The 144,179-nt window shown below is 43.0% G+C and overlaps 2 protein-coding genes and 1 pseudogene across 2 annotated transcripts; all 3 read left to right on the forward strand.

The window, feature by feature from the left end:
- Window positions 1–2,367: 2,367 nt before the first annotated feature.
- LOC100676654 (cytochrome P450 2B4-like) lies at window positions 2,368–48,423 on the forward strand. The gene is made up of 11 exons (XM_064293489.1): window positions 2,368–3,108; window positions 5,607–5,769; window positions 5,914–6,063; window positions 9,031–9,191; window positions 11,481–11,657; window positions 12,108–12,249; window positions 13,390–13,577; window positions 25,483–25,624; window positions 36,370–36,377; window positions 46,481–46,656; window positions 48,384–48,423. Exons 1-11 carry the CDS (start codon window positions 2,938–2,940, stop codon window positions 48,421–48,423), a joined length of 1,518 nt encoding a protein of 505 aa, XP_064149559.1. The 5' UTR covers window positions 2,368–2,937.
- Window positions 17,851–21,468, forward strand: LOC100676936 (cytochrome P450 2B11-like; annotated as a pseudogene).
- Window positions 48,424–66,356: 17,933 nt separating the features above from the next.
- Window positions 66,357–67,464, forward strand: LOC100677224 (putative inactive cytochrome P450 2G1). Its single transcript, XM_023539850.2, has 3 exons — window positions 66,357–66,728; window positions 66,858–66,999; window positions 67,283–67,464. Exons 1-3 carry the CDS (start codon window positions 66,612–66,614, stop codon window positions 67,462–67,464), a joined length of 441 nt encoding a protein of 146 aa, XP_023395618.2. The 5' UTR covers window positions 66,357–66,611.
- The last annotated feature ends 76,715 nt before the right edge of the window (window positions 67,465–144,179 follow it).

Consider the following 144,179-nt stretch of genomic DNA (forward strand, 5'->3'; position numbering starts at 1 on the left):
TTGGTCCATGTATCTGTTGCTGTACCAGTACCAGGCTGTTTTGACTACTGTGGTGGTATAATAGGTTCTAAAATCAGGTAAAGTAAGGCCTCCCACTTTGTTCTTCTTTTTCAGTAATGCCTCTTTTATCCAGGGCCTCTTTCTCTTGCATATGAAGTTGGTGATTTGTTTCTATGTATGTCTAAGAGGCCAAGTTGTTTGATTGTGGCATTTAGATCTTCCGTGTCTTTATTTTCTTTCTGGATGTCCTGTCCTTCACCGGAAGTGGTGTGTTGAAGTCTTCTACTATTATTGTGGAGGTGTCTGTCTCACTTTTCAATGCTGTTAGTGTTTGTTTTACGTATCTTGCAGCCCTGTCATTGGGTGCGTAAATATTTAACATGGTTATATCTTCTTGGTGTATTGTCCCTTTAATCATTATTTAGTGTCCTTCCTTATCCTTTCTGATGGATTTAACTTTAAAGTCTATTTTGTCAGAAGTTAATATTGCCACTCCTGCCCTTTTTTGATTGTTGTTTACTTGATATATATTTTTCCATCCTTTGAGTTTTAATTTGTTTGTGTCTCTAAGTCTAAGGTGTGTCTCTTGGAGGCAGCATAGAGACGGATCTTGTTTTTTAATCCATTGTGCCACTCTCTGTCTCTTTATTGGTGCATTTAGTCCATTTAAATTCATGGTAATTAAGGATAGGTATGAATTTAGTGCTATCGTTTTCATTTCTGTTTTTGTGTGTTGTTGACAGTTTCTTTTTCCCACTTGATTTTATGTGCTGAGTAGATTTTCTTTATATATTGTCCTTTCCTCAAATTTGCTGTTGTTCATTTTGTTTCTGCTGAGTCTGTATTTTTCCCTTGTATTTTATTTTGATGATTAGGATAGTTTGTCTCCTTTGTGGTTACCTCATTATTTATCCCTATTTTTCTAAATTTAAGGCTTTTATTTCTTTGTATTGCCTTATCTTCCTCTCCATATGGAAGGTGTATGATTACATTTCTTAGTCCCTCTTTATTATTTTAATGTTGTCTTCTTTTATATAATAACATTGATGTTACCATGTTTTGAGCTTTTTTTAAATAATCTTGCATTGTTTTTTTGGATGTCCCTGTCTGGGTTGACGTCTGATTGCTCTGCCCAGTGTTCTAGTCTTGGACTGATCCCTGATATTATTGGTTTTCTAACCAAAGAACTCCCTTCAGTATCTCTTGTAGTTTTGGTTTGGTTTTTACGAATTCCCTCAACTTGTGTTTATCTGGAAATGTCTTAGTTTCACCTTCATATTTAAGAGACAGTTTTGATGGATATATGATTCTTGGCAGGTAATTTTTTTCCTTCAATTTTTGAAATATGTCATCCCATTACCTCTTGCCTGCATGGTTTCTGCCGAGTAGTCTGAGCTTATTCTTATTGGCTCTCCTTTGTAGGTGACTTTTCTTTTATCCCTTACTGCTCTTATAATTCTCTCTTTATCTATGGTTTTGGCAAGTTTTATTATAATATATCTTGGTGACTTTCTTTTAACATCTACCTTATGTGGAGTTTGATGAGCATCTTGGATAGATATCTTCTCATCTTTTATGATATTAGGGAAGTTTTCCGCCAACAAATCTTCAACAATTCTCTCTGTATTTTCTGTTATCCCTCCCTGTTCTGGTACTCCAATCCCTTGTAGGTTAGTTTCTCTTGATAGAGTCCCACTTGATTCTTAAGGTTCCTTGTTTTTAATTCTTCTATCTGATTTTTCTTCAAATATATTAGTGCCAAGTGATTTATCTTCGAGTTCAGAAATTCTAGCTTCTACTTGCTCAATTCTGCTCCTCTGAATTTCTATTGAGTTATGTAATTCTGTAATTTTATTGTTAATCTTCTGAATTTCTGATTGCTGTCTGTCTATGGATTTTTTCAGCTTATTAAACTTTTCATTATGTTCCTGAATAATCTTTCTAATTTCTTCAATTGCTTTATCTGTGTGTTCCTTGGCTTGTTCTGGGTATTGCCTCATTTCCTTCCTGATGTCTTGAAGGGTTCTGTATATTAAATTTTGTGTTCTGCATCTGGTAATTCCAGGAATGCACTGTCATCTAGAAGATCCCTGGATTCTTTGTTTTGAGAGCCTGTTGAGGTGATCATGGCCTGTTTCTTTATGTGTCTTGATATTGACTGTTGTCTCCAAGCCATTTGTAAGTTATTTTATCAGTTTATGCTTGCATACTGTGTCTTAGCTGCTTACTTTCTTTTGTGGGTTGCTTGAGTGAGCTAGCTTGATCATTTTCACCTTTGGCGCTCTGGTGTCCTGTCCCCAGCTGGCTAGTGCTGTTATCAGGTATATCAGTCTAGGAGTCCATTCAGTTTTCTTGTATGAATTCAGCTCAGGTTTCCAGGTAGCTAATCATCTAGTGTGTGTTACAGTCTCTGTCCTACAGTCTTAGAGGGGCAGGGGTGATTGGCATATATACTGGTATCTGATTGCAGCAGAGGGTGATGCTCTAAACAAGGCAGGGGGTGAGAACCAACCCCTGAGTGTCTCTGAGGAAAATGTGTCTCTGTTCCCTAGAGTGTGCTGCTGGTGGGTTTGTTCTACAGAGTGACCATTGGCACCCAAAGTTTTTGTTGTAAGGACTGGGAGGCACCAGTTATCTTTGGACCCCTGTCACAGGTGGCTGGGTGACCTGAGCGGAACTACCAGTCCTTAGGTCTCTGTTGTGGGTAGGTGGTGACCTTGTGTAATAGGCAAAGGTGTGGAGGACGAGGGAGTAAGCAGATTACCAGGCTGCCTGAGCAGTAAGTATGGATTCTTCTAAGTTCACACTATTGGACAATGATGGGAGGAGAGGCAGGAATGAAAAGAATTACATAATTGGGCAGGGAGGCAGGTTCAGATAAAAGCCCCAGCTTCAAAATTGACTCGATGAGGGGTGGAATACACTCAGACTAAGGCCATGGAGCTCAGCATTCTCCTCCTCCTGGCTCTCTTCACAGGCCTCTTACTTCTCCTGGCCAGGAGCTACCCAAAGGCCCAGGGCCACCTCCCACCAGGCCCAAGTCCTCTGCCTTTCCTGGGGAACCTTCTGCAGATGGACAGAGGAGGTCTACTCAAATCCTTCCTGAAGGTGAGATCCAGATGGACGGGGTCAGATGGCGGGCTGGTCCCTGCCTCAGTGCTTGGAGATCACTCAAGGATTCTTAAGAAAGAGTGGGGTATCCTTTCAGGTTCAGGGTGGAGCATGTGAAGGTTGGTATGTAAGGTGCTGTAAGGTGCATGGAGGTGAAGCATGGAGGATTATGGCCACTTTGTCAGAAGGTCTTCCTCTTCAATTTAAAGTGTGTAGGCATTGTCCGTGGAGTGGGCAAAAGGTTATGAAAGTGTCTAGGTGCAAGCCACAGGCATAGTATTTCACTCTTCTCCCCGTCCCTCTGTAGAGTCCCAGGGTGGCTTCCTGCCACTTGCAGAGAGAAAAAAAGAGGAAGAGTCACCAAACACTGGCTCCTGTCAGTGCTAGGGAAATGGGGAAGAAGGAGGGAGAGCAGAAAGGGAAGGGAAGGACTGCTGGGAGGCTTGGTATGGGGTGATTATCAACAAAGAACATAATTCACTATAATAGTAGCTTGCACTTGTGAAGTATTTATTAGGCTCTCAATCACTGCTTTCTACCCATGATTTCATTTTTAATTATGTATTTATTAATAATGTAATTAACATCCATGGGCCCACAACTCCACAGGAGAACTACAATACTGAGAGTAACTTCAGCTACCCTGTACTCCTCTGTCCCCTTCCACATTGGCAACAACGTTCCTGAATCTTAGGCTTATCATCCCTTTAGTTTTAGGTTTTTTTTTTTTTTTCTTTAAATATTTGATAGAATTCCCCAGTGAAGCCATCTGGTCCTGGACTTTACTTTGTTGGGAGGTTATTGATTACTGGTTCAATCTCTCCACTTGTTATAGGCCTATTGAGAGTTTCTATTTCTTTTTGAGTCAGTTCAGGTAATTTTTCTGTTTCTGGGGGTTTGTCCATTTCACCTTGATTATCTAATTAGTTGGCTTACAATTGTTCACAGTATTCTCTTATAAACCTCCACCCTAGTAACTCCATCTCTCAAGGTGTTTGGAAGTGTCTAAGAAGCTTCTATGGCTTTGCCTTGGTTACATTGTGCTGACTTCCCCTATTTTGTGTGTTTCCAATTTTATTTTAAGTGCATGGGAGCATTGGAGCAGGTGGATCAGGTTAGGGATATTAACTAATTTTGTTTTAATAGGATGACTCTGGCTTTATGGAGTGAGATGATTGTAGAGGAAATAAGAATGGAAGCAGGGAGACCTGTGAGGAGGCTATGCAGAGATCAGTGTGAGAGATTTTTAAGTCAACTTAACATTCTTTATGATTTTAAGTATATTTTTGTAGAAGTTCAACATCTCCTAAAAATTTCACAACTCTTAAGTGCACAGCTCAAGGAATAGTCACAAACTGAACACTCCCATGTGATCGATGTATAGAGCAAGAGAGAACAAGTTGGCCCACTCACAACCTTTTCTAGCCACTACCCTGCACGCTATTCCTGACACCATAGATTAATTTTGCCTGTTTCTGAACTTTATATAAATCAAATTAAGAAGTATGGACCCTTCTCTGTCTAGTTGCTTTAACTCAATATTATGTCTGTGCGAGTCATCCATGTTGTGTATAGCAGTAGTTTGTTATTTTTCTTTGCTGTATAGTATTGCAAGTACATCAGTATTTATCCATTGATTCCATTTCTATACTGATGAGCATATTAATAATAAGGCTTCTATGACTGTCCTTGTTGCTTTTTTTTTGCAACTACATGTACACCTTTCCATTGGGCATGCATCTAGGAATGAAATTGTTGGATTCTTGAGTACGCATATGTCTGTTCAGCCTCAGTAAATGCAGTCAAGCAGTTTCCCAGTCAGGTGTACTGAAAAAATTTTTCATATTTCATGATCACCATCAGAGGGTTGTACTCTGCCTTCTTGTCTACAAAGTGGGTGGTTCTCTGCAGGAATTATCAGCAGGCAGATAGCAGGTTGGGTCACAAGAAAGATGGTTTTTCAGTTGTGATGCCACGGAGATATGGTCAGCCTCAAGGATATGGGCAGGGGTGATATTAGAAATACTTAACCATCTGTATTGCTTTGGGCATCAACCGATCACAGCAGACCTTGGCTGCACCAAAAGTTATCCTTTAGTTGCTGGGTCCTGGGGAGGTCTCGTGGGTCCTGAGAAGGGGGAAGAGGAGCCCAGGGAGGAGCTTTGTGGGACAGTGACTCATTACCAACCTATATGCAAGTGCTTTCACTATTTAGGAGTCCCTGCGTGGTGCAAATCGTTCATACTCTTGGCTGCTAACTAACAGGCTGCAGATTCGAGTCCACCCAGAAGTGCCTTGGAAGAAAGTCCCAATGATCTACTTCTGAAAAATCAGCCATTGAAAACCCTATGGAACACAGTTTTACTCTGACACACATTAGGTCACTGTGAGAACTTACTATAAGGCAATTGTTTTTTTGTTTGTTTGTTTGTTTTTATGGCCTTAGAGATGCATACTGACTAATTAGCAACCCTGGGTTTGGGTATGCTTGGCAGCTCCAAGAGAAGTACGGGGATGTGTTCACGGTGTACCTGGGGCCCAGGCCTGTGGTCATGCTGTGTGGAACAGAGGCCATACGGGAGGCCCTAGTGGACCAAGCTGAGGCCTTCTCTGGCCGGGCGGATGTCGCCTATGTTGAGCAAGTCTTCCAGGGATATGGTGAGAGCCTCAAACACACTGAGGGGTGGGGTGGAGGATGGGAATCAGGGAGAATGAGGCTGGGAAGGGAAGACAAGGGGCGAAGAGGGGCTCGGCACCTCCTTCCAAACTCCTCTGCAACCCAAGCCTCTTTCATGCCCCCAGGTGTCATCTTTGCCAACGGGGATCGCTGGAAGACCCTCCGACGATTCTCTCTGGCCACCACGAGGGACTTCGGGATGGGAAAGTGGAGCGTGGAGGAGCGGATCCAGGAGGAGGCTCAGTGTCTGGTGGAGGAGTTGCGGAAATCCAAGGGTGAGCCCTGGAGAGAGAGAGGGGTAGGAAAGAAAGATAGTGAAACGCAGAGAGAGGTGGGATACATAGCAATAGAAAGACAGAGATGTATATGTGGGCAGATAAACAGAGGTACCGATAGGGAAGGATGGAGATCGAGAGACTATCAGATAGAGAGACAGAGAGAGAGGGGAATAGAGATGGGTAGGAGAGAAACACAGAACGAGAGAGAGATTTGGGGGTCTATCGGGTGTCAAAGAATAACTCGAAGACACAGACTATTTACTCGTATTCAAGGGAAACAGTACATGGATTAACACATGTTATTTTCCATAGAGTGAATTTCTACTCATAGCAACCTCACGTGACAGAACAGAACTGCTCCATAAGGTGTTCAGGGCTGTAATCTTTACGGAAGTGGATGGCCAGGGTTTTTTTGCATGGAGCTGCTGGGTGGGTTGAACTGCCAACCTTTGGGTTAGCAGCCAACTGCTTAATCATTTGTACCACCAAGATGCAAAATATGATATGGTATGGAACCCTGGTGGCGCAGCGGTGAAGTGCTATGGCTGCTAACCAAAAGGTCAGCAGTTCAAATTCACCAGGCACTCTTGGAAACTCTTTGGGGCAGTTCTACTCTGTCCTATAGGGTCACTATGAGTCGGAATCGACTCTGTGGCTACAGGGTTTAATGGTATGGTATAGTGTAGTAAAATATAATATTTTTATAAAAGAAAACAAAAAGAAAAGGGAAAACTACAGATATATTGGAAATAACCAACCGTGTTTTCCTTTCCTTGATTGAGCTGCTCATGAGCTAGCAGTGAGCATAGGCCAGTTGAAGTATCCTGGCCTTGAGTAGTGGATGGGTCATCAAAGAAACGTTCAGTTGTTTCTGGATTCTCCAAAGGAGCTCAGGCATTTAGCTGGAACATATAGGTAATAGTCCTTTGTGTGAAGCCCTGGCGGAGTAGTTGTTAAGAGCTTGGCTTCTAACCAAAGCAGTTCAAATCCACAAGCCACTCCTTGGAAACCCTATGGGGCAGTTCTACTCTGTCCTATAGAGTCACTATGAGTTAAAACTGACTCAACGGCACCTAACAGCAACTAACAGTCCTTTGTGTACACCTCCATCTCATTTATTTCAGGTCTTTGCCATTTTCCTTATTAAAAACCTCTCCAGAGATTGTGAAACACAAATCTAGAGACTAGACAGGAGGGGCAGAATCAAAGGGAGCAATCAAGAAACAGAAGCAGCGAGATTGAGGTGGAAAGGCAGAGGGATACAGAGTGACAAAGACAGAGAGACTGGGAAGGAGAAAGAGTCAGAGATGGAGGGAGCAAGAAAAACAGAGATACAAGCAAGGACCAAAACAGATAGTGGAAGAGCCTCAGAGGCAGAGAGAATTTGAGACAGAGAAAATTAGAGAGACATGGTAGTTCTATGTTTAAATTTTTGAAGAAGATAATATAACATTAAAAAAAATGGTTTTATTCCTGAAACCAACTCTTCAGACATGGGTTGGACTGGACAATGGGTTGGAGAGGGATGCTGGTGAGGAGTGAGCTTCTTGGATCAGGTGGACACTTGGGACTATGTTGGCATCTCCTGCCTGGAGGGGAGATGAGAGGGTGGAGGGGATTAGAAGTTGACGAAATGGACACGAAAAGAGAGAGTGGAGGGAGAGAGCGGGCTGTCTCATTAAAAAAAAAAAAAAAACTCATTAGGGGGAGAGTAATTGGGAGTGTGTAGCAAGGTGTATATGGGTTTTTGTGTGAGAGATGGACTTGATTTGTAAATTTTCAGTTAAAGCACAATGAGGGTTATTTAAAAAAATGGTTTTGAGGAATTTCCAAACTGTTTTCCACAGCAGCTATACAATTTTACAATCCCACCAGCAATGTGTGAGGTCTCCATTTTCTCCACATCCTCACTAACATCTGTTGTTTTCTGTTTTGTTTTGTTTTTAATCGTAGACATCCTAGTGGGCATAAAGTGATAGGACAACTATTGTATGATCCCACTTATATGAAATATCTAGAATAGACAAGAGTATATGAACAAAGTTTATTAGTGGTCACCAGGGGTGGGCAGAGGGAGGGGAAAGGAGAACTCAATGCTTAGAGGACACTGAGGTTCTGTTAAGGGCAGTGGAAATATATGGGAACAGATATGGGTGATGGTCGAACAACATGATGAACATGAGGTAATGTCACTCAGCTGTACATGTAAACAATGTTGAAATGGCAATCGTTTTGCTATATATATATATACACACTAGACAGACAGACCAGGCTCAGAAAAAGTTCTACAGAGAGAAACTAGGGAAGACAGACAAGGCGAGACCCAGAGAGGGAGAGCCTGCAGCAACTGGATATTCTTGGTCTCCCAACACATCACCGCGTCCTTCAAATAGGGATGGGGCAGAACCTCGCCAATCGAGGCATCAACAGGTAAGTGAAGACCAGAGTGCCCTAGAGGTGGGGAGAGGAAAAGAAGGTGGAATCATAGATAGGGATGGAGAGATCAGGTCTTTTTAATCTACACAATCAATCAATTGAACATCCTCTGCCCCTGGGACTTCGCTTGTTCACAGAACTGTGTAGAGATACACAGAGCTGAGGTCTCCGAGGAGACGGTGGGTAACAACCAACAGCAAGGATTCTTTCACTAGGTTGTCTAGGTCTGAACGCTGGCACCAGCAATTAGTAGCTGAGCAACCTTAGTCAAATAACCTCTCAGTCTGCCCATTTATAAAATGGAGAAATTAAAAGAACTGAGTCTGTGTCACAGGGTTGTGGTGAGAATTAAATGATACAATGGGTGAAGTGCTTAGAATGGGTCAGGGTGCATGAGAAGACCTAGTGAGTATTAGATGCTATCACTCCTCAGCAGTGGAGGACAGTTACACAGAGACAGGCAACCGGTAAATGCCCACCCCTCGGCCCTGAATTCCTGTTGCCTGATCTGCCCTCTTCTCCTCCTAGGAGCTCTCCTGGACCCCACCTTCTTCTTCCATGCCATCACCGCCAACATCATCTGTTCCATGGTCTTTGGAGAACGCTTTGCCTACAAAGATCCCCAGTTCCTTCGGTTGCTGGATACATTCTACCAGACCTTTGCACTTGTCAGCTCCTTCTCCAGCCAGGTCAGGAAGTGAGGGAGGGAGGGTGGGGACAGGGTGAGCATCCAGGGCAGGGAGAGGACTGATCTTCTTTTAGGGCACAGGAATGCAGTGTAGGACTGGGAGATGGGATGAGACAACACAGAGAGAGACATGGGAGCCTAAAGAGAGGGAGAGACTGTGAGGAGGGAATGAGAGAGTAAGAGAAAGAAGGGAGAGCGATGGGGGAGGTAGAAATAGAGAGAGGTAGAGTCAGAGAGAAAAAACCAATTGCCCTGGAGTCAACACTAACTTGTGGTGGCCCGTGTGTGCCAGAGTGGAACTGTGCTCCACAGGGTTTTCAGTGTATGACTTTTCAGAAGTGGATCACCAGAACTGTTTTTTGAGGCACCTCTGGGTGTGGACTTCCAACTTTTTGGCTAGCAGCCATACTCATTAACTATTTGCACCACCCAGGGACTCCCCAAACTGTTGCAGTTGAGTCAGTTCCAACTCATGCTGACCCCATGTGTGTCAGAGCATAACTGTGCTCCGTGGAGTTTTCGGTGGCTGATTTGTCAGAAGTAGATCACCAGGATTTTCTTCTGAGGCACCTCTGGGTGAACATGAACTACCATTGTTCCTGTTAGTAGCAGAGCATTCTAAGTATTTGCACCACCAAGGGGTCATCAGAGTCGGAGAGAGAGAGACCAAACAACTAGGAGGTCTTGGAAGGGAGGGAAGAGAATAGGAAATGAGAGAGGACAGAGAGAAAGCAAGACAAAGGGCAAAGATAAAGAGATCCTGAGAGGCAGAGGTGAAAAGAATGAGAGAAAGAATCAGGCTTTCAAAGTCTCTACTCGTCTGATGCGCTCTGACTTTGAATCTTTGCCCTTGGCAAAACCCTTCCTTCACCTGAAGAAATTTAATGATACATGAAAATAAGAAACCCCATTTCTTCCTTTGTTTCCCACTTCTCCTTCTCCCTCTTTCTGTTATTGTTTTTTTTAACTGTCTCCCCTCAACCCCCAGATTATAAAGTAATATGTTCCTCTTCTAAAACAATATAATGAAACTTCTCTTTATTGACTACCCTGGAAATACATCCATGGCATATTTAAAAAAATTAAATTGTGTTTAGCTAACATTGCATTTATGTTTACGGGGATGGAAAATACGGCAAGTGATATTGGTGATGGTTGCACAATGTGATTAGTGCCATTGGTTTCATTGAGCTGTATAAGTGACAAATGCTGAATTAGCAAATTGTTGTGTTATCTCTGTTTTTTATGACAGTAAAAAAAAAATTATACTGCATAGCACACACAGCAGTAGTTCTTAACCAGGGGTGTATATCAGATTGGTGTATGGGATTGTCACAAAATCAGGTTCCCAGGACCTCCTACCGGGGCCTCTGATCTAGCAAGTCTGGGAAGGGGTCCAGATTGAGTACCTGAGACAAGCACCATAGGTGATTCCAGTGTGCTCCTCCCACTGAGACTATAAAGAGAGAGACAGAGAGGTCTGGAAGGAGACCCACCGAATAGTTAACAATGACTGTCTCTAAAAGGAGAGATTAAGGATGAATCTTACATCTTTTCCTATACAGTTCTGCATTTCAGGGCAATTGTTAGCTACATTTATTATCAGGTAAAGCAGTAGAAATATGCTCCAAAATAAATAAATGGTTCCAAGTAGTCAGCAGGCTCATCTTGTGCAACCACCAATTCATCAATGCGGGACCCAGCAAGAGAGACGCAGAGAGGTGGAAAGAGGCAGGGAGAAGTCTGAGAAAAGCAGTTAAACAGGCTGAGGTACACAATGAGATGCACGGAGAGCTGGAAACCAGACACTCAGGGAGAAAGAGCGGGGAAAAGGAGAGAGCCAGGGAGGTGAGGCAAACAAAAAGAAATGTGGATGAGGTAGGAAGATGCAGAAAGAGACAAATATGAGGAAAATAGCTCAATGGAGACATAGAATCAAAGTGAGGGGCTCAGATCAATGGACTGATCAACTGATCAATAATAGGTTAAAAAAACACGTACTTTGTAAGCAAGAGAGAAAACCAGAAAGAGAGAGAGAGATAGAAGATAAAGAAAGATATAGGAGGGCATAAAGAGACAGAGACAGACTACAAATGCAAAGAACTGGAGTCAAAAGATAGCTATTAGATGACAAAGAGTCAGATCTATCTCTATATCTCTGAATCATCTCTCTTTTAGAGAAAGAGATTCCTTGGGGAGGTATTAGGACTCAGGAGGGTTGCCCTCTCCCTGTGACCCCACTAGCTCAGCCCCAGGTGGACCTCACATCACAGCCACTCCTTTCTCTCAGGTGTTTGAGCTCTTCCAGGACTTCCTGAAGCACTTTCCGGGCCCACACCGGCAAGTCTACAAAAACCTGCAGAAAGTCAACACCTTCATCAGCTGCAGTGTGGCGAAGCACCGGGAAACCCTGGACCCCAGCACCCCTCGGGACTTCATTGATACCTACCTGCTCCGAATGGACAAAGTGGGGTCGGGGAGAGGGGAGGGAGGGAAGGGAAGGAAGAGAAGGTGTAGGAGAGAAGGGAAAGGAAAGGAAAAGAGCAGGAGAGTGGGGAGGGGGCGTCAAGAACAGAGGTTGTGGAGAGGGGAACAGCAAAGGGGAGAAAAGAAGATGAGGAAGGGAAAGAGGATGGAGGTGAATAGAAGAAGGCAAAAAGGAGAAACTGAGATGGAAATGGAGGAGAGAGAGGGAGACAGGTTGGGAGACAAAGACCAGCTCGCTAAAAGGCTGGAAAGATAGAAACAGAGCAAGACAGAGAGAAAATAGACTGAGAAAGTCAGGGACAGAGACTGCTGGACACACTGCACAAAGCCAGATAGTGGGAGAGGCCCAGAAACAGGAGAAGGGAGCCAAGAGATGTGCGTGCTGCAAGGCACAAGCCTCCCCTGACCTAAGCCCTGCTTTCCTACCCAGGAGAAGTCCAACCCCAACACTGAGTTCCACCAGAGGAACCTCATTCTCACCGCACTGTCTCTCTTCTTCGGTGGTACTGAGACCACCAGCACCACTCTCCGCTACGGATTCCTGCTCATGCTCAAATACCCCCACATCGCTGGTGGGCAGAGCGGGGACAGACAATCCCAGAGGGACCTTCTGACCCCCTTTTGGGCTGCAGAAGTGGAACTAGGGGTCCTGGGTGGATAAGAGAGGTAGTGCTGGCTTCTGACCTCAGGGGCACTGCAGGCTTTAGAATAGTTTCCAGCTGAATCGGCCTTGTTAATGGATGGATAATCCGCTGATCTGTCCTCTCAATAGTTTCACCCTCGATCACTTATGGATTGACTCATCCGTCTATGAATTATGCTTTTTCTTTAATCTTTCCATCAATTGTTCTTTAAATTCATCCTCCATCCATACATTGTTTCATTTATCTACTTAATAAGTCATTTATTTATTTATGCAATCATTAATTTATTAATCATTCAATCCACCCATCCATTTATTTCTTTATATACTCATTCATTCATTAATTGATCTGTTCATTTTTTCCTCTATCAATCAAGCCATTCATCCATTTGTCTGAATTATTCATTCATTGGTTTCATTCATTTGTCTATGGATCATTTCTTAATCCATGATTCATTAATTGATCTATTGACTGACACATGAATACATAATCCATTCATTGATTTGTTCACTCATCAACCTTTCCAGTTGTGAATAAAGCCGCCTATTGATTGATTGGTGTATTTATTCACTTATTTATTTAGCTATTCGAGAATTAATCTATTCATCTGTTCCACTGTTATATTCCTGAGGGCCTAGCACAGTACCTCACATATAACACAAACAATAAATATTAGTTTGTTTTCTACTAATCTTAGAGGGAGAAATTCCACAAAAAACTCTTTTATAGGTAACTTGAATCTGCAAGAATATTTACCCACAAGGGAAAGTCAAAAGTGATTTCACTTTAGATTGAAGACATGTATATGTGTGTGTGTGTGTGTGTGTGTGTATAATTGCACATGTGAAAAGAGAATCCATAACATTTCAAAGGGTATGCATCTTTGTTGCTTCCCTCTCCACCTTCTCTCAACTGATTGTTCTGAGGGGTGTCCATGGTCTAACCCTTTACTGGAGATTTTCCGTGGCATATAGACCCATAGAAAGCAGTGTCCCCAGTGAATGCCTCTTTGAAATGCCTGCTCCAGTGAAGTGAGTCAGGGATTCGTCGGTCCCTTCTTCTGTGCAGAAAAAGTCCGTAAGGAGATTGAACAGGTAATTGGCTCACATCGCCCTCCAGCTCTCGATGATCGAGCCAAAATGCCGTACACCGACGCTGTCATTCATGAGATTCAGAGATTTGGGGACTTCCTCCCCATTGGCGTACCCCACATGGTCACCAAAGACACTTACTTCCGAGGGTACATCATCCCCAAGGTGAGATCCGCTGGGCTCCTGCATCTCTCCTGTGTGGGCATCCTGGGTTCTCTTAATCCCAATACTTGACCACTTCTATAACTAGGGTTCCCTTGTTGTTGTTTTTCTTGAGTGGGGGTGGGCAGAGAGATAGTGAAAACTTTTGATTTCACTATAAGAAATCCAGTGGGCCTAGTATATAGTTTACGGGATGGGATAAGGGTGAAGAGCTCAGCTGGGCATCTTGAAGCCTGGGGGAAGAATAAGGATTTATTCTTTGGGCACTGGGGAGCCTGGGGAGGAGATTGACATACTCTGACTTGTCTCTGACCCCATCCTCCACTCTTTGCCTCCATCCAGAGAAAATCCCGACACCCAGGGTTCTCATCCTTTGGGAGAAAAGAAGAGCCCAGACTCCAGTCTTAGTTTCATCAGAGACTTCAGTGACCCAGACCCTGGCCCTGCTTAGTGTCAATGGCCTCCCTTCATTTCATCTTTAATGAGAGTCAGGGAACATATGGGGAGGTGGGATGGGGATCAATCTCTGCATCTGAGCGTCCTATCCTGAGTTTAGAGAAAGGCAGTTGTTATTGTTAGGTGCAGTCAAGTTGGTTCCAACTCCTAGAGACCCTTTGTGCAACAGAACAAAACACTGCCCAGTCCTGCACCATCGTTATGCTCGAGCCCATTGTGCAGTCACTGTGTTAACCCATCTAGTTGAAGGTCTTCCTCTTTTTGGCTGAGAGGCAGAGATGCAGAGAAATAAAGATAAAGACAGGTTGAGAACAGAGCAATAAGGACAGTGAGAAACAAAGAGGGACAAAGAGAGACACACTGAGAGAGAGACCGACAGAGATAAGGCGAGGGAATGGCAGACAGATACAGAGACGAAAGCATACAAAGAATGAATGAGGGAAAATAGACTTTGAGGGCAATGAATAACAGAGAGAGAGGGAGAAAGGGGAGGAGGAAGAGGAGAAAAAGATAGAAGAAGAGTAAGAAAAACAGAATAAGAGATACAGAGAAAGAGAATGGCATAGTAGAGACCGAAACGGTGAGTGAACAAAAGATGAGAGACCTGTAGAGGGAGATGAAAAGAGGGAGACAGAATGAATGAGAGAGAAGCAGGGAGCTCAGCAAGATGTGACAAGAAAGCAGAAAGAGAGAAAAGAAAGAGTTAATCAGTCCTAAAAGTATAGACGGAGAAAAAGACAGACAGTCAGACTGCCACGGGCAGAAAGAAAACAACTGGAGCCACAGGGTGTTAAGATGGAGCCAGTAGGACAGCCCCAGGGATGAGAAGGGCACACTGGGATGGAGGCAGAAGGCATTAATTAGCCTGTCAGCTTGTCCTGGGAAGAGGTGGGTCACAGAACCAGTTACAGGAGAAGAACCAGCCCGAGACTTGCCCTGAGCACTTCTAGGCTCCCACCTCCTCTAAGGATCTGCCAAAAAGATGTGTGGATCCTTCCTTAGATACCAGGCAGGAATAATCTTCCAACAATTTGGAAGGCCTTGGGTATTCCTAGAAATCTAATCTTTTTTTTATTTTTTATTGTGCTTTAAGTGACAGGTTACAGCTCAAGTTAATTTCTCATTCAAAAATTTACACACATATTGTTTTGTGACAGTCGTTGCAATGTCCACAATGTGACAGCAGGCTCTCCTTTTCCACCCCAGGTTCCCTATGTCTGTTCATCCAGTTTCTGTCCCTTCTTGCCTTCTCATCCTGCTTTTGGACAGGAATTGCCCACTTGGTCTCATATATTTGACTGAACTAAGAAGCAGGTTTCTCACGTGTGTTATTTTTTGTGTTATAGGCCTGTCTTATCTTTGTCTGAAATGTAGGCTTTGGGAATGGTTTCAGCTCTGGGTTAGCAGAGTGTCCAGGGGTGGAGACTCATTCTTGATATGACCTTTCAAAGGTGGTCAGTTTGCAAATTAAGAATCCCTGAAGTAAAGGGAGAGAGCTGCTCCGTGTCTCTGCCTCTGTTTTCTGGATCCCTTTGTTCTCATTTCTCTCTGAGCCCATGGCTTATAACCTAATGGAGGTTCCTTATCCCCTTGAGAGTCCAAGGGAAGCCATGAACCTCTTCTTCATGTGCGTCACCCTCGTTCACTCTGAAATTTTATATAAAATTTGGGATTTTTCAGAATTCTTGAAGTCCAGGAGCTTCAGGCTGAGAAAGACATAGGTATACACAGAATGCCAGAGATACCCACAACACAACATACACTCTGCCCCCGACACCCAGAGGCACACACAAAGCGATAGCTACACTGGATATGGGCCAGATGCTATTCTAAGTCACTTAAAAAGAAAGTCACTTACCAAACATTAATTCCTTCCTTTAACCTCTTGACAGCCCTATGAGGTAGGTAACATTATCCCCATATTAGAAAAGAAGAATATTGAAGGTGTTAAGTCAGAAGTATACACACATCTACACATGTGGAGTCACCACACACACACACACACACACACACACACACACACACATACACACAGAGAGCCAGAACTGGGTCCTCGCCCTCTCTGGGACCACTGACCTCTTTGGGAATCTAATAGAAGCTACAAGTTCTCTCCTGGAAAGATGCACATGTCATACCCACTCAAAGATTTGCCCCCTGTTTCAAAGGGCTCAGGAACTCTCAAAAGTCCACCCTGAACCACAGATGACAGGACAACTCCATGCAAATTTCTGGCAATGGATACAGGTGTCTGGGCTTTGGGATGTGACAGGACAAAGGATTCCGCATGGAATGTGCACCTGCCACGTGCCCACACTGGTAATCTCTCCCTCCTCTGTACCCACAGGGAAGCGCATTTGTCTTGGTGAAGGCATTGCCAGGGCCGAATTGTTCCTCTTCTTCACCACTATCCTCCAGAACTTCTCTGTGGCCAGCCCTGTGGCCCCCAAGGACGTCAGCCTCATGCCGCTGGAGAGTGGTTTCGGCAAAATGCCCCCCATGTACCAGATCTGCTTCCTGGCCCTCTGAGGGGGCAAGGGCAGACGTCAGAAGATTCCAGGGTCATCCAGTGTTCCCACCTCTAGAGAATGGACCCTGATTCCCTCCAAGTCTTCCTGCCTCTGAGAGACCTAGTACAAGCCAGCACTCTTCCCCTTCCTTGGTGGCCACTTCCATCGGAAAGTTCTTTCTGCAGTCTCACTTTCATCATACTTCAGTCTTTCTAAAGAGTCCTGAAGGTCTTTTCCTTTCCCTAGAAATAGAATTTCAGGGGTTGGAAGCAGCCTCGAAGACAGCCCAACCCCTTCCTTGGCTAAGGAGACCAGGGCTCAAGGGGGAAACTTGGCTCAGGATTTCTGTGTAGTTGTGCCTCCCGGGCCACCACTCATGCTGAATGATTTCTCCCTTTGCACAGGACAGCCACAGCCTCCATTTGTTAACTCCTGTGCTCCATAAGCTGTGCTAAAAGGCTCTGCATACATGAGCTCACTCTAATCCTCCTCTCATTCGCCCTGTGTGGTGGGTGCAATGAACATAGCCATTTTACAGATGAGTAAACAGAGGCCAGGAGATGGCGTCAGTTGTCCAAGGGCACATCACTAGTGATCAGAGGAGTAAGACTCACAGGCTGCCTGTCTGGCTCTAGAACCCACTCTTCCTTGCAATGTCTTGACCTGGGAATCTTCCTCCCTTACCCTCATTCTTAGCTGTCTACTTCTTCCCTCCATGAAAGGCCCTCCTCAACCCATACCCTCTATTTTGTGGGATTCTGGTGCCCTGTCCTCTCTGATGATCCCTTCAAATCCCCTGAGATTCAAATAAACATCCAAAGCCTGACATGCCGGAGCCAGGTGGCAATCTGTTCGCATTTTGCGTGTGACTCATTTATTGTCAGGTCCGCAGGGACCTGAGAAAACCTCTTCCTCACCTCAGTGCTATTGTTTCGTTCATCCCTGTACGCTCAACACCTGGAGCAACGCATGACATAAGACAGGTGTTCAAAATATTTGCTGAGGAATGAATGAATCAATGAATCAATGAACAAATGGCTAAATCAGTCCCCCACAAGGCCAAGGTCCCATTAGACCTTGCCTCCTTCTCCATGTCTCACTCTCTTCGGATGCCCAGAATAAACCCTTGTTTCCCAATGGGCACAGGATGCCCCCAATTCTGCCTGCCAGTTAGGATCTCATACCACCATGCCACCCTTTGACAAAACTGCCTGAGAGCCAGCCACCTGTACAGGGAAATCACCTTAAGCCCAACCTCCACACATTCCACCAGCTTGCATCCACTCTTCCCTGAGGGAAATGCTTTTCAGTCAATGGCATGGCCCATTGAGATTTCTCTAGCCAGCCAGTGGGAAGCCGGCTTTGGACCCCGACCTGGAGACACTAAACTTCCTGGTTTCCACAGCTCCTGCCACGTTGGGGACCCTGTAACCTCTGGAGAGTCCCCAGGAGCTCTGCCAAGGTAGACATCTGGCATGGCCTCTCCCCCAAACCACGGGAACAAAACAACAAACTGGGCAGCCTGCCTTTAAGAGGCATGGAAGGCAGGCACATTGAGGACCATAGTGCTGTCCATCTTCTTGCTCCTCTTAATTCTCACTGGCCTTCTGTTACTCTGGGCCTGGGAACGCCCCGCCTCCAGGAGCCACCTCCCACCTGGACCCCCGCCACTGCCCTTCCTGGGGAACATTTTACTAGTAGGCCACAAAGTCCTTCTTAAGTCCTTCCAGAAGGTGAGATGGGGGAAGGAAGGAATGGAAAGGCAGGAGATGGCTGGGCGGGTGGGAAACAGGGAGCAAAGCAGTTGGGAGTCTAATTTTGGGTGGGACTTCTTCCAGCCACAACCTGGTCCAATGTGCTCACTAGTGAAGCTTCTGGAATTTTTATGAGGCAAGGTAGATTGGAGAAGGAAATTCTGGTAGACCCTAGGCTTCGAGTTGGAGTGGTGAGTTGGGGAAGAAATAGCTGGAGATCAGGTGTGGAACTCTCTGTAATTCTTAAAATTCAAAGCTAGGTGGGTTCTTGGGAGTGCTGAGAGATGAGAATACTTGGGGCAAGACTGTGAGTGGGAGGCTTGATTGAGGGCAGCAAGTGGAAGCCCCCATTCTTCCCTGATGGAGGTGAACATGAAGGTGTGGCCCAGATGTGAGAAGTGGAAGACCAGCCCTTCTCTTGAGTTAGAGACAGATCTACATCCTGTCCCCACAGCTGCCGGGGGAAATATGGGGGTGTGTTCACCCTCTACTTGTGGCCTCGGCCAGCTGTCATCCTGTTCGGGTTTGAGGCAATTTGGGAGGCCCTGGTGGACGAAGCCGAGGCTTTATTAGGCTGAGGGCATATCTCCATCCTTGAACCCATCTTCCAGGAAACAGGTGAGTAGCGGCAGGGGCGGATGCTGGAGAGAGGGCAAGGGAGTATGCAATCTGCCCTCCCAACCTTCCCTCCACAAACCCCCTCCCACCAAACCAAGGATGGCCTTCGCCAATGGAAAGCCTTGGAAAGTCCTTCAACTATTCTCTGTGGCTACCATGAAGGACTTTGGGATGGGGACACAGAGCATCGACAAGCAGATCAGGGAGGAGGCAAAGTGTCTGGTAGAGGAGCTGCAGAAGACCCAGTGTGAGCCCCAGAATGTGGGTCTGGGGAAGAGTGCTGGAGGGGCAAATGGGGGGTCTGCAAGGTGGGGACAGAGAGAGGGAGAAAGAAAATATGACTGACAGAGACACAGGGACAGAGACAGATGAGGAGATGTGTTCAGGGAGAGAGAGGAAAGTGAGGCAGAGACTGAAAAAGAGAATGAGGGAGATGGAGAAACAAACAAAGACTAGGAGGGAGGGAGGTAGGGAAGGCAGGCATGGAAGGAACTGAAAGAACACGAAGAATGACCTAGAAACAGAAATTTGAAGAAGATTGAGAAATAAAATGGTAAAGATGGAAACAGAGTCCAGGGGAGACACGAAATGTCAATGAGGCAGAGGAGAAAAAACCCCTTTACCGTTGAGTCGATTCCAACCCATAGCAACTCTATAGGACAGAGTAGAACTGCCCCATAGAATTTCCAAGGAGCGCCTGCTGGGTTCGAACTGCCGACCTTTTGGTTAGCAGCCGTAGCACTTAACCACTGTGCCACCAGGGTTTCCGAAGCAGAGGAAAGGGGGACCGAAAGAAAGAGGGGGCATAAAGAGACAAAGAAGAATTGAAAAGAAGGGACCGAGTCTCAAAGAAAGAGAGACAAGGCCAGAGAAAATCAGACACTCACACAAAATCGCACCAAGACAGAGACTGAGTAATTGACAAGAGACACAGGGAAGGAGATGCCCAGAGAGAAAAGCTCAGATACAGGGAAACCAATAAAATAAGATAAGATGGTACCAGTCAGATCAGAGTTACCAGCAAGTCCAGTGCAGGGGGCATTGAGCCCCCTATAACAAACCTCTCATCCCCAGGGGCCTATCTGGACCCACTGTCCTCTTTCACTCCATCACAGCCAACATCATCTGTTCTGTCATCTTTGGTGAGCGCTTTCATTACCAGGACCCCAAATTCTTACGACTGCTAACATTTATTGAGCAATGCCTTTGCCCTCCTCAGCTCTTTCTACAGCCAGGTGAGTCTGGAATCAGATGGGCGGGCCCTGGTAAGGAGCCAGGTTCTGCCTGTCCTGAGCATGGAATGAAGAGAGCACAAAGAATTCATTTTTTCTGAAAGGGAAGGAGCTTATTTTAGTGTCTTCCCTGCATCAGAGGAACAATAACACCCAAAAGATTGCTGCTAGCTTATGTAGTGCCTTTGTGGAAATTAGAAAATTATGCCCCTTCTTCAAGGAAAAACCGTGTTTAAGTTAGTTTATTATTACACAACCCCAATAGCTCTGCCAGGGGAGCTTTCCAAGTCCCAGTTACATGCACACAGGTATTCATGTTTTTACACACACACACACACACACACACACACACTCCCCTACCCTCATCTCCCCTACCTCCCTCCTTCATGAGAAGGCGTTTACAGTTTGATAGTTCCCCTTCATACCAACATATTTTGCCACTTGTTTTTTATTACTGTGTGAATGGGGAGGGGCTTTCTTTTTTTTATTTAACAGTATGTTGTGGACATATCTTCAGGTTAATGCCTATGTTCTAATTCATTTTTCATAGTTGTACACACACTCATGTCCCTAGACTCCAGAGCGCACAAGCCTTGCATACACTTCACTCCCTACACCTTTCTAGATGAGTCAGGTTGGGGATAAGAATTGGGCTTCTGAAAAGGGTGGAAGGGTGAGAGAAGAAAATTCAGTGGATTTAAGAGGGTGATTGGAAAGTGTACCATTGAGTGTGTTTGTGCACATGTGCATATGTGCATGCACGCTTAGCTGGAAGGCACATTCCCCAAGTCTACAGAGTGAATGGTGCCCCTTGGATGTTGCTCCCTTGTGCAGGGCACAACCTCATAGTGGAAGCCCTGGACCCGCAGTCTAGAGAGGGTAGAATAGACTCTGAAGCCTTGCTTACTCCTCTAGGTGTTTGAGCTCTTCTCTGCCATTTTGAAACACTTTCCTGGCACCCACAAACTTTTGTACAGCATCGTTGAAGAACTGAACGAGAGAACATCAAGAAGAACCAGAAATCCCTGGGCCTCAGTGCCCCCCCATGACTTCATTGATTCCTTCTTGCTCTGCATGGACAAGGCAAGGGCCAAGATGGACTGGGGGTAGGTGGGAAAGGGAGTGATGGACACAGCACTGATATTGAGTTAGTATGTTTGGGTATGATGTATGTATTGTTTAAATATTGAAATACCTCCTTATGGATTGATAAACAGCCACTGGCCCAAGATTTCCATCTACCCCTTCCTTCCTCAGACAAACCAGGCCCCACCCAATGCCAGCTAAGAGGCAGCATCTAAAGAATTAACATCTGACCCAGCAAGGGCCTCTGAGACCCTGATTTCCTCTCTTCTTCTTCCCATTCTGGCTGGTTGAAGGCCTGTGCCTATTCTGATTGGTTGAAGGCCCATGCCTATTCTGATTGGTTGAAGGCCCGTGCCTATTCTGATTGGTTGAAGGCCCATGCCTATTCTGATTGGTTGAAGGCCCATGCCTATTCTGATTGGTTGGAGGCCCATGCCTATTCCGATTGGTTGGAGGCCCATGTCTTTTTTAATTGGTTTGGGAAGTGCCATATTGTTGTTGTTAGCTGCCATGGAGTCTGCTAACTCATGGCAATCCTATGTGTAACTAAACAAAAGTTGCGTGGTTTTGTGCTATCCCCATGATTGGTTGCAGATAGGACCTTTGTGATCCATATGGTTTTCACTGGTTGATTTTCAGAAGTAGATCCCCAGGTCTTTCTTTCTAGTCTGTCTTAGTCTGAAGCTTTACTGATATCTGTTCAGCATCACGGCAACACACAAGCCTCCACCGACGTAAGGGTGGTGGCTGCGCGTGAGGTGCATTGGCTGGGAATCAATCCTGGGTCTCCCGTATGAAAGGTGAGAATTCTACCACTAAAATACCACTGCCTCTGGGAAGTGCCACACTAATTAAATATTTTTAATATCACTCCCGGATAGTTGCTGCAAGGGCCAATCAGGAGGGCAAAAACACCCAAGGACAGAGAGGGATAACAACAATTATAAAATAAAGATATTAATCGCTGATGTTTATTGAGCACTTATATACATTTTATTAAAACAACTCCAGATGAGGAAACTAAAGCACAGAGGGGTTAAGGTTTTTGCCCAAAGACACACAGCTAAGAAACTGTAGGGCCTGGGTTTGAACCCAAGCAGTTTGGCTCCATAGCCCATGCATTTGGCCACTCTATTGGCCTTGAATAGAGAAAAAGAAAAAGAAAACTGGCACAGAGAAACATGGGGGTAGGTTGAAAAGAAGACACATCACCCCCAGGAATGCTCCATTCTTAAGAGTGAGTTCCACCATAAGAATCTCGTCCACACCGTCCTCTCACTCTTCTTAGCTGGCACTGAGACCTGCAGCACCACCCTGTGCCATGGGCTTCTATTCCTTGTCAAGAACCCTGACGTCTTAGGTGAGCTGGGCTTCTGGTGGGTGGGCCAGGGGAGGAGGGAGGGTCTCTGTGGCTATGGTGGAAGGTGGTAGGTAGATTGATGGGTGAGACAGAAAACTCCGTCTTGGCCTGTCTGAAAAATAAAAACCCTGCAGAGATTTGTAATTTATAATAAACCTGTGCCACTGACACAGCCCTTTGAAGCTGATAAGACACTTCACAGTTTACAAAATAATTTTCATTCAAGGAAGCATCCTTCATTTTAGAAGGGGCTTTTGTGTGTTTGAAGTATTTTATCATTTGTGGAGGACTTGGCAACTGCAAAGTGCCTTACAGTTTACAAACCATCACTATTCAAAAAACATTTTGTAGTCTACAAAAGCACATGGCTCTTGACCATGCACTTTGAAATGGACAAAGAACTTGACTATTTGGAGTATATTGCTGGTTTACAACAAATTTAGAAACCCCTCCGTTGGTTCTCATGCTGGTGGTATGCAGACCAGATTTTTGAGAAACTCTCATCTATTTTACAGGTAAGAAATTGAAGGCCCAGAGTGAGGAAGTGACTTATTCAAGATCACAGAGCCAGTTAGTGAACAGATCTTCCACCAATCCCAGCCATGACTCAGTCTTAGTGTAAAAAGAGAGGGAGGGAGAGAGAAAGGGATGAAGGGAAGAGGGGGAAAGAGGGAGGAAGGGAAACAAAGGAAAAAGGGAGGGAGGGAGGGAGGGAGGGAGGAAAGAAGGAAAGGAGGTAGGGAGAAAGAGAATGAAAGAGGAAAAGTTGACCTTAAGTGTTGAATAAACTTCCCCCCATTTGTCAAGTGCAGTCAACACCCATCTGTCAGTGGAGGCTTCCGTGCTGCTATGCTGCTGAACAGGTTTCAGTGGAGCTTCCAGACTAAGACAGACTAGGAGGAAAGGCCTGGTGACCTACCTCTAAAAAATCAGCCAGTGAAAGCCCTGTGAACCACAACAGTTTGATCTCATTGTGCAACACCTTTACCCCAAGTGTACCTCCCTGAAGTGGAGACATCATGTGAGACTTCCGCATAAAGAAAGCATCGGCTTTACTTCCCTCTCTCTTCACTGAGAAGGAGCAACAACCCAAGCTTTTATTAGAGTTCATAAGACCCTCCCCACTCCCTCCTGCAGGTCCTTTCATGGGTCCCTTGATTGAGTCTAGTGTTATAGGCATTCACTGATGAAACCCTGCCTTTACCCCCCAGAGAAGGTCCACGCAGAGATCAACAGGGTGCTTGGCCCACACTGCCTTCCAGCCCTTGAAGACAGGGACAAAATTTCTTACACAAATGCCGTCATCCATGAGATTCACAGATACAGTGACCTCACCCCCATTGGCATCTACCACTGTGTCCTCAGGGACACCCATTTCCCTAAGGTGAGACCTGCAGGGAAACAGAATCTTGGACAGAGGTTCTGGCTGTCTGTAGTCTTAGGGTTCATGTCTCTGGTCCTTGGACTACAATCAGAATTTTTACATTCAGATTTCTGTGGAGGGTGGAAGATTTTGGAAATACAGAAAAGCCCTCTCCCATCTATTCTATCTTATTTATTTATTTATTTCACCTCTATTGTTGTTGTTGTTAGGTGCCGTCAACCTGGTTCCAGCTCATAGCGACCCTATGTACAACAGAATGAAACACTGCCCAGTGCTGCACCATCCTCACAGTCGTTGCTATGTTTGACCCATCTTGTTGAGGGTCTTCCTCTTTTTCGCTGACCCTCTACTTTACCAAACATGATGTCCTTCTCCAGGGACTGATTCCTCCTGATAACATGTCCAAAGTACATAAGGTGAAGTCGTTCCATCCTTGCTTCTAAGGAGCATTCTGGCTGTACTTCCAAGACAGATTTGTTCATTCTTCTGGCAGTCTATGGTACGTTCAATGTCCTTTGCCAACACCACAATTCATAGGCATATTAGATTTTTCTTTTACTTAAAAAGTACTGTGTATTTATTGAAACTTGTTATACAATAAATCTGTTGCCATTGAGTCGATTCTGACCGATAATGACCCTATAGGACAGAGTAGAACGGTCCCATAGGGTTTCTGAGGAGTGGCTGGTGGACTCATCTGCTGACCTTTTGGTTAGCAGCCAAATGCTTAACCACTGAGCCACCAGGGCCCCATGCTATACAATAAGCTTTTTTTTTTTAAAAAAAAATCTGTTTAATCATCTCCCCTACCTCCCTCCTTCATGAGAAGGTGTTCACAGTCTCATGTTTCTCCTTTCACACTTTAATTTCATATTAACATGTAAAGCGTATGTCTACATATATCCAAGAAATAGTTCACACGATTTCTATCACTTTGCAACTTGCGCTTACAGTGTGGCATGTCTGCTTCCACAACTGTCTATGTGTTCATACCAACACACTTTGCCACTTGTTTTTTATTGCTCTGTGTGTGTGTCTCTGTATATGTTGGGGGACTTTCCTTTTTTAATGTAACAGTACATCATAGGCGTGTCTTTAACTCATTTTTTCATAGTTGCATAGTATTCCTGAATATGGATGTACCTAGGGGTGATAGTCACAGTATCTAATCACCCCATGGGCACCAACCCATCAGGTTAAATTTCAGCCCTAGTGCTGGAGTTGGGTTCTTGGAGGCCTCTGCTGATCCAGATATGAACCTTTCAGTTGAGAAATAGTGGACAAGTCCAGAGGGCCTTGGGGAAGAAAGATCATGGCGGATGGTTGGAGGTATCTAGAAGGTTTGGGACACAACTATTAGCCCAGTGAGAAGAATTATTTCAATATTTTGTCTACCAACTGTAGAGCCACAGAGTGGGTGCTGTGATTGTCAGTTGTGGACGCACCATAATTGATTCAGCCACTCCATGTTGATGACCACTTGAGTTCCCTCAACTTTGATGTCCTTGTAGGGCACTACCACGTACGCTATCATGAGTTCCGTCCTCCCTGACCAAAGGCACTTTGAGAAACCAGACGCCTTCTACCCTGGCCACTTCCTGGATGGGGACGGCAACTTCAGGAAGCAGGAATCCTTCATCCCATTCTCTATGGGTAAGCTCTGTCCTTCCCCACAAGGAACAAGTGCTCATCCCCTCTTCTGCCTGTGATATTCTCCTTTTGTGCACCTCAAACGCAGGGTGAACATTTTTTTTAAAAAACACCAAGGATTCTGAAGGAAACAGTAAGCAAGACATCTATAGAGACAAAGATAGTCTGAAAGGGAAGGAAAGAGGGGAGAAAGATAGAAACTAAGTTGATGATAGATGAAGTGAAAAACAGACACACACACATATACAGAGCACAGATAAATGATCCATTACTGAGCATCTGTTATATACCAACAAATGAGGAAGGCAGCCCCTTCTTTTTTCCTTTCAAAATGAAAATAACTTTGTTGTTGTTGTTTTTTTTTTACCTCTCCCTGCTTACTTTTATACTTGTATGTAAATCACAAAGAAATAAAGTTGGAAGTGAGATTCACCACACAGAAACAGACCTGTTAATATTTTGGAGTGCATCCTTCCAAAATTTTTATTAATGTGTGCACACACACAGAGGTAGTTGATAGATGAGTAGGCAGATGATAGGTAGGAAACTAGATGAAAGAAAGGTAGGAAGGAGAAAAGAAAAGGAAGGGACGGGAACACAAGAAAATTTAATTTGCTTACTTTTTTTCTGCTAGCCAGTTGTTTAAATCCAAGGATGAGGCAAAGGAGCACAAAAATTTGAGGAGTATTCACTCACAGAATAGTGAAGATGCCCTGTTTAAATCATGTATCAAACAATTCATCTTTTCCCCACTGATTTGAGATTTATCATATACTAAATTCTTAAATCTCCTGGGGTCTATTTCTGGTTTATCCATGGATCTGTTGGTCTCTTCTGGCTATACCATAATGTTTTGGCATTATTATACCTGTATAATATGTTTTAATATTTTACAGGGGCTAGTTTTTTTTTTTTTTCTTTAGTTTTAGTCTTCCTCTGGAGCCCTAGTGGTGTAGTGGTTAAGAGTTCGGCTGCTAACCAAAAGATCAGCTGTTCAAACTCACCAGCTGCTCCTTGGAAACCCTATGGGGCAGTTCTACTCTGTCCTATAGGGCCACTATGAGTCAGAATCAACTGGATGGCAACAGTTTTTAGTCTTCCTCTGGAGCCCTGGTGGCGCAGTTCGAATCCATCAGCTGCTCCTTGAAAACCTTATGGGGCAGTTTTATTGTGTCCTCTAGGGTCGCTATGGGTCGGAATTGACTCAATGGCTAGGGTTTTTTTTTTGTTGTTGTTAGTCTCCTTCTGTTGCTCTTTATCCGATACCTTCATGGCTCATCTAACATCGTCTGAGGCATTTTTTCTCCAAAAGTACTTTAGAATCATTTTTTCAAGGTCTCGAAGGCCCACTGGGATTTTATTAGGATTAATTTAAATTTGTAGATTAATTTCGATCGCCTTGACAACATTACAATTTGAGGTATCCCAGACAAAAAGATAGTGTGTTTCTCCATTGAGTTGACTCATATTGTTTGAGGGTGTATTTGCTTCCATTTTTCTACTAGGTTTTACATTTTTCTTGCTAAATTTGTTCCTAAGATACATGGGAAGGGGTTGTTGCTATTGTTTACAGAACCTCTTGTAACATATTTTTAATTCTTTCAATTAGTTTATTAGAAAACCATTGATTTTTGTGTATTTATTTCATTTATTTATTTTTGAACATTTTAATTGTGTTTTAGGTGAACGTTTACACAGCAAATTAGATTCACATTCAACAAGTCGTACACAAATTGTTCCGTGACATTGGCTACAATCCCTGCTATGTGTCAGCACTCACTATTTCCATCCCGCCTGACTTGTTTCAGTCCATCCAGTTTCCCTACCCTTCCTTGCCTTCTCATCTTTGCTTTTGTGTAAATGTTGACTGTTTGGTTTCAAATAGTTAATTGTTTAAAGGAGCACATTCCTCATGGATGTTGTTGTTTATAGGCCAATCTATTATTTGGCTGAAAGGTAACCCCTAGGAGTGGCCTCAGTTCCAGGTTAAAAGGGTATTTTAGGGTGATAGTCTTGGGATTCCCCTGGCCTCTATCAGTTTAGTAAATTCTGGTCGTTTTTATGAATTTGAATTTTGTTCTACATCTTTCTCCCATTCTAACCAGGACCTTTTATTGTGTTCTTGGTCAGAATGCTCGATAGTAGTAGCTGGGCACCATCTAGTTCTTACAGTCTCAGGTTAGGAGAGGCTGTGGTTCACATGGGCCATTAGTCCTGTTGACTAATTTCTTCCTTGAGTCTTTGGTTTCATTCACTTTTCTTTGCTCCAGATGGGAAGAGACCAATAATTGTATCTTGGTGTTGTTAGGTGCCATCAAGTCGGTTCTAACTCATTGGGACCCTATGTACAACAGGACCAAACACTGCCTGCTCCTGTGCTATCCTCATAATAGTTGCTAAGCTTGAGCCCATCCTCGTGGTCACTGTGTCAATCCATCTTGTTGAGAGTCTTCCTATTTTTCGCTGGCCCTCTACTCTACCAAGCATGATGCCCTTCTCCAGGGACTGATCTCTCCTGATAATGTGTCCAAAGTATGTGAGACGCAGTCTTGCCATCCTTGCTTCTAAGGAGCATTCTGGTTATACTTCTTCCAAGACAGATTTTTTCTTTCTTTTGGCAGTCCATGTATATTCAATATTCTTCACCAGTTGTATCTTAGATGGCCAGATTTTTTGTGTATTTCTGTTGTGACTGGGCAACTTCCAGGTAATGCTTTAATTACTAACAGTTTTTCATTGATTCACTTGGGTTTTCTAGATAATTGGTCTTAGCCTCTTCAAATGATGATATTTTAACCTAATCCCTTTTTTCACTAAATCCTTGTGTCAATTTTCCTCTAAGACCCTGACCTAGTACTTCCAGTATTATTTTAAATAATGGTAGTGTTAGTGAGCAATCTTTCCTTATTCCTTGCTTTAGGGAGACTATTTTCCATTTTCTCTACTAAACTTAATGCTGGCTATCTGTCTTTTCCAGATATTTTAAGGTTATTCTACCACACCCTTTTTTCAATTTTAATTCAAATTAGGAAAAAAATCAACCCCCCCCCCCATTTTACAACAGGTTCTTCTTTTTTAAATCAGGATTGGGTATTGAGTTGTCTTAAGTATCTTTTCAGCTCCTGTCAAGATGCTAGAATTGTTTTTCTCTTTTGACCTCTTAGAAATCATAGCTGTCTTAGTGTTGAATCACACACTCCTTACTAAAGCTGGAATAAGAGAGGCCCAGGGAAGGCAGGGGATCTGACCAAGCCTCCCTAGGGAGTCATGGTCTGTGCTCGTTAGGGCAGGTTAGGGTTCAAGAGCAAACAGCCTGAATATGTCAGCAGCTTAAAGACAAGAGGTTCATTTCATGCACATGCAACATTTCCATGCAGGGCAGCAGGCGGACAACATTCATCACAATCACCTACAGACTCAGGCTGATGGGGCTCCATCCTGACTCAGGCAGAAACAGGGAAAGCAGCACAGCAATTTAGCCTTCACTTCCATGAGTCCCTGGGTGGTGCAAATGGTTAATGCACTTGGCTGCTAACTGAATGGTTGGAGGTTCAAGTCCACTTGGAGGTGCCTTGGAAGAAAGGATTGGTGATCTACTTCTGAAAAATCAGCCATTGAAAACGTTACGAAGCACAGGTCTACTCTGACACACATGGAGTCACCACGTGTTGGAGTTGACTTGACGGGAACTGGTTTGGTTTTTCTGTTTTTTGTTTCTTTCCATTGGTCAAAGCAAGTCCAACATTCAAGTTCAGCACTGAGCTGTTTAATCCACCCAGAGATGTGCCATGAATATTTGTGAATGATTATATGGTCTACCACCATGCAAGAGGCAGTTCTTTGGGCCCCTCCCTTTTCCACTGAGGCTGCAGTCAACAGGATGCAGCCCAAATTGCCCTCCAGCCCAGAGGCCACCTTGGTCTTGCCCACTCTTGGTTATAAATTTAGAAAAATAGGGATAAATAATAAGGTAACCACATAGGAGTCAAACTATCCTACTCATCAAAATAAAATACAAGGGAAAAATACAGACTCAGCAGAAAGAAAATGAACAACAACAAATATGAGGAAAGGAAAATATGCAAAGAAAATCTACTCAGCACATAAAATCAAGTGGGAAAAAGAAACTGTAAACACACAAAAAAAGACATCAAAATGATAGCACTAAATTCATACCTATCCATAATTACCCTGAATGTAAATGGACTACATGCACCAATAAAGAGACTGAGAGTGGCACAATAGATTAAAAAACAAGATCTGTGTATATGCTGGCTATAAGAGACACACCTTAGACTTAGAGACACAAACAAACTAAAACTCAAAGGATGGAAAAAATATATCAAGCAAACAACAATCCAAAAAGAGCAGGAGTGGCAATATTAATTTCTGACAAAATAGACTTTAAAGTTAAATCCATCAGAAAGGATAAGGAAGGACACTATCTAATGATTAAAGGGACAATACACCAAGAAGAAATGACCATATTAAATATTTATGCACTCCATGACAGGGCTGCAAGACAAGTAAAACAAACTCTAACAGCATAGAAAAGTGAGATAGACAGCTCCACAATAATAGTAGGAGACTTCAACACACCACTTTCGGTGAGGGACAGGACATCCAGAAAGAAGCTCAATAAAGACACAGAAGATCTAAATTCATAATCAACCAACTTGACCTCTTAGGCATATACAGAACACTCCACCCAACAGCAACCAAGTATACTTTCTTTTCTAGTGCACATGGAACATTCTCCAGAATAGACTACATATTAGGTCATAAAGCAAGCCTTAGCAGAATCCAAAACATTGAAATATTACAAAGCATCTTCTCTGACAATAAGGCCCTAAAGTGGAAATCAATAACAGGAAAAGTAGGGAAAAGAAATCAAACACTTGGAAACTGAACAATACCCTGCTCAAAAAAGAGTGGATTATAGAAGACATTAAGGATGGAATAAAGAAATTCAGAGAATCCAGTGACAACGAAAACAATTTCTATCAGAACCTTTGGGACACGGCAAAAGCGGTTCTCAGAGGCCAATTTTTATGAATAAATGCACACATCCAAAAGGAAGAAAGGGCCAAAATCAAAGAATTATCCCTACAACTTGAACAAATAGAAAGAGAGCAACAAAAGAAACCCACAGGCACCAGAAGAAAACAAATAATAAAAATTAGAGCTGAACTAAATGAAATAGGAAACAGAAAAGGAATTGAAAGAATTAACAAGACCAAAAGCTGGTTTTCTGAAAAACTCAACAAAATTGATAAACCATTGGCCAAACTGACAAAAGAAAAACAGATTATGAAGCAAATAACCCAAATAACAAAAGAGATGGGCGATATTATAACAGACCCAACTGAAATTAAAAGAATCATATCAGATTACTATGAAAAACTATACTCAAATTTGAAAACCTAGAAGAAATGGATGAATTCCTAGAAACACACTACCTACCTAAACTAACACAAACAGAGGTAGAACAACTAAATAGACCCATAACAAAAGAAGAGATTGAAAAAAAAAAAAAAAGAAAAAAAACTCCCAACAAAAAAAAAAAGACCTGGTCCGGAGGGCTTCACTGCAGAGTTCTACCAAACTTTGAGAGAAGAGTTAACACTACTACTACTATAGGCATTTTAGAGCATAGAAAAGGATGGAATACTACCAAACTCATTCTAATAAGGCACCATATCCTTGATACCAAAACCAGGTAAAGACACCACAAAAAAAGAAAATTATAGACCTATATCCCTCATGAATGGAGATGCAAAAATCCTCAGCAAAATCCTAGCCAATAGAATTCAACAACATAGCAAAAAAATTTCACCATGACCAAGTGGGATTCATACCAGGCATGCAGGGATGGTTCAACATTAGAAAAACAATTAATCTAATTCACCACATAAATAAAACAAAAGACGAGAATCACAGGATTTTATCAATTGATGCAGAAAAGGCATTTGACAAAGTTCAACACTCATTCATGATAAAAACTCTCAGCAAAATAGGAATAGAAGGAAAATTTCTCAGCATAATAAAGGGCATTTATACAAAGCCAACAGCAACATCACCCTAAATGGAGAGAGCCTGAAAACATTCCCATGGAGATAGGGAGCCAGACAAGGATGCCCTTTATCACCACTCTTATTCAACATTGTGCTGGAAGTCCTAGCCAGAGCAATTAGGCTAGATAAAGAAATAAAGGGCATCCAGATTGGCAAGGAAGATGTAAAAGTATCTCTATTTGCAGATGACATATCTTATACACAGAAAACCCCAAGGAATCCTTCAGAAAACTACTGAAACTAATAGAACAGTTCAGCAGAGTATCGGGATACAAGATAAACATACAAAAATCAGTTGGATTTCTCTACACCAACAAAAAGAACATTGAAGAGGAAACCACCAAATCAATGCCATTTACACTAGCACCCAAGAAGATAAAATACTTACGAAAAAATCTTACCAGAGATGTAAAAGACTTATACAAAGAAAACTACAGTACACTTCTGCAAGAAACCAAAAGAGACTTACAAAAGTGGAAGAACATACCTTGCTCATGGAAAGGAAGACTTAACATTATAAAAATGTCTATTCTACCAGAAGCCATCTATACATTTAATGCAATTCTGATCCAAATCCCAACGACATTCTTTAATGAGATGGAGAAAAAATCACCAATTTCATATGGAAGGGAAAGAGGCCCCGGATAAATAAGGCATTCCTGAAAAAGAAGAACAAAGTGGGAGGCCTTACTTTACCTGATTTCAGAACCTATTATACCACCACAGTAGTCAAAACAGCCTGGTCTGGTACAACAACAGATACATGGACCAATGGGACAGAATCGAGAATCCAGATATAAATGCATCCACATATGAGCCGTTGATATTTGACAAAGGCCACAAAACAGTTAAATGGGGAAAAGACAGTCTTTTTAACAAATGGTGCTGGCATGACTGGATATCCATCTGCAAAAAAATGAAACAAGACCCATACCTCACTCCATGCACAAAAACTAACTTAAAATGGATCGAAGACCTAAATATAAAATCTAAAATGATAAAGACAACAGAAGAAAAAATAGGGACAAAGTTAGAAGCCCTAATACATGGCATAAACAGTATAGAAAACATTATAAAGAATGCAGAAGAAAAACTAGATAACTGGGAGCTCCTAAAAATCAAACACTTCACCAAAGACTTCACCAAAAGAGTAAAAAGACTACCTACAGACTGGGAAAAAGTCTTTAGCTTTGACATTTCCGATCAGCGCCTGATCTCTAAAATCTACATGATACTGCAAAAACTCAACTGCGAAAAGACAAATAACCCAATTAAAAAAGGGCAAAAGATATGAATAGACACTTCACTAAAGAAGACATTCAGGTAGCTAACAGATATATGAGGAAATGTTCACAATCATTATCCATTAGAGAAATGCAGATCAAAACTACAATGAGATTTCATCTCACTCCAACAAGGCTGGCATTAATGCAAAAAAACAAAAGAATAAATGTTGCAGAGGATGTGGAGAGATTGGAACACTTCTACACTGCTGGTGGGAATGTCAAATGGTATAACGACTTTGGAAATCGATTTGGCGCTTCCTTAAAAAGCTAGAAATACAACTACCATACGATCCAGCAATCCCCCCTCCTTGGAATATATCCTAGAGAAATAAGAGCCTTTACACGAACAGATATATGCACACCCATGTTTACTGCAGCACTGTTTACAATAGCAAAAAGATGGAAGCAACCAAGGTGCCCATCAACAGAGGAATGGATAAATAAATTATGGTATATTCACACAATGGGATACTATGCATCGATAAGGAACAGTGAGGAATCTGGGAAACATTTCATAACATGGAGGAACCTGGAAGGCATTATGCTGAGTGAAATTAGTCAGTTGCAAAAGGACAAATATTGTATAAGAGCACTATTATAAGAACTTGAGAAATAGTTTAAACTGAGAAGAAAGCACTCTTTTGTGGTTTCGAGATGGGGGAGGGAGTGAGGGTGGGAGGGGGTAGTCACTAATTAGTAGATGAGAGCTACTTTAGGTGAAGGGAAAGACAGCACACAATACAGGGGAGGTGAGCACAATTGGACTAAACCAAAAGCAAAGAAGTTCCCTGAATAAACTGAATGCTTCGAAGGCCAGTGTAGCAGGGGCAGGGGTCTGGGGACCATGGTTTCAGGGGACATCTAAGTCAATTGGCATAATAAAATCTATTAAGAAAACATTCTGCATCCCACTTTGAAGAGTGGTGTCTGGGGTCTTAAATGCTAGCAAGCAGCCATCTAAGATGCATCAGTTGGTCTCAACCTACCTGGATCAAAGGAGAATGAAGAACACCAAGGAGACACGGTGATTACGAGCCCAGGAGACAGAAAGGGCCACATTGAACCAGAGACTACATCATCCTGAGACCAGAAGAACTAGATGGTGCCTGGCTACAACCGATGACGGCCCTGACAGGGAACACAGCAGAGAACCCCTGAGGGAGCAGGAGAGCAGTGGGATGCAGACCCCAAATTCTCATAAGACCAGACTTAATGGTCTGACTGAGACTGGAAGGATTCCGGTGGTCATGGCCCCCAGACCTTCTGTTGCTCCAGCATAGGAAGCATTCCCGAAGCCAACTCTTCAGACTTGGATTGGACTGGACAGTGGCTTGGAGAGGGATGCTGGTGAGGAGTGAGCCTCTTGGATCAGGTGGACACTTGAGACTATGTTTGCATCTCCTGCCTGGAGGGGAGATGAGAGGGTGCAGGGGGTTAGAAGCTGGCGAAAAGGATAGGAAAGGAGAGAGTGGAGGGAGAGAGCAGGCTGTCTCATTAAGGGGAGAGTAACTGGGTTTTTAATTGGGAGTGTGTAGTTTTTTTAGCAAGGTGCATATGGGTTTTTATGTGAGACTGACTTAATTTGTAAACTTTCACTTAAAGCACAATAAAAATTATTTTAAAAAGCTGTGGCAGCCTGCATTCCCAGGGAGGAATGTTTTCCCATACTTTGGATAGGGAAACAGAGATCTTATTCACAAACTATTGTGTGTCTGTTCCAATCCGTCTGGGGGTTACCTGAAGGACTGACACAAGGTGCTCATCTCCATTTTGCCCGTCTCAGAATTCGTGCAGGGTGTAAAAGCAGTAGGACTTTCCTGAAAGCGGTCCTAGAAATATGAGGGAGAAATTAAGACATTATCAGATAAACAACAGCTAAGGGGTTTTATTACTAGTACATCTGCCCCACAAAAAATGCTACAGAGAGTCCTTCAGGTTGTAACAACAGGACACTAGACAATAACTTGAAGCTATATGAAGAAATAAAGATCTCTGGTAAAGATAATTTTATGGGCAAATATAAAAGCCTAGCTTATTGTATTTTTGGTTTATAACTCCAGTTGTTATAGCCTACATGACTTAAAACACAAATGCATAAAAACATTTATAAATATATGTTATTGGGCACTGTCATGGATTGAATTGTATCCCCCCAAAATATGTGTCAACTTGGTTAGGCCATGACTCCCAGTACTGTGGGTTGTCCTCCATTTTGTGATTTTCCTATGTGTTATAAATCATAATCTCTGCCTGTGGTTGAAGAGCATTAGGGTGGGAAGTAACACCTTTGCTCAGGTCACACCCCCGATCCAATGTAAAGGGAGTTTCCCTGGGGTGTGGCCTGCACCACTTTTTATCTTACAAGAGATAAAAGGAAAGGGAAGCAAGCAGAGAGTGAGGGGACCTCATACCACCAAGAAAGAAACACCAGAAGCAGAGAGTATCCTTTGGACCTGGGGTTCTTGTGAGGAGAAGCTCCTAGTCCAGGGAAAGATTGAGGAGAAGTACCTTCCTCCACATGTAATTTATCTATAGAGAGGGTAGACTCCAGAGAGGCTAAAGTTGTAATTACAAAAGAAGCAGCAGCCACTCATACTAGCTGAGAGAGAGGATATTTGGCACTTTGTGGCTTGGACAATGTTCATGTTTTGTCCGTGCTCAGACATGATCACAACATGTGATCATTGATTTTGTCTATGGCCCTGTCTGAAGTTGATGTTCTATGAAACTGTTTATGTTCAATAAGAGAGCACTAAGACCTAGCTGTGAGTGCCAGGCTATCCCACAGCAACACCACAGCCTAGCGGAGAGTACCACACCAGTTCCTTGGTACCAGGGGCTTCTTTTCTCTTTCTCAACAGAGTGTTAGCAGAACCTGTGACCTGCTTCGAGCCAGTAGAATATGACAAAGGAGAAGTGGTAATTAAGGTCCCAAATCAGTTGATTTTGAATTCATCAAAAGGGAGATGATCCAGGATGGGCCTGAGTTAATTACCAACCCAATCATTGCTGTTGCATGGTGAGCATGCTTTGAGAAACAGTGGCAGAGGATATGAGTTTGACCTATGGAGACAAAGTGTTGTACCGAAATGCTCTGTCTAGACATTTGGTGAAGTGTACTGGATATTCTCTTGGCCCCCTCCCCCAGCCCCATTTTCTGCCCAACTCTGGGCTCTGGGGTAGGGTGGGGTTGACTTCTATGAACCTGAAGGATCCCTTGGTTTTTGACTTCTGGTTGGGTTCAACCAACAGAAGGCCCCAGAATAAGAGAGAGGTTCCTTTCTGCCTCACCATGTTTTTGGCAATGGCTGCATTCCTGTCCAGCCATTGGTCCATAGCTTCTTTTCCATGGATCCGGTAATAGCTCATGTTCCTCTTGTCCCTTCAGGCTTAGAGGTGAGAACAGCTTCTCACTATTACCATCCCTTGATGGTTCCCTTGACCCTGCCTACACCTCTGTAGATGTTGTTGTTGTTAGCTGCTACTGAGTTGGCCCCAACTCATGTGACCCCAGGACTGGACTCTTGTGCTCCATAAGTCTTTCGTTGGCTGATATTTGCAAGTGGAGCACCAGGCTTTTCTTCTTCGTCTGCCTTAGTCTGGAAGCTCTGCTGAAACCTGATCAGCACCATAGCAACAAGCAAGCCTCCGCGGTGTTGTCTGTGCTTAAGGCACATTGACTGGGAATGAACCCAGGTCTCCCTTACGGAAGGCGAGAATTCTACCACTGAGCCACCACTGTCCCCCTCTGTAGATAGGCCTTCCATTAACCTCCTTTTTGTTCGACCCTGTGAGTGTGTCATCTATGCTCTGCTGGATGCAACAAGAGAGGGCATTGCCATGCCAATGGAGTGGGTGGGGCAGTACCCAATTTACACATCATCTGGAAGTGAAGGCATATGTGAACCCAGGAGACTGTGCCACTCTCTCTCTACCTGCCTTCTGGAGTCAAAATTGACATCTTTGGACCGAATAAGTCCCTGGATTCTTGGGCAGTTTGGGACAGACACAGGCATGTGAAGCCTCAAGTGATTAATTGGAAAATAAAAGTGTGTACCATGCTTGTGGAAACCCTGGTGGCGTAATGGTTAAGTTCTATGGCTGCTAACCAAAAGGCTGGCAGTTCAAATCCACCAGCCACTCCTTGGAAACTCTATAGGGCAGTTCTACTGTGTCCTATAGGGTCGCTATGAGTCAGAATAGACTAGACAGCAATGGGTTTGGGTTTGCGGGTCACACAGGTGCAATGTAGCTGTATCCGTCCGGCACATTTCTTTGCATGTTGATGCTCAAGTTTCACCTGTATCATAGCTGCCCAGTTTGCCTAGTCTCAGCCGTTTCATATTTCGTACGGCTTTACAGTTTGTTTATATCACCCAGGATCCGACAGCAAAACAGTATGGGCGGGATGTTCTTGGCACAGCTCACTTGGGCTTGCTCGAGTACATAGAGATTTATTTTAAGGAATCAGCTCACATGATTACGGGGGTCAGCAAGTCCAGTATTTGTAGGGCAGGCTGGAAACTCAGGAACCACTTGATGTTGCAGTCTTGAGTCTGAAATTATATGGCAGGTCAGCAGTCTGGAAATTCAGGCAGGACATCTATGTTATAGTCTTGAGGCAGAATTCTTTCTTCTTCCAGAAACCTCAGTTTCTGCTCTTCTGGTCTTCAACTGATTGGATGAGGCCCATTCCCATTATTGAGAGCAATCTTCTTTATTTAGAGTCAACTGATTATAACTGTTAATCACATCTACAGAACACTTGCATACCAACATCTGGACTAGTGTTTGACCAAACAACTGAGCACCATAGTCCAGCTGAGTAGACACATAACATTAACCATCACAGTGGTCTTAAAAGTATCTGAAACTGCATCAAATCTTAGAATCATGCCTCCGATTTCCTTCTATGGCTTCTTCTATGTTGTATGAAGCAGAGATGGCACAGAACAAAGTGACAGATACATCACAGACAGCACATGGTAGGCACGTCCTGAATGTACATCTAAACACACACAATAGCAGGTGCTGTGGATTGAATTGTGTCCCTCAAAAACATGTGTCAATTTGGCTAGGCCATGATTCCCAGTATTATGTGATTGTCCACCATTTTGTCAACTGATGTGATTTTTCTGTGTGTTGTAAATCCTACCTCTTTGATGTTAATGAGGCGGGATTAGAGGCAGTTATGTTAATGAAGCAGGACTCAAGATTAGATTGTATTTTAAGTCAATCTCTTTTGAGATATGAGAGTAGTGAGTAGAGAGACAGGGGGACCTCAGGCCACCAAGAATGAAGAACCAGGAGGAGAGTGCATCCTTTGGACCCAGAGTCCCTGCACTGAGAAGCTCCTAGACCAGGGGAAGATTGATGACAAAGACCTTCACCTAGAGCCAGCAGAGAGAGAAAGTTTTCCCGGGTAGCTGGCACCCTGAATTCAGACTTCCAGCCTCCTAGACTGTGAGAGAATAAATTTGTCTTTGTTAAAGCCATCCACTTGTAGTATTTCTGTTATAGCAGCACTAGATAACTAAGAAAATGGAATATTCTCTTGTTGGAATATATGCGTGTTAATACAGCATGGTTAACTTAAAAATTTTTTTTTATTGTGGTCAAATATATATACATAGCATGATAGTTGCCATTTTAACTATTTTTAAGTGTACAATTCAATGACACTGATTACGTTCACAACATTATGCAACCTTCCCCACTGTTTCTAAAACTTTCTCATCACCCCAACAGAACCTTGATGTTAGTCATCTGATGATGCTATAAAAGAAATACCACAAATGGGTGGCTTTAATGAATAGAAATTTATTTTCTCACAGTTTAGGAGGCTGGAAGTCTGAATTCAGGTGCCAGCTCTAGGGGACGGCTTTCTCTGTTGACTCTGGAAGAAGGTCCTTTCAGCTTCTTTTCCTCAGCAATCTTCTTGTGCTTGGCATCTATCTTCCCCATCTCTGCTTCCTTGATGCTTGTTTAATATACTCTTTTATATCTCAAAAGAAATTGACTAAGACACACTTTATACTAATACTGGCTCATTAACACAACAAAGAAAACCCATTCCCAAATGGGATTATAACCACTATAAAAAACCCTATTGCTATCAAGTCAGTTCTGACTCATAGAGACCCTACAGAACACAGTAGAACTGCCTCAAAGTGTTTCCAAGGAGCAGCTGGTGGATTCAAACTACTAACTTTTTGGTTAGCAGCTGGAGCTCTTAGGCACTGCACCACCAGGGCACCTATAACCACTATAGGTTAGGATCTAGAACACATATTTGGGGAAGGGGAGACAAAATTCAATCCATAACATGCAGTATCCATGAAACAATAATTTGACAACAAAAATGTCCATCAACTGATGAATGGATAAACAAAGTTTGGCATACCCATATGTGGTGGTTAAGATTATGTGTCATCTTGGCTGGGCCATGATTCTGTGTTTATATGTGATTACCCCCATGATAGGATCTGCTATGAGTAGCCAGTTGGTTGAAAGGGAGTTCCCTCAGGCCTGTAGCCTGTATCTGAATATAAGTGGACGTTCCAGCTTTTGCCCTCTCTAGATCCTGCAGCTGCCTCCTGTTCGTCTGACCTCCAGTTCTTGGGACTTGAGCCAATCTTGGGATTCATCAATCTACACAGCCTGTGAGCAAGAGTCCTGCTCTCCGACCTGCCAATCTTGGGTTTGCCAGCCCCTGCAGCTACATGAATCAAGACAAGGCTTGCAGTCCTGCCTGCTGATCTCGGAATTTGGAGATCTTCATGGCCCATGACAAAAGCCCTGCTCTTCAACCTGCCAGTCTTGGGTTCACCAGCCCCTGTGGCTATGTGAATCAGAAGAAGCTTCTATCATCATCCACAGACTTGGGACGTTCCACCCTCTACAGTTGCATGAGCTGTTTCCTTGATATAAATCTCTCTCTCCCTCTATATATGTATTTATACGCTTTACTGGTTTTGCTTCTCTAGAGAACCAGCCTAAGACACCATACAATGCAACATTGTACAGCCTTATAAAGAAATGAAGAACTGATACATGCTACAACATGGATGAAACATTACATCAAAAACTTTACACTAAGTGAAAAAAGCCAGACAAAAAGGTTACATATCATATGATTCTATTTATATGAAATGTCCAGAATAGGCAAATCCATAGAGACAGAAAGTAGATTAGTGTTTGCCAGGGGCTTGGGAAAGGGGGAGTGAGGAGTGACTGCTTAATGGGTATGGAGTTTCCATCTGAAATGATGAAAAATTTCTAGAAGTCTATAGTGGTGATGCTTGTACAACATTGTGAATATACTTAATGCCACTGAGTTGTATACTTTAAAAAGGTTAAAATGGTAAATTTTCTATTAAAAATATTTTACCACAATAAAAAAATAAGTTATATTAACAAATTTTATTGGGTTCTATTGCAGTTATAGCATAAGGTTACTCACCTACCACTCACCTGCCAGCTTCTCCCTCCCCTACTTCCTCACTAAAATAACCACAGCTGACAAATTGGATACCCAAAGCCTCTTTCACTCAGTAATCAAAGAAGAAGATAGGCCCTGAGAAAAAGAGGATAAACAGAGAAAAAAAGAGGGTGAGGAGGGAGAGAAATAGAGAGTGATTTAAAGAGCAGCAAAGAGACGGACCCCAGGGGTCATGGCCCCTAGACTCTCTGTTAGCCCAAAACTAAAACCATTCTCAAAGCCAACTCTTCAGACAAAAATTAGACTGGAGTATAAGACATAAAATGATACTGGCAAGGAGTGTGCCTCTTAGCTCAAGTAGACACGTGAGGCTATGTGGGCAGCTCCTGCCTGGAGGGAAGATGAGAAGGCAGAGGGGGACTGGAGCTGGTTGAATAGACATGGGAGATACAGGGTGGAGAGAAGGAGTGTGCTGTCACATTAGGGGGAGAGCAGCTAGAGTCACATAACAATGTATGTATAAGATTTTATATGAGAAACTGACTTGAATTGTAAACTTTCACTTAAAGCACAATAAATAAATAATAAAGAGCAGCAAAGAGAGAGAGCTAGCAGAGACAGAAGAAAGAGAGAGAGGAGAGAGAGACGGAGATAGGAGGGGAAAGAGATGTAGAGACAGAAAGAGGGAGAAGAGGAGGAAAGGGGTTGCTCAGATGAGAAGAGAGGTAGAGAAAAGAGAAAATGAGAGTCACACAGAGAAGAAGAATGGAAAAGACAGGGAGAGAGAATAAGACAGATGTGAGAGGTAGAGAGAGGGTGAGAGAATGAGAGGCAGAGGGAAGGGAAGAGAAAGAGAGATTGAGATCTCAAGATTCTAACTGCCTGACAGCCAGAACGCGAGGTCTGGTATGGACCTTTTGGAACATTACGGAAGAACAGCAAATACGGTGATGCCCTCAGGGCAGATCCTCTCAGCCAGAGATTGGCGGGGCTGCCATCTCTGGAGCTCCCCATTAACAATCTCCCAGCAGGCTTTCTTACCTCCCAGCTGAACAGTACAGTTTCAATGCTTCTCCCACAGAGGGCATACAAGCCCAGGGTTACCACCTCCAGGACCACAGCACCCACTCCAAGCCTTGACCCTACAGAGTCGCCCAGCCAGGGGGCCCTGTCCCGCTCACTCCACCATTCCCACAAATCAACTTCTCTTCTTCTGAGGGTGGAGCAGAGAAGGGTATTGTGAAAACAGCCTGGGGTGGTATCTGACCTCCTTTAACTTCATGAGGGGGAAGCAGAATAAGATCAACAGCCCAAGGCTGATTCCTATAGGGAGAACGGCAGACATGCCTCCTCTCCTCACTCTGCCATCTTTACCAATTCTGATACCAACCATCCCTTCCACGGCACTCTCTCCTCCTGGCTGTTCTTCCTTGGTGGTGGTGGGATCCTATCTGTCCTGGCATGGTTCACCTCAAGCAAAACTGATCAATCTCTTTGGTGGGGCACAATTACCCTATCTGCACAGTCCCACCCAATCACTTGGGTGGGAGTTAGAAGACCATGGTGAGAAAGGCCACATGAAAGTGATCCATCGCCCCGCAGGCATAGACCCTGCCAAGGTTGCAGCTTGTTTTGTTTGGGAAGGAAACTGTTTGAACAACATGAACCAGAACTGAGGTTGAGAAATCCGATGCCCATCCAGGTCAGGCAGGAGCTGATTGAGGGTGGGGCTGGGGAGAGGGACAGCATGTGGGTGGGGGGGGAGGAAGAAGCAGAGAGAGGGCTCAGTCACCCTCCCCTGGGCACTCTCTCTGGCCTCAGCTCTGGTTTCATCATCTTGAACCTGGACTACTGCAGTAGCCTGTTGTCTTTTTAAGCTGTCCTTTAGCAAATATTTACTTAGCAGCCTCTCAAGGGGCAGGGGACACAACAATGGCTGTGACAGCCTGGGACCTTGCCCTCCCAGAGCACACAGTCCGGTGGCTGTCACAAACCTGTCCTCAAACACGGATAGTCCAGAATTAGGGCCTGGATGGGAGAGGTGCAGGCAGAGGGATCTAGCTAGGATTTGGGGAGCCAGCCTCTCCCTCCTCTCTCTACCTTCCTCCCTGTCTTCTTGTCTTTCCTGCCTTTGGACTTCTGACATGTGTGCCTGATGTCCTTCCCCTCCTGGCTGTCTCTTCTCTTCTCTCCTTTACTCTCCCACTTTCCTTATATAAAGGACCCGTGGTGGCGCAATGGTTAAGCACTCTCTTGTCTGCTAACCAAAAGGTCTGTTGGAACCCAACAGCTGCTCCACGGGAGAAAGTTGTGGCAGCCTGTTTCCCTAAAGATTTACAGCCTTGGAAAGCCTACGGGGCTATGAGTACTGCATGAGTTAGTCATCATTACTGAAGAACAAAGGTTTTGTTTATTTTATTGTGGTAAAATATTGTCTTAGGCTGGGTTCTATAGAGAAGCAAAACAGTGAAGTGTATAAATGTATATATAACCCTTTGCTATCGAGTCGATTCTGACTCATAGCGGCCCTATATATATAGAGAGAGAGAGATTTATATCAAGGAAATGGCTCACGCGATTGTGGAGGCTGGAACTTCCCAAGTCTGTGAATTAAGATAGAGTCTTCTCTGATGCATGTAGCCACAGGGGCCGGTGAACCCAAGATTGGCAGGTCAGAGAGCAGGGCTCTTGCTCACAGGCTGTGAAGACTGAGGAATCCTGTGATTGGCAGATATGCTGCTAGCTCAAGTTCCAAGAACCGGAGGTCAGACGAACAGGAGGCAGCCACAGGATCCAGAGGAGGCGAAAGCCAGAATGTCCACTTATATTTGGATTCAGGCCACGTGCCCAGAGAAACTCCTTTCAACTCATTGGCTACTCACAGATCCCATCATGGGGGTGATCACATATAGACACTGAGAATCATGACCCAGCCAAGTGGACACATAATCTTAACCATCCCAAACATATATAACAAAAAGTTTGCCAGAAGTTTTTCATCACCCCAAATAGGTAGGGCAGTGGTTAAGAGCTCCGCTGATAACCAAAATGTCGGCAGTTCGAATCCACCAGCCATCCCTTGAAGACCCTACAGGGTCGCTATGAGTTGGAATCAATGGCAGCGGGTTTTAAATGAAACTCAACACCCTTTAAGCAATAACTCCCCATCTCCTCCTCCCACCTACACCTGGCAACCGCTAATAAACTTTGGTCTCTATACATTTGCCCATTCTAAATATCTCACGTAAGTGGGATCATACAATATTTGTTTTTTTGTATGTTTGACTTATTTCACTCAGCATAATGTTTTCAAGGACCATTCATGTTGCAGTATGTATCAGAACTTCAATCCTTTTTATGGCTGAATAATATTCCATTGTTTGGACATGCCACATTTTGTATATCCATTCGTCTGTTGATAGACACTTGGGTTGTTTCCACCTTTTGACTACTGTGAATCATGTTGTCATGAACATTGGTGTACAAGTATCTGTTTTTCTGCTTTCAACTCTTTTGGGAGTAGGACTGCTGGGTCATAGATCTATGTTGACCTTTTTAAAGAACTGTCAAACTCTTTCCCACGTTGGCTCAACAAAGGTTTAGTGAGCACATACTACATGGCAGGTACAGTCAGCACAGGGCCTATAGCAAAGAACAAGAAAACCAAGGCTCCTCCCTGAATAAATTTTGTAAATTCAAGCACGAGAGATGACTAAAAGCCAGCAGTACATTGGATGAGCAAGATGATCTCAAAACACCCAAAACCCATTGCTGCAGAGTAGAGTCCAACTCATAGCGGCCCTATAGGGCAGAGTAGAACTGCTCCGTAGGGTTTCCAAGGAGCGGCTGGTGGATTCAAACTGCCGACCTTTTGATTAACAGCCGTATCACTTAACCACTGTGCCACCAGGGTTCCAAGTTGATCTCAGCTAGTGCTAAATACCATGAAGAAGTTTAAACAAGGAAACGTGATGGATACTGACTGGTGCATGTTACTTTAGATTGGGTGGTCAGGGAGGGCTTCTTTGAGAAGGTGACTTTTGAGAGTCGGTCATGGGAAGGTCTGGAGAAAAGCATTCCCAGGAGAACGAACAGCAAGGGCAAAGCCCTTGAGGCCAGCGCAGGCTTGACAAACTCCAAGAGTTATCAGACATTTGTTCTGATGACTTCCCTTCCTACTAAAACAGCGGCTGTGTGAGGGTAAGGATTCTCATTTACTTATTTTGGTGGTTGTTTGCTTTGGTCCCTGAGGACTTTCCAGCTCCTAGGGCAGTACCTGATATGTACTATGGATTACAATAAATATCTGTGGAATAAATAAGAGCTAGAATAAACAAGTGGAATAAATAAGACAAATATTGTATAATATTTGTATAGATATTGCATAATCCCTATGAGTCAATATGGACTCAATAGCAACGAGGTTGGTTTGGTTTTTTATATGAAATATCTAGAAGAGGCAAATTTATAGAAACCAAAGTATTTTAGAGGTTATCAGGGGCTTGGGGCAGGGGTGGGTGCAGGGAATGGGGAGTAGAGAGTTATTGCTTAGTGGGTTTCATGGATTGAATCGTGTCCCCCCAAAAATGTGTGTATCAACTTGGTTAGGCCATGATTCCCAGTATTGTGTGGTGGTCCTCCATTTTGTGATTGTAATTTAATGTTAAGAGGATTAGGGTGGGATTTTAACACCACCCTTACCCAGGTCACCTCCCTAATCCAAAGTAATGGGAGTTTCCCTGGGTGTGGCCTGCACCACCTTTTATCTCTTAAGAGATAAAAGGAAAGGGAAGCAAGCAGAGTCAGAGAACTCATACCACCAAGAAAGCAGTGCCAGGAGCAGAGCACATCCTTTGGACCTGGGGTCCCTGTGCCTGAGAAGCTCCTCAACTAGGGGAAGACTGAGGACCAGGACATTCCTTGAGAGCCCACAGAGAGAGAAAGCCTTCCCCTGGAGCTGACACCCTGAATTTGGACTTTGAGCCTACTTTGCTGTGAGAAAATAGACTTCTCTTTGTTAAAGCCATCCACTTGTGGTACTTCTGTTACAGCAGCACTAGATGACTAAGACAGTGGGTACAGAGGTCCTGTTTGGGTTGATGAAAAACGTTTGGAAATAGATAGTGTTGGTGGTTGCACAACACTGTACATGCAACTAATGTCTAATTGTTCACTTAAAAATGACTGAGATGAAAAAATTTATATGTATTTTACCGCGATAAAATTAAAAAGAGCTGTACCTTCCAGGGGCCTACAGTACTTGTACACAGCTTCTCGGGGTATGACCTGGCCCTGTGTTGTGTGACCATTTTGGGGCATTCACAAGGCTCGTTTTGGTGACCCATGGACTCCAGGCTAAAGCCCCCACTTCTCCAAATTTGGGGGCCACATCCCTAGAGTCCCCAGATCTCTCTCGGGAGTAGGTAGACAGTTGCTGTCTCATGGCAACCTTATGTACAACAGAATGGAATTTTGCCTGGTCCTGCGCCATCCTCACAGTCACCGGCACGTCTATTGTGCCAATCCGTCTCTCTGAGGATCTCTCTCTCCCTCGCTGACCCTCTACTTCACTAAACATGATGTCTTCCTCCAGCGATTGATCCTCCTGATGATGAGTCCAAAGCAGTGAGTTGGACAATGTTCTGTTGTGATCCATAAGGTTTTCACTGGCTAACTTTTGAAAGTAGATCACCAGGCCTTTCTTCCTAGTCTGCCTTAGCCTGGAAGCTCTGCTGAAAACCTGTCCACTATGGGTGACCCTGCTGGTATTTGAAATATCAGCAGCATAGCTTCCAGCATCACAGCAACACGAAAGCCACCACAGCACAACAAACTGACAGACGGGTGGTAGCTCTTGAGAGTAAACCCAAAAACCAAACCAAACCCATTGCCGTAGAGTCGATTCTGGCTCATAGCGACCCTACAGGACAGAGTAGAACTGCCCCATAGAGTTTCCAAGGAGTGCCTGGTGGATTCAAACTGCTGACCTTTTGGTTAGCAGCTGTAGCACTTAACCACTAGGCCACCAAGGTTTCACTCTGATCTGCTTGCCCTGCAGCAGCTGGCCCCTGAGCGCTCAGTCTCTGGGCCCCTGGGGCCTCTGGGCTGTGCATCCTCACCCCCAGCCCCTCTTCTACACACCATGCTGGACTTGGAGGAATTTGTACCCCCTGTGCCCCCACCACCCTACTATCCCCTGGAGTATACCTGCAGCTCAGAAACAGATGCACAGAGGTGAGGCCTGGCAGGTCTTGCTGGGGAAACCAAGGGAGGAGGCTGTAGCTGGAGTTTGGACCGGTGGGGAGGGATCTCGGTGGGGTAGGAGTTTTTTTTCCAGGCTCTAACGCTCTCCCTCAACCTGCCAGCATCACCTACAATGGATCCATGGACAGCCCAGCGCCCTTGTACCCTACTGATTGCCCGCCTTCCTATGAGGCTGTCATGGGGTTATGAGGAGACAGCCAGGTGAGAGTCGGGCTGGGGAGCTGGGTGGAGCCTGGAAAGCTGAGTGGGCTGCAGTAGCTGGACACAGAGAATAATAGTTACTGCGTTCTTTATAGCACTAGCATGTCGCTGTCATCTTTGATCTTCCTTAAACTCTGGTGAGGAGGGAAGAGTCATAGGAACTACAATTTCTATTTTGCAAATGTGGAAACTGAGGCATAAATAAAGTGACTTGCACAAAGTGACAAAGCTGGACTGGAATCTAGGTCTCCAGAGCTCTGTCCAGTGCATGGGGGTGGCTTGTCACTGTGTAGGGCTGCACCCCTGACCCTGTGTCTTCTGCAGGCCACTCTCTTTGATCCTCAGCTTCATGATGGCTCCTGCATCTGTGTAGAGGAGCTAAAATGCCAGGCTTTGGAGCCAGATTGCCAGGGGGTTGAATCCTGGTCGCTAGGATCCAACTTTGAGAAGAGACTTAACCACTCTGTGTGCCTCAGTTTCCCTCCTCTGTAAAATGGAGGTAATCATAGCACTTATCAGGTAGGGTTGCTGTGAGGGTTAGGTGTGTTATGTGCCAAGTACTTAGGGTGTGCCTGGGACCTTTCGTGGTGCCCTATAACCCATAGCTGTAATCATCCTCAACACTGAGGTTTCTTGTCAGGATTAAAAGAGATCGGATCTGTCAGGGCCTGGCAATAAGAGGTGCTGGAAAAATAATGCCTATGCTGGCAGTTCACAAGACTTTCCAGGCCAAGCTGGCAAGTCTTAGCCAGGGCACCTTCCCCTTTGATTGGATGGGTCTCTCCTCCCTGCTGCCAATCTCTCTCTGCCCCAGGCAAGTCTCTGGCTCCTTCGTTGACTTGTTTCTACTTTTCCTTTTGTCTCTTAGTCCCTCTCTCTGGCCTCTGTCTCAGTCTGTTTCTCTGGCTCTCTCCTCTAAATCTCTACTTCTTGTTTCCCTAGATTTCTCCCTGTCTCCGATTCTCTCTCAGTCTTTGTCTCTGTCTACACATCTCTGAACGAGTGTCCATCTCTTCCTTTCTCTTTATGTGTCTCTCCATCTCTGGCTCTGCCTCTCTCTCTCTGTGTCTTTCTCTGACTCCTTCTCCCTGTTTCTTTGGGTCCTAATTACTCATTCTCTCCCTCTTTCTTCTCCTTCTCCCTCCCTCTTTCCTCCTTTATTTTCTTTTAATACACTTCGTTTTTAGGACACTTTTAGAGAAACTGGTGGCACAGTGGCTAAGAGATTGGTTGCTAACCAAAAGGTCAGCAGTTTCAATCCAGCTGCTCCTTGGGAACCCTATAGGGCAATTCTACTTTGCCCTTTAGGGAGGCTGTGTGTTGGAATCGACTCAACGGCAAAGGGTTTGTTTTTTCTTTTTAGAGAAACTTACAGAAAAATTGCACAGAAAGTACAGAGAATTCCCATATCTTCTTCTCCCCATCCCCCACGGATTCTCCTATTACAGTGAAACCCGTGAGAGCCGGAAGTCAATGGGGCTGTCTTGTTTTTCCAGGTCTTGCAATATTTCCACCTTCGACAGGGTGCAGTCTTAGCACTTTTCTATCACTCTCTATGAGTGGAAAATATTTGCTTTCTCCTTCTCTGGCAGATTTTTCCACCTTACACAGCTTCCGGCTCTTTCAAGTTTTTATTGTATTAACACCGTATGTTCGTGTGGTACATTTGTTATAATCGTTGGACCAATGTTGATACATTATTATCATCTAAAGTCGATAGTTTACATTAGCCCTTCACTCTTCGTGTTGTACAGTGCTGAGTTTTGACAAATGCAGGATAATACCATTACACCATCCTGCAGAATAGTTCCACAGCCCTAAAAATCCTGTGTTCACCCCCCGGGGTCATTCCCCCATCCCGACCCCTGGCAACCATGAATCTTTTTACTCTCTCCAGTTTAGCCTTTTCCAGCATGTCATGTAGTTGAGATCATACAGTATGTAGCCTTTCCAGACTGGCTTCTTTCTCTTAGCTTTAGGCATTAGGTTCTTTCATGTCTCTTTGTAGAGACTCCCTCTCTTTTTATCTCTCCTTTCTGTCTGTGTCTCTTTCTCTGCACCTTCCTCTTCTTTCCCTCTCTCCCTGCCTCTCTTTCTTTCTCTTGTTTTTTGGCTCTGTCTCTCTGAAGTCTTTCTCTTACTCTCTTCTCTCATGCTTATTGCCCAGATACCCCTCATTCTGGCTCGCTGCCTGTGGGAGAGGGTGAGGCAGAGTGATTATGTAATTGTTATGAACCCTGGGCGGTGAGGGTTGAGGAGGAGGCCAGGAGGGAACATTTTCTTCCTTCTCACCCTTCTTAGCCTTCTCTTATTTCCCTAGTCCATCAACCTGGCCTCACAGAGCTCCCAGTTCCATTCTTCCAGGATTGAGTGGAGAGATCAGATATCACTCCCTCCCCTCACCTGGTGTACAAACGGTATGACAGAGGCTTCTGACCTCCTCTAACTTCATGAGGGGGATGGAGAATCAAGATCAACAGCCCAAGGCTGATACCTCTGAGGCAGAGGTCAGACATGCCTTCAGCCTTTTTTACCAATTCTGACACTAACCGTTCCTTCCACAGCACTCTGCTTCTCTGCTGGGTTTGATAAGTCGTTGCAATGGCCACACAGAACTCACAGACCATACTCACAGTTGTGACATCTATTAGGGAAGTAACAGGTTACAGTTTAGGTTCAGGAACCCTGAGAATACAGTTCTTTCATCAGGACAGCTTCTTCTCAGCCGTGCCGGCGGGCACGCCTCTCTCTGGCTCCGCAGCCTCTACCTGCTCAGGCAAGTGTTACAAAGCACTTTTAGCTCTGCTGATAGGTGTCCCCAAGGAATCCCACTCTGCCAGTAAGCCTTGGCCCGATGGTGCTCAGCTCCAGCTCCATGGGTTGGCAAACCTAGCTCCACCAAGTGCCCAAAGGCACTCTCCTCCTCCAGCAAGCCTCCTGCCCAAAGCCACTCAGCTTTCTCACTTCATGGGTTGGGAAGCCCACTGCGTGTTCTCCTGCCAGTCTCTGCTGCCATGTTTCTCTGCCGCCACTTTTTGTCATCTTCACTGTTACGGCTCTCTCTCTCTCTCTCTGAGTCTCCTGGTTCCAGGAGCTTCTCAGTGCAGGAATCCTAGGTCCAAAGGACACACTCCACTCCTGGCTCTTCTTTCTTGGTGGTGGTGATATCTTCTCTTTCTGCTTCTGGGATGGCTCATTTTAAGCCTAGTGGGATGGCAAAACTGACCAATCCCCTTGGTAGGCCATAATTAACCTTATTTGAACAGTCCAGCCAATCAGTTGGGCAAGAGTTACAAGGCCATGGCTAGAAAGACCATATAAAAGTTACCCATTGCACCTAGCCTGGGGAGAGTCAGAATAAACAGTACAGGACAGGAAGGAGTGAGGAGCTTCGACTGGGAGCCAGAGGTTGCAGTAAGGGTGGACTTCCCATAAGAGGTAGGCAGGTGCCAGGGCTCTCTTCCACCACCCAGAAATGGCACAAAGCTATGGAACCAAGATGCCAGTGGAAATTTTGGGAAGTCACTCAAATCAGCCAGGTTGAGGCCTGGGGGATCCAGTTTCCCAGAACCAAGACCCCTGAGAACAGAAGGAAGAATGCCTGGTCTCCTCCCCAGTACTGGGTTCCTACAAAGAAAGAAGTGCTTTCCTTCCCACCTCCTCCCAGTGGGTCTTGATCACCACAGTGCTTCAGGAAATCACATAGATCACCATCTTACCCACCAGAAAAAAATATTAAGCAGCTTATACTCCCAACCAGTGCATTGGTGGTTCAGTGGTAGAACTCTTGCCTTCCATACGGGACACTAGGGTTTGATTTCCAGCCAATGCGTCTCACGCACAGCCACCACTCGTCTGTCAGTGGAGGCCTTGCACATGGCGCAATGGTTAAGTGCTGGACTGCTAACCAAGAGGTTGGTGGTTTGAACCCACCAGCCACTCGGAGGGAGAACGATGTGGCAGTTTGCTTCCGTAAAGATCACAGCCTAGGAAACTCTACGGGGCAGTTCTACTCTGACCTATAGGGTTGCTATGAGTCAGAATCAACTTGATGGCACACAGCAACATTGTTGAACAGGTTGAAAAATGGTGTTGAACAGGTAACAGCAGCACTTCCAGACTAAGATGGACTAAGAGAAAGGTCTGACGAACTACCGCTGAAAATCAGACAATGAAAACCCTATGGATCACAATGGTCCATTTTGCAGCCGACTCCGGAGATGTCACAGGACCAGGCAGTATTTCGTTTCAGTATTCACAGGGTCACATGAGTCAAAGACTGCCTCTGCGGCAGCTAACAACAAGAACAAGGATAACAACTACAGACTCCCAACACCTACACTTCAGCACTTGGTTTCTCCACATCCCACCCACATATCTCATCATTTCCTACTCCCTCCCTGTTACATACCAACTTGTCCCATCCCTCAGCCCCTCCCCACCCCCAGGGCAGCCTGAGGAGAGGAGACCTATGCAAGTCACTGTCCCCTGGTGGAAGATAGCTCCTGGAGGTGCAAACTGATACACCAATCCCAACTCTGCCCCTTAAGAGCCATATGAGTTGGGCAAGTCTCTGTCTGTGCATGCGCAAAATGGGACTGACACACGAACACGTGAAGATTCAATGAGGGCATGAAATTTGAGGAAGAGCATTCCTAAACGACAGCTATTGACATGACTGCAACTTCTGGCTGGGGTCTGGACCAACTCTCTCCTTGTCCTAAGCGACTCCATCTCAGATTTCTAAATGCAGCTTCTGTGATATGATGCAGTTTATCACTCCTGTAAAATTTCCACTGTGCCTCTGACCTAGAAATAAGCAATTCTACCGAAAAAATGCAATTTTACCTACCTTACTCTGCTAAAGGAAAAGCTTGTGTTTAGAAATAGCCGATGTCAGAAGAAGATAATTCAGACCTTTACAGGCGTTAGAAAAAAAAATTTTTGTTTTTTTTTTCAAGCGTTAGACAAGATGTTAAATGTGTGATTCAGTGGCTAAGCCAAGTTTCCTTTAACCAAAAACCAAACCAAACCTGTTGTCATTGAGTCGGCTCTGACTTGTAGCACCCCTATAGGACAGAACAGAACTGCCCCCACAGGGTTTCCAAGGAGCGGCTGGTGGATTTGAACTGTCGACCTTTTGGTTAGCAGCCAAGCTCTTAACCACTGCACTACCAGGGCTCCAGGTTTCCTTTAGACCACCTGAAAAACTTTTTTTCTGATTCCTTTACACTGTTCTGTATATTTTAAATGTTCCAGGAAACTCATAGTCAGCCAGATCCTATCTATCACCAAGAGCCAACCTTGCAAAGGAGTCCAGCTCCTGCAAAGGCGTTAGCTTAGACTTTGCCACCTGCAACTTCGTAAATGTCAACCAATGAAAAATGTTTTAGCTGTACCCTTCTGTTTGCTTTTTTTTTTCCTTTAGAAGCTCCTGTATTACTGCAGCCTCTGGGGCACTTTGTTCAGATTGTTCTGGCACTGTTTTCCATTTTGCGAAATGCTTTTTTCACCATAATAAAACTCTGTTTTTAAACTTAAACAGACTAGTGGTTTTTCCACCACAGCAAACCAAAGAACTTAGCACAGTGTGGTACACAAGAAATGCTCAGGAATGGGTAATCCCCTCCTTCTCCCTGCCTCCTTTGTTGGTCCAGCACCCAACTGAAAGTTCATGCTGTAGTCTATCCACTACCCATTGCCATCAGCCTCAGTCTACCCTCAGCCTGACTACTCAGCCTCCCTGCTCTAACTATTGCCCCTTCCCCACCTCTTATAATAAATTTTTCCCTGAGAACATATTTCAAAGGGCTAAGGAGCCTATGGAGCCCTGGTGACACAGTGTTAAGAGCTCAGGTGCTACCCAAAAGGTCGGCAGTACAAATCCACCAGCTGCTCCTTGGAAACCCTATAGGGCAGTTCTACAATGTCCTATAGGGTCGCTATGAGTAGAAATCGACTTGATGGCAAATGGGTTTGGGTTTTTTGTTTTTTTTTTGTAAAGATCCTATGTTAGAGAACAGTTGTCGAATAATAATAATGGCACCATGCTAATGACTTTGTTGTTGTTAAGCCCATCGAATCAATTCTGACTCATAGCAACCCTATAGGACAGAGTAGAACTGCTCCATAGAGTTTCCAAGGAGCACCCGCTGGCTTCAAACTGCCGACCTTTTGGTTAGCAGCTGAGCTCTTAACCACTTTGCCACCAGGGATCCACACTAATGACTTTAAATATGTTTAATCCACACAACAATCTTCTGAGGAAGGTATTATTACTGGTACTCTCTTTTTACAGAAAACTGAGTCTCAAAGAAGTGACGTGTCTTGCTCAAGGTCACACACAGCAAGAAAGTAGCTGAGGCAGGATTGAACCCAGTTCCACCTGGCCCCAGAGTGTGTGCTTTCAGCCGCAACCTTAGACCTGCTCTCAGAGGACAACACTGGAGGGTGTGGTCATGAGTGCAGGAGGTGCTGTAGGAATGAAGACAAGAGAATGGCCCCAAGAGCTCGGCGCTCAGTGGTGAGCTCAGGGCAGTGACTAGAAGCTTTCGTAACTTCACAACCTCGGTAAACGCCCTTGTGGGACCCACCCCCAGGAAACTTAATCCAAAAGTATTCAGGCTACTGAAGAAACTAAATCCCAGGGTCTTTGTAACCAGGGCCCATGGCCAAGGACAGTTTCTTCCTCCTGGTGCCAATGAGATTTGTGGGGCCTTCGCCCTTTTTGCGTTTCCTGACCATCAGGAATCACATGAGCAAAAGTGGCAGCAAGCCCAAAAGCATTTATTTCTGCTACGTCTAAGTAGCTTTCTGGGACCCCAGCCCTCCTCTCAAACTTTCATAAGGACACATGCATCTGCTGAATATCAACTATCAACCTCGCTCTTTGCATGGTGTTTTCCTTCTGTTTCCCCACCAGCCCTCAGTCAGTTACTAAGTCAGACGCTATGAATTCTTTCCCTACATCTATTCACTCCTTCTTTCTTTAGTAATGTTGTTGGCATCAGTTGTCTCTAAGTGGATCCCGACTCATGGCAACTCTGTGTTACAGAGCAAAACTGTTCCATAGGGTTTTCTTGGCTGTAATATTTTATATGTTGTTGTTGAGTGCTGTTGAGTAGATTCCAGCTCAAAGCGACCCTATAGGACAGAGTAGAACTACCCCTTAGGATTTCCAAGGGGTGGCTGGTGGATTCAAACTGCAGACCTTTTGGTTAGCAGCCTAAGCTCTTAACCACTGCGCCACCAGGGCTCCTACAGTGTGGTAGATAACAGTTATTTGACCCTAAATTTTTCCATGTGACTCTCATTTGTAGTCAACTACTCCTCCCTCCCCTAACTCCTGGCAACTTCTAATTCTTTTTCCACACCTGTAGTTTTGTCCTTTTAAGAATGTGATATAAATGGAATCATACAATATTTAGCCTTTGGGGTTTGCTTTCTTTCACTTAGTTTAATGCATTTAAGGATCATCCATGCTGTTAAGAGAGTCAAAAGCTTGTTCGTTTTAACAGCCAAAGAGAATCCCATTGTACGGATGTACCACAGGTTGGTAATTCTTACCCCTGTTTGGCAAGCACTCAGCTTGGGGCCTGGCACAAAGCTGGTACATAAATAAATAAAGATGGCCTTGGCAGCATCACAGTATCACTTAGTCCCAGAGGGAGGGATGTGTGACTAAAAAACGTATTAAAAAGTCCTGATTCCACTTCATGCATCCACTCCATGGGGCCCAAATCATCCTCTCATCTATGTATTGGCTGCTTCCAGCTTTTAACGACTATGAATAAAGGTGGTGTAAATATTCACATACAAATTTCACCTTCTAACCAAAAGGTCAGCAGTTCGAATCCACCAGCTGCTCCTTGGAAACCCTATGGGACAGTTCTATTCTGTTCTATACAGTCACTATGAGTCCGAATCAACTTGAGAGCAATGAGGTTTTTTGCCTGTTTTGGTCATTAAGTTTTTAAATTATTGAGTAAATATCAAAGAGTACAGTAGATAAATGTATGTTTAAATTTATAAGAAACTGTAAAATTGATTTCTGCTACTTCGTTTTTTATTTCTAGCATTTTCATTCAATTGCTTCTTGTAATTTACACTTCTGCTGAAATTGTTTATCTGATCTTGCATGCTGTTTACCTTTTCCATTAGAGCCTTTAATATACTTATCATAGTTATTTTAACTATGTTTGATAGTTTCAGCATCTGTAATTCAATGGTGTCAAAGACTCAGGCTCCTTCCATATTTTTGCTCATCCTTCCTTAGGGTGTTTACCTCTCCACCTTCATATCATTATTCCAGCCACCAGAAGCAGGAAATATTCAGGAGGAAAACCTGCCCCCTCCTTTGAAGAGCATAATGTGGAAGTTACACACACCATCTCTACTCACATCCTATTGACCAAAACTTGGTTACATGGCCACTCCCAGCTGAAAGGAAGTCTGGGAAATATTGTCTTATTCTGGATAGCCATGTGTCTGGATATGATCGAATACTGTGGTAGAAGGGGGAAACAGATATTGGGGGACATCAAGATATCTCTGAAATACAAACATTTTCTCAAATATGATCATACATAGATTGATGTATCAAACCAGATGGCCATGAGAACTTTACTTCCAATTACTCCAAAACATCGGAATGCATTTCTCCTGGTAGGCAAGGTATTGTCCAATGGTACATACCATTCCAGAGCATTTCACAGACCTCCTTCAAGTCCATCCAGCCATCTTAGGTTAAGAACACTGTGTTAGGGTTACTTGAGTCACCTCTGACCACATGCCCTGCCTTGTAAAGTGGTTGTTTGGATCAGAAGATATTCTGCTTGTCAAGCACATAGCTTGGTGACTGGCACAAAGCTGGTACGTAATAAATAAGTAGCGATAGCCTTGGCAGCATCACAACATCACTTAGTTCCATAAGGAGGGACGTGTGAGTAGCCCTAAAATGATCCCGCACTTCATGTACCCACTCCATGGAGTCCAAATCATCCTCTTACTTTCTCACTCAGCCCTGAGCTTGTCTCTGTCTCTGCATCTGTTTCTTTGCCTCTGTCTCTCTGTCATCCTCCATCTCTGCCTTTTTTTTTTTTTCCTATTTTGAATTCCGTCTCTGAGTCCTTTCTGTCATTGTTTTCGGTGTGTGTGAGAGAGAGGGAAAAGAAGGAAGAGCTAGCTCTTAAGTTGTTCTGTTTCCTTCTTTAAAAACTGTGTCACATTCTCAGTCACTATCTGGTCCTCAATGAAATTTTTTTCTGTTTGTTTTTCCTTCTGATTCTATCGCCTTCTTTCTGTTTCTTTGTATTTCCTTTTTTTAGGAAAAAAAAAAAAAAGCCTGTGTCTACCTGGGCCTTTATCTTTGGCTCATTCAATCTCAATCCTCCCCACCCTCTCTCATCTCTATTTTCATCTGACTTTGGTTCTCTTCTCTTCACCTCTCTTTTCTATTCATCTCTGTCAGTCTCGGTCTCTATCTCTATCACATGTTGTCTGACATAAGCTGCCCTTCTCTGGGTTTCTCTGTAGTCAAGTTCTCTGCAGTCATTTTTCCTCTTTAACTTGCTTCCAACCTTTATTTTAAGCACCTTCACTCCTGATTGCAGGTGTCTGAATGGGAAGACTAGACTATCCCTCCTCCACCACCACATAAATACCACCACAGGATAGGTAAAAGTCAAGTCATGAATGTTTGTACCTGTGTGTGTGCGGGTGGCGGTGGGATCAGATTGGAAGGAGGAGGTGAAGGCTAGGAATGTTAAAGAGAAGGCAGCCTAGAGCTGAATCTCTAGTCCCAGAAAACACATCAATAGAGAAGATCCAAGACCTAGAAGGTTGAACTGCATGACTCATTTGGTTTTTCCAGAATTCTCACTGTCTCTCTTGGACACAGGATGAATTGCCCAGCCACCCAAGCCCTATTACCAAAACCTGCAGATTCTCTCAGGGATTCAGTTTCCTAGAGAATGTGTCTGAGAATCCAGAGACATGATAAGGGCATTGAAATTTGTTTAATCACATGTGTAGGTAGGATATAATACCAGGGAATTCCATTTCAGGTCTGTAAAGGAGATTTACCATCTTTTGAAAAAAAAAGAAAAAGTGCTGAGAACGACTTAGATTATTTGTTGTTGTTGTTAGGTGCCCTCGAGTCGGTTGCAACTCATGGTGAACCTATGTACAACAGAATGAAACACTGCCTGGTCCTGTGCCATTCTCACAATCCTTGCTATGTTTGAGCCCACTGTTGCAGCCACTATGTCAATCCACCTCATTGAGAGTCTTCCTCCCTTTTGCTGACCCTCTACCAAGTATGATGTCCTTCTCTAGGGATTATGCCATGCATGTGTCTAGCTAGAGGTGATCTTCCCCTCTAGAGCTTTGGGGTGAGTAGTGGTCTCTACATCTTAGACTTTGAAAACTCACACACACATTCACCAGCAAGGGTCTGATAAACCAGCACAGATAATCTTTGATTATTATTACTTAATATTATCTTGACTAGTAAACAAAACAACTTGTTGAATTGATTTTGATTGATTTCTCCTGGTATTCTAAATCTTTGTTTCATTTTCTTTATTGAAAAACAATCCTGACTAATTAGGGTCTGGCAAAGAGAAAGTAAGGACAGATGGATTGACGGATGGATGGATGGAATGAATAAATGATGTGAGGCTACTTGAATTGAAGGGTATAGGTAGATGGAGATGGATGAATGGGTAACCCTATAAACGAGTCTAGGTAATAGGGGATGCAGCAGCCTATGAGTTGTGTATGGGCGATGCCTGTTTTTTTAACAAGACTTTCCAAAACACTATGGTTAGCCTATTTGATGTGTAGGGAAACTGAGGCCCAGAAAGGTTAAGTGACTTGCCCATTAAGGAAAAGATGGAGCTGAAACTTGAACCCAGATTGTCTTACTCCCAAACATAAGAGCCTAGTAATGATGTTCACCTGACGCCTACACCCCACGAAAAGATGTAGAGACTAGGCATTGATTTGGGGAGTAAGGACCGGGGGCTAAAAATGTGAAGAGAAGGGACGGCCCCAGAGGATTTTCTTGGAAGAATTTGATATACATTTACTCAGGTAGGAGATTAGAGGTTATATAACTACTTTACAACAAAGCAAACTCTTCCCTGATGGCATCCAACACCCAGAAAGCTAAAATTCCAGGTATTCACACTTCTGGATAAGCTGATCTCCCAAAACCTATTTAGGTAGGATCTGGGGCCCTGTATACAGGTTCTCCGCCCGGCACCATGGAGCTAGGAGGGGCTTTCACTATCTTTCTAGCACTCTGCTTTTCTTGTCTGATTATCCTCATTGCCTGGAAAAGAATCAGCAAGGGAGGGAAGCTGCCCCCAGGCCCCATGCCGCTGCCTTTCCTGGGAAACATCCTGCAAGTCCGCACTGACACCACCTTTCAGTCTTTCATGAAGGTGAGTCTGTTTACCTCATCTTGGACAGGGATGGAAGCATTTAATTCTGTAGCCAGTTATGTTTAGAAGCTTATGACTTTAGAAAACACAGAATCTTGGAAACGCAGACTTTCTGAATCTTAGAATTCTAGACTCTCAAAACCTTGGTAGCACAGACTTCTAGTATATTGGGACTTCAGACTCTCAGAATCTAAGGACTTACATTCTTAAACACAAGGACACTCACACTGACCTCGTCTTAGAACTTTGATACTCAGTATCATGATAATCTTAGGATTTTGGTAATTTAGCATTTTAGAAAGAGAAGCATAGATCTTGGAGTTCATTTCCTCATCATTCTACAGATGAGGAAATTAAGGCTTGAGGTGATAAGACTTGCCCAAGATAACAGGAACCCAGTCTTCTATGTCTTTTTCTCAATAGTCTTTCCAAACCCAGGGCTTGCACTTTATTCTTCCTACCGTCGTCAGTGACCTCCTGAAATCACCACCCCTACAATCCTTGATTGATCTACACTTGGTGCAGTAACCAGCATCTTCCTCTTCTGTCCTCTACCACCCCTAGCTCAAGGAGAAATATGGCCCTGTGTTCACTGTGTACATGGGACCCAGGCCAGTAGTTGTTTTATGTGGACATGAAGCAGTGAAGGAGGCCCTGGTAGACCAAGCAGATGATTTCAGTGGCCGTGGAGAATTGGCTTCCATAGAGCGAAACTTCCTAGGTCATGGTAGGTAACAACAATGATAACAACAGACATATTTATAACGTACTTCCTATGCCCGAGGTTCTTTGATAAGAACTCTACATGCAATACTGCACGGACTCCTTGAGAGAATTGCTAATGTTGTACTAACTTGTCAAATAAGGAAGCTGAAGGTGAGAAATCTCAGGTAATGTCACAGAGTGAATAAATAGAAAAACCAGGATTTGAACTCAATTTACTGACTCCAGAGTGCTTGCTGTGCTACTTCTGCTCTAACTTTTAATGGAGTAGCTATACTCTTTGTGTACCCACACATGCCCTCATGGGCAACCTTCCTTCATACCTTTCTAAACACATAGGCTCTTGCATCCCCTATTTAGGTAAACTCACTTATAGGGTTACCCACACATCCATCTGTATCTACTCATACCCTTCAGTTACAAGTAGCCTCACATCATTCATTCACTCCATCCATCCATCTCTCCCTCCACCTTTACGTCCACTTACCCACTTATTCACTGATTCATAATCCACCCAAAGATACATTTATTCATTGTTCTTTCTATACAAATATCTAGACATCTATCCTTTACCTGCCATTTATCCTTTCACCTACCTATACTTGCATTCATTCATTCATTCATTTATTAATCTTTACAACCATTTATCTATTCAATTCTCAAATCATGCATCCATTAACTGTTCACCCATCCATTAGCTCTTCTATCCATACATCAGTCCAGTCATAAGCTCTTCCTTCTATCCAACCACCTACTCTCTCATTAACTTTCCAAATGTCCATTCTAAATGCTTCTTTTTGTTTTTCAGTTGGGGGGAAAAAGGTATTGGATGCAGAAGGGGAGAAATTTGGATGGGGTTAAGAAGAAGGAGCATTGGAGAGGGGAAGGAATGTGGTAGAAGAATCATGGGGAAGAATTAGGTTGGGAATCTCTAAATGTTTCTTACTGAGTAATAACTCCTTTTGTGTAAATATGTTGATGCCCAGGTCTGAGCTTGTGTGTACTTACAGGAACATGTCCAGAGACTACAAGAGGTATATAGAAAATAGAGGGTGCTTGCCCATTTCAGGGTGCTCCACATGACATTTTATCCATTACTATCCAAACTTCCTACGCATTCATCCAAGTATTTATCCAGCTCTCTCCCCTTTGAGAAGGTCTCCTTGATATCCCCTGGTTCTTTCTACTCTGATTCCCTTTTCCCTCACTTCAGCCCTAGGCTATATTTGAGGATCCTATAGAGAGGCAATCTTAGTCTCCCCATCCAGACTGGGAAATTAGGAGGGGGTCCTGGAGAGAAGAATTTAGAGCTTTCATGATATGTCTCCATCATGGTCCAGCAAGAGTTGGAGACATAAGGGGGTGAGAGGAGGCAATGGCCTGACACTGAGATTCTGGCAGGTGTAGCCCTGGCTAATGGTGAACGATGGAGGATTCTCCGCCGCTTCTCCCTGACCATTCTCCGGGACTTTGGGATGGGAAAGCGAAGCATTGAGGAGCGGATCCAGGAGGAGGCTGGCTACCTACTGGAGGCATTACGGAAGACCGACGGTACTGGGGTCACACAGAGGAGAGCTATAAGGGGACCAGGTGGTTGTAGAAAGCTCAGTTTAGAAAAGGTAGGCCTTGGTGGGAGGAAGTACTATAACGGGAGTGGACAAAAAGTTTGATTTAAGCTTCACAGATTTTTCTAGTCAGGTTCAATGTTAAAAATTGAAAGACCTTGTCCAGAGAACCTCAATCTCAATGAATCTGAGGGAGTCTGTGAACTCCTGAAATTGTATGCCTACTTTGGGGATATATGAGCTTGTGCCTTTTGCTGGATACATCATTAAATTTCATTACATTATTTACAGAGTCCAATCCCATCCAAAAATAAAGTCAGAAACCACTGAGGTCTTGAGAGAAAAGACACAGAAGCTGAGAAATACCAAGATAAATAGATAAGAGATAGAGAGAAATTTTTCTCTAAATCCGAGATTCCTCACCTGGGCTCCATGGTTGCTTAACAGCATCTATGTGAATGCTTTGACTATCTATGTCGTTAGGTTGCCGTTAGGTGCTGTCCAGTAGGTTCCCACTCATAGAGGTCCTGTGCACAACAGAACGAAACACTGTCTGGTCCTGTACCATTCTCTTAGTTGTTGCTGTGCTTGAGCCCATTGCGGCAGCCACTGTATCAATCCATCTTGTTGAAGGTCTTCCTCTTTTTCGCTGACCCTCTACTTTACCAAGCATGATGTCCTTCTCCAGGGACTGATTCCTCCTGGTAATACGTCCAAAGTATGTGAGATGGAGTCTTGCAAATCCAGTTGTACTTCTTCCAAGACAGATTTGACAGTTCTTTTGGAGTTCATAGTATATTCAATATTCTTCACCAATATAGTTGAATGGCTTAACGTAGTCAATAAAGCACAGGTAAACATCTTTCTGGTATTCTCTGCTTTCAGCCAGGATCCACTTGACATCAGCAATGATATCCCCGGTTCCACATCCTCTTCTAAATCCAGCTTGAATTTCTGGCAGTTCTCTGTCTATGTACTGCTGCAGCCACTTTTGCATGATCTTCAGTAAAATTTTGCTTACATGTCATACTAATGATATTGTTCAATAATTTGTGCATTCAGTTGGATCACCTTTCTTGGGAATAGGCATAAATATGGATCTCTGACAGTCAGGTGGCCAGGTAGCTGTCTTCCAAATTTCTTGGCATAGACAAGTGAGCACTTTCAGAGCTGCATCCGTTTGTTGAAACATCTCAATTGGTATTCCATCAATTCCTGGAGCCTTGTTTTCCACCAATGCCTTCAGTGCAGCCTGGGGTTCTTCCTTCAGTACCATCGGTTCCTGATCATATGTTACCTCCTGAAATGGTTGAACTTGGGCAAATTTTTATTGGTATAGTGACACTGAGTATTCCTTCCATCTTCTTTTGATGGTTTCTGCGTTGTTCAATATTTTCCCCATAGAATCCTTCAGTATTGCAGCTCGAGGCTTGGATTTTTTCTTCAGTTCTTTCAGCTTGAAAAATGCTGAGCATGTTCTTCCCTTTTGTGTATTTCATCTCCAGTTCTTTGTGCATGTCATGGTAATACTTTACTTTCTCTTCTCGAGTCACTCTTTGAAATACTCAGTTCGGCTTTTTTACTTCAAGATTTTTCCCTTTGCTTTAGCTACTTGACATCCAAGAGCAATTTTCAGAGTCTCTTCTGACATCCATTTAGGTCTTTTCCTTCTCTCCTGTCTTTTTAATGTCCTCTTGCTTTCTTCATTTATTATATCCTTGATGTCATTCCACAACTCATCTGGTCTTTTGTCATTAGTGTCCAACAAGTCAAATCTACATATATAGAATTCTGGAAAAAGATTTCTTGAACATCTAGCTATGCCCAGAAACATTTTCAAATTTGCATATATGTGAGTATGTACATTTTTCTGTGGAAAATGTCCCAAAATCCACTGACATGACACCAGCATCCTATTCTGCAGATGGAGACGACTGAGGCATAGGGGAGGATATTCTTAATAGCCCAAATAGAACCAATGGTAGAGCAAGACTCAGAATCCAGTCATTCTTTTTTGTATATATCTCTTACTAGTACTTCTTTCCCAAATTTGTAACACTATCCCCCAAACACGTACAAAAAAATAATAATGTCAAGGCTTTCTAGCGTTTATTGAGTAATTAATGCATGCAAGGCAGTGTGCCAACCACTTTACATGTACCACTGTACTGAGTTCTGATAAATCAATAAAGTGGCTATTAAAAAAATTGCAGATTGGGAAATCTAGGCTCAAAATCACAACAACAATGAAGTGACTCACACATGATATTAAGTCTTAAAGCTAGGACTCCATGCAGGACTGAGCGATTCCACATCCCATGTTCCCAATAATTTCCTGCAACGTAGACAATTCTCATCACCAGGTGCCCCCATCGACCCCACCTTCTTCCTGAGCCGCACTGTCTCCAACGTCATCAGTTCTGTCGTTTTCGGAAGCCGCTTTGACTATGAGGACAAGCAGTTCCTGAAACTGCTGAGGCTGATCAACGAGAGTTTCATCGAGATGAGCACACCCTGGGCACAGGTGCCTACCAGCCACTTCCCTGCCCGCCCTACCCCAAACTCAATTACATAATCACCTGCTTATAACTGACTTAATCCTCCCCATCCTGGGACGCAAGTATCGAGTCTCAAAGAGTGAAGGGACATGCCCAAGCCTCAGACCCCGTGCTAGAGTTTGAGCCCAGCTTTGTGGTTCTAGATTCAGCTCATGCTAGCCCCATCAGTGACGAATCTTCTCTGCTCTATTGCCCACAGCTGTATGATATGTATTCCGGAATCATGCAGTATTTTCCAGGAAGACACAATCGAATCTACTATCTGATAGAGGAGCTCAAGGACTTCATTGCTTCTAGGGTCAAGATCAACGAAGCATCTCTTGACCCCCAACATCCTCGGGACTTCATTGACTGCTTCATCATCAAGATGCACCAGGTACCTCTTCCCCTTCCACCAACACTTTCCTCTCATTTTCTCAATTCCTAGGCCTTGTCTCAATAAAACTATATGTAAACACATTGGGGACAAAAGAGCAAGTATTGTTTCACATGGTTTTCTTGCATTTAGAAATAAAATGTAGAAACCATTAAAGTGTAAACTGTCAAAAATTTAGCATAAATCACTGAATCTTAAAGTGTTATAATCATGGACAATTAAAACCATATACCTTTCTAATCATATATGCCAGCGAGATAAATTTGAGAAACTTAGATGTTAAATGTTTTGGTGATTTAGGAATTTAGAAGTTCAATATTTATGATTCGTAGAATCTTAGAAGTTCAGAAATTTATATTTTTATGTCATAGAACCTAAGCACTCAGAAGTTTAGAATTATACACCATCATGTCCTAGAACTTTCAAATTCACAAAGAACTCTACTTTCTTGTCCTTCCATTCTGCCATTATTCACCTTACTACAACCACGCTGGCTTTCTCCTTGTTGTCCCTCTAAAATAACAGTACCCCTTGTTTCTGAACATTTGCTCTTGCTGTTTCCTCTGCCTGGAATGTTCTACCCCAGATACCCACATGCTTTACCCAGATATTGTCTTTTCACAAAACCCTTCCCTTAATCCAGGGAGGAAATAGGAAGACATACAGGGAAGGGTGATTCTGTTTATTGTCCTCCTCACTTTTAGGATACAAATAACCCCCACACAGAATTCAACCTCAAGAATTTAGTCCTCACCACTCTCAACCTCTTCTTTGCTGGCACGGAGACCGTGAGCTCCACCCTTCGCTATGGATTCCTGTTGCTCATGAAACATCCTGAAGTGGAAGGTAAGGGTTCTCTTCAACATGTTTTCCTGGTGCCCCGACTCCCAGCAGGAAGAAAGACATGCTTTTAAACCTTAGAATCCTACAGTCTGAGACTTTTCAAGCTATACTCAGTGCGCTATAGACCCTCCAAAAATAATGAGTACAAAATCTTGGAATCTCATCCATGGAAGGCCATTTAATTTAATCTTCTACTTGATGCCTATATTAGTTTCTCATTGATGCTGTGAAAAACTACCACAAACTTAGTTGCTTAAAACAACACAAATGTATTACCCTATAGCTCTGGAGGAACTCTGGTGGTACAGTGGTTAAGAGTTCGGCTACTAACCAAAAGGTCAGCGACTCCAGCCACTCCTTGGAAACCCTATGGGGCAGTTCTACTCTGTCCTGTAGGGTCACTATGAGTTGGAATCGAAGTCTAAACTGGCTTTCTCTAGACCAAAATCAAGGTGCCAGCAGGGCCATTCTCCCTCTAGAAGCTATAAGGTAGAATCTACTTCCTTGCGTTTCCAGTTGCTAGAGCTGTAGTCCTTGTATATTTGACTCATAGTCCATTCATCTATCTCCAAAACCATCAGTTAGTATCTTCAAATCTTTTTCTGTTTTCATTCTCACATCCCTTTCTCTAACTTTGAGCCTCCTGCCTCCTTCTTATAAGGACACGTGTGATTATATTTAAGAGTCACCTGGATAATCTAGGATAATCTTCCCACCTCAAGATCCTTAATTTAAATGCATCTGCAAAGACCTTTTTGTGATATAAGTTAATATTCACAGGTTTCAGGGACTAGGAGATAGACATCTTTGGTGACCATTATTCTGCTTACCACAGTGCCAGAACTAAGTAGAATTCATCTCCGATAAGTGGCAGTCTGGTCTGTTTGTGGAACTACCAAGATGAGTGCCTCATTGTCTTCCTTAAGACATCTCCTCAATTTTAGCCCCTTTCAATCCCAATAAAGTTAAAACAAGGCAACAGATTTTTCCTGGTTCAGATGGTGGGATAGGCTAACTTGTTTGCACTCACATTTTTATAGCCTCACCATTCTTGTTCTAGTTTGTCTTTCACTACTATAAATAATCAAATATTTACGGGACACCTTCTACATTAGTTTCCTAGTGTGTCTGTAACAAAGTACAAAGAACTGGGTGGCTTAAAAGAACAGAAATCTATTCTCTCACACTTCTGGGGGCCAGAGGTCTAAATTCAGGGTGTTGGCAGAGTCATGCTCTCACTGAAGACTCTAGAGGAATATCCTTCCTTGTCTCTTCTAGTTTCTGGTAGCACTCAGTGTTCCTTGGCTTGTAGCAGCTTAATTCCAATCTCTGTCTTCATATGACTGTCATCATTCCGTGTCTCTGTGTGTCTCTTCTCCTTATCTTATAAGGACACCAATCATACCGGCCCACCTTACTCCAGTCCGATCTCATGATAACCTAACTAATTGCGTCTGCAAAGACCCTATTTCCAAATAATGTTACATTCACAGGTACCAGGGATTGTCTTCAACATATCTTTGGAGAACATAATTGAACCCCTAACACCTTCCGCATATAGGCATGTCTTAGTTTATTGCACATTCAATTTCATATAATCTTCAAATGTCTATGATCTTGGTATAGCTATCACATCCATTTTCAAGATGAAGAAACAGAAGATCATAGGTAAGATTTTTTTGCCCAAGGTCACTCATTCAGGAAGTGACAGAAGGGCAACTCCACCAAGGATGCTTTCAATCACTATCCCATAACTGCTTCTCATTTGCTTCAACCCTGTCTTAGTTGCCTATCTGTTTTTTTCCCATCCTGCTAAAAATGTTGATGAAAATCTAGCTAGTATGAGTACACTACCCTGCTCATCAGTCTCGCATGGTTACTCAGTGCTTTCAAGAGCAAATGCCCCAAATGGCATTCAAGGCTCCAGGCCGTCTCCCTCTCAATGGTCTGGAGAATAATGATAGTGTACCACCCCTGTGCCAGGAATTAAGTACAAACAAGAAATCCAAAACTCATAGCCAGTGCCCTCAGAGCCCACTGTCTGCTGGAGGTATGACAGCATGGCCCTTCATGGCTCCCAAGTTTCGTACTCTAACACAAACACATCCTGCCCTTTCTCTGCTGTTTCTGACTTCTTCCAGCCAAGATCCATGAAGAGATTAACCAGGTGATTGGACCTCACCGGATTCCAAGTGTGGATGACAGGGTCAAGATGCCCTACACAGATGCCGTGATCCATGAGATACAGAGACTGACAGACATTGTGCCTATGGGTGTTCCCCACAACGTCATCCGGGACACTCATTTCCGAGGCTTCCTTCTGCCCAAGGTGGGGTTGAACCCACTCTATCACCCTGTCTTCTCTCCTGACCTTCTCTTCTTTTATGTGTCCCTACCCTTTTACCATCATCATACCTCAATATTGGATATCCCCTAACTGTCCCCTTCTACAATCCAGGGCACCGATGTGTTTCCCCTACTTGGTTCAGTCCTCAAAGACCCCAAATACTTCCGCTACCCAGATGCTTTCTATCCACAACACTTCCTGGATGAGCAGGGCCGTTTCAAGAAGAATGAAGCCTTTGTTCCTTTTTCCTCTGGTATGTTGCTATGGACTGGAATTCCCCCAGGAACACCCTACATCCTTCCCCCGACCCTTGGTCTATCTAGTGATCTGAGTATAAGAGAAGTAATGCCAAGTGTTGAGCCCCTTAGCTGGGCATGGTAATACATGAACCCTTTAAGTGGGTTCTAGTGTGACCCACTGAGGTGCACTGGAAGCACCTGAGGCTCGGAAAGGTGGTCTGGCCCAAATTCCCCATGCCCCGTCCCATTATCCTGTGCTTGTGTGAGCCGATATTCTACCCTCCCCTGTGCCCACAGGAAAGCGCGTCTGCCTGGGTGAGGCCATGGCCCGAATGGAACTCTTTCTCTACTTCACCTCCATTCTTCAGAACTTCTCCCTGCGTCCTCTAGTGCCGCCTGCCGACATTGACATCACCCCCAAAATCTCCGGATTTGGCAATATTCCCCCTACCTATGAGTTCTGCCTGGTGGCCCACTGAGTGCCACCTGTTGGGTTCAGAGAGCAGTGTCAGAGGACAATATCTGCCTGCATGTACAGGTGCAGCCAACCACCTTGTTTCACTAAATCTCCACAGCGTCTATAGGAGATGGGCATTATTACCTGCCATGGAACACAGGTGTTCCAAGATCACCCTGAAAATATAGAACTCTATATTTTGTACACTCAGTAAGATATCAAAATCCCATCCAACATTTCTGCAAAATTCTCCGATTTACTTTCTCATGACCACTTGCTAGGCTTTCTGCCTCCACCAAATCCTTGTCTATTCTTCACCCTTTTGCAGTCCTGTTGCCTCTGGCCTGATGTTAACCCAAATGTGGGTCATAACCCTTTCTCCTTGAATGTACTCTCCTTCCAAAAGGCAAAAAAAAAAAAAAAAAAAGGCAACCAGGAACGCAAATCTGTTGAATGTAGGATGTTGATTGTTGTGTGTGACTTCAGTGTAGAAAGCAAAATGGACCTTTAGATTCTGCTGTAATTAATCACTATTTCTCCAGCCCACATCACAGAACTCTGATTGGTTGGGCTGTCTTGAGGAATACCCCAGCTTCAACCATCGTGCCCGGTCATTGCCCCTAAACACAACCCCCATCATCCTTATCTGGTTGCTCTCTCCACCACTCCCAAATTCTCCTCACTCCATTTTGAAGAATAATTCACCTGCCGCCAGGTTCTATCATCCCATTTTCATGTCCCTCAACTATCAGCTAATGAACGTCTTCTTTTATATAGTCATTTATTCAAGCAATATTTATCGAATACTCAACATGTGCCAGCACACTCTTCAGGTACTTGGAATCCATCAGTGAACACAACAGACAAAAATCCCGTCCTCGGTTGGCAACCAACGTCACAAAAGAATATATGTATTAATTGTCTAATGTAGAAACTAATTTGCTGTATAAACCATCATCTAAAGTACAATAAAAAATTTTTTTTCAAAGTCCTATCATCATGGAGCTTACTTTCTAGTGGGGAGGATACACAATAAATAATATACATGATAAATAAGCCAACCATTTACTATGTTAGGAAAGTAAAGCAGGTATACTGGATAGAGAATTCCAGGTCTGGAATTGTGTGTCAGTGATGAGGGGAGGTCTCACAAGCCAGTGGAGGAGCAAGCTATGCTGGTATCTGGGGAGTGAGTCTTCCTGGAAGAGTGATTAAAAAGGCAGGAACATGTCTGGGTTTTTTTTGTCTGTTTGTTTGTTTGGGTTTTTTTTTTTTTTTTAAGAATCCACAAAGGGGCTAGAATGGAGAAAAAAATAGAGAGGAGTAAAGGAGATGAGGCCAGGAAGTTACTGAAGCTAGATCATGTGGGACTTGGGCCACTACGAGGATTTTGGATTTTACTCTGAATAAGATGGGGTTTCTTTGGGGTGGATGGGGGATGAGAGTTGGTGGGGAGCAGAGAGTGATATATACTGATTTGTTTCAAAAAGCTCCCTCTAGCTGCTGCATGGAAAATAGACGGGGGTGAGGATGAGAACAAAAGCAGAAAAACAAATTTGGAGGCTCCTGAAAGCAGTGATCTTAGCTTAGACACATTGGAACCAGTGCAAGTGGGGAAAAGTGGGTGGATTTAGGCTCTGTTGTGAAGACGGAGCCAGCAGGGTCTCTGATGTATTGGATGTGGGGTATGGTGATCCATGTGTGTCATAGTAGAATTGTTTTCCAGAGAGTTTTCAATGTCTGGGTCTCATGGATTGAATTGTATCCCCCCAAAATATCTATCAGCTTCGTTAGGTCATGATTCCCTTGTATGATTGTCTACAATTTTATCCCTATGTGTTATAAATCCTGTCACTATGATGTTTTAAGATGGATTAGTGGCAGTTGTATTGATGAGGTCTACAACATTACATAGTGTTTTGAGCCAGTATCTTTGCAATATAAAAGAGAGAAGCGAGCAGAGAGACATGTGGACCCCATAACACCAAGAAAGCAGTGCCAGGAGAAGAGCGCATCCTTTGGACCTAAGGTTCCTGCCTGAGATGCTCCCAGACCAAGGGAAGGCTCATGCATCGCAAGGGTCTTCCTCCAGAGCCGACAGAGAGAGAAAGCCTTCCCCTTGAGCTGCCATCCTGATGACCTAGCCCACAAGACTGTGAAGGAATAAACTTTTTGTTAAAGCCGTCCACCTGTGGTATTTCTGTTATAGCAGCACTAGATGACTAACACACGAGTTTTTATAAGTTCACCACTTCTTTCTTCCAAGACGCCTTTGGATGGATTCAAACCTAGCAGTTGAGTGCATTAGCCTTTTGCACAAGTCAGGAACTCCCATTACACATTACCCATAAACCCACTGGTGTCGAATCGATTCCAGTTCATAGTGACCCTATAGGACAGAGTAGAAATGCCTCATAGAGTTTCCAAAGAGTACCTGGTGGATTCGAACTGCCAACCTTTGGTTAGCAGTGGTAGCTCTTAACCACTTTGCCACCAGGGTTTCCCATTGGAGCGCAAATTAAAACCATAAGGAAATTCCACTACGCCCTACAGAATGGCTAAAACCAAAACAACTGACAAATCAACTTCTGGTGAGGATGCAGAGCAACAGGAACCCTCATACAGTGTTGGTGGAATGTAAAATGATGTAACCACTCTGGAAGACAGTTTGGCAGTTTCTTATAAAACTACACATGCATATACCAAAAGACTCAGCAATTCTACTTCTAAATATGTATACAACTGACAGAAATGAGAACTATGGTAACACAAAAATCTGTATGCAAATGTTGACACCAACTACGGTGGTTATGCCAACAACAATAAACATGAAAAGAACACGTGTTGGTGACGATGTGGAGAAATGGGAACACTCATACATTGCTGGTGGGAATGTTAAATTGTGCAGCCACTGTGGGAAAGTTTGGTGCTTCCTCAAAATATTAAACATAGAATCTCTGTCTTAGTTATCTAGTGCTGCTATAACAGAAATACCACAAATGGACGGTTTTAGCAAACAGAAATTTATTCTTTCACTGTCTAGCCAGCTAGAAGTCCGAATTCAGGGCGACAACTCCTGGGAAAGGCTTTCTCTGTCTCTGTGTTAGTACTGGTGGAAGGTCCTCGTCATCAACCTTCCTCTGGTCTAGGAGGTTCTCATTGTAGGCACCCTGGATCCAAATGATGTGCTCTGCTCCTGGTACTGCTTTCTTGGTGGTATGAGGTCCCTCTCCTCTCTGCTTGCTTCTCTCTTCTATATCTCAAAAGAGATTGACTCAAGATACAACCTAATCTGTAGATTGTGTTCTGCCTCATTAACACAACTGCCTCTAATCCTGCCTCATCAACATCATAGAGGTTAGAATTTACAACACAGGAACATTACATCAGATCACAAAATGGAGGACAACAACACAATAGTGGGAACCATGGCCTAGCCAAGTTGACACACGTTTTTGTAGGACACAATTCAATTCATAAACCAATTGCTCTGGAGTCAATTCCAATTCATGGCGACCTTATGTGTGTCAGAGTAGACTGTACTCCATAGTGTTTTCAAATGGCTGATTTTTCAGAAGTAGATCTCCAGGTCATTCTTCCGAATGTCCCAGAAATTCTACTCCTACTGTATACCCAAAGAAATTGTAAACAGGTATTCAAACAAATACTTGCACATGGATAATAGTACCACTATTCACAAGAGCTAAACAACCCAAGTGGATGTCAGCTGATGAATGGATAAACAAAATGTGATATATCCACACAATCAAATATTATTCAGCCATAAAAGGGAATGAAATATTGATACTTGTTAAAAGGTGGATAAGCCTCAAAAACATTATGCTCACTGAAAGAAGCCAAACACCAAAGGTCATGTATTGTACGATTCTATTTGTATGAAACATCAGAATAGTTAAATTCGTAGACACAGAAAGCAGGTTAGTGGTGCCAGGGTCTGGGGAGCAGAAAGGAATAGGGAGTAACTGCTTACCGGGGTCCTCTTTGGAGGTGAAGAAAGTATTTCTGGGCTAAATGGAGAGATGGTGGTTCCACAAAATTGTGAGTGTACCTGCTGTTGTTTTTGTTAGTTGCCATCAAGTCGGTTCTGACTCATAGTGACCCCATGTACCGCAGAACAAAATGCTGCCCAGCCCTAATCCATCCTCACAATAGCGGCTATGTTTGAGCTCACTGTCAATCCATCTCATTGAGGATCTTCCTCCTTTTCACTAATGATCTACTTTACCAAGCATGATGTCCTTCTCTAGGGACTAGTCCTTCCTGATAACATGTCCAAAGCTAGTGAGACAAAGTCTTGTCATCCTCCCTTCTATGGAGCATTCTGGTTGCACTTCTTCCAAGACAGATTCGTTCATTCTTCTGGCAGTCCATGGGTAATTCAAAGGTGTCAATTCTTTGGTCTTCCTTATTCATTGTCAAGCTTTCGCATACATATGAGGTGATTGAAAATACCAGGGCCTGGGTCAGGTGCACCTCAGTCCTTAAAGTGACATCTTTGCTTTTTAACATGTTAAAGAGATCTTTTATAGCAGATTTGCCCAATGAAATGTGGCGTTTGATTTCTTGACTGCTGCTTCCATGGGTGTTGATTGTGGATCCAAGTAAAATGAAATCCTTCACAAATTCAATATTTTCTCCGTTTAGCATGATGTTGCTTATTGGTCCAGTTGTAAGGATTTTTGATTTATGCTGAGGTGTAATCCACACTGAAGGCTGTGGTCTTTGATCTTCATCAGTAAGTGCTTTAAGTCCTCTTTACTTTCAGCAAGCAAGGTTATGTCGTCTGCATATTGCAGGTTGTTAATGAGTCTTCCTCTGTTCCTGAGGCCTCATTCTTCTTCATATATTCCAACTTCTCACATTATTTGCTCAGCATACACACTGAATAAGTATGGTGAAAGCATACAACCCTGACGCATGCCTTTCCTGATTTTAAACCATGCAGTAGCTCCTTGTTTTGTTCAAACGACTGCTTCTTAATCTATGTACAGGTTCCTCATGAGCACAATTAAGTGTTCTGGAATTCCCATTTTCACAACGCTATTCATAATTTTTTTTTTTTTTAATCTGCATAGCAATCTGGTAATGGTGTGGTGAGTTGTTTATTTTTAAGACATGGTTCCTTGGTGCTTTCAAGATTGACACCAAACACCCCAGTTGGCATTCAAGCCTCCGGCCTGTGTATCTCCCAGTGGTCTGATGGATCCTGATGGAGTATTACCCACATGCCAGGTATTAGGTATAAAGAGGCAATCCAAAACTCACGGCCAGCACTCTCAGAGCCCACTGTCTGCTGGAGATATGAACGCATGGCCCTTCCTAGCTTCCAAGTTCAGTACTCTAACACAAACACCTCCTGCCCTTTCTCTGCACCCTTCTCTGCTATGCTTCTGGCTTCTGCCAGCTGAGATCCATGAAGAAATAAACCAGGTGACTAGACCACACCAGGTTCCAAGTGTGGATGGCAGGGTCAAGATGCCCTACACGGATGCTGTGGTCCAAGAGATACAGAGACTGACAAACATTGTGCTTATGGGCATCCCCCACAAGGTCATCTGGGACACTCATTTCCGAGGCTTCCTTCTGTCCAAGGTGGCGTGAACCCTCCTTGTCACCCTTCTCCCTCCTCTAGACCCTTCTCCTCTTCTGGTTCTCTATCCCCATACCTCGACATTGAATATCCCCTCACTGTCCCTTTCTCCAATCCAGGGGCACTGATGCCTTTCCCCTGCTTGGTTCAGTCCTCAAAGACTTCAGATGCTTTCACTACCCAGATGCTTTCTATCTGCAACACTTCCTGGATGAACAGGGCCGGTTTCAAGTAGAGTGAAGCCTTTGTGGCTTTTTCCTTGGATAGGTTGCTATAGGGTTTCAACTGACTGCAACAGAGCTTTCCCCAGGAACATCCTACATTCATCCCTCAACCTTTGTTTCATCCAGGAATCTGACCATAAGAGAAGTAGGGCCATGTGTTGAGCCCCCTACTGTGTCCCAGCCCCTAGCTGATAAATGTAATGCACAAACTCTTAAAATGCATACCGTGGTGACTACCGACCTAAAGGTTGGTGGTTGGAACCCACTCAGCAGGGCCAAGAATGAAATGCCTGGTGATCTGCTTCTGTAAAGATTACAGCCAAGAACCCTTACAGAGCAGCTCTACTCTGTGACACAGGGGTCGCCATGAGTCAGAATGTATTAGATGGCAATGGGTTTTGTTTTGTTCTGTTTACAGTGACTCTCAGGTGCTAAGGAGGGAGCTGAGGCTTGGAGAGGTGGTCAGGCAAGAAAGTGCCCACCACCCAGTATCCAGACCTTTGGTCTCCCCTAGAAAACACATCAGCCTGGGCAAGGCCTTGGTCCACACGGAATTCTTTCTCTACTTCTCCTCCATCCTTCAGAACTTCTCTCTGTGCCAGCTATTGCCACTCGGACATCAACATCACCCCTAAGTTCTCCAGCTTGGGCAACATCTCCCTACCTCACCCCACCCCCACCTATGAGTGCTGCCTCTTGGCAGCTGAGAGCCCCCTGTTGAGAGAAGGGAGAAATCAGAGAACAATGTCAGCTCATGTGTGCATACGCATCTCACTAGATTTTCACAGTATCCGTAAGAGACGGGCACAATTACTTCTACCATGGAGCAGAGGTTTGCTAGGGTGACTCTGAAAATATACAGCTGTACATCTTCTGAAAACCCTGGTGGTGTAGTGGTTAAGAGCTACAGCTGCTAACCAAAAGGTCAGCAGTTGGAATCCACCAGGCGCTCCTTGGAAACTGTATGGAGCAGCTCTACTCTGCCCTATAGGGTCGGAATGGACTGGACGGCAACGGGTACGAGTACATCTTCTACATCCAGTGCAAAAGTAAAGCTCCACCCAACATTTCTATAAAATCTCCTGCAGCGTTTACCTTCTCATGGTCATCTCCTGCTAGGCTTTCTGCCTCCACCAAATTCTTGTTGTCCATTCTTTACCTTTGTCTCTGGCCTGAAAATGAACTGATAATGAGCCAAACGTGGGTCACAATCTTTTCTTCTTGATTCTTATCTCCCTTCACAAGAAAAAAACAAACAAAAAAAGTACCTAGGAACTCAAACTGTTCAATGTAGTTAAATTTATTGTGTGTTGTAGCTTCACTGTCCAAACCAAACCAAACCTGTTGTCGATGAGTTGATTCGACTCATACCCTATAGGACAGAGTACAACTGCCTCATAGGGTTTCCAAGGAGCAGTTGGTGCATTCCAATTGCCGACCTTTTAGGTTAGCAGCTGAGCTCTTAAACACTGCACCACCAAGGCTCCAACTTCACTGTAGGGCACAGCAAACAACTTCAAATGGACCTTTAGACTTTCCTCTTATTAATTATGCTTTCCCCAGGCCACAGCTGAGACACTCACTGGTTGGGCACCTTGGATAATACCCCTGCCTCAACTGTCCTCTTCCTAAGCACACCCTTCCCCATCAACTCTTCCTGGAAACACCTGCCTTCTGGTCTTTCTCACCATTACTCTTAACTTGAAATTCTCCTCACTCCATTTTGAAGAATAGTTTAGCTTCCCCCAGCTGCTATGATTCTATTTTTAAACTTTATCAACTTAGTTAATGAAAGCCTTCCCTCATTATTCAATGTTTATGAGATACGCAGCGTGGGCCAGCACAGCACACCCTCCAGGTACTTGGGATCCAAACAGTGAACAAAATGGACAAAAAATCCTGCCCTAGCTCCTGTCTGGAGGGGAGATGAGAAGGCAGAGGCTGACAGGAGCTGGCTGAATAGACATGGGGGGTAGAGGGTGGAGAGGAGGAGTGTGCTGTCTCCTTAGAGGGAGAGCAACTAGGAGTACACAGCAAGGTGTATGTAAATTTTTGCATGAGAGACTGCCTTGATTTGTAAACTTTCACTTGAAGCACACACAAAAAAATTCTGCCCTCGTGGAGCTTACATTCTAGTGGGGATGGTAGGCAATAAATAATAAAATAAGCAAATCATTTATTATGTTAGAAAAGTAAAGCAGGCAAACGGGATAGGGAATTCCAGGTTTAGAAATGTGTATCAGTGGCCAGGGGAGCTCTCACAAGGAGCAAGCCATATGGTATCTGGGAAGGGAGCGCTTGTGGTAGAGATTTAAAAAAAAATCTCAGAGTCGTAAAGGCAGGAGCCTGAGTGTGATCAAAAATCCAAAAGGAGTCTAATGTGGTTGGAGTGGAAGAGGAAGGGAGAGAGTAGGAATAATAAGATGGGGTCAGGAAGTTACCACGGGCCAGATCGTGGGAGATCTTGTGGACCACATGAGAACTTCTGCTTTTACTGAGCAAAATGAGGGTCCTCGAGGGGGTCAGTGGTCAGAGGTTGAACTGCACTGACACATTTTCCAAAGGTCACTCAAGCTGCTTCTTGGGAGAAGAGACTTCAGGAATTGGGATGCAAACAAAAACAGAGATACCAGTTTAGGGGCTAGCACCTCATCTTTTAGAACCTCTCCATCTACCTGAAACTTCCCAGGCATCTTCAGGCCCCGTAATAAAGTTCATATTTTTAAGCAACATAAACTACGCATTGCATTGGGCAAATCTGCTGCAAAAGACCTCCTTAAAGTGTTAAAAAATGGAGATGTCACTTTAAGGACTAAGGTGTGCCTGACCCAAGCCATGGTATTTTCAATCTCCTTATATGCATGCAAAAGCTGGACAATGAATAAGGAAGACCGAAGAAATGATGCCTTTGAATTATGGTATTGGTGAAGAATATCGAATATACCACAGGCTGCCAGAAGAACAAACAAATGTGTCTTGGAAGACGCACAACCAAAATGCTCCTTGAAGCAAGGATGGCGAGACTATGTCTCAAGTACTTTGGACACATTAAGAGGAGGGATGAGTCCCTGGAGAAGGACATCGTGCTTGGTAAAGTAGAGGGTCAGCAAACAAGAGGAAGATCCTCAATGAGATGGACTGATGCAGTGCCTGCAAAAATCTGCTCAAGTAAAATAAAGATTGTGAGCATGGCGCAGGACTGGGCAGTGCTTAGTTCTGTTGTACTCAGGGGTCGCTATGAGTCAGAATCAACTCAACAGCACCTAACAATAAATAGTTTCCATCTCTCTCAATTGTGTAAATATCTAGGAATGGGATTGCTGGGTATTTTGGCAAATTTATGTCTGGCTTTATGAGAAATTGCCTAACTGTTTTCTGAGTGGTTATGCTATTTTACCAACCACCTGTCTGTCAGTTTGTCATACTGTGTAGCTTGCATGTTGCTTTGATGCTGGAAGCTTCGCCACTGGCATTTCAAATACCAGCAGGCTCACCCACAGTGGACAGGTTCAGTATAACTTCCAGACTAAGACAGACTACAAAGAAAGTTCCTGGCAATCTAATTCCCAAAATTAACCAATGAAAACCCTATGGATCATAAAAGAATATTGTTTGATATAGTGCTGAACATGAGTCCCGTAGGTTGGAAGGCACTCAAAATACACAATGGCTGCAACAATGGACTCCAGCATACTAACAATCCTGAAGATGGTGCAGGACCAGGCAATATTTTCTCCTATTGTGCAAGGGTCCTATATGAGTCCGAGCCAACTTGATGGCTACTGACAATAACATACCATTTTACATTCCCACCAGCAATGTATGAGCACTCCAGTTCCTCTGTATCCTCACCAGCAGTTGGTATTGTCAGTTGTTTTGATTTTAGCCATTCTATAGGGTGTGATAATATTTAACTTGCACTCATTAGCTCATGGTTTTAACTTGTACTTCCTTAATGACTAATGATGTGGAGCATCTTCTCATATGCTTATTTGTCATCCATATATCTTATCGGTGAAGCATCTGTTCAAATCCTTTGCCTATTTAAAAAAAATTGTTGTTGAATTTTTCAATTTCTTTAATATTCTAAATACAAGTTCTTTCTCAGATATTTGATTCGCAAATATTTTCTTCTAGCCTATGACTTATCTTTTCATAGTCTAAACAGTGTATTTGGAAGAACAGAAGTTTTTACTTTTGACAAAGTTCAACTTACAATTTTTTTACTTGTATGGATTATGCATTTGCTGTTGTGTCTAAAGCATCTTGGCTTAACCCAAGTGTTGTGAATTGAATTGTGTTCCCAAAAATGTGTGTCAACTTGGCTAGGCCATGGTTCTCAGTACTGGGCGATTGTCCACCATTTTGTCATCTGGTGTGATTTTCCTATGTGTTGTAAATTCTACCTCTATGATGTTAATGAGGTGCGATAAGCATGTTAATGAGGAAGAACTTAATCTACAAGACAAGGTTTTGTCTTAAAATGGGATCACACCAGATGTATGCTTTTGTTATTTGCTTTTTCCATTCAATATTATGTTTCTGTAATTCATCCATGTTGATCCAAGTAGCTGTAGTCCCTTATGGATTGCATATTGTATAAACAATTTCATTTTATGAAAATACCACAGTCTCTTTATCCATTCTCTTGTTGATGGACGTTTGGGTTGTTTCATGGCTTTCTTATATGTCTCCTGGTGCAAACTTGTAAGAGTATCTCCAGGATACATAAATTTAAGAGGAAGATTATTGAGTCAAATTGGTTTGATAAAGCTGAACTTTTCCAACATTACTGCACAATTTGCAATTCGGCTAGTACTGGAAAAAGTTCCCATTGCTTCACGTATTCTCTATCAGTTGATATTATCAGACACTTTTAGATTTCCCTAATTTGGTAAAAACAAAATGGTTAATCATTTTAGTTATAATTTGCATTTTCCCAATTACTGGTACAGCTAAGTATCTTCCACATGTTATGGGTCATTTATAGTTCCTTTTCTGTGAAATGAGTGTTTGTGTCTTTTGCCTATCTTTTCCCTGGTGTATATTTTTTGTTATTGTTGATTCTTAGGTGTAACTTACCCTGTTTAAGGCATTAGTTCTGACAGGTGATATTGAGCTCAATGTCTTCACTCAGAACAAGACCAGGGGCCCACTGCAGAACAGACCATCAATTGTTCGTGTGCAAGTACAAGTTGAAACCGAAGAAAATTAGAACAAGCCGACAAGAACCAAAGCGCAAGCTTAAGTATACGCGACCTGAATTTAGAGACCATCTCAAGAATAGATTTAATGCATTGAACACAAATGACCAAAGACCAGGCGAGTTGTGGAATGACATCAAGGACGTCACACATGAAGAAAGCAAGAAGTCATTAAAAAGACAGGAAAGACAGAAAAGACCAAAGGGGATGCCAGCAGAAACTCTTGAAACTTGCTCTTGAACATCGAGTAGAGAAAACGAAAGGAAGAAGTGATGAAATAAAAGCATTGAACATAAGATTTCAAAGGGCTGCTCAAGGAGACAAAGTAAATATTATAATGACATGTGCAAAGAGCTAGAGATAGAAAACCAAAGGGAAGAATACACTCAGCATTTCTCAAGCTGAAAGAATTCAAGAAAAAATTCAAGCCTCAAGTTGCAATACTAAGTGACACAGAAAGCAGCAAAAGAAAAAAAAAAAGCCCAAACCCATTTCCGTTGAGTTGATTCTGACTCATAACAACCCTATAAGATGGTGTAGAACTGCCCCATAAAGTTTCTGAGAAGCACCTGGTAGATTCAAACTGCTAACCTTTTGGTTAGCAGCCTTAGCTCTTAACCACTACGTCACCAGGGTTTATGCATCAAAAGAAGATGGAGAGAATACACAGAATCATTTTACCAAAAAGTATTGGTCGAAGTTCAGCCATTTCAGGAGGTAGCATATGATCAGGAACCGATGGTACTGAAGGAAGAAGTCCAAGCTGACCTGAAGGCATTGGCAAAAAACAAGGCTCCAGGGATTGATGGAATATCAACTGAGATGTTTCAACGAATGGAGGTATGGCTGGAAGTGCTCACTTATCTATGCCAAGAAATTTGGAAGACAGCTACCTGGCCAACTAACTGGAAGAGATCTATATTTATGCCAATTCTCAAGAAAGGTGATCCAACAGAATGTGCAAATTATTGAACAATATTAATATCACACACAAGTAAAATTTTGCTGAAGATCATTTAAAAGTGGCTGCAACAGTATATTCACAGGGAACTACTAGAAATTCAAGCAGGATTCAGAAGAGGTTGTGGATTGAGGGATATCATCGCTGATGTCAGATGGATCCTGGTTGAAAGTAGAGAATATCAGAAAGGTGTTTATCTGTGTTTTACTGACTATGCAAAGGCATCCAACTGTGTGGATCATAACGAATTATGGATAACATTGCGAAGATTGGGAATTCCAGAACACTTAATTGTGCTTGTAAGGAATGTGTACACAAATCAAGAGGCAGTCATTCGAACAGAACAAGAGGATACCTTGTGGTTTAAAGTCAGGAAAAGTGTACACCACAGTTGTATCCTTTTGCCATACCAAGTCAATCTTTATGCTGAGCAAATAGTCAGAGAAGCAGAACTCTACGAAGAAGAATGGGACATCAAGATTGGAGGAAGATGTATTAACAACCTAGGTTATGCAGCTGACACAGCTTTGCTTGCTGAAAGTGAAGAGGACTTGAAGCACTTATTAATGAAGATCAAAGACCACAGCCTTCAGTGTGGATTACACCTCAGCATAAAGAAAACAAAAATCCTCACAACAGGACCAATAAGCAACATCATGATAAACGGAGAAAAGACTGAAGTTGTAAACGATTTCATTTTACCTGGATCCACAATCAACACCCACGGAAGCAGCACTCAAGAAATCAAAAGACCCATTGCACTGGGCAAATCTGCTGCAAAAGACCTCTTTAAAGCATTGAAAAGCAAAGATGTCACCTTGAAGACTAAGGTGCGCCTGACTGAAGCCATGTTTTCAATCTCCTCATATGTCCAAGCTGGACAATGAATAAGGAAGACCAAAGAAGAATTGACACCCTTGAATTGTGGTGTTTGCAAAGAATATTGAATATACCAGGGACTGCCAAAAGAACAAACAAATTTGCATTGGAAGAAGTACATCCAGAATGATCCTTATAAGCCAGGATGGTGAGACTATGTCTTACATACTTTGAACATGTTATCAGCAGGGATCAGTCCCTGGAGAAGCACATCAAGCTTAGTAAAGTAGATGCTCATCAAAAAAGAGAAAGACCCTTAATGAGATGGACTGACAGTGGCTCAAGGATGACTCAAGTGTAACGATTGTGAGGATGGTGCAGGAGTGGGCAATGTTTCATTCTGTTGTACACAGGGTCACTATGAGTTGGAACCGACTCGACAGCACCTAACAACAAGGCATTAGTGAGCTGAAATGAACTGGTACTGGCCATTTTGAATCAGACAATCATATGGTCTACTATGCTGGGAATGACAAATTGAAGAGGAACAACATTGCATTCATAGCCAAAAAGAGCATTTCAAGATCTATGCTGAAGCACAATGCTGTCAGTGATAATATCCATATGATTTTATAATGAAGACTGGTTAATATGACTATTATTCACATATAACCACCAACCACTAATGCCAAAGATGAGGAAATTGAAGATTTTTACCAACTTCTGAAGTCTGAAATTCAGTGAACATGCAATCAAGATGCACTGATACTATAGACTCCAGGGACATCTACATCAGTTGGCAGAACATAGTTCTTAAAGACAGTGTCCTACATCCCACTTTGGTGAGTAGTGTCTGGGGTCTTAAAAGCTTCCATGTGGCCATCTAAGTTACAACTATCAGTCGCTTCTAGTCCAGAACGAAGAAAAAAATAAATAAATAAAGACCTAAGGGGGCAATTTGTCCAAAGGACTAAAGGAACACATGAATCACAGCCGCACAACCCAGAGACCAGAAGAACTAGATGGTGCCCAGCTACCACTACCAACTGCACTGACGGGATTACAATAGAGGTCCCAGACAGAGCAGGAGAAAAATGTAGAACAAATGATCAAATTCAGAAAAATACCAGACTTACTGGTCTAACATAGACTGGAGGAACCCCCAAGACTATGGCCTCTGGACACTCGTCTAACTCAGGCTTGAAGCCATTTCCAAAGTTCTCCTCTCAGCCAAAGATTAGGCTGGCCCATGAGACAAATAACAACACACTTGAGGAATATGCTTCTTACATTAATCAAGTATGCGAGATCAAATGGGTAACACCAGCCCAGGAAGAGAGATGAGAAGGCAGGAGGTGACAGGGAAACTGTACCAAAGGACAAGGTGAACCCAGGGTGGAAAGAGAAGGGGGAAGAGTACTGACACAACATGGGATTGCAGCGGATGCCATGAAAAAAAATTCGTATACATTTTTTAATGAGAAACGGATTTGCTCCATAAACTTTCACCTAAAGGATGATAATTAAAAAAAAAAAGATGTGGTGAGAATTACTGGTAATTGGAATGCCAAAGTTGGAAATGAAGAAGGATCAGTATTTGGAAAATATGGCCTTGGTGATAGAAATGACACCGGAGATTGCATGACAGAATTTTGCAACACCAACATCTTCATTGCAAATACCTTTTTTCAACAACATAAACGGTGACTGTACACGTGCACCTCTCCAAATGAAATATGCAGGAATCAAGTTGACTACATCTGTGGAAAGAGATGATGGAGAAGTTCAATATCATCAGTTAGAACAAGGGCAAGGGCCAACTGTGGAACAGATCATCAACTGCTGATACGCAAGTTCAAGCTGAATCTGAAGAAAATTAGAGCAAGTCCATGGGAGCCAAAAGATGACCTGAATATACCCCACCAAATGTGGAGACCATCTCAAGAATAGATCTGACATCTTGAACTCTAATGACCAAAAACCAGAGAAGTTGTGAAATGGCATAAAGCACATCATATATGAAGAAAGCAAAAGGTTATTAAAAAGACAGAAAAGAAAGAAAAGACCAAAATGGATGTCAGAAGAAACTCTAAAATTCCTCTTGAATGTAGAGTAGCTAAAGCCAACAGAAGAAATGAAGTAAAAGAGCTGAACAGGAGATTTCAAAGGGAGGCCCGAGAAAACAAAATAATTGTAATGAAATGTGCAAAGACCTGGAGTTAGCAAACCAAAAGGGAAGAACATGCCCAGCATTCCTCAAGCTGAAAGAACTGAAGAAAAAATTCAAGCCTCCAGTTGCATTATTAAAGGACTCTATTTTTTTTTTTTTATGGACTAAAAATTGAAGGACGCAGGTAGGATCACAAGAAGATGGAAGGAATACACAGAGTCACTGTACCAAAAACAATTAGTCGATGTTCAACCATTTCAAGAGGTAGCAATATGATTAAGAATTGATGGTACCAAAGGAAAAAGTCCAAGGGGCGCTGAGGTGAAATGGTGAAAAACGAGCCTCCGGGAATTGAAACAATACCAACTGAGATGTTTCAAACAGATGCAGCACGGGAAGTGCTCACTCATCTATGTCAAGAAATTCGGATGACAGCTCCCTGGCCAACTGACTAGAAGAGATCCATATTTGTGTCCATTCCAAAGAAAGGTGATCAACGGAATGTAGAAATTATTGAACAATACAATTACTATTACACACAAGTAAAATTTTGTTGAAGATTATTCAAAAAGCAGTTGCAGCAATACATTGACAGGGAACTGTCAGAAGTTCAGGCTGGATTCAGAAGAGGACATGGAATGAGGGATATCATTGTTGATGTCAGATGGATCTTAGCTGAAAGAAGAGAATACCAGGAAGATGTTGTGATCATTAAAGCTGTGTGTCAACTTGGCTGGGCCATGATTCTCAGTGGTTTGGCAGTTATGATGTAGCTTGACAGTCCTATGATGATGTGATTTGATATAATGTGATCACCTCCATGATGGGATCTGCTGTGAGTAGCCAACCAGTTCAAAGGAAGTTTCCTTGGGGGTTTGGCCTGCATCGAATATAAGTGGACTTTCTGACAAGACTCGTGGGCTTTTGCTTGCTCTGGGTCCTGCAGCTGGCTCCTGATCATCTGGCCTTCCGTCCCTGGGACTTGAGCTAGCAGCTTACCTGCCATCTTGCCTGCCAATCTTCTCAGCCTGTGAGCAAGAGCCCTGATGTCTGACCTGCTGATTTTGGGTTCACCAGCCCCTGCAGTTAAGTGAATCAGAAGAAGCCTCTTTCCTGACCCACAGGCTTTGGACATTTCAGTCTCTACAATGGCACGAGCCAGTTCCTTGACATAAATCTGCATGTGTGTGTTGGGGGGGGGTACATGCTTTACTGGATTTGCTTCTCTGGAGAACCCAGCCTAAAACAGATGTTTACCTGTGTTTTATTGAACATGCAAAGGCATTCAACTGTGTGGGTCATCACAAATTCTGGGTAACATTTCAAAGAACGGGAATTCCAGAACATTACACTGTATTCATGAGGAACCCATACATACACCTAGAGGCAGTCATTTGAACCAAATAAGGGGATAGTTCATGGTTTAAAGTCAGGAAAGGTATGTGTCAGGGCTTATTCAATCTGTATGCTGAGTAAATAATCTGAGAAGCTGGACTATACGAAAAAGAACACAGAATCAGGATCGGAGGAAGACTCACTAACAGCCTGCTATACGCAGATGACACCACTTTGCTTACTGAAAGTGAAGAGGACTTGAAGCACTTACTGATGAAGATCAAAGACTACAGTCTTCAGTATGGATTGCACCTCAACATAAAAAAGAAAACAAAAGTCTTCATAACTGGACCAATAAGCAACATCATGGTAAACAGAAAAGATTGAAGTTGTCAAGGATTTCATTTGACTTGGATCCACAATCAATGCCCATGGATATACCAGTCAAATCAGATGACATATTGCGTTGGGCAAATCTGCCGCAAAAGATCTCTTTAAAGTGTTGAAAAACAAAGATGTCATTTTGAGGACTAAGGTGTGCTTGATTCAAGCAATGGTGTTTTTAGTCACCTCATATGCACGCGAAAGCTGGACAATGAATAAGGAAGACCAAAGAAGAATTGATGCCTTTGAATTATGGTGTTGGTGAAGAATATTGAATATACCCTTTTTTTGGCCAAGAAGGTTGAACAAATCTATCTTTGAAGAAGTACAGCCAGAATGCTCCTTAGAAGCAAGGATGGGGAGACTTCATCTCACATACTTTGGACACGTTATAAGGAGGGACCAGTCCCTGGAGAAGGATATTATGCTTGGTAAAGTTGAGGGCCAGAGAAAAAGAGGAAGACCCTTGACAAAATGGATTGACACAATGGCTGCAACAATAAGCTCAAGCATAGCAAAAACTGCGGGGATGGCACAGGGTCAGGCAGCATTTCATTCTATTGTACAGAATGTCGTTATGTTTGAGAACCAACTTGACCCCACCTCCAAAAAGAACAAGTCCTATGGTTAGATTTTATTTTTAATATTTAACTTTACTCCACCCAGATGTCTCGATAAGTAACATAAAGGGAGGAGAGCCAGATTTGTCCTCCATTTCCCAGTCTTGCTCAAAACAGACTTTCCTCTCAAGAGCACACCTTTCCCTAACACCATCTCAAATGAAGGTTACTCATTCTTTTACGCCCAAAGAGCCTCAGGGTCAGAAGTTAGGGTCAATACCTCTTGCTCTTCGGTACTATTTCTACATCCTTGGGCATAGACATAATAGCTGCTTTAAAAAACCTTGTCAGAGATACATAAAACAAACTTTAACAGAACTGAAAAGTGAGATACACACCTCCACAATTATAGTAGGAGACTTCAGTAGACCACTTTCAGAGAAGGACAGGACTTCCAGTAAGAAGCTCAATAGAGACACGGAAGACCTAATTGCTACAATCAACCAACTTGACCTCATAGACTTATACAGAACACTTCACCCAACAGGTGCAAAGTATACTTTTTTTTCTAGCGCACATGGAGCATTCTCTAGAATAGGCCACTAGGTCATAAAAGAAACCTTTGCAGAACCCAAAATATTGAAATATTACAAAGCATCTTCTCAGACCACAAGGCCGTAAAAGTGGAAATCAATAACAGAAAAATCAGGAAAAAGAAATCAAATACTTGGAAACTGAAAAATACCCTGCTCAAAAAAGACTGGGTTATAGAAGACATTAAGGAGGGAATAAAGAAATACACAGAATGCAATGAGAATGAAAACACTTCCTATCAAAACCTCTGGGACACAGCAAAAGCAGTGCTCAGAGGTCAATTTATAACAATAATTGCACACATACAAAAAGAAGAAAGAGCCAAAATCAGAGCACTGTCCCTACAACTTGAACAAATAGAAAGCGAGCAACAAAAGAATCCATCAGGCACCAGAAGAAAACAAATAATAAAAATTAGAGCTGAACTAAATGAATTAGAGAACAGAAAAACAATCGAAAGAATTAACAAAGCTAAAAGCTGGTTCTTTGAAAAAGTTAACAAAATTGATAAACCATTGGCTAGACTGACTAAAGAAATACAGGAAAGGAAACAAATAACCCAAATAAGAAACGAGAAGGGCCACATCACAACAGACCCAACTGAAATTAAAAGAATCATATCAGATTATTATGAAAAATTGTATTCTAACAAGTTTGCAAACCTAGAAGAAATGGATGAATTCCTAGAAAAACACTACCTACCTAAACTAACACAATCAGAAGTAGAACAACTAAATAGACCCATAAGAAAAAAAGATATTGAAAAGGTAATCAAAAAACTCCCAACAAAAAAAAGCCCTGGCCCGGACGGCTTTACTGCAGAGTTCTACCAAACCTTCAGAGAAGAGTTAACACTACTACTACTACAGGTATTTCAAAGCATAGAAAACGATGGAATACTGCCTAACTCATTCTATGAAGCCACCATATCACTGATACCAAAACCAGGTAAAGACACCACAAAAAAAGAAAATTACAGACCTATATCCCTCATGAACATAGATGCAAAAATCCTCAACAAAATTCTAGCCAATAGAATTCAACAACAGATCAAAAAAATAATCCACCACGACCACGTGGGATTTATACCAGGTATGCAAGGCTGGTTTAATATTAGAAAAACCATTAATGTAATCCACTATAAAAATAAAACAAAAGACAAAAACCACATGATCTTATCAAATGATGCAGAAAAGGCATTTGACAAAGTCCAACACCCATTCATGATAAAAACTCTCACCAAAATAGGAAGTGAAGGAAAATTCCTCAACAAAATAAAGGGCATCTATACAAACCAACAGCCAACATCACTCTAAATGGAGAGAGCCTGAAAGCATTTCCCCTGAGAATGGGAACCAGACAAGGATGCCCTTTATCACCGCTCTTATTCAACACTGTGCTAGAGGTCCTAGCCAGAGCAATTAGGCTAGACAAAGAAATAAAGGGCATCCAGATTGGCAAGGAAGAAGTCAAATGATCTCTATTTGCAGATGACATGATCTTATACACAGAAAACCCCAAGGAATCCTCCAGAAAACTACTGAAACTAATAGAAGAGTTTGGCAGAGCCTCATGTTATAAGATAAACATACAAAAATCACTTGGATTCCTCTATGTCAACAGAAAGAACATCGAAGAGGAAATCACCAAATCAATACCATTCACAGTAGCCCCCAAGAAGATAAAATACTTAGGAATAAATCTTACCAAAGACGTAAAAGACCTATACAAAGAAAACTACAAAGTACTAGTGCAAGAAACTACAAAGGACCTACATAAGTGGAAAAACACACATACCTTGCTCATGGATAGGAAAACTTAACATAGTAAAAATGCCTATTCTACCAAAAGCCATCTATGCATACAATGCACTTCCAATCCAAATTCCAATGTCATTTTTTATTGTGATGGAGAAACAAATCACCAACTTCATATGGAAGGGAAAGAAGCCTCGGATAAGTAAAGCATTACTGAAAAAGAAGAAGAAAGTGGGAGGCCTCACTCTACCTGATTTTAGAACATATTATACAGCCACAGTAGTCAAAAGAGCCTGGTACTGGTACAATAACAGGCACATAGACCAATGGAACAGAATTGAGAATCCAGATATAAATCCATCCACATATGAGCAGCTGATATTTGACAAAGGCCCAGTATCAGTTAATTGGGGAAAAGATAGTCTTTTAACAAATGGTGCTGGCATAAGTGGATATCCATTCGCAAAAAAGTGAAACAGGACCCATACCTCACACCATGCACAAAAACTAACTCCAAGTGGATCAAAGACCTAAACATAAAGATTGAAACGATAAAGATCATGGAAGGAAAAATAGGGACAACCTTAGGAGCCCTAATACAAGGCATAAACAGAATACAAAACATTACCAAAAATGACGAAGAGAAACCAGATACCTGGGAGCTCCTAAAAATCGAACACCTATGCTCATCTAAAGACTTCACCAAAAGAGGAAAAAGACCACCTACAGATTGGGAAAAAATTTTCAGCTATGACATGTCCGACCAGCGCCTGATCTCTAAAATCTACATGATTCTGTTAAAACTCAACCACAAAAAGACAAACAACCCAATCAAAATTGGGCAAAGGATACGAACACACACTTCACTAAAGAAGATATTCAGGCAGCTAACAGATACATGAGAAAATGCCCTCGATCATTAGCCATTCGAGAAATGCGAATTAAAACTATGATGAGATTCCATCTCACTCCAACAAGGCTTGCATGAATCCAAAAAACACAAAATAATAAATGTTGGAGAGGTTGCGGAGAGATTGGAACTCTTATACACTGCTGGTGGGAATGTAAAATGGTACAACCACTTTGGAAGTCTATCTGGCGTTTTCTTAAACGTTAGAACTAGAACTACCATACAACCCAGAAATCCCACTCCTTGGAATATACCTTAGAGAAATAAGAGCCTTCACACGAACAGATATATGCACACCCATGTTTATTGCAGCACTGTTTACAATAACAAAAAGCTGGAAGCAACCAAGGTGTCCATCAACGGATGAACGGTTAAATAAATTGTGGTATATTCACACAATGGAATAGTACACATCGATAAAGAACAGTGAGGAATCTGTGAAACATTTCATAACATGGAGGAACCTGGAATGCATTATGCTGAGTGAAATTAGTCAGATGCAAAAGGACAAATATTGTATAAGACCACTATTATAAGATCTTGAGAAACAGTATAAACCGAGAAGAACACATAGTTTTGTGGATATGAGGGGGGGAGGACGGGAGGGTGGGAGAGGGTTATTTACTGACTTTAGGTGAAGGGAAGGGCAATACTCAATACAGGGAAGGTCAGCTCAACTGGACTGGACCAAAAGCAAAGAAGTTTCCGGGATAAACTGAATGCTTCAAAGGTCAGCGGAGCAACGGCGGGGGTTTGGGGACTATGGCTTAAGGGGACTACTAAGTCAATTGGCAAAATAATTCTATTATGAAAACATTCTGCATCCCACTTTGAAGTGTGGCGTCTGGGGTCTTAAATGCTAACAAGCGGCCATCTAAGATGCATCAATTGGTCTCAACCCACCTGGATCAAAGGAGAATGAAGAACGTCAAGGTCACACGATAACTATGAGCCCAAGAGACAGTAAGGGCCACATGAGCCAGAGACTTACATCATCCTGAGACCAGAAGAACTAGATGACTGCCCGGACAGGGAGCACAACAGAGAACCCCTGAGGGAGCAAGAGAACAGTGGGATGCAGACTCCAAATTCTCATAAAAAGACCAGACTTAATGGCCTGACTGGGACTAGAAGAATCCTGGCAGTCATGGTCCCCAAACCTTCTGTTGGCCTAGGACAGGAACCATTCCCGAAGACAACTCATCGGACAAGGAAGGGACTGGACAATGGGTTGGAGAGAGATGCTGATGAAGAGTGAGCTATTTGTATCAGGTGGACACTTGAGACTGTGTTGGCGTCTCCTGTCTGGAGGGGAGATGGGAGGGTAAAGAGGGTTAGAAACTGTCAAAACGGTCACGAAAGGAGAGACTGGAAGGAGGGAGCGGGCTGACTCATTAGGGGGAGAGTAAGTGGGAGTATGGAGTAAGGTGTATATAAGCTTATATGTGACAGACTGACTTGACTTGTAAACTTTCACTTAAAGCACAACAAAAATTATTAAAAAAAAAATAATAACTTGTCAGGAAAATTCCAACATTAAGATCATCCCAGCATCAGTCCCTATCAATGGCCTTTCTCTTCAGTATGGGCTACATTTTCCTGTTTCTTTGTATGCCTGGTAATTTGGGATTTCATTCTCGACATTAGTGATACACTGTAAAGACTGGAATTTGTTGTGTTCTGAGGAAGAATACTGATTTTGTTTGTCAGTTTCAGAGGGCAGTTAACTTGGCTGAACTCAAAACTCAATTCTGAAATCTCAGTTCATTTCTTTTAGCCTTAGCTGGGCACCTTGGAGTTTTCCAGCGCATGAGTCGTTCAACAATCAGCCAGAAAGGCCGACAGAGTTTATATACAGAATATGGGGTTCCCCCTCTCTGACTCTCCTTTTTTGAGATTCAACCATCAGGTTCTTTGCTCACCCTGAACTTTGCCTTCTAGCTCTTCAAGTCAGAAAAACTACAAGGTTTCTATCTGTGTTTTAGCCACCCCACTTGGTGCTGACCAGGTTCTGCCTGCCTTCAGGCCAAAAGCTATAATAAATGGGAAATTCCCTTCCAACCTCCTCAGTATCTGCCTGCTTTTGTTCACTCTCCAGTGACTTCAGGGTTTTTTTTTTTTTTTTTAATATTTTATTCAGAGTGTATAGTTCTTATTTGCCGAATGCCTGACATAATAGGAGCTTCTCAACCATCATCAGAAACAGAAGCGCCTAACTGCTCTTGTAGACTATGACCCCCTCCATCCTCTTATAAAAATCCTTCGTCCTTGGAGCCTCTTCTTTCTCTTCTTTACCCTTTCCATACCTAGCTCTGATCACACTTAACCATGCTTCATGTGCCTTCTGGCCATTATACATGCTGTATAATGGAAATCTCTCTCCCACCTCTAACAAGGGTTTTAAAAGCAGCTATTAAGTTCTGCCATTCTCCTGGTAGGGTGGCCATGAGCATGAGCTGTCCAAATAGCCAGAGAGTGAGATAGTTGACTTTCTTCTCTTCTTCGGCCTTCTTTGCTCCATTTCAGCTGAAACTCTCACAGCCCAACCCTAATCCTTGGCGTCATTCAGGGTGCCCTACCTCTCAAATTTGAAACACAAAAGCATTTCCCTCTCTGATCACAACACCTTGTTCTCTAGACTCACTCACCACCTTACTGGCAATGCCCTGAGTGGTAACACTGGTTGACCAGGTGTTTGGTTAAGGTTCCAGTGAATGTAAAAATGAGAGGTCAAGTCTCCCTCTTATTAAGACTTTTAAAAAAACTTTTTGGAATCTTTTGTTTCAGGCTTACAGGGAAATTTCTCAAGAACCACAGGTGATTAGGTGTAGTTTTTTTTTTTTTTTATATAAAAAAGCTTTTTTCATAAAAGAAAAAAGGTAGGGTTCAGGAGTGCTGAGTAGTGGTTAAGAGCATAGAATTGAGAGTCACACAAACAAGTCTAGGCTCTACCTGTGAAACCCAAAGCAAGTCACTCCCAATTTTTGAGGCCTTACTTAATTCATTTGCAAAATGGGGGTGATAAAACCAACCCATTTGCTGTGAAGACAATAAGATCATGCTCACAGAATACTTTGCAAAGTAAGATAATAAGCTCAATGAATGACATTATTAACAGTGCTGGTATTTAAATTTAAAGCAAGGAGGCTCACTTAAGATTCTCATTTGAAAATGTTTTGGAACTAGAGGTAGTGGCTGTACATCCCTATGAATGTACTAAATGCCACTGAATTGTTCACTTTGTGGTGGTTGTGTGCCCTTGAGTGGATTCCAATTCATAGTGACCCCATGTGACAGAGTAGAACTGCCCCGGAGGGTTCTCAAGGCTGCAATTTTTTTTTTAATTAATAAAAATATTGAATTTCAGAAACTTGGTACTTTTCCATTAAATTTTCAAATCCTTGCATACCAATCACCACTGTACTTTCTAGAATAGTGTGTTAGGACTTCAAGATTGTTGTTTATATCCTGTGGCACATAACATAGAAATCCCAAATCCTGACACTGCTCCCACTCCACCCTCCTTTCTGACCATAACTACTGACTTCTCTGTTATACTAAAAAGCAAAAAACCCATTGCCATTGAGTTAATTCCAACTTACAGCAACCGTGTAGGACAGTGTAGAACTGCCCCATAAGGTTTCCAAGGAGCAGCAGGTGGATTCGAACGGCCAGCCTTTTGGTTAGCAGCCAAACACTTCGTCACTGGGCTACCAGGGCTCCTCTCTGTTATACTAGCATAGGACAGTGATGGAGGTGGCTGGTATATTTAAGGAGCTCAACCGTCCACATGCATGCTCTATCCAAGCAAGAGGAAGATCAATTGAGAAATCATTCCGTGGATGATTTGGATTGCAACACATAATTTGGATTCTATGTGAGTTTCCCTTTTGTATTATTGTTTGATTATGGCCAAAGCTGTTGACGTTAAGCTTCTGCTCCCTGAGGGAGCTCAAAAGTTTGGCAAAGGTCAAAGCAGGACTTCCTTAAAATAAAATATTTAGGAATCACAAGTGGATAGCTGGGAGCTCACTCCACATGTATCTGCGTGGAGACGCAAGAGTAAGAGATGGGATGTTGACATGGTAGCTGTGAAAGTGCCCGACAGCTGCATCCTGATATGAGTTCAGTGATCTTTGGTGTGCTGAGGGCTCTTGGGAATTTAGGGCTCAACCCCAACTTCAAAAAGTGCCTTAAAGGCTGGGAAGAAAAGCTGGGATATGGTAACTTGCTAGCTCATGGCTTTGTTTCTGCCCTTTCCTTGATATTTGTAAATTCCTATGTGCAATGAATAAGCTAACTGAATATAGCGGCCAGAAGGAAACAGGAAAAAACACCCTCACATCTGACAAAAGGCACACCTTTTAGTCTGAGCTGATGATTTAGAGTGCTGTCCTTACAGCAAAACAACTCATGCTTTTCCCTCTGTAAAACCTGAGAACTGGGCAACTCTCTTACATATAATCCCAACAAGAATAACCCACCAGCCCCATAAAGTCTGTTTTAGGCTGGAATCACCCACTTTCTGGACTGTGCCAACGCAGGGTGCCTTATTTATCTGGTGCTGCTATAACAGAAATACCACAAGTAGATGGCTTTAATAAACAGAAATTTATTGCCTCGCAGTCTAGGAGGCTAGAAGTCCAAATTCAGGGTGCCAGCTCCCAGGGAATGCTTTCTCTCTCTGTCAGTTCTGGCGGAAGTGCCTTGTCATCAGTCTTCATCAATCTGGGAACTTCTCAACGTAGGGACGCTGGCTGCAAAGGATGTGCTCCACTCCAGATGCTTCTTTCTTGGAGGCATGAGGCCCCTATCTCTCTGCTTGGTTCTCTCTCCTTTTGTCTTTTAGAAGATGAAAGGTGGTGCAGGCCATATCCCAGGGAATTCCCCTTACATTGGATCAGGGCTGTGACCTGAGTAAGGGTGTTGCATCCCACCCTAATCCTCTTTAATTTTTTTTTTAATCTTGCCTCATTAACCACAGGCAGAGATTAAGATTTATAACATATAGGACAATTAAAATCAGATCACAAAAATGTAGGACAACCACACAATAGTGAGAATCATGGCCTAGTCAACTTGATACATATTTTGGAGGGACACTGTTAAATCTATGTTGTTTGTTTTTAGGTGTTGGCTCCAACTCACAGCGACCCTATGTACAACAGAATGAAATATTGCTCAGTCCTGCACCATCCTCACAAACATTGCCATGTTTGAGCCCATTCTTGGAGGCACTGTGTCAGTCCATCTTGTTGAAAGTATTCCTCTTTTGCTGACCCTCTAGTTTGCCAAGTATGATGTCCTTCTCCAGGGACTGGTCCCTCCTGATAACATATCCAAAGTACATGAGACGAAGTTTTGCCATCCTCACTTCCAAGGAGCACTCTGGCTGTATTTCTTCCAAGACAGGCTTGTTTGTTCTTCTGGCAGTTCATGGCCAATCCATGACACAGGACTAATCCATCCTCTGAGACTTCCTGGATGACAACGGAATGTAGCACCCTGCCCGGTAGAGACAGCTCCAGAAGATGCTTTGTCCATTCACCTGTCTGAAGTTCCTGGGCTGGTCCTCTGTGGAGGATGTGAGCACAGGGCTGTTCCTCCTATGCTGGCTCTGGAGCCAGCCAACCCCACACACAGAACAGAGGGAAATCCAAATTATTTCGCAAACTGCCAATCTCCTGAACAAGAAAGCAGAAAAAACTATGCATTCCAAGGTATCTGTGAAGCACTTGGAAGCCGTGGGCTGCAGCGCTGAGGCATATGAACTCCCAACATACTGCTGGCTTAGGTTTTGCTACACAATGCTCTCTATTTTTTTTACATGGCTGAATCTTAAATCCAGCTAGTGTGTAGGGATTTCATAACCTTTAATAGCATATCTGCAGGAACATTGTGATAGGTTCATGCTGTGGATCAACACAAAATACTTGAAACAGATTTATCATATTTGGTCTTTAGGTAAATAATACAATGCCTTAAAATTGCTGAAATATACCATTCTGGGCTGTTTAATACCACTAGGAAAATACAGGCTGTTTTCTCTCTCTAAAAGAAAAAATGAAATACCAAAATAACTATATTTAAATGAATAATGTGATAAAGATGGTTGTCTTAGTCATCTAGTACTGCTGTAACAGAAATACCACAAAAGTGGATGGCTTCAACAAACAGTTTATTCTCTCACAGTCTAGGAGGCTACAAGTCCAAATTCAGGGTGCCAGCTCCGGGGGAAGTCTTTTTCTCTCTCTCAGCCCTGGAAGAAGGTCCTTGTCATCAATCTTCCCCTGGAGTAGGAGCTTCTAAGGGCAGGGATTCTGGGTCCGAAGGACACGCTCTCCACTCCTGCCTGTTCTTCCTAAGTGGTGGTGGGATCCTCTCTTTCTGCTCTGAAATTGGCCCTCTTTTAAGGAAAAAATGAGCAATTCCCTCAGTGGGCCACAATTGCCTTATTTGCACAGTCCCACACAACCACTTGTGCGGAAGTTACAAGACCATGGGAAGGAAGGCCACAGAAAAGTAATCCATAGCACCGCACTGTCCATGAAAAATTCCTACTTAGCCCTCATATGGTCTTCCCTGAACTCCTCCCCACCAGGTTGAGTCAGGTGCCATTTCTGGGCTCCCACAGGTCCCATGGGAGCCTCCCCCATTCTGGGCCAGACCCCTCTGCCTGTGCTTCCCCTGTTCCAGGCCCAACATCTCCGCCTATGTTTCCCCTTTCCAGCACTGTCCATTGTGAACTTCCACTGTCTCATAGGGGTCTGTCTCCTCTGCAGACTGACAGCTACATGAGGCAAGCCCCAGGGCTGTCTCAGTCACCCTCTGTGTTCTCAGCATCACTGAGCACAGGGCTGGCATGGAGCTGTGGGTTCAGTGAGCACTGGCTGAATCCTTCTGTTAAATTTGCTGAATTGCTTCAGAGGTTGGGGTGATGCTGTGGGAAAGAGAACATTCTTCAAGGATATTTAAATTATTCAACGGAAAGTAACTGACCTAGAGAATGCTCTCACAACACACCTGTCCCCTGTCCCATGGAGGCTTTTTCTACTTAGTGTGATCCTTGAAAATGGAGCGAGGTAAATACCCTGAAAAATAATGGAACCGTTTGTTTCCTGAGAAGGGAAATGGAGCTGGGCCAGGGCTATGTTTCAATCTAAACACAAAGAAGCTCATGGGTATGCAATGTGGACCCAAATGCCTACACTCCTACCCCAGAGTGCCTCAGAGAAACATCCACACACTCATATGTATCACCCAGTGGTACACGCACACACACAGATGTCATTATGCAGTCAGACATCAGCCTGGACACAGAAACACACAAGTAAACAACCCCAACAGGCTCATGCTCCACACACACCGACAGATGCAGAGATTGGTGTGCACTCAGGTATACAGGCATGCACACACACAGTCATAAACATATATATGTGTAGACAATCTGCTATGGATACTCACTTATCAGGCACACTCAGACAGACACCACAAATACAGGTGTATACATAAATTCATTTATCAATACCGTCACCCTGGAACACATGTGCACACAGATATACACAGACACCCGAATGGCACACTCAGGCAGATGTATGAATAAAGGCAAACATGACAGAGTCATCTGGGAGAACCCACCAGATGAAATGAAAAAATCATGAAGAGACCCAGAAGCACATGAGGAGGTGGAGGGACAGGCTGACCTGCAGGGAAGCAGAGAGAGAAAGAAAAAAAGTCCGGGACCAGAGAAGAGGGACTGAGAAAGACAGATGGACAAAGTCCTATGCAGGGCTCCCTGTCCGTCCAAAATAACCTGAGAGTCTAACCTTCACCCGCCCATTCTCCAAACCCCCAAAAATAAATGAACAAAAAAAAAAAAACCTGTTGGTGTTTAGTCGATTACAACTCATGGCAACCCCATGCGTCACAGAGTAGAACTGCTCCATAGGATTTTCTTGGCTGTAATCTCTGCAGAAGTAGGTTGACAAGTCTTTCTTCTAAGGTGTCACTGGGTGTGTTCAAACGGTCAATTTTTCAATCAGTAGTCAAATGCAAACCACTTACCCACCCAGGGGCCTTCACCAATTCTCCTTATACTGCGTAATCCACACCACTCCTCCAGAAAGTTTCCCAGAAGATCAGTTTCCTATTTACAGCTCCACGGGATAAGGCTTATCTGTGCTGAGGAAGGTATAGGAAGAGAGTTTCTCCCAGACTCTCTCTCTACCTTTTCCTTTTCCCAAAGTTTTGGCAACTTTAGACCAGAGAATGTAAAAGCCAGAAATTTAGAGAGTCTCTCCTCCATCTCCTTCATCCTACAGGTTATTAATAAGAACAGCTAACACTTATTGAGCACTTATGACCCCCTAAGTACTTTACATGAAGTAACCATTCGCTCCTCACCAAAAAAACCCAAGAGGCAGGTGCTGTCTTTGGCCCCATATGGCTCACCCCATACGGTTCAAACGTGAAGTTACTAATTGAAGATCATGCTTCAAGGAAGGTATAAGGCTAGAACTCCAATCCATGTCTTAAATTTGTTCTTAACCACTATACAGTCCTTTCAGAAAGGGAAACAGAGGCCCAGTGAGGGGAAGGGTTTTGCCTGGCTTCACAACTAGCGAACACTGGGAGACCATCCCTGAGCCACCACCTTCCGGCACATGTCCTGCCTCAGGAGGTGAGGCATGTGATTTCAGACATTGACCTCTCATTCCATCTTCATCAACGAGGCCAAACTAGCATAACTTCTCTGTCCCCAAGTACCTCTGTACTTTGATTCTGCGCTATCTGACCCTCCCACCCCTTGCCGAGCTCATGGCTGCCTGCCAAACACTTAGTACCCTCCCTGGTGCCAATATCGTCGAGAAACAAACTCCTCAAATTTCTACCACCCTCCATTTCAAGAAATGAGGGGGAACGGGAGGGGCCCAGGCTGGGGGCCAGCCCAGGTGCAGGCTGGTGATCGGGATTAAGGGGACTGATGCCTGCCAAACCCATGCTAATCCTCTTTCCCACATCATCCCCCTCCAAAACCAACAACCAACTTTCCTCTCTCTGCTTTGTTCTCCGCTCTTTGTTCCCTACCCACAGGTCTCAGAGCCCGGAAGCCTGAACTCTCTGAGCAAGACGCCAGTCCTGGGAGCGCAAACATCACCCATCTCCACTCACCCAAGGTTAGAGATCTTAGCAGGGTGCCTACCTTCTGTCTTTCCTGGTTCAACCTTCAAAGCCAGCCCAGTGCCCATCTGGGGTCCCCCTTAGGGCCTGGCTAAGGCCAATGCCAGGCTCACATACTACTAATCCCAGCACCCATCTGAGGTTGGCCTGCTGGAGCCAATCTTAGAACGTATATGGTACCACCCATACGTCCTCCTGAAGCCAACCTCAATGACCACCTGGGCCCACGCTCAGGGCCCTCTTGACATGAGAAGTGGCTCCATTAATTTTCTCCTGAAATCAAGTTCAGTGCCAACTTGTTTTCAATCCCAGGGTCCACCTGGGGGCAATCTCAATGCCAACAGTATAAACCCTCCCAGGCCTACCTGGATGCCGATATCAAAATCTATGAGTGTAATCCCTGTATCCAATGCTGGTGCCAATCTCAGCACCCAAGTGGTGCTACACTTGATCCCTGCTCAACCTTCAGGGTGGGCTAGGCAGGTCAAAAAAGAGAGAAGGGAAGAAGGTGAAATCCTAGCAACCTCACTTACTACCTGTGTGACCTGAGCAAGTAGTTTGGTCTTCTGCTCTGCAAAATGAGGATGCTAATGAACTAGCCCCCACTGTTATAAAGATTCAATAAGATCATGAATAACCAAAACGGAACATCAAACCCATTGCCATCAAGCCAATTTCAGCTCACAGCAACCCTATAGAACAGAGTAGAATTGCCCCATAGGGTTTACAAGACTTTACAGAAGCAGACAGCCACATCTTTCTCCCAAAGGGCAGCTGGTGGGTTCAAACCACTGACCTTTAGGTTAGTAGCTAAGCTGTTAACCATTGTGCCACCAGGGCTCTTTAAGATCACAAATACACAGACATAATGTTCCTGGAATACAGTAACCACCCAACAATGGGCAAATGTCATTATTAAGGAAGAATTTCAAGGAAGGAAGGACAGTAGGCCATCCAATCTTTCTCTACTTGTGCCAACAGCATCCCAGGGTTCCCAACATTAGGTTTACCCAAATATTTCCTGCTACAGTTCTCTCTACGTGTTAATAAAAACCCATTGCCGTTGAGTCAATTCCAACTAATAGCAACCCTGGAAGACAGAGTAGAACTACCTCATAGGATTTGAACTGCTGACCTTTTGGTTAACAGCCGAGCTCTTAACTGCTACACCACCAGGGCTCCTCCTGCTAATAGCAGCCCTTGAGAAACCAGGAATCACCCTAAAAGGAGACTCTCAAATATAACCTTCTGTTCCCAAATACTTCTTTTCAACAGTTGGGGAAATCAAGGCCCAGAGAAGGGGTAAACTAAGAATGCAAGAGAGAGACAGGAACTCAAGACCCTTGGATTAATGGCCCCTCACATGTGCACTCCCTGCCCACTCCCTGTTTCTTGTCATCAGTATACCCATATATAAAATGGGAAACACTAAGAATAATAATAACAAGAATAATGATAGAAATGGTACAATCAACCTTGTGGGCTTCCCTAAGGATTAGGGCAGGGTCCCGGTGGGACTCTTTGTAAATTATAACCTTTGAAACAGGTGGGATGTTTTGGTACCATACTGGAAGTTGTAATTTCCCAAGACTTGGCCAGTCCCTCTGCCAGAGACCATGAGTTACTCTTCTCCAATTCTCTGGCAAGTTCCAGTGAAACGTGACTCTGTCACTCTACCTTCCCCCACTTCTTTCCCAACCAGAGGTGGACAGTAGAGGTTCTATGGCACCCACTCTGTTCTCACTTTGAGGCTTCAGTGAGGATTCTGGGCATCAAGAGACAACACTGAATCCAAGAAAAAGGAGGTCAACACCTGGGGTCCAAGGCTGACTCCAGGACACTGCTGGGCTCTCAGGAACTCCACATCCACAACCATCAGTCCTTCCTCATTCCAAGACCCTCAAATCCATGTCCCTGGAATCTCCTCTCCAGAGACCCTTAAATCTACATCTCTTATTAAAAAAAAAAAAAAAATCCACAGCCACACATCCTGTCTCACTCCAATACCCTTGAATCCATATCCTTGGAGTCTTGTCTTCTGAGACTCCCAAATCCATCCTGAGACTCCAAATACAAAGCTGAGGGGCTCCCCTATGCAGATACACCAAAACATTCAGTTCTGGAGTTTATTTCCTCTCCCCCAAAATTTAAAGGCCCTGGTATTACAAATTCAGTCTTGGGTCCCACTCCCTGTTAATCTGCCCTGAGTTTCGCCTCCTCCCTTGCTGGCTGTGTCCCAAGCTAGGCGAGATGCAGGGCGGGAGGTATAAGTGGGAGGGGAAATGAGATAATTACATAATCAGGGCCAAAGTCCACACTTCTTCCCAAGTAGTATAAAGGCTAATCACCCCAAGCCATCCATATTCGATCATCACTCTCACTGCCACCATGCTGGCCTCAGGGATGCTTCTGGTGGCTTTGCTGGCCTGCCTGTCTGTAATGGTCTTGATGTCTGTCTGGCGACAAAGGAAGCTCTGGGGGAAGCTTCCCCCTGGGCCCACTCCCTTGCCTTTCATCGGGAACTACCTGCAGCTGAACACACAGCAGATGTACAACTCCCTCATGAAGGTGTCATGAGGCAGGGCGATGGGTGTAATGGGGTCAGAAATGGGGGAAGACTTTGTGGTAGGGGACTGACTAAACTGGACCAGAGTCCTAGGACAGAGGAGTTTTGAAGGTTCCATATCAGGGACCTAGCCAGGAAAAACCAGATGTTGGGATGTTCAGCCACTTGACTGTTAGAACCTGGGGAAAATGGACCCCGGTTTGCAGGGTCTGGGTACAGGGCCAGGTCAGAAGTAGGGGCTCCTACCTCTAACCACTCTCACCCACCTCCACCAGCTCAGTGAGCTCTATGGCTTGGTGTTCACGGTCCACTTGGGGTCCCGGCGGGTTGTGGTACTGTGGGCATATGACGCTGTGAAGGAGGCTCTGGTGGACCAGGCTGAGGAATTCAGTGGGTGAGGCGAGGAGTCCACCTTCGACTGGCTCTTCAAAGGCTACGGTGAGGAGACCCCGGTAGGGATGTGGTCAGGCAGACCCAACAGCCTCAGTTTCCCCAGCTTCTCCCCTTAACTAACCTGCCCACTCCAGAGTGTGGAAGGCCCCTCCCTCAGGTCTTTTGGCTCCCCATCCCTGCTCCCTGTGGCCTCTCCCTGGTCTGTCTCTAACCTGTTTTACAGTTTCTGTGGTTCCATTTCTCCCTGCCTCTCTCTGTCTTTATCTCCCTGTTTCTCTCTCACAAGATTTCTCTTCTTTCTGTGTATCTCTCCATCTCTTAGTAGAATCTATTGGTATTTCTGTTTGGGAGCCCCAGACCTCTGTATAACCCATAGCTATTGAGTGGATTCCAACTCATAGCGACCCTATACCTTTGTCTTTCTCTGCTTCTGTATTCTCTAGTGTTTCTCTGCCTCTTTCTCTCTCCTTCCTCTGTCTTAGGATCTTACACTAAGATCTTAGGTGGGGCTGGATGGAAGTATATATCTAAGTTTTCAGGTGGGTTAAGTGTGAGGGTATCTGTCCACGAATTTAGGGGAGATCGATTGGGGCGTCCATCAAGGTCTTCATCTATTCAAGTGAGGTTGGGTTGATTGATACCTGTCCAGGTGTTTAGGCACTCAGGTAGGCTAGGTTCGAGACACTTGTCCACATATTTAGGTATTTAGAGGATTTGGATTGGGGACTTTCTGCTTCAAAACCCCTGTGTCTGTCTCCTGGTAACAATTGCCCGACCCTGTCTCTCTGTTTCTCTCTCCCTAATTTTTTCTGTTTTCCACCTCAGTCATAGAATTCTTCACAATTTTTTTTCAACCTCTCAGCTCTGCACTATTTCATTTCTCCTCTTCCTCTTTCTGCCGCTCTCTCTTCAGGCAGGAATCTCTGTATATTTCTGTTTCTGTGTTATCTGTCTGGCCTTTCTGTCTCTCTCTTCTGTTTCTCTTCTTCCAACTCGGTCCCCCTCTTTCTGCATCTCTCTGTCTCTGTCTCTGAGTTTCTCTTTCTCTCTCTAGTTTGTGGCTCCGTGTCCTTTCTCTGGCTCTGTTTCTGCCCCTTTGTCCCCAACTCTCAGAAGTCCTCTGGGCTGGTCTGTGCCCTGTCCCTGTCCTTCTCTGACTGAGGCACCCCTATGCACACCCCTCCAGGAGTGGCGTTCAGCAACGGGGAGCGCGCCAAGCAGCTCCGGCGCTTCTCCATCACCACGCTGCTGGACTTGGGCGTGGGCAAGCGTGGCATTGAGGAGCGCATCCAGGAGGAGGCTGGCTCCCTTTTTGAGACCTGAGACCTTCCGGGGGCAAGCGGGGTACATGGAGACCCCTTAGTGCTCAGGAAGGAGAAGGGAAAAACCCAGCGGGGAGGGCCCACGCGCTCTGGCCCCAAGCAAGGAACAGGTTGGGGAAAGGAGTCCAGACTCCCATCTCTGGGGCCTGATGACTTCAGTGACCTTCTGGAATTCTCAGACTGGCATCAGATCCCAGAGTTGACTCCTCAATCCCGTTTTCCTCCTTCCTCCACTCCTCCCCTCCCCAGGTGCCTTCACTGATCCCACCTACTTCCTGAGCCGAACAGTCTCCAATGTCATCAGCTCCATCGTCTTCGGAGACCGGCTGGACTAGGAAGATAAAGAGTTCCTGGCACTGCTGCGTATGATGCTGGGAAGCTTCCAGTTCACAGCTACTGCTACCTGATGGGTAACCCTCTCTGCCAGGAACTGCCATGCCTTTAGCACAACCTGCCAGCTGCTCCCCCACACAGAGGCAGATACTCCTCCTCAAGACAGCCCCTACTCAAAACCAGCCCCACCCTGGACAACTGAACAGTAGCACTAGAACTCAGGAGGAATACCCAGGCTCCAAGGACACCTGGATATCTCAACATATATGCCCTCAGCACAGCTCTCTCCCTAGGTGTTCCCAGTTCAACTTACCTTAATATCTAGCAGGTGTTGTCTGCTCAGCTCACCTCCCAAATACCTAAACACCTGAATCCCTGGTGCTGCAAAATTTAGCCTACCCAAATCCTCTGACACCTATACAAGTGTCCCCCACCAGACTATCTAGACAGTACCTCCTACCCAGTCTACTTAAATACCTGAACACCTGGACAGGTACCCCAACTAAGATTCCTACACGCCTGTACAGATTTCTCCTCAAATACCCAAATAAATGTGCCCCAAATCCAGCACACTTGAACACCTGCAGAGGTGCACCCTATGCAGCCCTCTTAAATATCTGAACACCTGAAACCTATCCCACTTTATACGTAAACACCTGTACAGAAGCCCCCAATCCAGATCCTCTAAATATCTAAATATCTGGACAAGTGTCTCCAACCTAGCCCACCTGAGTGCCTAAACACCTGGACAGATACTTACCAACCCAACCTCCCTTGAATATATGAAACCTGGATGTGTGCCCTGATCCATCTCACCTAAATTCTTGGGCAGGTACCCTCACACATAACTCACCTGTAAACTTAGACATACACTTCCATCCAGCCTCACCTAGATACCTAAACACCTGGACAAGTGTCTTGGACCCAATACCTTCCTTTCCCTGAGACAAAGTTTCTCTCCCATTGGATCCTGCTCACTGACTACTGCCCTTCCTTTCTCCTCTCCCCATCTCCAGCTCTATGACATGTTCTACTCGGTAATGAAATACCTACCAGGGCCACAGCAACAGGCCTTTAAGGAGCTGCAGGGGCTGGAGGACTTCATAACCAAGAAAGTGGAGCAGAACCAGCGCACACTGGACCCCAACTCCCCATGGGACTTCATCGACTCCTTCCTCATCCGCATGCGGGAGGTGCATTCCAGCAGCCAGTGCAAATGATGCGGGGGAGGGTTGGTTTCCAAAGCCAGGCAGAGGGAAATCAATCTGGGGAGGAGCACAGAGACCCATTGAGACTAGCCCCTCATCACAATAATCATCATAACCCTGATTATAATTAATTATCACTGCTCCATTGACTGAACTTTTACCCATGGCAGGACCTGTGCCTGTGAATCATAAGACACCCTCTCCTCACTTACTAACATGATTAGGTTCCAAAGACCGAGTCATTATGCAAAATAAGCATTAAGCCAAAATGGAGGATGACTACATCAGATCACAAAATGGAGGATGACTACATCATTACATAGCATTCAAGTTACATCATTACCTAACTGCCAAATCACATCATTACATGACTGCCAAGCCACTGAGAATCATGGTCCAGCCAAGGTGACACATAACCTTAACCATCAAAGTCAGCATTACTCTTGCCTCATACCTCAGCATGCATTACTGCTAGACACCCATCATTAATGTGCAAAATAGTTGGATTCTAGATTTTTTACTGTTGTCATAAATGAGAAACGTCAAGTAATGGGATAGTCAATAAATGAGGAAAAGGAATAGTGTAGTACTATTGCACAACCAGGTTGTCTGGGTGGCACAAGTGGTTAAGCACTGGGCTACCAACTGAAAGGTTGGTGGTTCGAATACACCCAGAAGCTCTTTAGAAGAAAGACCTAGTGATCTGCTTCCAAAGGTCACAGCCATGAAAACCCTTCTGGAGGGCAGTTATACTCGGAAACGCATGGGGTCGAAATCAGTTGGAACTGACTGAGTGGCAACTGGATTTTTTTTTGGGGGGTGGTGGGGAGCCAAAAAAAACGAAAACCAAGTCCGTCGCTGTTGAGTTAATTCCAACTCATAGCGGCCCTACAGGACAGAGTAGAACTGCCACATAGAGTTTCCAAGGAGCATCTGGTAGATTCAAACTGCTGACCTTTTGGTTAGGAGCTGTAGCACTTAACCACTACACTGCCAGGGTTTCCTTCTGGGGGGGGGAGGGGTTTATTGCCCTACCAAATGCCAGTTGCTATTTTAAGTGTTTTATAGTATTTGACTATTTAACACAACAGCTCCTTGAAGGATGTTCTGTTGGGACCCCAATTTTGCAAATGAAGAAACTGAGACCCAGGTTGCATAGTGGCTTGTCCGAAGTCACACAGCCAGGAAGTGGCGAAGTGTAACTCAAATCCTAGGCTTCCGATTCTAAGGTTGGCATTTTCAGTCACCATGCTCTCTTACCTTCTGTACCCTGGTTAGCAGACACATCTCTGTGGACTGGTGACCTGGCTTTACTATGTGATATTGGAAGGTCTTCATCCCCATCTGGTTGCCAGTCTCCCAACTCTGAGAAAGGAGATGGGCTTTATGGAGTCTGAAGTTCAGGATAAAAGGATTAAAGGAGGAGAGCCCCCCACAATAAGCTTCAAGATTTTTAGTGAAAGGAAGAGTATGCTGTTGCTAAAACTCTGTCTCTGAAAATCAGACTTTATCTATGATGCTCTCTGACTCGGCCTATCTTGCCATCTCTGCCCCTCTCTGTTATGCAGTGTCCCTCTCTAGCCTTCTCTTTCTAAATGTTTCTATCATAAAAAGTGATAATTAAAGGCAGATAGTGGGCGAGGGAAACAGTGTGAGAAGAATACTCGGGGCGGAGCCAGCAGAGCTTGGAGACCAGAGAAAGCATGGTAGATCCATGTCCCTCTTCCCACTTATGATCTGAAGAATTGAGACCTTAGAGATCTAAGTGAGGTAGGTCCGTAGGGAAAATCCTCAAAAGGCCCTTGAGGAGTGCGGAGTGGGCTCAGCCTGAAACCTCCTCTCCCCACAGGAGAAGAAGAACCCCAACACAGAGTTCTACATGAAGAACCTGGTGCTGACCACACTAAACCTCTTCTTTGCAGGCACAGAGACCATCAGCACCACCCTGCGCTACGGCTTCCTGCTGCTCATGAAGCACCCAGATGTGCAGGGTGAGGCTAGAGGGAGCTTTACCTCGGACTCAAAAATTCTCTGAACCCACTACAATGCCCTCATCTCTCTCAGATCCCTGGACCCTCAGACACCCCCTGATACCCAGAAAACAAAAAAAACCTGCACCATCGATTCGATTCCAACTTATAGAGACCCTATAGGACAGGGTAGAACTGCCCCATAGGGTTTCCAAGGAACAGCTGGTGGATTCCAACAGCTGACCTTTTGGTTAGTTCCCGAGCTATTAACCACTGCACCTCCAGGGCTCCTGCTACCCAGAGACAGGGGTGATATTCAGCTGATAGGCAACAGCTAAGTTTAAAATATTGAAATATTGAAAATGTCTGAACTGCTAGCTCCTGTGCTGAGCACAATGAGTACCAATTGCCCGCTACTCCAGTCCATCCCAGATCCCTTGCACCTTCTCTATGATTCTGGCACAAACAGCTCCCAGGGCGCTGCTCCAGCCACGTAGATGGTTTACGTCCATGTCAAAGGTAGCCTTTGACTAATAGCTGAGAGGTTGGTGGTTAGAACCCACCGAGAGGCACCTTGGAAGACAGGCCTGGCTATCTGCTTCCAAAAGGTCACAGCCTTGAAAATCCTATGCGACAGTTCTACTCTGCATGTACGGGGTTGCCATGAGCTGGAATCAACCCAACAGCAAGTAACAATAAGAACGGCATCCACATCACACCAGTTTTAAATATTTCAACTATCCTGTCTGTCCTGAGACCTTCAGGTGCCTAAATGCATCCTCCCTCCTCCCCCAGCCAAGTTGCACGAGGAGATTGACCAGGTGATTGGCAAGAACCGTCAGCCCATGTTTGAGGACCGGGCCAAGATGCCCTACACTGAGGCTGTGATCCACGAGATCCAGAGATTTGCAGACATGATCCCCATGGGGGTGGCCCACAGGGTCACCAAGGACACCAAGTTTCGGGACTTCTTCATCCCCAAGGTGCTGCTCTGCCCAACCTTCCAAACCTGTGACCCCTGTACCCTTAGAAAATTTCCAGCCCATGTCCACTCCCTCAGTTAAAGACTTTCCCAACCACCTTCAGCCTTCGCACTCGGAACTCTAATCCCTAATCCCTATATCTCCCTCAAACTTCCTGCCTCGGGAGACATGAACACATGTCCCTCAAACCTCTTGCCTCAGAAGACACCGACTCCATGTCCCCAAGCCTCCTGTCTTAGGAGACACGAACCCCCTGTTCCCCAAAGTTTCTGTCTTGGGGAACATGACATTGCATAACCACCAAACTTCCTACCACAGGAGACACAGATCCCATGTCCCCCAAACTTCTTGTTTCAGGGGACAAAAAACTCAAAGCCCCCAGAGTTCTTTGGAGGATCCTAACTTCCATGCCCCCATTTCTCCTCACTTTTGGCCCCCTAAATCTCCTGACTCCCATGTGCTTTCAGCATGCCCACCCCCCACTTGCCCTTAACAAATCCCCTTTTCTCCTCCCCACCAGGGCACAGAACTGTTCCCTATGCTGGGCTCCGTGCTGAGAGACACCAAGCTCTTCTCCAACCCCCAAGATTTCAACCCCCGGCACTTCCTGGATGAGAAAGGGCAATTTAAGAAGAACAACATCTTTGTGCCCTTCTCCATTGGTAAGAGACCACGGGCTGCTACCAGACCACCCCACATACCACCAGGGGCCTCCCTCATCCCAGTCGGTTCCTCTGAGGTATAGCCCAGCATCTTTCTCCAGCCCAGAAGTCCCTCTTAGAAGCTACCCTCGAGCCACCCAGCTGCAACCTCCCTTAATACCAAGCACCTGCACTCAGGCAAAAAGGAAGGGATGATCATACCGTTTCAGAAATGGGGGAAATCAAGGCCCACAGTGAGTCAGAAATTTGTCTAAGGTCATACAACAAAGACTCCAGATTCCTAAGAAGGATATGACGGTATAGCAGCCATATTTGGGAGAAAGCAGCATCTAAAGTTCCCATTGCTAGAGGCTGGCAGAGATCACCCCCATCTCATCTACAGGGGAAACTGAGGCTCTGAGAGGATTACAGTCTGCCCTGAAAGTCTCTCAGGCTACAATATCCAGCCCTTCCTCCCTGGGAGAATGTTGCTGGGACTCTGTAGTAGGGTGACGCAGCAGCAATGCTGTCGCCTCACCTCCGGGCCTCCCACCTCACCTCTCCAGGAAAGCGGTACTGTTTCGGGGAAGGTCTGGCCAGAATGGAGCTCTTTGTCTTCCTTACCACCATCTTGCAGAACTTCTGCTTCAAGTCCCCGCAGTCGCCCAAGGACATCGATGTGTCTCCCAAACACGTGGGCTTTGCCACTATCCCACGAACCTACACCATGAGCTTCTTGCCCCACTGAGTGGGCACTAAGACGGGGCCGGGCTAGTGTGAGGGACAAGTAGGGAGAGGGAGGGGTTAGCGGGCAAGGGTAGTGGGTGGGTGAGGCTAAAGGGGGACTGAGGGAAAAGGAAGGGGGACGGTGGTTAAGAAGACAAGAAGAAACAAGATGAGCTCTGTGTGTACACTTGCAAGAGACAGATCCTTCAGAGGTGGGATGGGAGGGAGGAAAACCTTACAGCTATATTGTGGATAAAAATATAATAACCACTAAAGCAAGTACTCTGTGTCAGCTCTGTGCTAAAAAGCCTTACATGCTCACATCACGTAAAGCTCACAAATCTACCCTATAGGGAACAGTGTCCATGCCCACTTTACAGGTGACACAACTGAGGTTCAGAAAGTTTAATAACCCTCTATCTAGGTCTCACAGAATGCAAGTACTTGAACCCAGATCTGTGCAGTGATGGCTTGGCATAGCCTGAGTCCTTGAGGCAAATTCTAAAAAGGCACCACTTTCTCAAGTAAAACAACAACAGCTTAGCATATTATTACACAATCTGAACGCCTCTATCAAGGGATTTTTCCATTGCCCTGGTGGGCAGCTGGCTTGGCTTCACTACACACTTGCCCACCAAGCTCTTGCCCACTCATGAACACCTTGGATGCCAACACATACTGTGTGCCCCCACCAGGTAAGACCACTGTATCCGGTTCAGAATTGGATAGGAGGACAGGAATCTGACTGCTTAATGAAGTGGGTGGGGGAGAGAAACACTTTCAGGGAGTATGGGAGAACATTAGACATGGGCATGGCACAGGACTGGGCAGCACCTCTTTCCTTTTGCATGGGGTCACCATGAGTCAGGGGCCAAGTCAACAGCAGCTAACAACAGCATTTGACAACCCAGTGTCAGAGTCAAACCACATCCACCCATGTGTATGTAGGTGGCTTTAAGAGGCTTCCAGAAACCTTGACTCACAGAATCTTAGAACTGTGGAGTAACAAAACTTTCAAGTCTTAGAACTGCAGAGTCCACAATTCAGAACTATGGAACCTCAGATTCCCAGAGACTTAGATGCTTGGAACCATTCGTGCTCAGAATTTCGGCATCAGGGGTTCCTCTGCACACATCTTTGAGAACTGCATTCCCACCATAGCCAATTGTCAGTCCTCCAAGCTGAATGTTCCCTCTGAGAGAAAGTAGAGTGAGGAAAGTGGGAGCTAGAGCAAGCTGGGCTCTGCCAACAAGAGGCACCTCCAAGAGAAAACAGAGTAGCTAGGAGATCTTTGCCCTGCAAGGGGGGATAGGAGAGAGAAGTGGAAGTAAGTATTAATCTCCATAATCCTCAAATTCACCCTCTGAAAGTAGAAAACATGAGTATATACAAGCATTATCGGATGCGCTGAGAGAAATTGCATTCCAGCCACCAACACCCAGTCACACTTGTACAAACAGGACCTTCTCAGCTTTGGTGCTCTGGAAGGGCCAACTTGTCAACCCAGCAAAGACATCAAGCTGGGGGCTTGAGGGAACAGGAGCCTGAATTCTAGACTAGGCTCTGCTAATAAGTTCTTGAATGTTCTTTTTCTATTATCATTTTATTTTTAATTTTATTTATTTTGTTGGTGGTGGTGGTCAGCATTTCAAATCCACCAGCCACTCCTTGGAAACTCTGTGGGGCAATGCTACTCTGTCCTGTAGGGTCGCTATGAGTCAGAATTGACTCTACAGCAGCAGGAATGGGTTGCTGAAAATATACAAAACATACTCCAATTCAACCATTTCTACATATACAATTCAGTGACATTGATTACATTCTTTGAGTTGTGCAACCATCCTCACTCTCCTTTTCTGAATTGTTCCTCCCCCATTAACGTAAACTTACCACCCACTAAGTTTCCTATCTAAAATTTCAAGTTGCTGTTGTCAATTTGATCCCATATAGGAAGATTTTGAAAGAACACAATGCTCAAGGGAGACATTCTTTACTAGTTAAGCTAAATTATTGTTTGGTTTTAACAAAACTTCAGGGAATATTTTTGGCTCGAGGTTTAAAGATTATCTCAGGGCAATAGTTTCAAGGGTTTGTTTAGCCTCCATGGCTCCAGAAATTCTGAATTCCATGAAAATATGAAATTCTGTTCTGCATTTTCCCGTTTTGATAGAATCTTTGATCAAACTGTTCAGTAATGGCAGCCAGGTACCATCCAGTTTTTCTGGTCTCATGGCAAAGGAGGCAGTGGTTCATGGAGACAAGTAGCCACACGTCCCATATCCTCCACCTATTCCTGACTCTAATTCTTCTTCTGCTGCTCCTGCCTTTTCTGCTGAAATGAAGAGCTGTTGCTGTGATGATATTATTGTGCCTTGAATGACTGCATGCAAGCTTTTAAGACCTCTTGGGTATTCTTTTTTTTTGGGGTGGGGGAGTGCTTTAGGGTGAAAGTTTACAGCTCAAGTTAATTTCTCATACAAAAATTTATAGGCATATTGTTATGTGACTCTAGTTGTAATCCCTGTAATGTGACAGCACTCTTTCTTTCCACCTGGGTTTCCTATGACCATTCAACCAGCTCCTGTTCCTTCCTGCCTTCTCATCCTGCCTCCAGACAGGAGCTGCCCATTTAGTCTCGTATATCTACTTGAACTAAGAGGCACACTCTTCACATGTATTTTATGTTTTATAGTCCAGTCTAATCTCTGTCTAGAGTTGACTTATTGCAAGGATGGAATGATCTGATACGTGTGAAGCATTTAGCACACTATATGACTTATAATAAGTGCACATTATTAGTGGGCTTTGTAGAGATAATGTCTTAGATGTAAATTTACATTGGTTGAGTGTGGATTCTAGTTAGACTTAGGTTTGAGTCCTGATTTCCCCAGTTAGCAGCCTTCTGACTTCAAGATAGTTATTTAAATCTCTCTTTGCCTCTGTTTCCTCATCTGAAAAGCTATTACGAGGCTTAAGGAAACTCTTGCATGAAAAAGTGATTAACGCAAGACTTGACACCTGTTGAATGCTCAAAAATTTCATTTTCATCATCTTCACCCGCACAATTACACATAAACCCATTATCCCCAAGTCGATTCTAACTCATAGCGACCCTGTAGCACAGAGTAGAAGTGCCCCATAGGGTTTCCAACGAGCAGCAGGTGGATTCGAACTGCTGACTTTTTGGTTAGCAGCTGAATGCTTACCCACTACGCCACCAGGACTCCTACCCATGCTGGCTCCAAATACTACCCAAAACCAAAAGAAACTCATTGCCGTAGAGTCAATTCCAACTCATAGCGACCCTGTAGGACAGATTAGAACTGCCCCATAGAGTTTCCAAGGAGAGCCTGGTGGATTTGAACTAACTACCTTTTGGTTAACAGCTATAGCTCTTAACTAGTACACCACCAGGGTTTCCAAAATACTGCCCAGGGACAGATAATGGTACCAAATGTTGCTGCTGCCACATCTAGCATATCTTGCCAACACTCCTCAGGGGATACATCACCACAAGCTTGAATATTCTGTTGCAAAACTTCAAGGTATGCCATTCACATTATAGTCTAAGTGAATTAAGCCTCCAAGAGTTGTGCAGTGCAGTCTGTGCTTCCATACATGGTGGGTCTGAAAGGTAGGATGGAAATGGGCCAGGACCAGGGCTGACCTTCAGTTTTCCTTAGCTCTACTAGCAGAAAGTTGACTTTTTCCAGGATCCACTTCTTCAGGCTCCTTTTCCCCATCAACAAGTTATGCTGGCCAGCAAATTTTCTTAGGACCTTCTACTTGTCACTATTGGAGAAGGTAATGCCTGGGAGAAACAGAAGGGGGATAGCTTAATTGGCATCCAGTCCCTGGCACCATTGTACTGTGAGTCTCCCTTTCTTAAGGCCCACTGGGAGAGACAGAGATTTTATAAGATTCTACACTGGGAAGAATTACCTGACCTCCAGGTGGGTCACGCATCTCCTTTGGGCTACCATAGCTCCCAGGGTTTTCCAGTCACAACACTACCCAGTCCAGAATGTCACTGCCTGATGACAGAGCTGTCTCCGCCATTGGACTGAGAGCTTTGAGAGGGCAAGGTCTATTTATCTCTAAATCTGCTGGGATTAAAACAAACAAAGGCATTATCTCATTGACTCTTCAATTTTCTCAAGATAGCAAACTGAGCATCAGCTAGCAGAGACTACCTGCCCAAGGGTACACAGAATAAGTGGCAGACCCCAGGCTCTTTCCTCCTTTCTGTGCATTGAATGATTGGGTGGTGGCTATTTTTTATTTTATTATTTTCTTTATTGTGCTTTAAGTGAAGGTTGGAAGCCCTGGTGATGTAGTGGTTAAGTGCTACGGCTGCTAACCAAGGGGTCAGCAGTTCGAATCCGCCAGGCTCTCCTTGGAAACTCTATAGCGCAGTTCTACTCTTTCCTATAGGGTCTCTATGAGTCAGAATCAACTCAGTGGCTCTGGGTTTTTTTTTTTTTTTTAAGTGAAAATGTACAAATCAAGTCAGTCTCTCATGCAAAAACTTATACACACTTTGCTATGTAACCCTAGCTGCTCTCCCCCTAATGTGACAGCACAGTCCTTCTCTCCACCCTGTATTCCCCATGTCTGTTCAACCAGCTTCTGTCCCCCTCTGTCTTCTCATCTCATCCCCAGACAGAAGCTGCCCACATAGTCTCATGTGTCTACTTGAGCCAAAAAGCTCACTCTGCACCAGTATCACTTTCTGTCTTATAGTCCAGTCCAATTCCTGTCTGAAGAGTTGGCTTTGGGAATGGTTCCAGTCTTGGGCTAACAGAAGGTCTGGGGACCATGACCTCTGGAGTCCTTCTATTCTCAGTCAGACCATTAAGTCTGGTCTTTTAATGAGAATTTAAGGGCTGCATCCCACTGTTCTCTTGCTCCATCAGGGATTCTCTGTTGTGTTCCCTGTCAGGGCAGTCATTGGTGGTAGCTGAGCACCATCTAGTTCTTCTGGTCTCAGGCTGATGCAGTCTCTGGTTTACGTGGCCCTTTCTGTCTCTTGGGCTCGTATTTATCTCGTGTCTTTGGTATTCTTCATTCTGCTTTGCTCCAAATGAGTTGAGACCAATTGATGCATCTTAGGTTGCCACTTGCTAGCATTTAAGACCCCAGATGTGGTGGTGGCTATTTTTAACAGCACACAGGTGTGTTTTCAGATATTTTACTGCCCTACTATAAGACCTTATCCTCTTTCTTCTCCTCCCTATTCCATGTGTACCTGGATGGATAAAGCCATAAGGTCAAGCCCCCAGAGAGAAACATGGAGTGACATCAATACTAATAAATGGATTTTGCCCCAGAGCTCTCTGTTCCAAGTCTGGGAACAGCTGGGACCCATCCTATGCTGGGGCCAGGGGCTCCCCATGGAACTCTGCAAGGATGAGAAGGGGAACTCAGGATGCAGGTCTCCAGATCCCTCCCTTTTGGCGAGGCATCTGTCTTTTACCAATCTTATGTTTTATTGATCAATATCTCCATTTTTCCTAGAATGCTCAGAAAGGAGTGGTCACATATCCAGGTCACACAGGAATGGATGAGGCAGTGCTGGGATTCATCCCTAGGTCTTATTGTTTCCAGAGTTCATACCTCTATAATGCATGTTAATAATTACCAATTCCAAAATAACTGCTAAACGTCTTGAGTAGAAACAGACTAGAAACTGAATTTTCAAATTAAATTCTTATTTTGAAAATTTCAGTTATATTAAAAAACAAAAGAAGAGCACAATGATTGTTCCTCCTCCAGCTCAAACATGTTTCAACTCATGCACATTCTTTTAAAAATTTTTATTAAAATATTTTATTGTGTTTTCTATGAAAATTAACACAGCAAATTAGGTTCTGATTTAACAATTTCTACACCATTTGTTCAATGACATTGGTTACATTTTTCTCAGTGTGTCAACCCTCATGCCCATTCTTGTTTCATCTACCTGTATACCTAGCCCTTACACTCATTAAATTATCTTGAAATAAATCTCAGACCTCATGTTTCGTCTGTAAATATTTAAGCATGCATCTCTGAAAGACAAACAATTCTTTTGAAAACATAATCTCAAAACTATTATCAAATTAAAAACCAGCAATAAAAAACTTTCAAAAACTCTCTAATGTTGAAGTAGCTCTGATTTTCTTATTTTGCAAGACTCATTCCAATTAGAATCCAAATAGTTCTTTTTTTTTTTTTAGTTTTTATTATGCTTTAAGTGAAAGTTTACAAATCAAGTCAGTCTCCCACACAAAAATTTGTATACGCCTTGCTACATACTCCCAGTTGCTCTCCCCGTAACGAGACAGCCCGTTCCCTGGCTCCACTCTCTCTTTTCATGTCCATTTCACCAGCTTCTAACGCCCTCCACCCTCTCATCTCCCCTCCAGGCAGGAGATGTCAACATAGTCTCAAGTGTCCACCTGATCCAAGAAGCTCACTCCTCACCAGCATCCCTCTCCAACCCATTGTCCAGTCCAATCAATATCTGAAGAGTTGGCTTTGGGAATGGTTCCTGTCCTGGGCCAACAGAAGGCCTGGGAGTCATGACCACCAGGGTCCTTCTAGTCTCGGTCAGACCATTAAGTCTGGTCTTTTTACGAGAATTTGGGGTCTTCAACCCACTGCTCTCCTGCTCCCTCAGGGGTTCTCTGTTCTGTTCCCTGTCAGGGGAGTCATCAGTTGAAGCTGGGCACCATCTAGTTCTTCCGGTCTCAGGCTGATGTAGTCTCTGGTTTATGTGGCCCTTTCTGTTTCTTGTGCTTGTAATTACCTTGTGTCCTTGGTGTTCTTCATTCTCCTTGATCCAGGTGGGTTGAGACCAACTGATGCATCTTAGATGGCCACTTGCTAGCATTTAAGACCCCAGATGTCACTCTCTAAAGTGGGATGCAGAATTTTTCTTAATTTTATTATACCAATTAACTTAGATGTCCCCTGAAACCATGGTCCCCAGACCCCTCCCCCTGCTACACTGGACTTCGAAGCATTCAGTTTATTCAGGAAACTTCTTTGCTTTTGGTTTAGTCCAATTGTGCTGACCTCCCCTGTATTGTGTGCTGTCTTTCCCTTCACCTAAAGTAGTCCTTATCTACTATTTAATTAGTGACTACCTCTCTCCCACCCTCCCTCCCTCCCCCCTCTCGTAACCACAAAAGCATGTTTTCTTCTCAGTTTAAACTATTTCTCAAGTTCTTATAATAGTGGTCTTATACAATATTTGTCCTTTTGCAACTGACTAATTTCATTCAGCATAATGCCTTCCAGGTTCCTCCATATTATGAAATGTTTCACAGGTTCCTCATTGTTCTTTATCGATGCATAGTATTCCATTGTGTGAATATACCGTAATTTATCCATTTCTCTGTTGATGGGCACCTTGGTTGCTTCCATCTTTTTGTTATTGTAAACAGTGCTGCAGTAAACATGGGTGTGCATATATCTGTTCATGTAAAGGCTCTTATTTCCCTAGGATATACTCCGAGGAGTGGGATTGCTGGATTGTACAGTAGTTCTATTTCTAGCTTTTTAAGGAAGTGCCAAATCGATTTCCAAAGTGGATGAACCATTTTACATTCCCACCAGCAGTGTAGAAGTGTTCCGATCTCTCCACAGCCTCTCCAACATTTATTCTTTTGTGTTTTTTGGATTAATGCCAGCCTTGCTGGACTGAGATGAAATCTCATTGTAGTTTTGATCTGCATTTCTCTAATGGCTAATGAACATTAGCATTTCCTCATGTATCTGTTAGCTACCTGAATGTCTTCTTTAGTGAAGTGTCTGTTCAAACCTTTAGCCCATTTTTTAATTGAGTTATTTGTCTTTTTGTAGTTGAGTTTTTGCAGTATCATGCAGGTTTTAGAGATCAGATGCTGCTCAGAAATGTTATAGCTAAAAACTTCTTCCCAGCCTGTAGGTAATCTTTTTACTCTTTTGGTGAAGTCTTTGGATGAGCATAGGTGTTTGATTTTTAGGAGCTCCCAGTTATCTAGTTTCTCTTCTACATTGTTAGTAATGTTTTGTGTACTGTTTATGCCATGTATTAGGGCTCCTAACGTTGTCCCTATTTTTTCTTCCATGATCTTTATAGTTTTAGATTTTATATTTATGTCTTTGATCTATTTTGAACTTCTTTTTGTGCATGGTGTGATGTATGGGTCTTGTTTCATTTTTTTGCAGATGGATATCCAATTATGCCAGCACCATTTGTTAAAAAGACTGTCTTTCCCCCATTCAACTGTTTTTGGGGAGTTTGTCAAATATCAGCTGCTCATATGTGGATGGGTTTGTATCGGGATTCTCAATTCTGTTCCATTGGTCTATGTATCTGTTGTTGTACCAGTGCCAGGCTGTTTTGACTACTGTGGTGGTATAATAGGTTCTAAAATCAGGTAGAGTAAGACCTCCCACTTTGTTTTTCTTTTCAGTAATGCTTTATTTATCTGGGCCCTCTTTCTCTTCCATATGAAGTTAGCGATTTGTTTCTCCATCTCATTAAAAAATGTCGTTGGAATTTGGATCGGAATTGCATTAAACGTATATATCGCTTTTGGTAGAATAAATGTAATGTTCAGTCTTCCTATCCATGAGCAAGGTATGTTTTTCTACGTATATAGGTCTCTTTTGGTTTCTTGCGGAAGCATACTGTAGGGTTCTTTGTATGAGTCTTTTACATCTCTGGTAAGACTTACTGCCAAGTATTTTATCTTCTTGGGGGCTACTGTAAATGGTATTGATTTGGTCATTTCCTCTTCGATGTTCTTTTTGTTGGTGTAGAGGAATCCAACTGATTTTTGTATGTTTATCTTGAATCCCGATACTCTGCTGAACTCTTCTAGTAGTTTCAGTAGTTTTCTGGAGGATTTCTTAGGGTTTTCTGTGTATAAGACCATGTCATCTGCAAATAACGATACTTTTACTTCTTCCTTGCCAATCTGGATGTCATATATTTCTTTAGCCTAATTGCTCTGGCTAGGACCTCCAACGTAATGTTGAATAAGAGCAGTGACAAAGGCCATCCTTGTCTGGTTCCCTATCTCAGTGGGAATCCTTTCAGGCTCTCTTCATTCAGGATGATGTTGGCTATTATCTTTGTATAATTGCCCTTTATTATGTTCAGGAATGTTCCTTCTATTCCTATTTTGCTGAGAGTTTTTATCATGAATGGGTGTTGAACGTTGTCACATGCCTTTTCTGCGTCAATTGATAAACTCATGGGATCTTGTCTTTACTTTATATGCGACCCTATAGGACAGATGATAGATTACATTAATTGTCTTTCTAATGTTGAACCATCCCTGCATACCTGGTATGAATCCCACTTGATCATGGTGAATTATTTTTTGATACGTTGTTGAATTCTATTGGCTAGAATTCTGTTGAGGATTTTTGCATCTGTGTTCATGAGGGATATAAGTCTTTAATTTTCTTTTTTTGTGGTGTCTTTACCTGGTTTTGGTATCAGGGATATGCTGGCTTCATAGAATGAGTTTGGTAGTATTCTGTCCTTTTCTATGCTCTGAAATACCTTTGGAAACCCTGGTGGTGTAGTGGTTAAGAGCTATGGCTGCCAACCATAAGGCAGGCAGTTCGAATCCACCAGGAGCTCTTCGGAAATTCTATGGGGCAGTTCTACTCTGTCCTATTGGGTCGCTATGTATCGGAATCGACTTTAGAGCAGTGGGATTTTTGGTTTTTGAAGTTTGGGAGTATTCCGTCCTTTTCTATCCTCTGAAATACCTTTAGTAGTAGTGGTGTTAACTCTTCTCTGAAGGTTTGGTAGAACTCTGCAGTGAAGCTCTCTGGACCAGGGCTTTTTCTTGTTGGGAGTGTTTTGATTACCTTTTCAACCTCTTCTTTTTTATGGGCCTCTTTTGCTGTTCTACCTCTGTTTGTGTTAGTTTAGGTAGGTAGTGTGTTTCTAGGAATTCATCCATTTCTTCTAGGTTTTCAAATTTGTTAGAATACAATTTTTCATAGTAGCCTGATATGATTCTTCTAATTTCTAAAATTGCCCATCTCATTTCTTATTCAGGTTATTTGCTTCCTCTCCTGTTTTTCTTTTGTCAGTTTGGCCAGTGCTTTATCAGTTTTACTGATTTTTTCAAAAAACCAGTTTTTGGTCTTGTTAATTCTTTCAATTATTTTTCTGTTTTCTATTTCACTTAGTTCAGCTCTAGTTTTTATTATTAGTTTTCTTCTGGTGCCTGTGGGTTTCTTTTGTTGTTGTCCTTCTATTTGTTCGTGTTGTAGGGACAATTCTTTGATTTTGGCCCTTTCTTCTTTTTGGTTGTGTGCATTTATTGATATAAATTGGCCTCTGAGCACCACTTTTGCTGTGTCCCAAAGGTTGTGATAGGAAGTGTTTTCATTCTCATTGGATTTTCTGAATTTCTTTATTCCATCCTTAATGTCTTCTATAATCCAGTCTTTTTTGAGCAGGGTATTGTTCAGTTTCCAAGTGTTTGGTTTCTTTTCTCTGCTTTTCCTGTTATTGATTTCCACTTTTATGTCCTTAAGGTCAGAGAAGATGCTTTGAATTATTTCAATGTTTTGGATTCTGCTAAGGCTTGCTTTATGACCTGATATGTGGCCTATTCTAGAGAATGTTCCATGTACACTAGAAAATAAAGCATACTTGGTTGCTGTTGGATGGAGTGTTCTGTATATGACTATGAGGTCAAGTTGGTTGACTGTGGCATTTAGATCTTCCATGTCTTTACTGAGCTTCTTTCTGGATGTCCTGTCCTTCACCGAAAGTGGTGTGCTGAGGTCTGCTACTGTTATTGTAGAGCTATCTCACTTTTCAATGCCAATAGTTTGTTTTATGCATCTTGCAGTCCTGTCATTGAGTGCATAAATATTTAATATGGTTATATCTTCTTGGTGTATTGTCCCTTTAATCATTATATAGTGTCCTACCTTATCCTTTCTGATGTATTTAACTTTAAAGTCTGTTTTGTCAGATATGAATATTGCCACTCCTGCTCTTTTTTTTTTTTTTTTATAACTTTTATGGAGCTTCAAGTGAACGTTTACAAATCAAGTCAGACTGTCACATATAAGTTTATATACACCTTACTCCGTACTCCCACTTGCTCTCCCCCTAATGAGTCAGCCCTTTCAGTCTCTCCTTTCGTGACAATTTTGCCAGCTTCCAACTCTCTCTATCCTCCCATCCCCCCTCCAGACAGGAGATGCCAATACAGTCTCAAGTGTCCACCTGATATAATTAGCTCACTCTTCATCAGCATCTCTCTCCTACCCACTGTCCAGTCCCTTTCATGTCTGATGAGCTTTCTCCGGGAATGGTTCCTGACCTGTGCCAACAGAAGGTCTGGGGGCCATGACCGCAGGGATTCCTCTAGTCTCAGTCAGACCATTAGTTATGGTCTTTTTATGAGAATTTGGGGTCTGCATCCCACTGATCTCCTGCTCCCTCAGGGGTTCTCTGTTGTGCTCCCTGTCAGGGCAGTCATCGATTGTGGCCGGGCACCAACTAGTTCTTCTGGTCTCAGGATGATGCAGGTCTCTGTTTCATGTGGCCCTTTCTGTCTCTCGGGCTCTTAGTTATCGTGTGACATTGGTGTTCTTCATTCTCCTTTGCTCCAGGTGGGTTGAGACCAATTGATGCATCTTAGTTGGCCGCTTGTTAGCATTTAAGACCCCAGACGCCACGTTTCAAAGTGGGATGCAGAATGTTTTCATAATAGAATTATTTTGCCAATTGACTTAGAAGTCCCCTTAAACCATGGTCCCCAAACCCCCGCCCTTGCTCCGCTGACCTTTGAAGCGTTCATTTTATCCCGGAAACTTCTTTGCTTTTGGTCCAGTCCAGTTGAGCTGACCTTCCATGTATTGAGTATTGTCCTTCCCTTCACCTAAAGCAGTTCTTAGCTACTAATTAATCTGTAAAAAACCCGCTCCCACCCTCCCTCCCTCCCCCTCCTCATAACCACAAAATTATGTGTTCTTCTCAGTTTGCACTATTTCTCAAGATCTTATAATAGTGGTCTTATACAATATTTGTCCTTTTGCCTCTGACTAATTTCGCTCAGCATAATGCCTTCCAGGTTCCTCCATGTTATGAAATGTTTCACAGATTCCTCACTGTTCTTTATCGATGCGTAGTATTCCATTGTGTGAATATACCACAATTTATTTACCCATTCATCCGTTGATGGACACCTTGCTTGCTTCTAGCTTTTTGCTATTGTAAACAGAGCTGCAATAAACATGGGTGTGCATATATCTGTTTGTGTGAAGGCTCTTATTTCTCTAGGGTATATTCCGAGGAGTGGGATTTCTGGGTTGTATGGTAGTTCTATTTCTAACTGTTTAAGATAATGCCAGATAGATTTCCAAAGTGGTTGTACCATTTTACATTCCCACCAGCAGTGTATAAGAGTTCCAATCTCTCCGCAGCCTCTCCAACATTTATTATTTTGTGTTTTTTGGATTAATGCCAGCCTTGTTGGAGTGAGATGGAATCTCATCGTAGTTTTAATTTGCATTTCTCTAATGGCTAATGATCGAGGGCATTTTCTCATGTAGCTGTTAGCTGCCTGAATATCTTCTTTAGTGAAATGTGTGTTCATATCCTTTGCCCATTTCTTGATTGTGTTGTTTGTCTTTTTGTGGTTGAGTTTTGACAGAATCATATAGATTTTAGAGATCAGGCGCTGGTCGGAGATGTCATAGCTGAAAATTTTTTCCCAATATGTAGGTGGTCTTTTTCCTCTTTTGGTGAAGTCTTTAGATGAGCATAGGTATTTGATTTTTAGGAGCTCCCAGTTATCTGGTTTCTCTTCGTCATTTTTGGAAATGTTTTGTATTCTGTTTATGCCTTGTATTAGGGCTCCTAATGTTGTCCCCATTTTTTCTTCCATGATCTTTATCGTTTCAGTCTTTATGTTTAGGTCTTTGATCCACTTGGAGTTAGTTTTTGTGCATGGTGTGAGGTATGGGTCCTGTTTCATTTTTTTGCAAATGGATATCCAGTTATGCCAGCACCATTTGTTAAAAAGACTATCTTTTCCCCAATTAACTGACACTGGGCCTTTGTCAAATATCAGCTGCTCATATGTGGATGGATTTATATCTGGGTTCTCAATTCTGTTCCACTGGTCTATGTGTCTGTTGTTGTACCATTACCAGGCTGTTTAGACTACTGTGGCTGTATAATAGGTTCTGAAATCATGTAGAGTGAGGCCTCCCACTTTCTTCTTCTTTTTCAGTAATGCTTTGCTTATCCGAGGCTTCTTTCCCTTCCGTATGAAGTTGGTGATTTTTTTCTCCATCACCTTAAAAAATGTCATGGGAATTTGGATCGGAAGTGCATTGTATGTATAGATGGCTTTTGGTAGAATAGACATTTTTACTATGTTAAGTTTTCCTATCCATGAGCAAGGTATGTTTTTCCACTTAAGTATGTCCTTTTGAATTTCTTGTAGTAGAGCTTTGTAGTTTTCTTTGTATAGGTCTCTTACATCCTTGGTAAGATTTATTCCTAAGTATTTTATCTTCTTGCGGGCTACTGTGAATGGTATTGATTTGGTGATTTCCTCTTCGATGTTCTTTTTGTTGATGTAGAGGAATCCAAGTGATTTTTGTATGTTTATCTTATAACCTGAGACTCTTCCAAACTCTTCTATTAGTTTCAGTAGTTTTCTGGAGGATTCCTTGGGGTTTTCTGCGTATAAGACCATGTCATCTGCAAATAGAGATCATTTTACTTCCTCTTTGCCAATCCGGATGCCCTTTATTTCTTTGTCTAGCCTAATTGCTCTGGCTAGGACCTCTAGCACAATGTTGAATAAGAGCGGTGATAAAGGGCATCCTTGTCTGGTTCCCGTTCTCAAGGGAAATGCTTTCAGGTTCTCTCCATTTAGAGTGATATTGGCTGTTGGCTTTGCATAAAGTTGCCCTTTATTATATTTAGGAATTTTCCTTCAATTCCTATTTTGGTGAGAGTTTTTATCATAAAATGGTGTTGGACTTTGTCAAATGTCTTTTCTGCATCAATTGATAAGATCATGTGGTTTTTGTCTTTTGTTTTATTTATGTGATGGATTACATTAATGGTTTTCTGATATTAAACCAGCCTTGCATACCTGGTATAAATCCCACTTGATCATGGTGAATTATTTTTTTGATGTGTTGTTGGATTCTATTGGCTAGAATTTTGTTGAGGATTTTTGCATCTATGTTCATGAGGGATATAGGTCTATAATTTTCTTTTTTTGTAATGTCTTTACCTGGTTTTGGTATCAGGGAGATGGTGGCTTCATAGAATGAGTTGGGTAGTACTCCGTCATTTTCTATGCTTTGAAATACCTTTAGTAGTAGTGGTGTTAACTCTTCTCTGAAAGTTTGGTAGAACTCTGCAGTAAAGCCATCCGGGCCAGGGCTTTTTTTTGTTGGGAGTTTTTTGATAACCGTTTCAATCTCTTTTTTTGTTATGGGTCTATTTAGTTGTTCTACTTCTGATTGTGTTAGTTTAGGTAGGTAGTGTTTTCCTAGGAATTCATCCATTTCTTCTAGGTTTTCAAATTTGTTAGAATACAATTTTTCATAATAATCTGATATGATTCTTTTAATTTCAGTTGGGTCTGTTGTGATGTGGCCCTTCTTGTTTCTTATTTGGGTTATTTGTTTCCTTTCCTGTATTTCTTTAGTCAGTCTAGCCAATGGTTTATCAATTTTGTTAATTTTTTCAGAGAACCAGCTTTTGTCTTTGTTAATTCTTTCAATTGTTTTTCTGTTCTCTAATTCATTTAGTTCAGCTCTAATTTTTATTATTTGTTTTCTTCTGGTGCCTGATGGATTCTTTTGTTGCTCAGTTTCTATTTGTTCAAGTTGTAGGGACAGTTCTCTGATTTGGGCTCTTTCTTCTTTTTGTATGTGTGCATTTATCGATATAAATTGGCCTCTGAGCACTGCTTTTGCTGTGTCCCAGAGGTTTTGATAGGAAGTATTTTCATTCTCGTTGCATTCTATGAATTTCCTTATTCCCTCCTTGATGTCTTCTATAACCCAGTCTTTTTTGAGCAGGGTATTGTTCATTTTCCAAGTATTTGATTTCTTTTCCCTAGTTTTTCTGTTATTGATTTCTAGCTTCATTGCCTTGTGGTCTGAGAAGATGCTTTGTAATATTTCGATGTTTTGGATTCTGCAAAGATTTGTTTTATGACCTAATATGTGGTCTATTCTAGAGAATGTTCCATGTGCACTAGAAAAAAAAGTATATTTTGCAGCAGTTGGGTGGAGAGTTCTGTATAAGTCTATGAGGTCAAGTTGGTTGATTGTTGTAATTAGGTCTTCCGTGTCTCTGTTGAGCTTCTTACTGGATGTCCTGTCCTTCTCCGAAAGTGGTGTGTTGAAGTCCCCTACTATAAATGTGGAGGTGTCTATCTCGCTTTTCAATTCTGTTAAAATTTGATTTATGTATCTTGCAGCCCTGTCATTGGGTGCGTAAATATTTAAATGGTTATATCTTCCTGATCAATTGTCCCTTTTATCATTATATAGTGTCCTTCTTTATCCTTTGTGGTGGATTTAAGTCTAAAGTCTATTTTGTCAGAAATTAATATTGCTACTCCTCTTCTTTTTTGCTTATTATTTGCTTGATATATTCTTTTTCCATCCTTTGAGTTTTAGTTTGTTTGTGTCTCTAAGTTTAAGGTGTGTCTCTTGTAGGCAGCATATAGATGGATCGTGTTTCTTTATCCAGTCCGTGACTCTCTGTCTCTTTATTGGTGCATTTAGTCCATTTACATTCAGCGTAATTATAGATAAATAAGTTTTTAGTGCTGTGATTTTGATGCCTTTTCATGTGTGGTGTTGGCCTTTTCATTTTTCCACATACTTTTTTGTGCTGAGACGTTTTTCTTAGTAGATGGTGAGATCCTCATTTTCATAATGTTTAACTTTATGTTTGTTGAGTCGTTACGTTTTTCTTGAGTTATGGAATTGATATTCCTTTTTGTGGTTACCTTATTATTTACCCCTATTTTTCTAAGTAAAAACCTAACTTGTATCATTCTATATCGCCTTGTATCACTCTCCATCTGGCAGTTCAATGCCTCCTATATTTAGTCCCTCTTTTTGATTATTTTGATGGTTTATCTATTGATTTCCATGATTTCCTGTTATGTGTATTATTTTGTTTATTTATTTATTTTTTAGAATTAATCTTAATTTGTTTGTTTTTGTGCTTTCCCTAGTTGAGTTGCGTTGATATCAGGACGTTCTGTTTTGTGACCTTGTATTGTGCTGGTACCTGATATTATTGGTCATCAGTCCAAACCATCTCCTTAAGCATTTCTTGCAGTCTTGGTTTAGTTTTTGCAAATTCTCTAAACTTGTGTTTATCTGTAAATATCTTAATTTCTCCTTCATATTTCAGAGAGAGTTTTGTTGGATATATGATCCTTGGTTGGCAGTTTTTCTCCTTCAGTGCTCTGTATACGTCATCCCATTCCCTTCTTGCTTGCATGGTTTCTGCTGAGTAGTCTGAACTTATTCTTATTGATACTCCCTTGAAGGAAACCTTTCTTTTCTCCCTGGCTGCTTTTAAAATTTTCTGTTTGTCTTTGGTTTTGGCGAGTTTGATGATGATATGTCTTGGTGTTTTTCTTTTTGGATCAATCTTAAATGGGTTTCGATGAGCATCTTGAATAGATATCCTTTCGTCTTTCATGATGTCAGAGAAGTTTTCTGTCAGCAGATCTTCAACTATTTTCTCTGTGTTTTCTGCCCTCCCTCCCTGTTCTTGGACTCCAATCACACGCAAGTTATCCTTCTTGATAGAGTCCCACATGATTCTTAGGGTTTCTTCATTTTTTTAAATTCTTTTATCTGTTTTTTTTTTTTTCAGCTATGTTGGCATTAATTCCCTGGTCCTCCAGATTTCCCACTCTGCATTCTAGTTGCTCAAGTCTGCTCCTCTGACTTCCTATTGCGTTGTCTAATTCTGTAATTTTATTGTTAATCTTTTGGATTTCTACATGCTGTCTCTCTATGGATTCTTGCAACTTATTAATTTTTCCACTATGTTCTTGAATAATCTTTTTGAGTTCTTCAACTGTTTTATCAGTGTGTTCCTTGGCTTTTTCTGCAGTTTGCCTTATTTCATTTGTGATGTCTTGAAGCATTCTGTAAATTAGTTTTTTATATTCTGTATCTGATAATTCCAGGATTGTATCTTCATTTGGGAAAGATTTTGATTCTTTTGTTTGGGGGGTTGGAGAAGCTGTCATGGTCTGCTTCTTTATGTGGTTTGATATGGACTGCTGTCTCCGAGCCATCACTGGGGAACTAGTTTTTCCAGAAAATCCGCTAAAAAAAAAAATGCAGTCAGATCCCTATCAGAGTTCTCCCTCTGGCTCAGGCTATTCGGATGTTAATGGAGCCACCTGGGGAGCGTGGGGGAGGGATCAGAGAGCTAGGAGAGTAGCACCTCAGAATATAGCCAGAGTTGCTTGTCTTACTTGGAATGACTATTATATCTGAGATTTCCGCGGGGCACGTCGCCTATATGTACTGGCTGTGTGGAGATTGCCCCCGGGGGGTCTGGCCCGCTGGCATCACGGTCAGATCCTCCGCTGTCAGCCCCACCCCCAAGGTTAAGGCTCCCCTACTGGGACGGTGCACTCCCGACTCCAAAATCAGTCGCTGCCTCCCAGGGAGTCCCCGTCCCGCCAGCCGCGTCACGCGCCGCCCCCGCGAACCGGGTGGGCTCCCCCCTCCCGGGGTCAGCTCAGGAGAGCGGAGCAGCTCCCCGCGCCTGCGCCGCGACCGCGCATCCCGGCTGGAACGCCACTCTCCCCGCTCCAAGACCAGCCACTGCCTCCCGGGGACTTCTCCCACCAGCTGCGCCGCCACGCCGCCTGCGCAAACCGGCTGGGACTGCCCCGGGGTCAATTCAGGGGAGTGTAGCTGCTCCCCGCTCTCGCGCCACTCCCACTCCCTGCCAAAATCCCGGCGGGACGGCTCCCTGGCTGGGACGCTGCTCTCCCCGCTCCAAGACCAGTCACTGCCTCCCGGAGACTTCTCCCACTGGCTGCACCGCCACGCCGCCTGCACCGCCACGCCGCCTGCGCGAACTGGCTGGGCTCCCTACCGGAATGAGTTCGGGGGCTAGGGCTGGGCCCCTTGTCTGTGCTGTCTGCCCCCCTGGGCTCTGCCCCAAATCGGGCTCCGAAGGTCACCTGACTGGTACGCTGGCTCCTGGCTCTGGAAACAATCGCTGTCTCCCCGTATTTGTTCGTTCTCCCTCTCTAAATCTGTGTTTGTTGTTCAGAGTTTGTAGATTGTTATGTATGTGATCGATTCACTTGTTTTTCCGAGTCTTTGTTGCAAGAGGGATCCGCGGTAGCGTCCACCTAGTCCGCCATCTTGGCCCCGCCCTCTAGTTTGTTCTTTTTATGGCTGAGTAAGTTCCGCTGTGTGGATGTGCCAGTTTGTTTATTTACACTTGGAAGGACATTTAGGTTATTTCCTGTTTCCAGTAATTAGGAATAAAGCTTCTGTAAATGTTCATGTACAGGTTTTTGTGTGAACACAAGCTTTCATTTATTGAGGATAAATACCCAGAAGTGAGATTGCTGGGCCATCTGGCTAAGCATATATTTAACTCGTAAAGAAACTGGCAAACTGTTTTCTAGAGTAGCTGTATTGTTTTGCTTTTTCATTGGCAATGCAGAACAGCTCCAGTTGCTCCACATTCTCACAAGCACTTAGGTCTTGTTAGTATTTTTAAAAAAATATTTAATTTTATTAGCCGTGAAAATATTCACAGCAAATCTATTCCCATTCCATAGTTTCTAGACCTAAATGATCAGTGACATTGGTTACATTTCTCACACAGTGTCAACATTCTCATTATTTCTGTCCTAGAAGCTTCGCATCTGCTGCAAAAGACCTCTTTACAGTGTTGAAAAGCAAAGGTGTCACCGTGAAGATTAAGGTGCTCAGTTGCCCCATATGCATGTGAAAACTGGATGATGAATAAGAAAGACCGAAGAAGAATGAACACCTTTGAATTGTGGTGTTGGCAAAGAATACTGAATATACCACGGACTGCCAAAAGAATGAACAAATCTGTCTTGGAAGAAGTACAACCAGAATGCTCCTTCGAAGCAAGGATGGTGAGACTACATCTCACATACATTGGACGTGTTGTCAGGACAGATTAGCTCCTGGAGAAGGACATCATGCTTGGTAAAGTAGAGGGTCAGCAAAAAAGAGGAAGATCCTCAATGAGATGGATTGACCCAGTGGCTGCCACAACGGCCTTAAGCATAACAATGATTGTGGGGATGGCGCAAGACTGTGCAGTGTTTTGTTCTGTTGTACATAGGGTCACTATGAGTCCGAACTGACTTGATGGCACCTAACAACAACAGTACCTTCACTTCTAATAAACTCTTTGTCCCCAGCCTTCTCATCTATACTTTCAAATGGGTCAGTATTTTTTATTACAGTGATTTTAATAGGTATGCAGGGTACCCCATTACAGTTTAATTTGCATTTCCCTAATGAATATGAGGAAACCCTGGTGGCATAGTGGTTAAGTGCTATGGCTGCTAACCACAAGGTCCGCAGTTTGAATCTGCCACCCACTCCTTGGAAACTCTATGGGGCAGTTCCATTCTGTCCTATAGGGTCACTAGGAGTTGGAGTCAACTCAACGGCAGTGGGTATGGTTTTGTTTTTTTAATGAATATGGGACCAATTGCATTGGGCAAACCTGCTGCAAAAGACCTCTGTAAAGTGTTAAAAAGCAAAGATGTCACTTTGAGGACTAAGGCGCGCCTGACCCAAGCCCTGGTGTTTTCAATCTCCTCATGTGCATGCGAAAGCTGGACAATGAATAAGGAAGACTGAAGAAGAATTGACACCTTTCAAATACAGCGTTGGTGAAGACTAGCGAATATACGCTGGACAGCCAGAAGAAAGAAAATATGTGCCTTGGAAGAAGTACAGCAGAATACTCCTTAGAAGCAAGGATGGTGAGGCTACGTCTCACATACTTTGGACGTGTTATCAGGAGGTAAATGCTTGGTAAAGTAGAGGGTCATTGAAAAAGAAGAAGATCCTCAATGACATGGATTGACACACGCTGCAATGATAGGCTCCAATTTAACAAGGATTGTGCAGATGGCTCAAGGCTGGGCGGTGTTTGGTCTGTTGTACATAGGGTCGCTATGAACTGGAACCCGTTCGATGGCACCTAACAACAACAACAACGGGTATGGTGTTGGGCATCAATTCATGTGCTAATTAGTCATCTGTAGATCTTCTCAGAGGAAGTGCCTATTCAAATCTTTAGCCTATTTTTAAATTGGGCCATTTTTTTCCTTATTATTAAGTTTTGAGAGTACTTTGTATATTCTGGGTACAAGTCTTTTGTTCCGTATGTGAGCTGAAAGTATTTCCTCCAAGTCAGGCTCATCTTTTTCTTCTCTTGACAGTGTTCTTTGCAGAGGAAATACTTCTAATTTTGAAAAAGTTCAATTTATCAATATTTTCTTTTATGGATCATACTTTTGGTGTCATATCTAAGAGCTCTATAACAGGCTGATTAATGACTCCAAGATATATCCAGATCCTAATATGGGAACCTATGAATGGTACCTTGTATGGGAAAAGGATCTTTACAGATACTTTTGAATGAAGTATCTTGAGATGGGAAGATTATTTTGAATTATCCACAAAAAAAACAGTGGTCCCTAAATCATAAATACGCTTGTAAGAGGGAAGCAGAGGAAAATTTGACCATGAGCAGAAAAAAGGAAGGCAATGTGACCACAGAGGCCACAAGTTGAGCAATGTCGACATCTACAGGAAGCTGGAAGAGTCAAGCAATGGACTGTCCCTTACAGCTTCTGGAGGGAGTACGGCCTGGCCAAGGACACCTTGATTTCAGCTTAGTGAAACTGATTTTGGGTTTTAGCCCTCTCGAACTGTGAGAAAATAAATTTCTTTTGTTTTAAGCTACCAAATTTATGGTAATCAGTAGTTTTTATCATAAATGGTGATTTTTATTTTTTTTTCTGCATCTATTGAGATAATCACTTTTTATTTTACTTACTGTTTTTTTTTTTGTCTGCTAATTCGGTGAATACCATTGATTTTTTAAAAATAATATTTTATTGTGTATTCAGTAAATGTTTACACACCAGTTTAGGATCCATTCAACAATTTCCGCACAAATTATTCAGTGATACTGGTTACATTCTTCACAATGCATGAACGTTCTCGTTATTTCCATTCTCGTTTCATTTCCATTAATCTAGTTTCCCTGCCCCCTTACTGTCTCATCTTTGTTTTAAAATAATTGTTGACCATTTGGTCTCATACAGACAATTTTTTTTTTAATAATTTTTGTTGTGCTTTAAGTGAAAGTTTACAAATCAAGTCAGTCTGTCGCATATAAGCTTATATACACCTTACTCCATACTCCCACTTACTCTCCCCCTAATGAGTCAGCCCGCTCCCTCCTTCCAGTCTCTCCTTTCGTGACCGTTTTGACAGTTTCTAACCCTCTCTACCGTCCCATCTCCCCTACAGACAGGAGATGCCAACACAGTCTCAAGTGTCCACCTGATACAAGTAGCTCATTCTTCATCAGCATCTCTCTCCAACCCATTGTCCAGTCGCTTCCATGTCTGATGAGTTGTCTTTGGGAATGGTTCCTGTCCTGGGCCCACAGGAAGTTTGGGGACCATGACCGCTGGGATTCTTCTAGTCTCAGTCAGACCATTAAGTCTGGTCTTTTTATGAGAATTTGGGGTCTGCGTCCCATTGATCTCCTGCTCCCTCAGGGGTTCTCTGTTGTGCTCCCTGTCAGGGCAGTCATCGGTTGTGGCCGGGCACCATCTGGTTCTTCTGGTCTCAGGATGATGTAAGTGTCTAGTTCATGTGGCCCTTTCTGTCTCGGGCTCACAGTTATTGTGTGACCTTGGTGTTCTTCATTCTCCTTTGATCCAGGTGGATTGAGACCAATTGACGCATCTTAGATGGCCGCTTGTTAACATTTAAGACCCCAGATGCCACACTTCAAAGTGGGCTGCAGAATGTCTTCATAATAGAATTTATTTTGCCAATTGACTTAGAAGTCCCCTTAAGCCATAGTCCCCAAACCCCCACCCTTGCTCCGCTGACCTTCGAAGCATTCATTTTATCCCGGAAACTTCTTTGCTTTTGGTCCGGTCCAATTAAGCTGACCTTCCCTGTATTGAGTATTATATAGATAATTTTTAAAGGAGCACAGTACTCGTGGGTGCCATTGATTGATTTTTGAACCTTGAACCAGCCTTGCCTTGCATTCTTTGGATGAACTTCACTTGGTTGTCATGGTGTATATATATATTCGTTCCCTGACTGGTGCAAATGATTAATGTGCTTGGCTGCTAACCTAAAGGTTGGAGGATCAAGTCCACCCAGAAGTGCCTCAGAGGAATGTCCAGATGATCTAATTCTGAAAAATCAACCAATGAAACCCTGTGGAACGGTTTTACTCGGATACACATGGGGTCACTGTGACTTGGAGTCAACTTGACAGCAACAAGTATGATATATGAGTTGTTAATATTTTGTGGAGGATTTTGCATCTGTGTTTATGAGTGATACTGGTTGTCTTAGTTATCTAATGCTGCTATAACAGAAATAGCATAAATAGGTGGCTTTAACAAATAGAAATTTATTTTCTCACATTTTATTATGCTAGAAGTCCGAATTCAGGGTGCCAGCTCTAGGGGAAGGTTTTCTGTATCTGTCAGCGCTGGAGGAAGGTCCTTGTCTATTTGAGCTTCTGCTCCTGGGCGATATTCGTGTGAATTGGCATCTCTCTTCCCCTATATATGCTTCCTTAATCTCCGCCTTTTATATTTTATAAGAGATTGACTCTGGCACTACATACACTAATCCTGTCTCATTAACATAACAAAGATGACCGTTCCCAAATGGGATTATAACCACAGGCATAGAGGTTAGGATTCACGACATATATTTTTTGGGGAACGCAATTCAATCCATAACTTTGGTGTGTAGTTTTCTTGTACTGTCTTTGTCTGGTTTCAGTATAAGGATAGTAGGGATGGTCTCTTATAACGAGTTTGGAAGTGTCTTCTCCTCTTCTCTGGTAAAGATTGTGAACCATTAGTGTTATTTCTCTCTTAAATATTTGGTAGAATTCATCAGTACAACCGTCTGGGCCTACAGTTTCCTTTTTGAATGGTTCTAACCTGTTTAATTTCTTTAATAGATAAAGGACTATTCTGATCATCTATTTCTCCTTGAGTGAGTTTCAACAAATTGGTCCTTTTCATTTAGGGTTTTGAATTTATGTGCATAGATTGTTCTTACCGATGCAGTTGAGTTGATTCCAGCTCATAGAGACCCTATAGAACAGTGCAGTGTTTCTAAGGAGTGGCTGGTGGATTTGAACTGCTGACATTTTGGTTCACAGCTGTAGCTCTTAGCCACTGTGCCACCAGGGCTCTGATTTTTCTTAATCTGTTGCTATCAAGTCGATTCCAACTCATAGTGACCCTATAGGACAGAGTAGAACTGTCCCATACAGTTTCCAGGGAGCACCTGGCAGATTTGAACAGCTGACCTTTTGGGTAGCAGCCATAGCACTTAACCACTAAGCCACCAGCGTTTCCACAATACATAGGGAAATCACATAAAATGATGGACAATCACACAATACTGGGACTCATGGCCCAGCTAAGTTGAGAGATATTTTGGGGGGACACAATTCAATTCATGACATCACTCTTAGAAGAAAAACAATTGGAATATTCCTTAGAAGTGAGGATGATGAGACTTTGTTTTGCTTATGGTGGACACATCATCAGGAAAGACCAATCACTAGAAAAGGATATCATGCTTGGTAAAGTAGAGGGCCAGTGAAAACGAAGAAAACTCTCAATGAGATAGACTGACACAATAGCCTCAACCATGGGCTCAAACATATCAAAGATCATGGAGATGGCCCAGGACTGGGCATGTTTGATTCTTTCATACACAAGGCCACCTTGAGTAGGAGCCAACTCAATGGCAACTAACAACAGGTTCAAGAGTGATATATTCTCTTTTGTTCTTAATGTTGGTAATTTGTGTTTTCTCTCTCTTTTTTTGTGGTCAATAAAGGGTACAAGTCTATCAATTTTATTAAGTTTTTGAAGAACCAGCTTTTGATTTTATTGATTTTTTTTCTATCTTGTTGCTTTTAATTTCATTGAATTTTTCTCTTTATTATTTCCTTTCCTCTACTTGTGTTGGTTTTATGTTTTTTTTCCCCTAGTTTCTTAAAGTGTGTATTAGTTTTCTATCATGGCATACCAACTTACCACAAATTTAGTGGCTCAAAACAACACCCATTTAGCACCTCACAATTACCTCACTGTTGGTCCGCTGCCTGGGCATGGAGTAGTAGCTGGGCTCTTTGCTCAGAGTCTTACAAGGCAGAAATCAAGGTGTTGGTCAGGGCTGTTATCTCATCTGAGGCTCGAGGTCCTCTTCTAAGCTCACTGGTTATTGATAGAATTCAGTTCCTTGTGGTTATAAATTGAGGTTTCTATTTTCTTACTGGCTGTCAACTGGGGGCCACATTCAGCTCCCAGAGGCTGTCTGCCATTCCCTGACACATGGCTTTCTCCACAACATGGCCATTTTCTCCTTCAGGGACAGCAAGACAATCTTCCTCATGTCAAGTCTCTTCAAGCTCTTTTAATGAGTCTCCTGATTAGGTCAGCCCCACCCAGGATAATCTCCCTTTTGATTAACTCAAAGTCAACTGATTTGGAACCTTAATCACATGTGCAAAATCCCCTTTTCCATGTAATATAATCACATAGATGATATCCCATAATATTTACCAGTTCCACTTAGGGCATGAACACCAGGGGTGTGAGTCTTGGAGACCATTCTGCCAATTATAATATGGCAGCTTAGATTATTGATTAGAGTCCTTTCTTCTTTTCTAATGTAATCATTTAATCATATAGATTTTCTTCTAAGCACAGCTTTAGCAGCATTCCATAGGTTTTTTTTTTTCTTTTTATTGTACTTTCGATGATGATTTACAGGTCAAACTAGCTTCTCATTAAACAAGTAGTACAAATATTGTTTTGTAACATTGGTTACTAACCCCACAACATGTCAACACTCTCCCCTTCTCAGCCTTGGGTTCCCTATTACCAGCTTTCCTGTCTCCTCCTGCCTTCTCATCCTTGCGCTTGGGCTGGTGTGCCCATTTAGTCTCATTTTGTTTTATGGGCCTGTCTACTATCTGGCTGAAGGGTGAAGCTCAGTAGTGAATTCATTACTGAGCTAAAAGCGTGCCCAGGGGCCATACTCTTGGGGTTTCTCCAGTCTCTGTCAGACCAGTAAGACACGCCTTTTTTTTGTGTGTGTGTGTGGATCAGAATTTTTTTTAATAGTTTTATCCAGCTCTGTCTGGGACTCTCTATTGTGATCCCTGTCAGAACAGTCGGCGGTTGTAGCCAGGCACCATCTAGTTGTGCTGGACTCAGTCTGGTGAAGGCTGTAGTACTTGTGGTCTGTCAGTCATTTGGACTAATCTTTCCCTTATATCTGTGGTTTTCTTCATTCTCCCTTGCTCCAGCTGGGCTGAGACCAGTGGAGTATTTTAGATGCCACTCAGAAGCTTTTAAGACCCCAGGTGCTGGCATTCCATAGATTTCTTGATATGTTGTGTTTTCATTTTCATTCAGTTGAAAATATTTTCTAGTTTTCCCTAGGAGCCCTGGTGGCACAGTAGTTAAGAGCTCAGCTGCTAACCAAAAGGTCAACAATTCGAATCCACCAGGCGCTCCTTGGGTTTTGAATTTACTTGCTGGTATGACCAGGTATTACAAGTTTGTGTTGTACATTTCTCACCCCAGACTGTGAATCATCCATTCATTTAAGGGGCCTTGGCTTCATTTGGAGCCCTGGTGGCAAAGTTGTTAAGAGCCCAGGTGCTAACCAAAAGGTCAGCAGTTTGAATCCACCAACCGCTCCTTAGAAACCCTATGGGGTAGTTCTACTCTGTACTATATGGTTGCTATGAGTCTGAATTGACTTGATGGCAATGGGTTTTTTTTTTTTTTTTTGGTTTCATTTAGTGAGAAATTTGGACCCTAGAAATAGATGAACTCACTTATCCACCTTAATGTCACCTAAAGAGAGACAACCAGGCTTTAGGTGATGCAGTAAGAAGTAAAGCACCACCTGTGAAATACTCTTGCTCAAAATCAAACCTGAATATGCTCAAGTCCCTAGATATGTTTGAAAATTTAGAGGAAATAAAAGGGAGTGAGAAATATGCTGAACAACACCATGATTATGAAACCAGCAAAACCCAGAGTAAGGGAAATTCTAAAGAACAAATGACCTGGTTTCCTCCATAAATAAAAGGTACATAGAAACTCTGGTGGTGCAGTGGTTAAATGTTTGGCTGCTAACCAAAAAGTTCGGCAGTTCAAATCCACCAGCCGCTCCTTGGAACACCTATGGGGCATTTCTACTCTGTTCTATAGGGTCGGTGTGAGTCAGAATCTACTCCACGGCAATAAATTTAACATATGATATGGAGCCCTGGAGATGCAGTGGTTAAGCGTTCAGTTGCTAACCAAAAGGTTGGCTGTTTGAATCCATCGTCAATTTTTTGGAAACACTGGTGGCGTACTGGTTAAGAGCTAGAGCTGTTAACCGAGAGGCTAGCAGTTGAAATCCACCAGGCGCTCCTTGGAAACTCTATGGGGAAGTTCTACCCTGTCCTATACAGTAGCTATGAGTCGGAATCAACTCGATGGCAGTGGGTTTGTTTTGGGTTTTTAGGAACAAAAAAATGAGGAGGAATCACTAATTAAGAGAGACGTAAGAGTTTTCTGGTTCTGGTAATGACAGACAAGCTTTTATCTGGCTAACCCTCCTGCCAGATATAAAATCAACGGCTTTCAGAGAATGAAGAGCTACCAAAGAAAGGAGAAAATGGAGCGGGAACGATACTTGAAATAAGAGATGAAAACTCGGTGAACTCCACATCTGTCTAGGTTTCCTTCTGAGAGCACTTTCCATTCTGCATGGCTTGTGGTGAAATTGAATTGAAACAGGTAGCAGCGGTGTTACTGAGGCAAACAGACACTGCAGTGTTGTTGGAAGTCAAGGGAGGAAATACAAAAAGGCAGGAGACTCAAGGGGGGCACCCCAAAATCTGCATGCAAATTCCCCGCCAGGTAGTACATGTTTGCAGTTCAGTAGATTTTTTCAGCTTGATTTCTGCCAGTAGAAGCCTGGGGAGGTCTAACAAGCCCAGGCTGGCAGTGTCACTATTGATGTAATTCTCTAAAAAATGGGCCTCCTGTGAACCTCACTGGGGTCCCTTCAATCAAAAGCACACCAATAAGATATAAGACCTCAAGTTTCTTAGAGGCCCTGTTGTTTAAGGATCTGTGAGGTACACCCTTAATCTCTTGAAAGGGCCTTTTGCGTGACTCTGAGGCACCACATTTGATCTTTCTGAGGTCTTAACAAAAGATTTTACAATCACGCACTTGGCTTCATCTTCAGTCAGCGCTTTCTTTTCAGTATCTTCATCTTTGCTTGGTGGCCATTTCTTAATTTTAGCATCATTTACCATCAGGATAGGCTGAGAATTCCTCAAATCATCAAGCCCTGGTTTCTTGTTGTTTAACAGTCCTTACCTCAATTTATCTCTCTCCTCTTGCATTTCCCTATAAGCAACAAGAAGAAACCAGGTGGCAACTTCAGCACTTTACTTGGAAGTCTCCTTAGCTAGAACCCTGAGTTTACTAGGCACATTTTCTACTTTCCACGTAACTTCAGATGACACTGTTGCTAAGCTTCCCATAATTACATGACAAGAATTTCCTTTCCTCCAGTTTTGAGCAGCATATTCCTCTCTTCCTTCTGAGCCCTCACTGGTGGAATCCTCAAAGTCCAGCTTTCTACCAGAAATCCTTTCAAGGTGACTTAGGCTTTTCCTAACACACTCCTCTAATTATTTAAGCCTTTGTCCTGCCAAGTTCCAAAGCCTTTCCCACGTACTTAGGTGTTTGCTCTGGCAGCAACCCACTCCCAAATGTTAGTTGCCTATTGTTACATAAAAAATCACCCCAAAACTCAGTGGATTAAAACTACAAATATTTATTATATCCCAGTTTTTGTGGACCAAAAACAACTTTTTCCATATTCTTTTTTTTATCCATTAGAAGTGAGTCACCAAGCCCAAGTCAAGCTCAAGGGAAAGGGAAGCAAGGATCGTTGCTGGCCATCTTAGAAGTTATCACAGTCCACCCTCTGGCCTCCAATGATCCCTGCTAAAAAAATTTTTTTCTTTCAGCCTGAAAAACTTCCTTTAAAGTTTCTTTTAGTGTAGTTCTGACTGAGACAGATTCACCTAGTCTTTGTGTGAAAATGTATTTTATCTTTACTTTTGAAAGGTACTTTCCCTCAGTATAATTCTGGGTTGACAGCACTTTAAAAATGTTAAATCATTACCCTCTGGCTTGAATTGCTTCTGAAGAAGTCGGTAGTAACTCTTTGCTTACCTATACAGAATGTATTTTTAGATCCCTGGTAGCACAAACAGTTTGCGCTCGACTACTAGTCAAAAGGTTGGAAGTTCAAAGCCATCCAGCAGCGCTGTGTAAGAAGGTTCTGGCAAACTATTTCCACAACATTACAGCCATTGAAAACCCTACATTGTGCAGTTCTACTCTGACACACGTGGGATTGCCATGAGTCAGAATTCACTTGACAGCAATGGGTTTGGTGTTTTTAAAAAATTTTTGTCATGCATTGGGTGAAAGCTTATATAGCAAATTCGTTTCCCATTCACTAGTTTGTACACAAAGTATTCCATGACATTGGTTCCATTTCCCACAGTGTATCTGCTCTCCCCCCATTTCTGCCCTAGGTTCCCATTTCCTTTCGTCCTGAATTGCTGTGTCTTCCTGCCTTCTCCTCTTTGCTTTTTCAAAAATGTTGCATTTTTGATCTCATATAATAAATTGTTCTAAAGAATACGTTCCTCTCAGGTGTTGTTTATTTTATGGGCCTGTCTATGGTTTGGCTGATGGGTGGTCTCTGACAAGGGCTCCTGTTCCAGCTTAGAAGGGTGTCTTGGGGTCATAGTCTCAGGGATTCCTCCAGTCTCTATCAGACCAGTAAGTGTGGTCTTTTTTTTGGTGAATTTGTTTTTTTTTTTTTTTGTTTTGCAACTATTCTGACGCTTTGTCTGGAACCCTCTGTTGTGATCTCGGTCAGCGTGGTCATTAGTAGTAGCCAGGCACCATCTATAGTCTTCTGGCCTCAGGGTCTTATAGACCTGTGGTTCATGTGGTCCATCAGTCCTTAGGACTAATTGCTCCTTTGGGTATTTGTTTTTTTTAATTTACTTTTGCTCTGGATGGTAAGAGATCAATAGTTGTGTCTTAGATGGCCACTCATAAACGTTTAAGACTCCAGATGCTACTCACCAAAGTAGGATGCAGATCTTTGTCTTTACGAACTATGTTGCCAGTTGACATAGACGTGCCCTGAGCCAATGGTCCTTTGCCTTTGAGCCAAGAAACTTCGTCCCATGAGGTGTTTGGTTGTGTCTAAGAATTTGCCCTGACTATGGTTTTTGTGTGTCTATGTTGATACATAAGCATCACCTACAGTTATGTATGTAGAGGTATCCACCACCAGACCTATGTCTGTATATGGGTGTGTTCCCTTATGCCTTCCCACACCTCGTGTCATATCCGTTTAGGTATGTATCCATTCACAAATTAGCGTTTGCTAATACTATTCTCCAGAAACCATGGTGGCTTAGTGGTTAAGTGCTACCGCTGCTAACCAAAGGATTGGCAGTTCGAATCCACCAGGTGCTCCTTGGAAACTCTATGGGGCAGGTCTACTCTGTCCGATAGGGTCATATGAGTCGAAATCGACTCGACGGCGCTGAATAACACTATTGTTGCAGGATTGTCTATGCTATAGTAATTATCGTTGTTGCTCTTTGTTTTCATGTTCCTCTCAGTGTCCTCCCATGACTTGGTCATGTTTGCTGACATCCCCCATATTGTGTATTGCCTTTACTTTCACCAAAATTAGCAAGTGTCTTCTATCTATTTGGTAATTTCCCCCCTCCCCCACCCACCCCTGATAAACATCAAGGTTTTTTTTCCCCCCATGTGTAAACCTTTTTTTTGTTTCTTTATAATAGTGGTCTCATACAAAGTTTGTCCTTTTGTGACTGACTTATTTCCCTCAGCACAATGTCCTCCAAATTCATGCATGTTGTGAAATGTTTTGTGGATTTGTCATTACTCTTTATCATTGTATAGTGTTCCACTGTGTGTCTGTACCACAGTTTGTTGATCCATTCATCTGTTGATGGGCACTTAGGTTGTTTCCATTTTTTGCTATTGTGAATAATGCTGCAATGAACATGGGTGGGCATAGGTCTATTTGTGTCATGGCTCTTATTTCCTTAGGGTATACACCTAGGGGTTGGATTGTTGGATCATACGTTATTTCTATTTCTAGCTAAGGAAGTGCCATATCATTTTCCAAAATGGTTGTACCATTTTGCATTCTCACCAGCAGCATATGAGAGTTCTAATCTCTCCATGACCTCTCCAACAGTTGTTATTTTCTGTTTGTTTGTTTTCGATTAGTACCAGTAATATCGGGGTGAGATAGTATCTCATTGTAGTTTTGATTTGCATCTGTCTAATGGCTAATGGGAAACCTTGGTGGTGTAGTGGTTAAGTGCTACGGCTGCTAACCAAATGGTCAGTGGTTCGAATCCACCAGGCGCTCCTTGGAAACTCTATGGGGCAGTTCTACTCTGTCCTATAGGGTCGCTATGAGTCGGACCCAACTAGATGGCAATAGATTTGTTTTTTGAATGGATGAATGGCTAATGATTGTGAGAATTTCTTCATGTATTTGTTAGCTGGATGTCTTCTTTGGTGAAGTACTTTTGCATATCCTTTGCCCATTTTTTAATTGGGTTGTTTGTCTTTTTGTTGTTGAGGGGTTGAAGTTTTCTGTAGATTTTAGAGATATGTCATAGCCAATTTTTCCCCCCAGTGTGTAAGTTCTCTTTCTACTCTTTTGATGGCCATAAATGTTTAATTTCTAGGAGGTCTTATTTATCCATTGCATCTTCTGCTGTTTGTGCATTTTTCGTTATGCTTGGTAGTCTATTTATGTCATATATTTGGTCTCCTAGTATTGTCCCTGTGTTTTCATCTGTGATCTTTATAGTTTTAAGTTTTTTTTTTTTTTTAGGTTTTTGATCCATTTTGAGTTAGTTTTTGTGTATGGTATGAAGCATGGGTCTTGTTTCTTTCTTTGTTTTTTTTTTTTTTTACAAGTGGACATCCAATTTTGCTATCACCATTTGTTAAAGAGAGTGTCTTTTCTCCATTTAATGGACTTTGGCCCTTTGTCAAAGATCAGCTGCCAGTGTTGTTGTTGTTGTTAGGTGCCATTTAGTTGTTTCCTACGCACAACAGAATGAAACACTGCCCAGTCCTGTGATATCCTCACAATTGTTGCTGTGCTTGAGCCCACTGTTGCAGCCACTGTGCCAATCTATCTCGCTGAGGGTCTTTTTGCCAATGCCTTCAGTGCAGCTTGGACTTCTTCCTTCGGTACCATCCGTACCTGATCATATGTTACCTCCTGAAATGGTTGAACGTTGACTAATTCTTTTTGGTATAGTGACTGTGTATTCTTTCCATTTTCTTTTGATGCTTCCGCCACTGTTTTATATTTTCCCCATAGAATCCTTCAGTATTGCATTGAGGCTTGAATTTTTTCTTCAGTTCTTTTTTTTGTGTGTGTGTGCTTTAAGTGAGAGTTTACGAATCAGGACATTCTCTCACGCAAAAATTTATATACACCTTGCTATGTCCTCCTAGTTGATCTCCCCCTAATGAAATAGCATACTCCTCCTCTCCACCCTGTATTCCCCGTGTCCATTCAGCCAGCTTCTGTCACACTCTGTCTTCTCATCTCCCCTCCAGACAGGAGCTGCCCACATAGTCTCATGTGTCTACTTGAGCATAAGAAGCTCACTCCTCACCAGTATCATTTTGTGTCTTGTACTCCAGTCCAATCCCTGTCTGAAGAGTTGGCTTTGGGAATGGTTCCAGTCTTGGGCTAACAGAAGGTCTGAGGACCATGACCTCTGGAGTCCTTTTAGTCTCAGTCAGACCGTTAAGTCTGGTCTTTTTATGAGAATTTGAGGTCTGCATCCCACTGCTCTCCTGCTCCATCGGGAATTCTCTGTTCTGTTTCCTGTCAGGGCTGTCATCGGTTGTAGCCGGGCACCATCTAGTTCTTCTGGTCTCAGGCTGATGTAGTCTCTGATTTATGTAGCCCTTTCTGTCTCTTGGGCTTATAATTACCCTGTCTTTGGTTTTCTTCATTCTCCTTTGCTACAAATGGGTTGAGACCAATTGATGCATCTTAGATGGCTACTTGCTAGCGTTTAAGACCCCAGATGCCACCCCCCAAAGTGGGATGCAGAATGTTTTCTTAATAGATTTTATTATGCCAATTGACCTCTCCAACATTTATTATTTTGTGTTTTTTTGGATTAATGCCAGCCTTGTTTGAGTGAGATGGAACCTCACTGTAGTTTTGATTTGCATTTCTCTAATGGCTACTGATGGTGAGCATTTCCTCATGTTATCTGTTAGTTACCTGAATGTCTTCTTTTGCCCATTTTTTAATTGGATTATTTGTCTTTTTGTAGTTGAGTTTTTGCAGTGTCGTGTAGATTTTAAAGGTCAGGGACTGATCAGAAATGTCATAGTTAAAAACTTTTTCCCAATGTGTAGGTAATCTTTTTACTCTTTTGGTGAAGTCTTTGGATGAGCATAGGTGTTTGATTTTTAGGAGCTCCCAGTTATTTAGTTTCTCTTCTGCATTGTTAGTAATGTTTTGTGTACTGTGATCTTTATTGGTTTAGATTTTATATGTAGGTCTTTGACCCATTTTGAGATTGTTTTGTGCATGGTATGAGGTATGGGTCTTGTTTTATTATTTTGCAGATGGATATCCGGTTATGCCAGCACCATTTGTTAAAAAGACTGTCTTTTCCCCATTTAACTGTTTTGGGGCCTTTGTCAAATATCAACTGCTCGTATGTGGATGGATTTATGTCTGGATTCTCAATTTTGTTCCATTGGTCTATGTATCAGTTGTTGTACCAGTACCAGGCTGTTTTGACTACTGTGGCAGTGAAATAGGTTCTAAAATCAGGTAGAGTGAGGCCTCCCACTTTGTCATTCTTTTTCAGTAATGCTTTGCTTCTTCAGGGCTTCTTTCTCTTCCGTATGAAGTTGGTGATTTGTTTCTCCATCTCATTAAAAAATGCCGTTGGAATTTGGATTGGATTTGCATCATATCTATAGATTCCTTTTGGTAGAATAGACATTTTTATAATGTTAAGTCTTTCTATCCACGAGCAAGGTATGTTTTTCCACTTATGTAGGTCTGTTTTGGTTTCTTGCAGTAGTGTCTTGTAGTTTTCTTTGTATAAGTCTTTTACATCTCTGGTAAGATTTATTCCTAAGTATTTTATCTTCTTGGGGGCTACTGTAAATGGTATTGATTTTGTCATTTCCTCTTTGATGTTCTTTTACTGGTGTAGAGGAATCCAACTGATTTTTGTATGTTTATCTTGTATCCTGATACTCTGCTGAACTCTTCTATTAGTTTCAGTAGTTTTCTTGAGGATTCCTTAGGCTTTTCTGTGTATAAGATCATGTCATCTGCAAATAGAGATACTTTACTTCTTCCATGCCAATCTGGATGCCCTTTATTTCCTTATGTAGTCTAATTTCTCTGGCTAGGACCTCCAGTACAATTTTGAACAAAAGTGGTGATAAAGGACATCCTTGTCTGGTTCCTGTTCTCAAGAGGAATGCTGTCAGACTCTCTCCATTTAGGATGATGTTGGCTGTTGGCTTTGTATAAATGCTCTTTATTATGTTGAGGAATTTTCCTTCAATTCCTATTTTGCTGAGAGTTTTTATCATGAATGGGTGTTGAACATTGTCAAATGCCTTTTCTGCATCAATTGATAAGATCATGTGGTTCTTGTCTTTTGTTTTACTTACATTACGGATTACATTGATTGTTTTTCTCGTGTTGAACCATCCCTGCATACCTAGTATGAATCTCACTTGGTCATGGTGAATTACTTTTTTGATATGTTGTTGAATTCTATTGGCTGGAATTTTGTTGAGGATTTTTGTATCTAGGTTCATGAGGGATATAGATCTGTAACTTTCTTTTTTGTCATCTCTTTACCTGGTTTTGATATCGGAGATGTGCTGACTTCACAGAATGAGTTTGGGAATATTCCATGCTTTTCTATGCTCTGAAATACCTTTAGTAGTAGTGGTGTTAACTCTTCTCTGAAAGGTTGGTAGAAATCTCCAGTAAAGCTGTCAGGGCCAGGGTTTTTTTTGTTGGGAGTTTTTTACCTTTTCAATCTCTTCTGTTATGGGTTTATTTAGTTGTTCTGCCTCTGTTTGTGATAGTTAAGGTAGATAGTGTGTTTCTAGGAATGCATCCATTTCTTCTAGGTTTTCAAATTTGTTAGAGTACAATTTTTCATAGAAATCTGAGTTGATTCTTTTTATTTCAATAGGGTCTGTTGTGTTATCGCCCATCTCGTTTCTTATTCAGGTAATTTGCTTCCTCTCCTGTTTCTCTTTTGTCTGTTTGGCCAATCATTTATCAATTTTGTTAATTTTTTCAAAGAACCAGCTTTTGGTCTTGTTAATTCTTTCAGTTGTTTTTCTGTTCTCTATTTCATTTAATTATGCTCTAATTTTTATTAGTTGCTTTCTTCTTGTGCCTGAGGGTTTCTTTTGTTGTTCTCTTTCTATTTGTTCAAGTTGTAGGGGTAATTCTTTGATTTTGGCCCTTTCTTCTTTTTGGCTGTGTGCATTTACTGTTATAAATTGACCTCCGGACACTGCTTTTGCCGTGTCCCAAAGGTTCTGATAGGAAGTGTTTTCATTCTCATTGGATTCTCCGAATATCTTTATTCCATCCTTAATTTCTTCTATAACCCAGTCGTTTTTGAGCAGGTGTTGTTCAGTTTCTAAGTGACTGATTTCTTTTCCCTGCTTTTTCTGTTATCGATCTCTACTTTTATGGCTTTATGGTCAGAGAAGATGCTTTGTAATATTTTGAAGTTTTGGATTCTGTTAAGGCTTGCTTTATAACCTAAAATGTGGTCTATTCTAGAGAATGTTCCTTGTGTATTGGAAAAGAAAGTACACTTGGCTGCTGTTGGGTAGAGTGTTCTGTGCGTGCCTATGAAGTTGAGTTAGTTGATTGTGGCATTTAGATCTTCCATTTCTTTATTGAGCTTCTTTCTGGATGTGCTGTCCTTCACCAAAAGTGGTGTTTTGAAGTCTCCTACTATTATTGTGGAGCTGTCTATCTCACTTTTCAGTGCACCTAGAGTTTATTTTATGTACCTTGAAGCCCTGTCATTGGGTGCATAAATACTTAATATGGTTATATCCTCCTGGTATACTGCCCCTTTAATCATTAAATAGTGTCCTTCCTTAGCCTTTGTGGTGGATTTAACCTAAAAGTATATTTTGTCAGAAATGAATATTGGCACTTCTGGTCTTTTTTGATTTTTTTTTGCTTGATAAATATTTTTTCTGTCCTTTGAGTTTCAGTTTGTTTGTGTCTTTAAATCTAAGGTGTGTTTTGTAGGCAACATATAGACAGATTTTTTTTTTTTTTAATGTATTCTTCCACTCTCTGTCTCTTTCGTGCATTTAGTCCATTTACATTCATGGTAATTGTGGATAGGTATGAGTTTAGTGCTGTCATTTTAATGTCTTTTTTTGTGTGTTGTTGACAGATTCTTTTGCCCACTTAATTTTTTGTGCTGAATAGTTTATCTTTGTATATTGTCTTTTCCTCTTATTCGTTGTTGATTTTGTTTTTGCTGAATCTTTATGTTTTTCTTGTATTCTATTTTGTTGTGTGGGATTGTTAGTCTTTGTGGTGACCTTGATATTTACCCCTGTTTTTCTAAGTTTAAATGAAACTCTTATTTCTTCATATCTTCTTGACTTCCTCTCCATATGAAAGATCTATGACTACATTTTTTAGTCCCTCTTTATTGTTTTAATGTTGTCTTTTATGTAATGACATCACTGTTTCCCTGTTTTGAACTTTTTTGTCTTGATTTATTTTTGTGATTTCCCTATTTAGGTTGATATTTCATTGCTCTGTTTTGTGTTCTAATCTTGGACTGATATCTGATATTACTGATTTCCTAACCAGAGGACTCCCTTTAGTATTTCTTGTACTTTTGGTTTGGTTTTTAGAAATTCCCTAAACTTCCATCTATCTATAAATGTCCTAATTTCACCTTCATATTTAAGAGGCACTTTTGCTGGATATATGATTCGCGGCTGGCAATTTTTTTCCTTCAATGCTTTATATAAGTCATCCCATTGCCTTCTTGCCTGCATGTTTTCTGCCTAGTAGTCTGAGCTTGCTCTTATTGAGTCTCCTTTGTAGGTGACTTTTCATTTATCCCTAGCTGCTCTTAAAATTCTCTCTTTATCTTTGGTTTTGGCAGGTTTGATTATGTCTTGTTGACTTTCTTTTGAGATTTACCTTCTGTGGGGTTCGATGACCATCTTGGATAGATATTTTCTCATCTTTCACAACACCAGGGAAGTTTTCTGTCAACAAATCTTCAACAATTCTCTCTGTATTTTCTGCTATCCATCCCTGTTCTGGTACTCCAATCATTCATAGGCTATTTCTCTTG

This window comes from Loxodonta africana, chromosome 11 (genome assembly GCF_030014295.1).
Source record: "Loxodonta africana isolate mLoxAfr1 chromosome 11, mLoxAfr1.hap2, whole genome shotgun sequence".
NCBI lineage: Eukaryota > Metazoa > Chordata > Mammalia > Proboscidea > Elephantidae > Loxodonta > Loxodonta africana.

Bases quoted from the DNA above. Each gene is read 5' to 3' on its own strand.
- LOC100677224 (XM_023539850.2), top strand. From the start codon at position 66,612: ATGCCCTACACAGATGCCGTGATCCATGAGATACAGAGACTGACAGAC. The intron at 66,729-66,857 runs GTGGGGTTGAAC...TCTACAATCCAG, and splicing joins GAGGCTTCCTTCTGCCCAAG to GGCACCGATGTGTTTCCCCT. The intron at 67,000-67,282 runs GTATGTTGCTAT...CTGTGCCCACAG, and splicing joins CTTTGTTCCTTTTTCCTCTG to GAAAGCGCGTCTGCCTGGGT.
- LOC100676654 (XM_064293489.1), top strand. From the start codon at position 2,938: ATGGAGCTCAGCATTCTCCTCCTCCTGGCTCTCTTCACAGGCCTCTTA. The intron at 5,770-5,913 runs GTGAGAGCCTCA...TCATGCCCCCAG, and splicing joins GCAAGTCTTCCAGGGATATG to GTGTCATCTTTGCCAACGGG. The intron at 6,064-9,030 runs GTGAGCCCTGGA...TTCTCCTCCTAG, and splicing joins GGAGTTGCGGAAATCCAAGG to GAGCTCTCCTGGACCCCACC.